The 111976-nt window shown below is 39.9% G+C and overlaps 2 protein-coding genes across 4 annotated transcripts in view; one reads left to right on the top strand and one right to left on the bottom strand.

Annotated features, from left to right (window-relative positions):
* coa3a (cytochrome C oxidase assembly factor 3a) overlaps positions 1–4165 on the top strand; it is a 4305-nt gene extending 140 nt beyond the window's left edge. Inside the window, exons 1-2 of the mRNA XM_072561533.1 lie at positions 1–88; positions 3672–4165. The exon at positions 1–88 is cut by the window's left edge and continues 140 nt beyond it. Coding sequence (XP_072417634.1) covers positions 1–88; positions 3672–3778 — 195 coding nt within the window. The 3' untranslated portion in view covers positions 3779–4165. The remainder of the gene's footprint in view (positions 89–3671) is intronic.
* An 8733-nt stretch (positions 4166–12898) lies between these two features.
* Positions 12899–88811, bottom strand: wnk4a (WNK lysine deficient protein kinase 4a). 3 transcript variants are annotated; one of them, XM_072561530.1, is made up of 19 exons: positions 87783–88810; positions 65137–65309; positions 64549–64769; positions 61094–61251; positions 53600–53688; positions 48632–48854; positions 45246–45597; positions 43894–44009; positions 41062–41132; positions 39723–39864; positions 37429–37545; positions 36006–36170; positions 35320–35377; positions 34752–34886; positions 28282–29318; positions 24315–24411; positions 18139–18646; positions 16816–17018; positions 12900–14867 (listed from the first exon to the last, which is right to left on the bottom strand). In XM_072561530.1, the coding sequence occupies exons 1-19, from the start codon at positions 88389–88391 to the stop codon at positions 14776–14778; spliced, it is 4566 nt and encodes a 1521-aa protein (XP_072417631.1). In that variant the 5' UTR covers positions 88392–88810; the 3' UTR covers positions 12900–14775. The 3 variants fall into 3 exon arrangements, with proteins under 3 accessions (XP_072417633.1, XP_072417631.1, XP_072417632.1); XM_072561531.1 differs by having other exon boundaries at positions 48632–48851; XM_072561532.1 differs by lacking the exon at positions 34752–34886 and having other exon boundaries at positions 12899–14867; positions 87783–88811.
* Positions 88812–111976: the final 23165 nt, after the last annotated feature.

Here is a 111976-nt window from a genome sequence, read left to right as displayed (position 1 = left end):
CTGGCTCAGTGGCATAAAAACATGCAGAAAAGGCGCGGAAGGAATGTGATCACGGGTTTAGCTATCGGCGCAATCGTGTTGGGCATTTGTATCCTTCTAATGTGTTTAATGGTTTGGAGACGCCGGTGTTGGGACTGCGGAGGACAAAGTTAAAAACACACACACACACCGCAGGTTTAATTAGAAGCACACTAGCTTTCCGCTGCTCCGACTATAACCTGGTGTTTGATTTTTAACAACGTATTTAATGGTTTGGTCTTGAGCTTGAGCATTGTGAGTTGTTTCGATTTTAACTAGCAGGCTGATTTGGGCGATTAAATCACATCAATTTTTTTTGGTGGCTCGTTTCTACCGCAATTTCGTGCCAACATACCTATTCACGCTGTAGCAGAATTTACATAACGTTTCATATTTAAATAAGAGACCGATTAGGCCATTCAGACCCTGGTGCCTGTACTGCCTTCGATGTGAATCGTGATTCATCTGTTTTCTAACTCGATCCACCCCATATTGCTTAATTCCCTAAACTAATAAACAGCAATCTCTGGATATCACTGTTTTAAACGTGTTCTTTTCAGCTAGCATTTGCCACTTCCTTGGGAAAGAGTTCCACACTTCTGGCACCCTTTGCGTGACAGACCATCCTAACTTCACTGAAATTCAGAATTTTCGCATTCTTCTGGTGCGACACAGGGAGTAATATGGAACTGATGGTTTAAGTAAGGATGTCAGTAAAATTGATAGCCACTGGGACAATAGGTGTGCTTAATGTGAACAGTACGTGATGGTGTGCTTAATGTGAACAGTACTGGAACTAACATCTTCGCGAGCAGAATAACGAATACTGTAAGAGGAATGTTTAAACTAACATGGCAGGGAGGAGGAAGAGAAAAACAAGTGGGAAGAAAAGAAAATATGTACTGGCAAAGGGGATGGAAAAGGGTGAGAGGGAGGAGGCATTACAAAGAACAAGATTGTTTAACCAACAACCTCAAAGAACAGCAGATGCTGGAAATCTGAAAAACAGATTTTGCTGAAGAAACTCAACAAGGTCTGGCTGCACCTATGGAGAGAAAAAAAAGAGTTAAAGTTTCAGGTCCAGTGACTCTTTACTGCCAAACTTGCTGAGTTTCTCCAGTAATTTCTAGGGTTGTTTGATAGATGGGAATTTGAATTCAACCACATCAATGCACAAAATAACAGGAATGGTAGTGTTCCTACAATGCAGCCAGACACTGCAGACTTTCTAGTTTAATCTGTTTTTAATATGTGGAAGGTGATTATGCAGGATCCTCCCCCAGAAAATGAGATGGGACAAGACAGTATTTGTGTAAGTGGACATTTAGGATATGTTCAAAAATTAAATCCAAGCTCAAGAACATACATGCATCCAAACTAATGAACTAGGAACAGAAGTAGACACACAAAGGGTGATGTGTATATGGAATGAGCTGCCAGAGGATGTGGTAGAAGCGAGTACAATTACAACATTTAAAAGACATTTGGCAGGTACATGGATAGGAACGGTGTAGATAGATATGGGCCAAAGTCATGAAAATGGTCTAGTTCAGTTTAGGAAACCTGGTTGGCATGGACTACTCTGGCCAAAGGGTCTGTTTCCGTGCTGTATGACTATGACTTGAGACCATTCAGTCCCATTGAGACTAAGATATAAGAGCAGAATTAGGCCATTTGACTTATCGTATCCACCATTCGATGATGGCTGACTTTTTTTTCAACCCCATTCTTCTGCCCATATCCCTTGATCCCCTTACTAATCAAGAATCTATCTCTCTCTCACTGTCTTAAATATGCTCAAATACTGGGCCTCCACAGACCTCTGTGGCAACAAGTTCTACAAATTAACCACCCTCTGGCTGCAGAAATTCTTCCATCTCAGTTCTAAATGGTCATCCCTTCACTATGAGACTGTGCCATTGGGTCCTTGTCTCTCCTACTAGTGGATACATAATTTTCACATCCAATCTATCCAAACCTCTCAATATACTGTACGTTTCAATTAGAGACCCCCCCCCCCCCCATCCTTCTAAACTTCATTGAGTAAAGACCCAGAGTCCTCAGTCATTCCTCAAATGCAAACCCTTCATCCTGGGGATCATTCTGATAAACCTCCTCTGGAACCCCTCCAAGGCCAGTAGATGCTTTGTTAGATACGGTCACCAAAACTGCTCACAGTATTCCAAATGTGGTCTGACCAGGGCCTTGTTCAGCCTCAGCAGTATATCTCTGCTGTTGTATACTAGCCCTCTTGAAATGAATGCTAATATTGCATTTGCCTTCCTAACTGCTAACTGAACCTGCATGTTAACCTTAAGAGAATCCTGAACTATTGCTCCTAAGTCCCTTCGTGCTTCAGATTTCTGAAACCTTTCACTATTTAGAAACTAGTCTATACCTCTATTCTTCCTACCAAAATATATAATCTCATGCTTTAACACATTGGATTCCGTTAGCCACTTCTTTGCCCACTTGCCGAGCATTTCAAGTTCTTCTGCAACATCCCTGCTTCCTTAGCACCACTTGTCCCTCGTTTCTGTGTGTCATCTACAAACTTAGTAACAATGTCCTCCATTCCTTTGTCCAGATTGTTAATGCACACTGTGAATAGCTGTGGTCCCAACACTGATCCCTACAGAACTCCACTAGTCACCATCTGCCATCTTGAAAAAGACCCCTTTTTACCTATTCTCTGTCTTCTGCCAGTCAGCCAATCCTCCATCCATGGCAGTACCTTGCCCCTAACACCATGGGCTTTTATTTCGCAGCCTCTTGTGCAATACCTTGTCAGAGGCCTCCTGGAAATTCAAATAGATCATGTTCACTGGCTGTCCTTTGTCTAATTTGCTTGTTACCTCTTCAAAGATTTGTCAAGCATGATATCTCCTTGACGAAGCTGTGCTGACTCTGCTTTATTTTACCATGCATTTCTTATTACTCAGCAGTGTCTTGTTTACTTATGGACTCTAAAATCCTACCAACGATCAAGGTCAAGTTAATCCACCTATAGGGTGTTACGTTAGCCATTTTCCAGTTCTTTAGGACTCTCCTTGACTCCAGTGATTCCTAAGAGATCACCACCAATGCCTCTACAATCTCCTCCGCAATCTCCTTCAGAACTATGAGATACCCCACCTGGTCCTGATTTGTTTTCCACCTTCGGACCTTTCAGCTTCCCCAGCAGCTTCTCCTTAGTGCTGGCTACTACTCTTACCTCTGCCCAACTTCTGGTATATTGCTGGTGTCATCACTGTGAAAACTGATGTAAAGTATCTATTCAGTTCCTCCGCCATTTCTTTTTTCCCTATTACTACTTCTCCAGTCTCATTTTCCAGCAGTCCAATGACCACATTTGACGCTCTCTTTTAGATATCTTTAAAAAAAACTCTTACAATCTTCTTTTATTTTATTAGCTAGCTTGCTCTTGCTTTTTTTTCTATGTCTTATCTTTCATTTGCTGCCAAATGGAACAGTAGTGCTTAAGGTTAATTATCAAATTATTTAATATGAGAATAACTTATATTCATTTGACTTCTGTTATGCTAATGGTAAGTTTTATTTTGTTATTTCAAAAACTGAATTACACCAACAAAGCTTTAGATTTTGAATAGATTCATGCAGATTTTTGCATATTTCCTTCATAATCTCCTTAGATGGATACACATTTTATTCAGTATCGCAAGAACGTTTTTTGGATGATTTGGAAGAAGAAGCAAAAGTTGTTCAAGCAAGAAGTAATTCTAAGACTTCAGTAAACTGAAATGCATAGTTTACATAATGTATTGCTGATTTATGACTGGTTAAATTGAACAATTATGCAACTATTATATATTAGCGGAAATTAAACACATTGGATCAAGATGTATGTTTTTCAGAGTTCATGGAGATTTTCATTTTCTGTCTCTGACTGCCTTTATCCAGAAGTGATCTTATGTCAGTCTAAGTGAGGATACAACTTATTAAATCCATGACTTTTGATACTTTGTATATGGCATAATTGAATGTATACTTTTGCTGCAGTAATAAACTTTGATTATAATTATCTTTCCCACCACATTAACAATTTGAAAAGAAATGTAAAATCATTGTGATTCAGTATGTAATGTCCTGTTAATTCCAATGAAATTAAAGTCCACACTGTATAAAAGCTTTTCATACAATTGAAAAATTTAACATGACTGAGGTGATGTTGAGCTCCTTGTGATTAAAATGTTGCTGACATTGTATAGGTGTTTAAATGGAAGAAGCAAAAAAATTGCTCATGTTACCAAAAGCTATGACTACAGGAACATTCTTTGCTTTGGTGACAGGATGCCAAAATCAAATTTTGTGATTCTATCTTTTGTATTCAGTGGTACAATTACTGTGTTAGCTACAGAAAGGCATACTGTATGGTAGTGTTCTCTTCAAGATTTTCTTGTTGCCACCAATCAGCTTTTTCCTGTCACTGTATAGCTCCTGTATTGTTTACAGAGCTGCTATATGTGCATAGTACTTAACATGGACCTGAACTTGTTAACCTTCCAGGCTATTACGCTTGACATGAATACTGTTCTAGAGTGCTTTTTCATTATCTTGTTTTTACAATTCCTACATGGCATGTGGGTATTGCTAGCAAGACCAACATTTTTTGCCCATCTTTAATTATTTTTATTGACTGATGGGATGTGAGTGTCATTGGCTGTGCCAGCAATCATTGTCCATTTCTAGTTTTCCTTGAGAAGATGATACTCAATCACTGCCATCTATTTGGTGTAGGTACACCCACAATGCCACTAGGCAGGGAATTCCAGGATTTTGAACCAGTAACACTGAATGGTGATATACCTACAAGTCTAGAATATGAATGGCTTGGAGTGCAACTTGAAGGTGGTGTTTCTCATGTATCTGCTGCCCTTATACTTACAGATAGTAATGTTCATGGGTTTGGAAGGTGCTATCTAAAAAGCATTGATGAATTGCTGCTGGAAATCTTGCAGAGGGAGTACACTGCTGCTGTGAAATGTCAGTGGTGGAGGGACAATGTTTGTGGATATGGTACCAATCAAGCAAGCTATTTTGGTCTGAATGATGTCAAGCTTCTTGAGTGCTGTTGGAGCACACATAGCTTGCGCCTTATAGATGGTGGACAGGCTTTGGTGAGTAAGGTGTTGAGTTGATTGCTGCATGATTCCTAGGCTCGTGAGCTCCTTTTGTAGCCACACTACTTAGCTGATTAGTCCAGTTCAGTTTCTGTTCAATAGCAAGCACCCAGGCTATTAATATTGGAGGAATTCAGCAATGTGATGCCATTAAATGTGAAGAGGTGATGATTAGTTTCTCTGTTGCATAGGGTTATTGCCTGACATTTGTGTGGTATACATTACTTACAACTAGTCAGTCCAAGTCTGGATATTGTCCAGATCTTGTTGCATTTGAACATGGTCTGCTTCAGTGTCTGAGGTGTTGTGAATGGTGCAGAACATTGTGCAGTCATCAGTCAACATCCCCACTTCTGATCCTATGATCCTATTGCTGAAGCAACTGAAGATAGTTGGACTGAGGACACTACCCAGAAGAACTCCTACAAATATGTCCTGGAGCTGAAATGACCAACCTCCAACCACTACAACCATCTTTCTTTGTGCCAAGTGTGACTCAGCCAATGGAGAAGTTTCCCACCCTGATTACTATTGTCTCCACTTTTGCTAGAGCTCCTTGATACCACACTCAGCCACATGTGTAACAAAAACACGTGTCATAGAGTCCTACAGCATGGAGACAGGCCCTTGGCTCAAACTGGTCCGCACCGACTAAAATGTCTGTCCATGTTAACCCCATTTCCCTGAATTTGGCCCATCCTTTCCTACAGATTTACTTGTCCAAAATGCCTTTGAAATATGTTAATGCACCCACCTCACATTCCTTTTGTGTACCTCCCTCTGGAGAAACTCAGCAGGTCTGGCAAAAGCTGTTGAGAGAAAGCAGAGTTAAGGGTGTATGGCTAGTGACTGTTCTTCAGAACTGATGGCAGCTAGGAAAAGGTGGCATCTATGCTGAAGATGGGGTGGAGAGGGGAAAATAATGAGAGGATAGGCAGACATGGAGTGCAGAGAGAGAGAGAACAACAGTTAGGAAGACAAAGGGATTGATAAAAGTATGCTGAGGAGAGAGAAAATCTGGTAATGGGATCATTAGTAGGTGACAATAGGTTGGCACTACATAAAGCAGCCCAAATCATGACTGCCTGAAATGTGGGGGTGGGTAAAGGGTATGGAAGGTGTCCTAAAGGCTGTAATGTTGCCAGATGGAAAATGAAATGCTGTTCTTCCAGCTTCCAGGTGAAATAACAGCAATAATTTACCAGTATTTCACTCAATCTAGTATAGTGTATTTGCTAGTCACAATGTGGTCTCCTCCACATTGAGGAGACGAAACACAGACTTTATGGAACATCTATGTTCTGTCTGCAAAAATGACACAGCTTCCAGATACCTGCCACTTTCCGCACCATGATCCCTGACCAATATTTGTGTCTTGGGCCTATTGCAGTGCACACCTTGATTATATAGAATGAGATCCTAGAGGGCTGTATAGCAATTGTAAAATTTGAGAATTGTTCATGTCCCAAAACTTTAACAAAGAATACAGAGGTAGGAAGATGTGAGATCATGGAATGATTTTAAATCAAGGTTGGGAACTGTGGTAACGAACAACAATACAACAGGAACAAGCTTTAAAAGAATTATCATGATCTTGCGTCAAATGGCCAATTTACGCCTCTCTTTCCTCTCCCTAACATGGGGAAAAAAAGCTACAGCCTAATTACTTGTCCACAGCCCATTTCGCCAAGACCATTGCTGAACTGATATTGAAATTGCGCAGTATTCTTTGTTAAAGTTCTGGGACACAACAAACAATTTTCAAATTTTACAATTGTAGAATAAACTTGAGAAATATTAACATTGCATTTTGATGCTGAACATGTCCTTTATTGGTTGTCATGGACAAGGGCAGACCACTCAAAACATTCTCAAGCAGCAGCCCAGACCATAACTTTGCTCTTTGTTTCGGTAAGTGTACAGTGAAAATTACCCAGATTAAGTTAGTGAGGTTGACTACCAGGTTTTAAAACAGACAGAAATTTATTCACAAAATTACAGAATGAAACACAAAGAACAGAACTCCGTGTATCCAAACTAGACTTTATTATGTTGTTCCAAAAATACACAATAGTCCCAATAAACAAACCTCCTTAAACATAGAGTAAAAATGAAACAAAAGCCGCACCAACGCCCACATCATTGGCATCAATAGCCATCTTGAAAGGCCTCATGTAATCAGTCATGGCTAATACTGGGGCAGTGGTGAACACAGTTTTTAGGCTGTCAAATGTCTTGACAGTCTGCTGTCCACTGAAACTTCTTGTCCTTTGTAACAATTCGGTGAGTGGAGCAACCACACTGCTAAAAATACAGCACAAACTTTCAGTAAAACTACTCAATCCCAGGAACCGTAGTACTGCTCTTTTCATCGACAGTGTGGGAAATTCCCCAATTACTTTCATTTTTGCATCTGGTGGGGCCATTGTCTGTGCCCAATAACATAGCCCAGGAACGTGACTTGGGGTTTGGCAAATTCACTTTTAGCTAGGTTTACCACCAAGCAAGCCTTCCAAAGTCGCTCAAACAAGTCTGATAAATGCTATAAATGTTCCTTCCATGTGTGACTAAAAATCACCAGGTCATCAATATACACCACACAGTTGGGTAATCCATCAACGTCCTTATTAGTTAGTCTCTGAAATGTGGCTGGAGTGTTTTTCATACCAAATGGCATTAGTTTGAACTGATACAGTCTATTTGGTACTACGAAAGCTGAAACAGCCGTTGCTCTTTCTGACAAAGGTACCTTGCCAGTAGTCCAATTTAGAAATGTTAGTTGCTTGTCCCACCTTTTCAACACAGTCCTTCAACTGCGAAATTGGATATGCATCAGTCTTTGTAACGGCATTGACTTTTCGATAGGACACACGTAACCGTTGGGTACCATTTGGCTTTGGCACCATGACTATGGGTGAGCTCCAGTCACTGTAACTTACTTCAATTATGCCATCTTGGAGAATGTATTCTATCTGCTTCTGAACCTGTACCAACTTTAGAGGATTTTGCCTATAAGTATGTTGCTTAATTGGAACAGCATTTCCTATATCTACACCATGAACAATTAGCTTAGTACTTCCCAGTTTATTTCTGCGTATCTCACCATGTGATAGTAATAACTTTCAGGTCATTTCAATTTTCTTGTAGAAGGTAACTCAATAATTTATCCCAGTTTCTGACAACATCCTCATTGTCCAATTTGATTTGAGGAATGTCCCATTCAAAAAGTACAAATGGAACTCCCTTATCCCAGTCATGTGGATAATCTTGATATAAGCCCTCAACATGGTCTTTAGTGTTTGATGCCACCTTTCCAGTGCTCCCTGCAATTCTGAATGGTATGCAGTAGATTCAAATTGCTCTATTCCCAAGCTATCCATAATCTCCATGACTAGTTTGGATGTGAAGTTTGATACTTGAGCTGACTGTATCTCTATTGTAGTCCATATCTAGTAAAATATTTGAGTAATTCTTCTACAACCCTTTTAGCTGTGATACTGCATAATGGGACTATCTCAGGAAATCTAGTCAATACATCCATTATTCTTAATAATTATTTATTCCCACTTTTTGTTTGAGGTAGGGGACCTACACAATCAATCAAGTCTCTCGTGAAAGGTTCTCAAATGCTGGTATAGGTATTAAAGGTGCAGCTTTTATTAATGCCTGTGTTTTTCAAATTAGCTGACATGTATGACACATCTGGTAAAATTCAACATCCTTGTGTAGTGCAGGCAAGTAAACATGTCTTTGTATTTTAGCCTGTTTTCCTTACTCCTAAATGGCCTCCAAGTGGTAGCTCATGCACCACTCACAGCACTTCCTTTCTGTACCCTATTGGCAAAACAATGTGATGAACCTCTGCCCATTTCTCATCTGCTTGAGTGTGTGATGGTCTCCATTTCCTCATTAAGACATAATTTTTCAGGTAATAACACATAGGGATGCATTCACTCTCCTTCCACGTATATGCCTTTTGATACGACTGCTTTAAAAGTTCTCATCTTTCTGCTGTAACTTAATAAGCTTAGCAGAGCTAAAGATACTTACATGTTTACCTATTTGATCCTGTTCTGTCCCACTTATCTGATAAAAAAAAGTCTCTGAGAAGACCACCTCAGCTTCCTTATCTGTGCTTTTTGATCCCTTCTACTCTAGCTTGTGACTCCATGATCTTGTTACTACACAATCAGGGAAGATTCCCAAATAAGACTCCTGCAGTGCTTCACTTGCCTGCATCTCCACTGGCTTTTCAGCTAGAGTAGGCAGCATGCCTACCAATGAATCGGCTATATCATTTGCGAGGTTAATTTGTATTCCTGGAGCTGAAGGTTTGTCCAGTACTCCTACCACAAATTCTTCACTCTTTTTGTGGACACTTTGGCCTCACTTTACATAATTGAGCGCTTTTTGTCTTACCATGAATTCCTGTTACCTTTTCTGGCAATAGTCTTTCAGGAATGCATATCTCCTCATCCTTCAGCATCACAGACTAAGAAGATTCTGTGTCCCTTGATATTGTAACCTCTTTACCTGGCCTATGTGAATAAACTTTACCCTTGCTTTTATAAGCAGATCTGGCACTTCCTCCTTAATCAACCTCTGATGCAGCTTTCTAGCTTCCACTGTGCTTTCTGATACCATGCCAACAAAACTCCCAGGCTTGTCCTGTTTTTGTACATCTGGCTTTGTCCTACCCCACCAAGACTGTGATTTCATGTGGCCCACTTTATTACAATGAAAACACCAGAACTTTTTACCTTCTTTGTCCGCTTCAAGGCTTTCCTTTTTACGCTGCAAGTTATCCCTAGGATCTTCACTGAGATCTCCCTTTCCCTTTCCACTTGAGGATTTCTCTTTGCCCCAATTTCTATCCCTCATGGACCGAAATTGATTCTGAATGCCAAACCATATTTTATGGACCAGCTCATAATCATCAGCCACTTCAGCTGCTAACCTTGCTGTTTTAACTCTCTGCTCTTCCACATAGGTTAGAACTGCTTCAGGCAGTGACTTTTTGAATTACCCCAAAATAATTACCTCTCTAAAAACATCGTAAATTTGCTCTATTTTTAAAGCTCTTAACCATCTATCAAAATTACTTTGTTTGATCCTTTCAAACTCAATATAGGTTTGACCAGGGTTCCTCCTTAGATTCCTGAAATGTTGTCTATAGGCTTCTGGTATAACCTCATATGCACTTAAGATGGCTTTTTTTCACCTCCTCATACTCCCCAGATATCTCCTTGATAGTGATGCGAAGACCTCACTAGCCCTACCTGCAAGTTTTATTTGAATCAACAAAACCCACATAGTCACTGGCCACCATTTGTTTAGCCACTTTTTCAAATGAGATTAAAAAGGCTTCCATGTCCTTCTCATCAAATTTAGGCAATGCTTGAACTTAACAGTTTCTCATCAGGCTTTCACCCACTGTGGGTCTGGTCATCCCCACTCTCTTCCTCACTAGACTTGCCTTTAGTCTTCATCTCCATCCTTCTAAGCTGACTTTCCTTTCGAAGTATAGTTTTTGAAGCTCAAACATTTTATTGTTCTTCTGCTAAAGTCCTTTGTTCTTTTTATTTCTCTTCCGCTTTTAACTGTAACTCAAATTGTTTCATTTTTGCTGCCCTTTCCTTCTCCCTACCTCTAACTCAAGCTGCTTCATTTGCAATTAAATTCTTGCCATCTCCCTAGATCCTGAATGCGTTTTCAGCAAATTTAAATACTGAGCTACTGCTGAAATTATTCCATTTTTCTTCACGTTAGGAGGTAGCTCCAACACCAGTTTGTCTACTAACTCCTGCAGCTTAGTCTTATTCACCTTCTGTAAAACTTCCAGTCATCTTGTCCACCTCCAGAAAACTCTTGATGACTGAAAGAGCCATTGTTATCCCAAGCTTTGTCTACCCAACCAAACCAACATCTGAAATAAAGTCACTAGTACCTACCACTCACTGTCTAAATCCTGCAAAGAGCCCCCAATCTGTTATGGACTAGGCTAGACCACTCAAAACATTCTTAAGTAGACAGCCCAGACCGTAACTTTGCTATTTTTAAGTAAGTGTACAGTGAAAATTATCTGGAGTAGGTTAGCTCAGTTGACTACCAGGTTTTAAAACAGACAAAAATTTATTCACAAAATTACAGAATGAAACACAAAGAACAGAAGATGGAATACACACAGAACTCAGTCTACCCAAACTAAACTTAATTATGCTTTTCCAAAAATACACAATAGTCCCAATAAACAAACCCCCTTAAACATAGAGTAAAACTGAAACAAAGGCTTACAGGTGGAAATTAGAAGGGCAGAAGGAGAGAGAGAGAGAGAGAGAGAGAGAGTCTAGCAGCCAGTCTCCACACAGCCCACTGCTGTACTGACTGAAACAAGACTTCAGCTTTCAGGACTGACCACTCTCCTTTCATTATACAGGTTACTTCTAAAACATGAAAGCTGTGGTCTAAAGACTCATCTGTTTATGTATAAACAAAAAGACTTCCCAATACCCTTTTCATCTCTGTACCAAACCAGTTGTTTTGGAGCCCAGACTGATTTATGACGCCTCTGAAAAACATCAAGGACACAGTATCCTGGAGAAAAGGAACAGCTTTCAGAAAAAGGGACCAGCTTTGTAACGTTGACAAACAAAGTTGTAGAGTATCTGGATTTCTTAACTTGTGAAATATTATAGCAAGTTAAAATTAAAATCCAATTTTTTAAAATAAAGTATTGTATTCAAAAAAATAATTACATTGTTTTTACACGAATAAATCAGGAATTGTATGGTGTAGCCTCCTGTAAGTAAGCAGATATTCAGATACATCACTCTTTGCTAGTGTTGGTGGACAAAAAAGATGGCATGTCACTACTGGAACATTTACAATATGTTGCCAGGACTAGAGGGCTTGACTTATAGGGAGAGGCTAAATAGGCTGGGGCTTTTTTCCCCTCAGAGCATTGGAGGCTGAGGGGTGACTTTATGAGGTTTATAAAATCATGAGGGCATGGATAGGGTGAATAGCCAAAGTCTTTTTTCTGAGGTGAGTGAGTCCAGAACTAGAGGGCATAGGTTTAAGGGGAGGGGAAAGATTTAGACAGGATTGGTGTGGTAACTTTTTAAATGCAGAGGGTGGTGCATGTATGAAATGACTTGCCAGATGATGTGATACAATATTTAAAAGGCATTGGGAAGGATATATGAATAGGAAGGGTTAGAGGGCAAATGCTGACAAATGGATCTAGGTCAGATTGGGAGGTCTGGTCAGTGCAGACAAGTTAGGCCAAAGTGTTGTTTTTGTGCTGTATGATCGATGATTTTTACAGATTTAATGCAATTTTATTTACATTTTAAGCCATCATAAAAACTGTATATTGGTTTTCATATAGTTTTAAAATAATATTTCTCAACTAATACATATTAATTTAGATAGGACTTTTTAAATCTCAAACTGAGATAGAGTCATAGAGACATACAGCAAGGAAACAGATCCTTTGCTAACTTGTCCACGCCGACTAGATGTCCTAAATTAATCTAGTCCCATTTGCCAGCACTTGGCCCATATCCCTCTAACCCCTTCCTATTCATATACTCATCCAGATACCTTTTAAATGTTGGAATTGTACTAGCCTCCGCCACTTTCTCTGGCAGCACATTCCACAGTTTTTAGTTTTGTTCAAGAAGCTTCTGCAAGCTTAAATTTAAATTGTGAGGGAAGATATTGAACAAAAAAAACCAGAAACATAACCATTTGATTCACTCATTTAATAATTATAACATACCTCCAATAGATTGTTTGAACATAATCATCTCAGAAATGGTAATGAAGAAATATCTTCCCATTAACAATACTATACAAAAATTTACAAAGAGTGCATTTATGATTTTGATACACCCTGTATTCCAACAAAATTTCCCCCTCTAAATGTTACTCATAAACAAGTACCTCCTCAAACACACAGGCTGTTCCATGACTCTTCTAATCAATATAATTTTATGTCCCAACCTTCCATTTTCAGAAATTGTGATAATTTGTGATAAAGTAGGTAGATAGTATCCGTTTTCTTTTATATCGCTATTACAAAGGAGAATTGAGGTGGTAAGGGCTGAAGGCAATTTTATTAAAATAGATTGTCATCTAAACTTGGAAATATTTTGTAGAAATCAACAAATTTAAATCTAAAGTAAGGAAAGGGACTTACTTTCACCAGCAACCTGCAGGGAGTCTGGTTTTTTTTTGGTGTCACTGTTACTTGCTAGACATCTTAATTGTCCTTTGACTTTAGGCCTACTATATGGGTTTGAAATCTCGTGTTAAGGTTTATGTTTATTTTAAGTGACTTTCCTACATTCATGATAATAAAACAAAGTTGAAACAAAATAAGCTTTCACTTAACTTTAAGGCCAAATGGCCAGTATTACAGGCTATTATCAAGTTTAATGTCTTGTAGGCTTAAAGTGGACACTACAATCCCCCAAAAACTGAGTAATTATATAAAATTTCATCTGTCGTAAGGTTTAAACATTCACAATCAATTAACTGAACCACAAAGATTTAGAAACTATCATTATTGTTGTAATTCTCTCAGATGTACATTGAATTCCAGAGCTTTGATAGAAGACACTATTAAATATTTTATAAAATATTTCAGATATAATTCTTTGGCATTTAATGAGCATGTAAGTGCGCAAGTAGAAGAAAATATTTAAGCTTTGAAGTCATTTACAATAGATTACACTAAACTTTCCAAATGAGAAAGTTGCTTTTCTAGTTTTAAATTTAGAAATCTCCTTGATGCGATAATTATACAGTTTGCTGATTCAACACCAGTTTTTACATATATACATACCATGAATAAAGTCAATTTTTACAATGTCACAGTGGAAGAGTATATTTTAATGTAAAAATACATAAATGATTTAGAATGGTTGCTTAGCACCTAGAATTCAACTTGAAGTTGCCTTACATTGTAGAATTAAACTTTAAAAAGACAACAATTCTTACCAATTCTCATTTTGCATTTAATTTTAAATCTGATTTAATCAGATTTGTTTAGAAATAATTTAATATGAATAGTATATCTTAATGGTCTATCATTAGAAAAAGAAAAATAGATTTTTTTTAAAGCAGAATGTGATTAAAACAGACCATATTTGATGCATTTCACGCCAGATAATATTATCTGCTTAAAACTGTGATGTACTTTCCTGTGTTCCCAGAAACCAGTATCTAGAATGAAAAGCAACTGCAGTGCATATCATCATGTGATGTGGTAGTATTAAAAGGGGTTTCATTCTGTGCCATAATACATTTGTGATAAGGGTCACCCAAAATATTTCTTAACATCCGGTTGAAGATCATAATTTTATACAAAGGAAAGACTTTTATATGAAAACAGACAATGGTGTGCATGGAGTTATATTCCAAGCGAAATATGAACTTCCACTAAAGTCCAATGATAGACGATATTTGTGGGTAGAATATTCAAAGCATAACAGTGACAAATCTTGATTGCAATTGGAGAAGGATGCATTTCTCTGTTCCTTTTCATATCGACCTATTTCGCAGAAGCTTAGTTTTTGATGATCAACAGTTCAGCCCAATTTCGATGCCATTAGGAAAAGTAACCTCCACTAACAGTGGATGGTGTTTGCCGTTGATCCTGTGAGCTGCAACTACCTGTTAAGGAATTTCTTCGGCTGAATCCTGCAAATATTGAACATAAACATTGCACGTTTATCATTAGAATGGTCTTTAAAATTTGTAGCAATGGCTCAATCTCAATATTTCTTTGCATGTGAAAAAGTAGTCATCTGATAAATTGATGGTATAGACATATGAAAGCTTCAACAGAATTATGCCAAAATTAAAAAGAAACTCCACTTAATTAGACAATAAATGAGAATGCATTGTCATTTTTCTTTTCAAAGCAAATGACTGAAAATTTTGTACTATACTGAGACTTAAAACATGACACTGGTATAATAGCCCATACATGGTTTCTTGCTGATTTTTTTAAAACAAAGTATTGATATCATTTATACTGAGGAATTCATAAGATTGCTGAACTCTTAAAATTAATAATGACATGTTCGCACTGTTTTTCATTTTGCTGTTATGTACACTACGTGTGTGTTTAACATATGGACAAAGGGCTGTTAATAGAATGTATCTGCATGGGCCATGCTTGATCACATCTTCCCATATATTGTAATTATTCATATATGTACATATCTCTGTCATGTGATTGAAGTATTTACCTCAAGGAAAGAAAATAGGCCATCTGGCATGTCAACTTAAACTGAGCCTCGTGTGGATTGGCTGTAGACCACACTAACTGTTATCTAAGACAACCAGAATGACAAAGGAGGATTTCTGAAATATGTTAATATTTACTTTATACTTGAAGATATTTAAATGATAGCAGGAACAGTATGGTAATTTGAATTCCCACAAATTTCCATGGTTGAGTTAAATACTGAATCTGTCTGATGATCTAGAACATTACATTGATGTCAAGAGGCTCTTCTTATAGTGATCATTACATGGTACTGGCTGCAGTAATAAAGGCAACATTTTAAAATCACTTAACAATTACTGTAGACATTGCAACAGAGCTGGGGGTTTAGGATCTTTAGGAGAGAGCTTAGATGAGGTGAATGTTTGAACTGCTATCCCATCCTTCACTTCAACCAAAACTCTGCTGTGAAACTGCATCGACTTCGATCCACCCATAATTCTGGAGTTTATATTGACTCCCAAACCTTAAACAGTTCAAACTTATAATTGTCATCCTCCTCTTTAAACTGCTATATGGCTCCTTAACTCGTTGCTTTAAATCCTGCAATTGCACCCCATCCACAAAGCCTGTTATTTTCTGTACCTCTAAATCTAGCCCATTGTAGTCCCCTTTGACCTCTTGTTTTACCACACCAATGACGACAGAGCATTCTACCACTTCGGTTTCGTTATATAGTATTCCCAATCTAACCACTCTCCCACTCCATCTTCTGTAAAATGCCCCAAAAATCCATCAGTTTGACCTATGCTTTCAGTCAACCTTCCTGATAGAAATATCAGTAAAAGTGGATGGTAAGCTATCAAACGTATTGAAACGTGGGTGACACAGTGGTTAGCACGGCTGCCCCACACCGCCAGAGACCCGGGTTCAATTCCTGCCTCAGGCGACTGACTGTGTGGAGTTTGCACGTTCTCCCCGTGTCTGCGGGTTTCATCCGGGTGCTCCGGTTTCCTCCCACAGTCCATAGATGTGCAGGTCAGGTGAATTGGCCATGCTAAATTGCCTTTCGCGTTAGGTAAGGGGTAAATGTAGGGGTATAGTGTGGGTTGCGCTTCGGCGGGGCGGTGTGGACTTGTTGGGCCGAAGGGCCTGTTTCCACACTACGTAATCTAATCTAAAGGTTTGAATTTAGGGTATTGTTAAATGCCTTTCCTAATCCATGTCTGTCATGTGATCTTATAAATGCACTTTATATCATCAATGAATGATAATTAAACATTTTCATTCTTTAAGCTTACTGAATAAAATTACCATGTAAACACAATTTCATGTGAAGTTTGAAAATATCAAAAAAAGGTAAATCTTCTGGTCCTAAAGTGCAGTCAGTCATTCATTTTAGACGATTATAGATACCTGCTTGCTGTAAACTCTCAAGTCGTTGCAAGCTGTTACGGCGGGATTGGTTAAAATTGCCTTTAGATAAACGCCTTTGCCGTCCAGTTAAGATTGCAGCAGGTGAAACTATTCCAGCAGGAGGGACTTTACCCATCTTTTCATACAGTTCCTCAATCTCCTTCTTTTGTATTGCCTGTAACCTTTGAACCTCTGCCATATGCCTGTTGGATTAACACAAAATATTTCAACCGCTTGAACAAAGGGAAATACTGTAAATAATGGAAGTCTAACATACAAACAGAAACATGCTTGAAATTTTCAGCAGGTCAGGCATCACCTGTGGAAAAGGAAACAGAGTTAACACTTTGAGCTGTTCACCTTCTGACCGTCTGAATTGTATCTTAACCTCCTGGAAATGTATTATTCCTCTCTGAATTCAGTGAGACCATGCATCCATCAGGAAAATTTGGATATTGCACCTGGACTGAAGTTCTTATGATAGGTCAATGACTTGAAATAGTAACTCTCTTTCCAGATGCTGCCTGAATTGGTATGATTTCTGGCATTTTCTGGTTTGACTTCAGCCTCCGTATTGTTTTGAGCAAAACGGATTGACAAGTTTATACTAGTACTTTAATTAGTCTGTTTACTTAGTGATATTGTGGAGCCAATTACTAGTTAGATTTACTGAAATATAAGGACGCTGTTTCCCTACAGAGCATTTATTGTGACAGCGGCATCACTTTTTCTGATTGAATTAATTAAATGATAAATAACCCCAACCTCTTGCACATCCTAGGACTGTGCCAAAAGAAATGGGCTTACACATCCTGTAGGAGAATTATGGTTTGCCACAGGTTACATCTAGATGTCGAGGTAAAATGTATGAAAAAAAAACAAAGCGGTCATCTGTTGCTTATTCTGTTTTGAACTAAGAACAGGGCATTTTTGAGCAGCTTCCAGGTTGGCCAATTTGGCCAAAACAGAACCCCACATTACAATTGGTATAACACCCTGCCATTAAAAGTATTGCTTAATTATGCAATGCATTGCGACTCTATAGGAAACTATTTAGTAGTTAGTGCTGAACTTAACTGAAGGTTAAAATAAATCTACATATTTGTTCAGTACTTAATAATACAGGTCTTGACCTTTAAAAAAAATTGATATATTAGTAACTAAAATAAATAAAACTTGCATTGCGTCAAATTAAAAACGTGAAATGTGTTGCAGACTTGCATTTAACTTTAGAAAACATATTCCGAAGGCTAAATTATGATTCAACAAAATTGGGTACAACACAATGAACAAACAGCTCACAGACTTAACTCAAGAACTTACTTTTCTCTTAAGTTTTGTAATTCTTCAAATATTTCATCGCCATCACTTTCAGTATCATCACTGCTTATATAGATAGTTGACCGTGAGTACTGAACCCATCCATGCACTGGGATTGAATCAGTGTGATCATCTGATAGTTTGGAATCGGTATTTTGCTTTTCATCTCCTGAACTGACCATTACTCTGTTACTGTCTAGAGAATGATTGTCAGCAGCAGCCTCAGAGATTCCCAATAAAGGCTGCAGAGCCTGGGTGGACGAGCATAGCTCTGAATTGCTATCTTGCTGACATCCCAGTGCAGTACTCAATCCGCTGTCCAACATTGGTTCCCCAAGAGTTGTAGCTGTTCTCAAAGCGGTGCAGTTGTCAGGAACTAAACAATCTGATTTACTGTCATCCTGATTTGTCAGGCGATCGCCCTCTTTGATTTGTTCTTGAGTTTTCAAAACTTCAAAGCGTCCGACTGTAACAGGTTGGGGTGAACCAGATTGCTGAAAATTCTTGAACTCTGCAAAACATTAAAAAAACAACAAGCTGTTAAAGCTACGTTTGTTTATTTTCAATATGCTAAGAATGTAATCACATTCAAAATATTTATTTTTAAACACTTAAATTGAATAATTATGCACTAAATTAATAAATGGAAACTGTTTTATAATATGTTCTTATAAATACATGGTCCCAAATCTGGCTATCCAAAGACCAGCAAAGTCTGAAAACCAGACAGCATTCTTTTAGGCTGTCTTGCATGAGTTTTATTTATTAGGGGAGTAAAATAACTTGCTGGGTTATTCACTACATGTTGCTTCATTTCATTGACTGATTATTGGTTTCATGCACCTGTTTTTCCAGTACCCAAAGTCGGCCGAATGGCCCTTGATCCAAACCTCCCTACCAAATAACTGGCAAGATCAAAAATCCAGCATGGACCCAGCCCCGAGGTTGCAATGTTGTGCTTGAATACCTATGCTTTTCCATAAAATGCATTCTCTTTAATCGCCAATTAAGAATGCAAGGACATCACCAGTTTTTGTAACATCAACTCTAAAGAAACACCTAGCTTTACTTTTATTTAGAAAAACTAAAACAACTTATTATCACGTTAATACATCTTCCCTCACCATTGTTCAAATTTTCCGGACTATATGGCTCAGGTAGTAAAGGCACTCGAGGCAACATTTCATCACTTGGGATAGTTTTTCACAGACAGAATTGACAGAACTCATTTCCCCAACTCCACTTAGGGAACTTGCAGCAACCAATATCAGTTGTGAAACTACTGAAAATACCCCGAAATGTGGCCTAAAAGACATGTTTCACCGTCTCCTTGACGTGAGTCATGAAATAACTGGTATGCTTCATCATTATTGTATTTACAAGTCAGCATGATGGCAGCTGTAGGGGTTACAGTCTATAGGCTATAAGAAGGTACCCTTTGCTTTGAGCTTTTTTGTAGTTAGGTGGTCTGGAGGAGAGTATCTGGAAGATACTGTAAAACTCTGCTTTGTTATACAGTATCTATCCACTATTGACATAACTAGTGCCCATCTGATGGGTGGAGCAATACCAGCAGGCATTTTCACTCTGTTAGGCTTTAAGAGGTCAGCAATAGCTCTGCAAAAAGTGCATTGGGAATGGAATTCAGTTTCTGGGAATGAGGGAGAATGTCCCCAGGCTAAGCAAGCCTATTCAGCTATTGAGTAACACAGCAGTTGACTTGCTAATCCTATTGGAGCATGGAGTTCACAACACAGTATTCCATTCCGTTTTGAGCTGGTCAGGATCCTCTCCATACCAGTACACACCTCCAATAACTTAAATCAAGCCAATATCTCATTTTGACGCTCTTCCAGGTCCAGAAGACACTACTCACAGCCCTGACTCTGAAGCATCATTACTCCAACCTCAGATCCCCATCCCCCTAGCCCCATCTCCATTCCTGAAGGTTTATACCAGAAATGTTGACTTCTCCACCTCCTGATGCTGCCTGGCTTGCTGTGTTCTTCCAGTCTCCTGCTGGTCTACTTTGGATTCCAGCATCTGCAGTTGATTTTGTGACTGTGAATGGATCCAGCTAATTCATGTGCCAAGTTCTTCACTCAATCCACTCGCAAAGACTGGAAAGCCTGTTGGCGGAAGCTGCAGAGTGCCTCCTGTTTCTCTGCTATAGACACTTCACCTCTATCATTTACAATGCCAATCCAGTATATCAAGTTGTTTTTGCACATCTAGATTAAAATAACATGCTCATTTTGCTACAAAATGTGTTATATATTTAATATAACAGCCTACATAAAATAGCACTAGTTCAAAATGTAAATTCAGTGTCACATCTGAGATACCCAGCTACATTATTTGGATTTTCAGTATTGCTAAGTTAGAGACTGATTGATCTTTATTAGCATTAAATTTTATATTACCATATTTGAATGGATGTTCTATGCGAAACAATGCAATCTTGTCAGCTGAACTAGTTTCAAGTGCTATTAAAGGTTAATTAATTTCTACTATTCTTCCCTGGACTAAATATTTTTGCTAACGCTACAACTAGCAAGATCAATAACTACTTAGCCAAATATAACAGCAAAACAGATTGAAGGGAGAAATTTATGATTTTATTTATGCATACCAAAGTAACACTGTAGCTTTCAAAATATACAGCCTGTGCGGATAATGTGGTTAAGAGAAAAGTTATCCACCTTTGCAGGAAAAGGTGATTGGCAGAAAATTATTTAAAGATGATAGTTTGGGAAATGTTGAAATACAAAGAGATCTGGGTATCTTGTCCACCAATCACAGAAAGAAAGCATGCAGGTGCAATAAGAATTTTGGAAGACAAATAGTATGGAGGTATTTCTTGCAAGTGGATTTGAGTACAGGTCAAGGATGTCTTATTGCAGCTTGACTGAGCACTGGTGAGACTACACCTGAGCTATTGTTTGCAGTTTTGGTTTCCTTGCCTAAGAAAGAATATACTACTTGTAGAGTGAGTACAGTAACAAATCACCAGGCTGACTCTTCATGCCATAAGGCAAAGTGTCCGTTTCTCTTGGTGAGTTGAGTTAGAGAATTTGTTTCACAGCATGATGGACAATAACCCTTCCTTTTCAGAACAGACATGATAAAAGAAGCAGGAGAAAGTGAGGACTGCAGATACTGGAGATCAGAGCTGAAAAATGTGTTGCTGGAAAAGCACAGCAGGTCAGGCAGCATCCAAGGAACAGGAGAATCAACGTTTTGGGCATAAGCCCTTCTTCAGGAATGAGGAAGGTGTGCCAAGCAGGCTAAGATAAAAGAGGGGGGACTTGGGGGAGGGGCGTTGGGAATGCGATAGGTGGAAGGGAGGTTAAGGTGAGGGTGATAGGCCAGAGACGGGGTGGGGGGGGGGGGGTGTGGGGGGAAAAGAGAGGTCGGGAAGAAGATTGCAGGTCAAGAAGGTGGTGCAGAGTCCCAGGGTTGGGACTGAGATAAGGTGGGAGGAGGGGAAAATGAGGAAGCTGGAGAAATCTGCATTCATCCCTTGTGGTTGGAGGGTTCCTAGGCGGAAGAGGAGGCGCTCTTCCACCAGGCGTCGTGTTGCCATGGTCTGGCGATGGAGGCGGCCAAGGACCTGCATGTCCTTGGCGGAGTGGGAGGGGGAGTTAAAATGTTCAGCCACGGGGTGGTTGGGTTGGTTGGTGCGGGTGTCCCAAAGGTGTTCTCTGAAACGTTCCGCAAGTAGGCGGCCTGTCTCCCCAATGTAGAGGAGGCCACATCGGGTGCAGCGGATACAGTACATTATGTGTGGAGGTGCAGGTGAATTTGTGATCTGCTTCCTCATTTCCCCTCCCCCCACCTTATGTCAGTCCCAACCCTCAACTCAGCACCACCTTCTTGACCTGCAAGCTTCTTCCCAACCTCTCCGCAAACTACCCCCCACCCCCCACCCCCTCCCCACACCGGCCTATCACCCTCACCTTAACCTCCTTCCACTTATCGCATTCCCAATGCCCAAGTCCCTCCTCCCTACCTTTTATCTTAGCCTGCTTGGCACACCTTCCTCATTCCTGAAGAAGGGCTTATGCCTGAAACGTCGATTCGCCTGCTCCTTGGATGCTGCCTGACCTGCTGTGCTTTTCCAGCAACACATTTTTCAGCTCTGATAAAAGCAACCAACCAGGACTGCAGTTACTATTTTCACTTTCACCTTATCTTATGGAGTCAGAGATGTACAGTATGGAAACAGACCCTTCGGTCCAACTTGTCCATGCCAACCAGATATCCCAACCCAATCTAGTCCCACCTGCCAGCATCCAGCCCATATCCCTCCAAATCCTTCCTATTCATATATCCATCCAGGTGCCTTTTAGATGTTGCAATTGTACCAGCCTCCACCACTTCCTCTGGTACCACCCTCTGTGTGAAAAAGTTGTCCCTTAGGTCTCTTTTATATCATTCCCCTCTCACCCTAAACCTATGCCCTCTAGTTCTAGACTCCCCCACCCCAGGGAAAAGACTTGTCTATTTATCCTATCCATACACTCATGATTTTATAAACCTCTATAAGATCACCCTACAACCTCCGACACTCCAGGGAAAACAGCCCTAGCCTACTCAACCTCTCCCTATAGCTCAAATCCTCCAACTCTGGCAACATCCTTGTACATCTTTTCTAAACCCTTTCAAGTTTCACAACATCTTTCCGATAGGAAGGAGACCAGAATTGCACACAATATTCCAACTGTGGCCTAACCAATGTCCTGTACAGCCACAACATGACCTCCCAACTCCTGTACGCAATACTCTGACCAATAAAGGAAAGCATACCAAACACCCTCTTCACTATCCTATCTACCTGTGACTCCACTTTCAAGGAGCTATGAACCTGCATGCCAAGGTCTCTTTGTTCAGCAACACTCCTTAGGACCTTACCATCAAGTGTATAAGTCCTGCTATGATTTGCTTTCCCAAAAATGCAGCACCTCACATTTATCTAAATTAATCTCCATCTGCCACTTCTCAGCCCATTGGCCCATCTGATGAAGATCCCATTGTAATCTGAGGTAACCTTCTTCGTTGTCCACTACACCTCCAATTTTGGAGTCATCTGCCAACTTACTAACTGTACCTCTTACGCTCACATCCAAATCATTCATATAAAATGATGAAAACTAGTGGATCCAGCACTGATCCTTGTGGCACTCCACTGGTCACAGGCCTCCAGTCTGAAAAACAACCCTCCACCACCACCCTCTGTTTTCTACCTTTGAGCCAGTTCTGTATCCAAATGGCTAGTTCTCCCTGTATTCCATGAGATCTAACCTTGCTAATCAGTGTCCCATGGGGAACCTTGTGGAATGTCTTACTGAAGTCCATATAGATCACACCTACTGCTCTGCCCTCATCTTTGTTACTCCTTCAAAAAAACGCAATCAAGTTTGTGAGACATGATTTCCTATGTACAAAGCCGTGGAAGCTGAAATTAACTTTGTGGGTCCACAACTATTTTAACAGGTTAATATTGCTAAGATAAGCAGAAATACATTACAGGTTTGATATAATAACAAACAACAGATACTGATACACTGATGTCACTGATTTTCTGTTTGCAAGAACGCTTGTATTAATCATTAAATTTGGTAACTGCTACTGAACAATATACATGTCAAGAACAATGGCTGTGTGGGAAAAAGATCGTAAACCTAATAATCTGATCAGAAATTCCACCATATTTTAAATATATTACACGCAAAGATTTGCAGACTCTAACTTCACCTGTGAGATAAATATAGTGCATTGAAAAATTCAAGTTGAAAAAAAACCCCTCAAAATCCAAAATAACTAACTTAAGTTGGTCCCTCTTTAATGAAGTATATAAAGAAATACTTTTGAAAAGTTAGTCTTGTACATGTGCTGTGCTTATGTAAATATTATTGGGAATTATATTGTTTTACTCAAAAACATTGCTAATAAAATGCACCACATTGTTTCTAAATATGAAAATACAATTAACTAACCAATCATTGCTGCAATTCTGTAACTTTATAGATTATCACAAGTTGCACATCAGAGCAATTGTGAATGAGAGAAAGAATGAAATTATAGGAACAGCTGATAGGAATGCTAAGTAACTAATTTATAAAAATACAAAGCAAAACAACTTGCCAAAACATATTGCAGATGTAATAGTTACTTACCCTCATTAATAGGTGGCAATGGTGATTTTCCTGATTGTGATGTTAGTGCTTCAGTAATAATCAATGATGGTATACTTTTCTTACTAATATCCAGCAACTGTTAAAAGAGGTTTACATAAATGAAAATCAAAATTGTGCAACAGGACCTTTTCTCATTTTTCCATTGCAATATACAAATCAATAGTGGGACCAGATAGAATGTTGAAAAGTTGCATTGTTGTAATCTCAATAACCATAATTTTTATTAAAAAAAACATTCATGGCGTGTAAGTGTTGTTTTAGCATCTGTCTGTAATTGTCCTTAATGTAGTGACTTATTAGGCAATTTCAGAGATCAGGAGAAAGCTCCAGGCCTGCCGTGTATGTACTGTTCCCCAGACCTTCCCCTCACTGAGGATGAATGCTTAGTCCTCAGCAAAGGCCTCACCTTCATCCCTCTACGCTCCTGGATTAATGAATTCGACATGTGTCATGACCTTGAATATTTCTTCCACCACCTCTGCCTCCAGGTCCATCTTTTCAATCAAGACTCCCGGCCACCCACCAAAGACCCCTTCTCTCACCTTCAACACAGCCCATCCACCTGGACACCCCATACTGGTCTTCATCCACCTTTGAACTCTTCATTTCTAAGTGTTGCTGTGACATGGACCGCCTCAACTTGTCCACCCCTCACCCACTTCAACCTCCTGCCCTCGCAATGCACAGCCCTCCACTCCCACCGCTCCAACGCCAACCTCACCATCAAACCTGCAGACGGGGCGAGGGTGGGGGGGGTAGAACGGTGTTAGTTTGGCGCACTGACCTCTACATCACTGAAGCAGACTCCTACTGCCCCCTCGACTACGACCTCACCTCCCATCACCAAACCATCATCTCCCAGACCATTCACAATCTCATCACCTCTGGGGATCTCCCATCCACAGCCCAATTCTACCTTCTATCAAAGATTCACAAACCTGGTCGACCCCATTGTCTCAGCCTACTCCTGTCCACTGAACTCATCCCTGCATACCTTGACACCGTTCTGTTCCCTCTTTGTCCAGGAACTCCCCACCTACGTTCAGGACACCACCCATGCCCTTCACCTCCTCCATGACTTTAATTTCCCTGGCCCCCAACATCTCCCTTTCATCATGGGCATCTAGTCCCTGTACACATCGATCCGAAACGTCAAAGGCCTCCAAGTCCTCCATTTTTTCCTCTCATGCTGTCCCAACCAGTACCTTTCCACCGACACCCTCATCTGCCTGGCTGAACTGGTCCTTGCCCTTAACAACTTCTCCTTCCAATTCTCCCACTTCCTCCAAACCAAAAGGATAGCCATGGGCACCCAGATGGGACCCAGCTACGCCTTCCGCAGCTACACCAGCGCCACACCCCACCTGTTACTCCTCTATATCGCTGACTGCATTGGCGCCACCTTGTGTTGCCGCAAGGAGGTTGAACAATTCATCAACTTCACTAACACCTTTCACCCCGACCTCAAATTCACCTGGACCATTTTGGTCTTCCCTCCCCTTCCTGGATCTCTCCATCTCCGGCGACTGACTAACCATAAACATCTACTACAAGCTCACCAATTCCCACAGTTACCTAGACTACACCTGCTCCCACCCTACCTCCTGTAAAAATGCTATTCCTTATTCCCAATTCTTCCACCCCCTCTGCATCTATCCCCAGAATGACCAATTTCACCTTAGAAAATCCTAGATGGCCTCTTTCTTCCAAGATCGCAATTTCCCTTCACCTCCAGTGCATCCTCTTACTGTACCTCTGCCCTTGAACCCACCCCTCCCAACATAAGATTAGAACCACCTCCCCCTCGCCAACCCCACTCCGGACCTCACCTTCTATCCCACCAACCTCCACATACATTGCAGCATCCTTCACCACTTCCGCCACCTACAAATGGACCTACCACCAGAGATATATTTCTCACCCCACCCCTATCAGCGTTCCAGAGAGATCATTCCCTCTGCGACCCCCTCATCAGATCACCCCACTCCCAGCACATTCCCCTGCCACTGCAGGAAGTGCAAAATCTGTGCCCACATTCCCCCCTTTACCTCCGCTCAAGGCCCCAAAGGATCCTTCTACATCTGACAGAAATTTACCTGTCCCTCCACTAATCTACTGGATCCGTTGCACCTGATGTGGTCTCCTCTACATCGGGGAGACAGGACTCCAACTTGTGGATCATTTCAGAGAACATCTCTGGGACACCCACACCAACCAATCTCACTGCCCTGTGGCTGAACACTTCAACTTCTCCTCCCACTCCGCCAAGGACATGCAGGACAGAGGATCTTTTCCATCGCCAAACCCTTACCACCCGATGCCTGGAGGAAGAATGCCTCATATTCCGCCTTGGCACCCTGCGACCACACGGGATAAATGTAGATTTCACCAGTTTCCACATTTCCACTCCTCCCACGTTATTCCAGTGCCAAGCCTCCAACTCGGCACCACCGTCTTGACCTGTCCATCACCTTTCCCATCTATCCGCTCCACCCTCCTCTCCGACCTATCACCTTTGGCCCCACTTTCATCTACCTCTTGCATTCTCTGCTACCTTCCCCTCAACCCCAGCCCCCTCCCATTTATCTTTCAGCTCCCTCACCCCAAGCCTCATTCCTGATTGAAGGGGTTATGCCTGAAACGTCGATTCTCCTGCTCCTCTGATGCTGCCTGACCTGTTGTGCTTTTCCAGCACCACACTCTCAACCCCAATTTCAGAGATCAGTTGTGGATCTGGAGTCACATTTAGGCCAAACCAGTTAAGACAGCAGATGGCTTTCCCTAATGAATATGACCGGGATCTTCTGATGTGGATCAGAATTCCGATTTCTGATCCAACCTACCGTTTTTGCCCATTCTTGGGTGACATATAGAAACAAAGGAGGAGTAGGCCATTTTGCCCTTCAAACCACCTCCAACATTCATTATGGTCATGGCTGATCATCCGAATCAATGGCCAGTTCCTGCTGTTCCCCTATAACATTTGGGCCTTAACCCATCTCAGCTGAAGTAATGTAAATGAGTCCAGGAATCAGTGAGGACAATATCGGAGAGGATCAATGTGGAAACCATATCCTCTCTTCAAGTAGTAAGTGCCATATTCTAGGATTTAAAGGTCTTGTAACCATTTTGACAGCTACTGAGAGAATGCAAGCGTGGGTGATAAGGGACAGGTGCATAAGGGGGTAGGGTAGGATATGGATAAGGAGGTCAGATACCAGGTAAGAGCAATGTGCTTAGGGCCGGTCGAGCGGTACAGTCAGTGAGGGCTATTGAGGTAGGTCCAGTCTAGGTGGGGGGCCGTCAGGTCAGATCAGGTCTGTTTGGGGATGAGTTTAGGGATCATAACACATAAGGGGATGGGTATTCGGGTGGGGTACCTAGGCGGGGATGGCGCAAAATCAGTTTAGTGGTTACCCAGAATCAAGAGAGGCTTTAATTCTCTGAACTCTTTCCAGTTAAGCATGAAGCTTGAAATAGCCTGAACCTCCAATGTCTCTGCCTGTAAACTCAGAATTGTGGACGTTTTGGATAGTTCCACGTGCCAATTAATTGCCTAGAACTTGCTGGGCAGTTCATAGTCAGTGGTGTTCGGACTTCTGCCTGATCTCATGCTAAGCTCCAGTCCACACTGCTGCAACAGTGTTGCTGCACTATCATTGATGAGCTTAATGGAATTTAACAAAAAATCTGCTAATTAATTACCATAAATGAAGCCAGCTTCCTAATTCCAGCTTCTCCTGTTGCTTTGGTGGATTTTGAACTCTGGATCATTATTCTCTGGATCATTGGATTACTGGTTCAGTTACAGTACCACTATGCTACCCTTCCCATCAGTTTTAAATCACTATGGAGAGTTATGATATTTTAATTACACATTTCAGAAATGACAGCAATTAATTTACAGAATTCTAAATCGATTGTACTTCCCAGAAATTTTACTTACCGAGACCTGTCTATTCTCTTGCTCTTTAGTGGAGGTGCTTATAAGATCCGAAACTGCAACTTGAGGTGTGGAAGTTGGAAGTGATGTAATGTCACAGATACCAGAGTGTATGGAGTTTCCTGGATTAATATTCTGATATGGTCGAACGGAACTGGCAAGATTTAATATCGGACTGGGATGTGAATAAAACGGAGTGTTTGTTGTTGATAGACTGCACATGTTTGTGGCTGCTGTTACTGTGGACATCGGTAAGAAAGGTTTTATGGGAGATGTTACATCCTCATATGGGTTACCTTGGAGATGTAAAGATACAGGGGTGAAGTCAGTTTCTTTACTTGATAATGTGGTTAGACCAAGTTCAGAATATGGTGTTCCTGGACTGACGTTTTGCAGCAGCTCAGGAGATCTGTTGCATTCATTAAAAATTGATTCAAGTTGTCCTTCTAGACCATTCACGCCACCATTCTCAACATTATGTAGTTGTTGTCCAATATTTACTTCTGGAGATGAAAGATGAAGCTGCCTGGGAATGTTGAATGGAGAAGTGACTGGAGAAGTAATGTCACTACAGGGGGACATCAGTGGCGACGGTGAAGAACTGTTTGGTAGCATTGTATGGGCCAATTGACTCATGCACATCAATGATAACATATCAGCCAGAAGAAACAGAGGCTGTGTTCTTGGAGGCCAGTTATTATTCTGTGGCTGTATAAACTGTGGCACATCTTTGCCAACATTCTCTGCTTCCTGTGTTGAAAATTCTTGTTGGGTACCATGCTGTGGACTCCTGTGCTGATTCAGTGCTACATTTACAGGACTGTTTGATTCGCACACAGTATTAGGCAGAGACGTTAGCACTGGCTTAAAATTCTGCGATGGTGTAGATATAGACAGATTATTTCCATGGTGGGCACTGGTAGAAGCTTGAATTGGGTCAAGATTGTTAAATGGCACATTACTAAATGCTTCGACTGATGTATTGGCTATAGAAGTTGATAGCAATGGTGCCCTTGGCTGGTAGAACACATTTGCCGAAGCTGGAGGAAAACAAAGTAATAATGGTTCAATCAGTTCACAAAGTCTTAGCGAAACTCATTCAAACATTCAAGTTAACTTTTTTTGCTGGCAATAGTACTAAAGAGTTGTTCTCATTCAGGTGTACCATCAGAAAAATAAACATTTTAATCACAGTTACTACATTAGGGATGCTTTTAAGTGATTCTGATAAAGGCAATTTGACAATATGTAACCAAGACAGAAAATGTCATTTTGGGACCAGATGTAGAAAGGGCCCAAACTGGAAATATTAACACCTGTTCTCTCTACAGATGCTGACTGAATGGGTACGACTTTTATCCAAAGTGAAGGGTGTTTTGGACCTAAGCTTGCGCTGGAAATGTCTCTCTACCTGCTGGCATGCCAATTCTTTGTCACCTCTGGGCCATTTTCAAGACCAGCAGTTTGAGGGAACATGCTTGCCAATGGCAGCTAAGCCAATTAAAATGTCAATTGAATTAAATTATAATGTCCCTCCACAATGTGGAGGTGGAATTATGATGGTATGGCAGCTGTAGCCTAGCGGAAATTATACAATAGACAAGTCTTCAAAGTGCCTTGATCTCCTCGCACCTCTATTTACTATAGCTGCAGCCATTTCATCTGTTGTGGCTCTGCCACCCAGAGCAATGGACACAGCCAGTAAGTCTCATGGCTGTGGAACCCTCCAGTTCTTCAATTGGATTGCAATCTTCCCAGAGACAGCATTGGAATTGGCCACCTCCTCAAGAATGTCCTCCAGGCTTCCTGACTTGGAATTCGGCTGAAGCTGGATTGGATCCCTAATACTAAAATTCATCCCAGTGACTCTGGCATTTTCTACTTTGGTTTCAGTTTGCACAGTGGTAGTGGTTACAGTTAAAAAACTAACAGGAGATGGGGTCTCCACAAGTATCCCCAGTCTCAGTAATGGAGGAGCCCCACATACAAGTGTAAAAGACAAGGGTGGTAAATTTACATCCATCTCCAGACTGAAGTGCCAAGTGGATGATCTACCTTGGTCTTTTCTGGAGGACACCAGTATGACAAATGTTTGTCTTCAACCAATTTGATTTATTTCATATGATATCAAGAAGTAGCTAAAGGGACTGGATACTGCAAACGTTATGAGGCCTGACAATGTTCCAGCAACAGTGCTGCAGACTGGTGTTCCAGAGTTGCCACACCTCTAGTCGAGCTGTTCCATGACAGTTACAAAGCTGGCATCTATCCAGCAACATGGAATGTTGACGAAGTATATCCTGTACACAAAAAGCTGAACAAATTAAACAGCAATGTAATGAAAGGGGTCATTGACAGTACTACCAAGTATCATGTTGCAAAGGAGTAATTACAAGATAACACATGGCTTAGAAAGGGTGGCGCTGGGAATCAGACAGGGATACTCTGACCCATGGACACAGCCTTAGAATTAGAGGGGGTTAATTTAAAACGGAAATGAGGAGACATTTCTTCAGCCAGGTGATGGGCCTGTGGAATTCATTGCCACCGAGCGCAGGGGAGGCCGGGACATTGAATGTCTTCAAGTCAGAGATTGATAATTCCTTGCGAGATTAAGAATTTAAGGGATATGGGGAGAGTGTGGGTAAGTGGCTTTGAAATGCCCATCAGCCATAATTAAATGGCGGAGTGGACTCGATGGGCCGAATGGCCTTACTTCCACTCCTATGTCTTAAGCTGCTCAGTTTGGGTTCTGCCAGGGCCATTCATGTCCTGACCTCTTTTCAGTCTTGGTTCAAACATGGAGAAAAGATCTGAATTGTCGAGGTGAAGTGAGAGCAACTACTTTTGCCATTTGATGAGAATGGCATCAGGGAGCTCTAGAATAAGTGTCACCATTAATCAGAAACTGAAGTGGACCAGCATGTCCCTGCTGTGGCAGCAAAAGCAGAACAGAGGCTATAAATTCTGTAGCATATAACACACCTCTTGTATCCTCAACATCTACAAGGGAGCCATCAGGACTGTAAGAATAGATGATAATAGAATCCCTACAGCGTAGAAACAGGCCATTTGGCTCAACAAGTCCACACCAACCCTCCAAAGAGTATCCCACCCAGACCAATTCCCCTACCCTACCCTAATACCCTAACCTACACATCCCAGGACACCATGGGCAATTTAGCATGGCCAATTCACCTAACCTACACATCTTTGGACTGTGCGAGGAAACCAGAGCACTCAGAGGAAACCCATGCAGACATGGGGAGAACACGCAAACTCCACACAGACAGTCGCCAGAGGGTGGAATCGATCCCAGGTCCCTAGCGCTGTGATGCTGAAGTGCTAACGACTGTGCCACCATGAAATGTAATACTTTCTAATTGCCGTGACGGGTGCAGCACCCACAATATTTAAGCAGTTAGACACCATCTTAGACAAAGCAGCTTCCTTGATTTGCAGCCCATATTGAACACAGATACACAGTGGCAGCAGTGAGTACCATCTACAAGCTCAACTGCAACAACTCACCTTGGCTCCTCCAACAACACCTTCCCAAACCCATGAAAACTACTAACTAGAAGGAGGACAGCAAGTGCAGGTGATTATCACCACCTGTATGTTCTCCTTCAAGTCACACACCATCTTCATTTGGAAGTGTAATCATCATTCCTTTGTTCTTATTGGGTCAAAATCCTGGAACTCCCTTCTGGACAGCACTGTGAATGTTCCTACGGCAAAAAGACTGTAGTAATTCAAGAAGGAAGCTCACCACTGTTCTCCCCAGGACAACTGGGGATGGGCAATAAATGCCCCTAACCAGTGACGCCCACGTTCCCTTGAGTGAATTTTTAACAAAAAGGAGACAGGATTGATCAGGCAATATGCATTTTACAGTCAGGAGCTCCAAGTTATGATGGTCAAGGCTTTCTTTCTATCACTGGGCTCGGAAACTCTCCAGTTGTTATCCCTCTTAATGATTCCCTCCTGCCATTGGGGTGAGAGTTGAAAGGAGTTCCAGGCTAATACTCAACCTGTTCGTCTGCATTCAGAATACACCTTCCTTGGCACTCAAATTCTGGATTGAGGCTAAAGCCCAGAACTCTGGCTAAAAGGCAATGTTGTGTATCCAGTGTCACAAAGCTGGTCCTTTTTTATAAAAGATGTTCCTTTTCTCAAGAATAGGGTGTCCTTGACTTTTTTCAGAGGGGTCATAAACAGCTTCCGGTTCTGATTAGATTGGTTTGGTACAGAGATTAAAGGATAGTGAGAGGCCTTTTGTTTATATGTGAACAGGTGAACCTTCAGGCCAAAGTGGTCATGTTTTAGAAGTGATCTGTATAATGAAAGGGGAGTGGTCAGCTCTCTAGCTGGGCAGTTCAGTCCTGAGCTAGTTAGGAGTTCAGCTGTGTAGAAACAGGCTGCGAAACTCTCTCTCTCTCTGTCCTTCTAACTTCAACCTGTAAGCATTTGTTCCATTTTTACTGCTTTTTTAAAAGGGGGGTTGCTTATTGAGACTGTTGTGTATATTTGGAACAGCATGATTAAGTCTAGTTTGGATAGATCGAGTTCTATAGGGGTTCTTTATTCCATTCTTTTTGTTCAATTGTGTAATTTTGTGAATAAATTTTTGTCTGATTTAAAACCTGGTAGTCAACCTAGCTAACTCATTCTGGGTAATTTTCACTGTAAACTTACTGAAACAAATTGCAAAGTTATGGTCTGGGCTGCCTGCTTAAGATTTTTTTTTGAGTGGTCTGGCCTAGTCCATAACACCACTGAGTAAAAGATCTCTTTTCCAGATTCAATAGCTTTAACCACTAACCACTACTTGTCAATTATTTGTTGTTTTTTCACCTTAGAGACCTGGAACGGAGTCCTACAAACCTGGGTACAGAAATCAGTTTCTGCTATCCCGCCAAAACAAATTAACTGCAGGGAAAGGTTCTGCAGGGACAGAATATTTGATGCTTGGGCTGGTTTCAATAAACCAGTTAACTGGATTTCTTCAATGCAAATCTAAGGCAGTTCATTGGAGGGACCAGGATGAATGGCAGGCTGCCGACAGAAGTCACACGAGTTGTGTCTGCTTCAATGGCTCTCGGGAGGACTCAAACTTTTTTTGGTTCTTTAAGGACTTTCAATTTAGCTGCATGTAAATTCAATTCGATTTGATTCAATTTTTAAGCATTTCTTCAAGGGGGCCTGATGGTGTGTTTTAAACTGATATCCAAGAAGACTCATGGTGACCTGACCAACATGATGAGTGATATTTTTGATGGCGTTCGAGTGCAGGAGATGGGATCCTTAAGCAGAGTTCTGTGGCCTCCACAACTTAATAGGCACAATATCCCATCCTTCACCTCCAAGTAGCTGCAAGGTTACAATTTCGAATGATTTTGGACAGCTTGCATTCAGTTCCCAAATTCGCACTAACTGCCCCATAATTTTAAATCTCACTCAGAGATGGCTGGATAGATGGTGCAGAAAATATTAACGTGTCAAACTGGAGAAACAGGAGGTCTTATTCAGCATTTGGAGTTGGGGAATAATGAGTGAACGTCTGGAGCTAAGATATCTAAGTGTAAATGATGCTGACACGGACTATCCAAAATGGAATGGAAAATTAGTCATTGCTTTTGCACTCATGACTATGTTATGAGGAACTGAATCCCAACTTAGGGTCTTTCAGTACAATATCCTTTAATTAAATTTAAGTAGCAAATAGAAGCTGGTTGGAGTAGCAGGGATACATCCCCAAAATGACCAAATTAAGTCCATATAATGCAGTCTGTTTCAGAATGAATCATTGATACAGCTTCAAATATTTTTGCCCTTTTGGACCCACAAATTCTCTCCAAACAGGTGTTTTTATTCATCCTAAGTGCTTGCAGTTCTGATGCACATTGGTCCAACATTTATAGGAATCTATGTAAGTCACCAATTTTTCTTTTGTTCTTGTATGTGATGTCGGAGTCACTCAAGACTAGAATTTGTTGCTCAGCTCTAATTCCCTTTGAACTGATTGGCTCTCCAAGCCATTTCACAGGGCCATTAAAAGTCAACCTCATTACTCTGGGTTCGGAGTCACATGTAGACCAGACCAGACCAGATAAGGATGATATATTTCCAACAGTTACAAGGTCGCCTTCAGACTAGCTTTTAATTCCAGACTAAGGGAATTCAAATTTCACTATCTGCCCAGGTGAGATTCAAACCCATCACCTCAGATCATTAGCCTGGGCTCTAGATTCCCAATGGAATTATGATAACCAATATCATCATTTGAAAACCTGCTTGCCATGAACCAAAAGCATATTAAGGTAGTTGCTCACGAAGCAAGGCACAACTATATTAATACAGAATCCTTTATGTAATTTTGAACTGATGTAACAACATTAAAAACTGGAACACATTCATCTTATTCTACTTCCTAGTAGTTTTTGATATTTTGTTTAGGAAGGCACTCATACCTGTAGATGTGGTAACAATACAGGTTTTTGTTGAGGAGTTAATTGTCAAAGGACTTGACAGCTTATTTTCAGGAACAGGACTAACCAGAAACTTCCTTGTTGCAGATTCTATGACATGAGGGGTATTCACTTCACCTAACACAGAATAAGGAGATCAAGTTATAACTGCAATTCAATACATATGTAAACAGCAACGAGTACTGGTAGGCAGAGTCATCAGATAATCCCTGTGTCTTTTCATTTGATATTGATGTTTTGCCAAAGAACTGTCACATTTATGCTCTGCATCTGTAGGCTGTTCTATGCAGTAGGCAATTTTTGGGGTAGGAGAACTGATTCAGGAGATCAGAGTTCACATCCAGCCTCAACTAAAAGAACAAAATCTCTCAGGTAGCTGACAAGGCCTATTGTGAATTGTGTTTGAATATTCAAACTAGTTCCTATTGGATACAAGTCCACAAACACAGAACTATCCATCATTCAGCACAAATGCCACTATTAAAGGTTTAATTGATGCAAAAGTCAATACCGTGATACAGAAACAAAAGGCATTAATTGTGTTACTTACCTGCTCCTGCTGAAGATAATAATGTGGGATGGGGTGGCTGGTTTAACCTTTCTTCACGCTGTGGAAAAAAAACTCATGATCACATGTCACCAGATTTATAAACAGGCAATTGTTCTTTTCTTACTTGGGTTACAAAAAGAAAGTACTTATGGAATTTAATATTATAAATGAAAGCACCCAGGCAGCATCACTTTAATATGATAATTACTTTTCAACTGCCTGGAACCACATTAGCATTATAGTGTTTACTGTTCAGTTTACAGATTACATGTACACACAAGTTTCCAGCCATACTATCAAATGTACTAAGCTATAAAGTACTCTTGCTAGTAATACTGGACTGACTGCATTCATATGGCATTCCTGTCTATTATTTTAATGCATATTTAATGTAACATATACTTCAAGCATTGATCCACCAGTATTGGCAATAGTAACTTTCAGCCTAATGATTTTATTACTAATAATATTTTGCAAAAAATAAGATTTGAAAGTTAACACAAAACCTTTCTGGTGATATAAAGTGGAGTGTTATATCTGTACTCTCTCTTACATCTGTTAATAAATGTACCACTAAGTTTGTTTACAAGGTATGATAACACTCAAATGGTAGAGAGATAAAGAGGATGGGCTACTACAATAGTTTCTTAGTTTGAGAAAAATATCATATTTACAGCATTTCTTACCTGAGACTCATGTGAACTGGGAGTATTTGACTGCTTACTAACTTTGTCAGTGCTAGGATCCCCTTGAATATCCTTCTTTAACACAGCTTCTGCTTTGTGTATGATTTCTTGCAGCTTGCTGACAAAACCATCCTGCTCTGACAGTAGAATGAACTCCCTATTGATCTGGAAATTCCATAGCATAATCAGTTCACAGTACTTCAGTGTGGATTAATCATTCATAACAAAGTTAAAGGAAGTATCACCATATTTTGGAGAGCCCTACAATTTCAGACTTATTACATGCTAAATATTCTATTTAACCAGTGTAACCTGACACCTTGATCATCTGATTAGCAGACATATTGGTTTGTTTGATAATCTCATGGAATTTGCTTCAGGAAATATAGCTTTCTCTTTACTTCATAAAAGAATGAGTCTCATTTTGCATCAAATTCAAACAATTGATTCAAAGTTTGGCATGTTATTTTCATTGTACAAAAGCTGATGCAATCATGCAAAAGAATGTGGGCATTACTGGCTAGACCAGCATTTGTTGTTCATCCCTAATTACTCTGAAGAAGATGGTGAATGTCTGCTGTTCTCAAGTGCAGGAACAATCAAAAAGTGCTGTTGGAAAGTGGGTCAGGGTATGTACCCAGTAACAGTGAAGGAATAGGGATATATTTCCAAATTAGGATAGCATGTGGCATGGATAGGAACTTGCAAATGATGATGTTCCCATGCATCTCCTATCCTTCCCCTTCTAGGGGGCAGAGGTTATGGGTTTGGAAGGTGCTGTTGAAGGAGTCTTTGTGAGATGCTGCAGTGCATCTTGCAGCTGGTACACACTACTGCCACTGTGTCAACGGTGGAGGTACTGAATGTTGAAGATGTTGGATAGGGTGTCAATCGAACAGACTGCTTAGACCTGGATGGTTTTGACCTTCTTGAATGTTGTTGGAGCTGCACCCATCCACGCAAGAGGAGAGTATTCCATTACCCTCCTGACTTGTGTTTTGTAAATGGTGGACAAGCACTGGGGACACAGAAGACGAGTTACTCGCTGCAGAGATGCATGCATCTGAGTTTGTTAATCACTGGTCCATTTCAATTCCTGTTCAATGGCAATCCCCAGGCTGTCCAAAGTGAGGAATATTGAACTAAATCAACAGTAACATAAATAGTGCTTCTATTGGAATATTATTGTTGTCTGTGTTGATGACAATTTGTGCCCTGCACACAGGAGCTGGTTTGGTTGTGAGATGGTTTATAGGTCTGGCCTATTTTCTTGGCCTTGGCCATTGTGTTGTATGTTATGGCATGCATTTTGGACCAGGCCTCAGCCCACACTTTTGGAACTGTTGCTCTTTTGCCATTTGCAAAAAGAGATTCCATGCCTAAAGTTTCCTGAGGAAGAGGATCTCTCTCATGTTTTACCTACCATAACTGCAGCAATATCTTCAGGGGAGTCTCCTTCCAAATCGAACTTGAACGTTACCATTTTGTTGTTGTGTGTCTGGAGTTGGCACTCTACAACCCGATCTCCTTTGTCTGAGATCTGCAGCAGGAAGGAAAACTGTTAACCAATAGTATGCAGTAGCTATGACAGCAAAAGCTAGCACGATCCACATTATCAGTAAAAATTGCAGGCATTCCCCTTGTGATCTACACTATTAAAAACTAAATATTAAACAAAACAAAAGCTAGAGCTAAAAGCAAGAGGTGGCCAATTTTAAGTTCAGTAATAACAAGGATAAAATCACAGAACTGTTGCAGCACAGAATGAGGCCATTTGACACTTATGCATCAGCTTTCAGAGTAAGAATCTCTTACTTAAGTGAGATGTCATTCTTCCTATAACTCTGCACATTATTCCATTTCAAATAATCATTCAAATCCCTTCTTAATGCTTTCACTTAACCGGCCTCAGGCAGTGCAGTCCAGACCCTAAAAAATTTGTTTTGTGAAAAAGACTTCTCCAATCACATTTCATTTACAATTACTTAAAATCTGTGCAATCTCATGCTTGAATCTTTTGCAAGTAGGAATGTTTTCTCCCTATTTGCTCTGTCCAGGTCACTCATGATTTTGAAAGGCAGAATCTACCTTTCACCAGTCACTGTGGCCGCTGTGAGGCCTGAGTTACTTTTGAGGTTTGGGCTCGACTTCTTTTGATCTGTCAACATGGACTAACCAAGTTGGTATTCCACTTTTGCTTTATGACTGGGAGGTTGTGATACTGGCCAGTTCCTATATGAATGCTGCCAACAGTCTGGCTCTAGATGGATGCAATCCCAATTGGGATGGTATTGTCAGCAGCACTTTGGCCTCTGAACACCAGCACCGATGGGAGGTGTGCGCATAGTGTACACTCAATGCATTTTTAACTTAGATGTGGAGGTGCCGGTGTTGGAATGGGGTGGGCAAAGTTAAAAATCATACAACAGGTTATAGTCCAACAGGTTTCTTTGGAAGTACTAGCTTTCAGAGTGCTGCTCCTTCATCAGGTAGCTGTGGAGCAGGATCATAAGACACAGAATTTATAGCTAAAGATCTCTACTTAATGAAAGAGCAGCACTCCAAAACTAGTAATTCCAAATAAACCCATTGGACTATAACCTGGTGTGAGATATTAAATTTTTAACTTGGAGATTGTTGTCAAGACTGCAGTGTAATTTTTCAGACCCTAATTTGCATATCACCAAAAGTTGGTCTACCCATCTAAAGACTTGTACTAAGCTGCATTGACTGGAGTACCACTGCAATAGGGGCAGTAAATGACCCAATGGCCTATTTTCACATTTCAAACATCAGGGGGTATGGACCATTCGAGGCTGGAAATACATGGAGGCCTGTTTCTGGAGACTATGATCAACATCACGGAGGCAAGTGCATACCCAAAACAACAGGCTCAAAGATCAATGCTGGATTGCTTTTTAGACTTCAACTGAATAATGTGGGTGGAGACCTGGCACTGGTTGCACCGCCCTGGGCAGCCCACTGCTCTGAGGGGAGGAAAATCCATCTCAATGATTCCAATACCTACTGATTTCTACTCCTACAACATTCATCAATTACATTCAATAGCACAATGCAGCAAGTCCACAAAGTGCAGTCACTGTGTGTAACGATACAGCCAGGCCAGTTACATGTTTGTTTTCTTTGCCCGTTCTGGAAGGTGGGCTTTAAGTCAAGGCCAGAATTTGTTGCCCATTTGGAATTACCCAGGGATGGAGTGGCTTGTTAGGCCATTTCAGAGACAATTAAGACTCAACCACCTCAATCACAAGAGTCACATGTAGGCCAGACCAGATAAGGATAACTGATTTCCTTCTAAAATATTTTTATGAACATTGTTGTCCCTACTTGGATTTAAATTCCACCAGCAACTGCAGTAGGGTTTGAATCCATGACTCCAAAGAACTAATGAGGATCACGGGAATATTAGTCCAGTGATATTACCAATAATCCACAATCTCCTCTAAATCTATTGTTGGTATTGTTCCATTGTAACATCCCTGAAAGTGTGTCTAGAGATTATATAATTCTAATTTACAGCCAAAGTTCTTTCTTTCAGTTTGAGTAAACAAACATTGTAGCACATTATGAAGGGAAGAACTTTGTGAGAATGTGCAGGAAAATAAAGATTGGAGAGAAATGGATCTTCACTTAGCAACTGTGATGCAATTTCTTGTACTGCGCAGTAACCAATGATCTGAATTAAGATATGCTTACATTAAGAATTCGTAGCCTGGATCGACCGCGCCTACGAATGAGTTTGCTCGAGATGCGCTTCACTGGCAGTTTTGTTGATCCTTCTCCTGCAGATAGACCTTCATATCCATCACTCATTCCAGAAGCAACATCTGAGGCATAGCTGCATAAAACCAACCAGAACAGAAAATAGAGCTAACATTATGAAATACATTGTTGGATTTCCATCAACTTGATCAACTTTTCAGTTATAATCTACTAGTGAGAAAAAATGCGTTGCATAGTGTAGTTTCTGAAACAGATGATAATGCATCATTTGTTTTACAAGTTAAGAAAATAATGGAGGGTTAGAGTTTAACGTTTTCACTATGAGAAAGTAGTAATTCCATTTTAAGAGAAGTATTGATCCATTTAATTTCTGTATGCATTACTGATCTGAGACAAAGTTTATAATTTTTTAAAGCAATTCCAAATCACTGGACTCTTGTTTAAAAAGGCGGTGGTTTAGCACAATGATTATGTACGTAGGTTCTCATCTCAAGGGCTTCTTTCTGGAATATAACTGCCAAAAATAACATAGCTCCACAAATGCTGGCAAGGTGCAATGAAACAAACTAGAGCCACAACTACAGACAAAGAGGGTAAGATAGCTGGTTAATACTGTATACGTCATATGATCAACTAAAAAAGATAAAGGAGCTATAAAATAATTTTTACAGCCAAATTGTAAAATCTGTACGGTTTTCGATGACTCATGAGACTGTTCAAATGTTATTGAAACCTAACAATCGATGTGACATTTCAAAGCGATTGTGGAACTTTAATTCTTTCTCGCAATCTAGTTATTTAATTCTTTACGGAGCATAAGACATCCCAAAAATTGGTCTCTTTTTCACTTTGTTACTTATTGACAAAGAATTTTTTAATGTAAACACTGCAAATACAAATTACTGCAGAACAGGTTGGTATTTAATGAAATATAATAAATTCTTTATGATCATACAAGAATTTTCTCGTGACTCCATAAACAAAAACACGATCATATCTTCTCCTCTTTTTGATAAGGATGTCTCTACCTCTTTGAAAGATTACATATTGTGGTCAAGATAAGAATTAGTGAAAGTTACACAGACTAATGATGGGCAAATTTAAATGCCAATGGAAGAATAAACACATCTTGGGGAAAAGAAAATCAAAACACATTCTATAATAATGTCCTACACTTTTTTAAAATTCTAATTGATAGTTATAACTGAGTTAATGATTCAGATGCATAAAACTTTCAAAACAGAGATACAATTGGATTAAAGGTTTGAATGAAAAATGGGATCATCAATTAATCATAGTCATTTTGATTTACCTGTCAACTGGTGAATTTAGCCCACTGTGAAGTGACAAATGATGCTTTGAGGGGATAGTCACAGCAATACTCTGCAATTGAAAGATGCAAAATGGAATAAATGTTATGCAACATAATAAACACTGACTAAAGATTGTTTCAGTGATCAGAAACTAAAGAACTAAACATTAATCTGGTGGAGGAGAAGGGATCACTCTTCTGTTATACACCTGGCTAAAGTTTCAGTCAATTGAATGAACTAAAAATCAGATAAATTTTACAGATCAGTTCTCTTGTCTCGAACAGTTTATTGCCCCCAGTGGGAAAGATGAACATTAAGCCCAAATACAATCCAGGCTGTTTCCAACATTTTTATCCTGTAATAGTTATCCTGTAAATTATTAAACCAAGGATTACGTTACTACAGAGTTCACCCTGTTAAATCAAAGTTTGCAAATTTATAGAACATGTTTTACTGTTTCATTTTCCATTAATCCAGAAGCTCTAGCCTAAACAATATTAGGCAACAATTTTTGGCATGGCTATTCAACCATTGATGTACGTCATGTACTTGAGAACGGCCCTTGAACAATCTAAATTATTGCCTTGAATATTTTCAAAGCTCTTGATGATCTGACACTATATGTCCTCCCACCAACATCATGAGTATGTCTCTTCCATTTTCTTCCAACTCTTTGTTTCATTAATGAATATTCCTTTTGATTCTGACCTCTTTCCCATCATGTTTCTTTTTTATATAACTGCCTCCTTAATCATGCAGCTCAAACCTGGTTTCATAAATTTCCTTCAAATCAACAGCTTGAGAGCTCAGAACTTTCAAAGTCTATTCTTTTCAAATATAGTTTTCATTTATTCTGCATTCTCATGTTTTGCAATCAAATGGTCTTGTTCTATAAAAAAAGTGTTCCTTTTTAAAAAGCAAATCATTCACTAGTTGTGGGCGTCACTGGCCAGGCCAGTATTTATTGCCCTTAGGGTAGTTGAGATTCAATCACATTGCTGTAGGTGGAGTCACATGTAGGTCAGACCAGGTAAGGACAGCAGTTTCCATCCCCAAAAGGATATTAGTGAACCAGATGGGTTTTTCTAACACTGGATTAGTGGTGCTGGAAGAGCACAGCAGTTCAGGCAGCATCCAACGAGCAGCAAAATCGACATTTCGGGCAAAAGCCCTTCATCAGGAATAAAGGCAGTGAGCCTGAAGCGTGGAGAGATAAGCTAGAGGAGGGTGGGGGTGGGGAGAGAGTAGCATAGAGTACAATGGGTGAGTGGGGGAGGAGATGAAGGTGATAGGTCAAAGAGGAGAGGGTGGAGTGGATAGGTGGAAAAGGAGATAGGCAGGTCAGACAAGTCAAGGAGACAGTGCTGAGCTGGAAGTTTGAAACTAGGATGAGGTGGGGGAAGGGGAAAATGAGGAAGCTGTTGAAGTCCACATTGATGCCCTGGGATTGAAGTATTCCGAGGCAGAAGATGAGGCGTTCTTCCTCCAGGCGTCTGGTGGTGAGGGAGCGGCGGTGAAGGAGGCCCAGGACCTCCATGCCCTCGGCAGAGTGGGAGAGGGAGTTGCAATGTTGGGCCATGGGGCGGTTTGGTTGATTGGTGCGGGTGTCTCGGAGATGTTCCCTAAAGCGCTCTGCTAGGAGGCGCCCAGTCTCCCCAATGTAGAGGAGACCACATCGGGTGCAATGGATACAATAAATGATATTAGTGGATGTGCAGGTAAAACTTTGATGGATGTGGAAGGCTCCTTTAGGGCCTTGGATAGAGGTGAGGGAAGTGGTGTGGGCACAGGTTTTACAGTTCCTGCGGTGACAGGGGAAAGTGCCAGAATGGGAGGGTGGGTCGTAGGGGGTGTGGACCTGACCAGGTAGTCGCGGAGGGAACGGTCTTTGCGAAAGGCGGAAAGGGGTGGGGAGGGAAATATATCCCTGGTGGTGGGGTCTTTTTGGAGGTGGCGGAAATGTCGGCGGATGATTTGGTTTATGCGAAGGTTTGTAGGGTGGAAGGTGAGCACCAGGGGGCGTTCTGTCCTTGTTACGGTTGGAGGGCTGGGGTTTGAGGGCAGAGGTTCAGGATGTGGACGAGATGCGGGATCTGGTTGTTCCAACAATCAATTCACAGTCATCAGTGGACTTTCTATTGAATTCAAATTCTGCCATGGTGGGATTGAAACCTAGAACATTACCTGGGTCTAGCGATAATACCATAAGGCCACCAGCTCCTGAGGACACTTGAAGTATAAAACTGCATAGCTATAATAGTATTTCCTTCTTTCTATGATATTTGAACTTCTGAAATCTTTGAAAACATGGTAAGATCTAATCACTACTTACTTCATCTCAGTTTTTAAAGAAATTGTTCATTGTAATTGTTCATTGTGAATATAATTAAGAAAGCGATCCCTTTTGAAATTGAAGTACATTACCCCATGAATGCAAACCAAATAGTAAATCGAACAATTTATTAACTTGCAATATGTGATCCTGTAATATTTATTTCATGAGTTCAAAATCAAATGACAAGAATATTTAATAGATACATCTACTCAATAGTCAAAATTGAGAAGGTGTGCAAACTGAAAGACAGATTTGTTGGAGAAACTAGTTTGGAAGTGACTCTCCAATATCCCATAAACACTATCCTACCACACTGCAACTTGAGAACAAGCTTCTCCATATTGCCAAAATTTGCCCAAACACAATGGCATAAATTGATAAAATGATATCACCATGTCCTTAAGTGCTAATCCCATAATTAGATCAGAGAACTATATTAATTTCATAAAATTTGATGCTGTCTGCAAAGCATCCACAAGCTTACGGCTATACTTACTGCTGGAAACTGGAGTCCAGTTCCAGATTTAGGAGTTAACTGGCCAGCCATTTGCAAATTATCATTCGAGTCCAAGAACCCAGAAGAACTTAGATAACCATCAGTCTCACAATCAGCTAAATCAGAAGTAGAGAAAAAAAGGGATATAATTGGTTTCATGTGACCTTAACAAAATCAATTTCATTCTTCCTGCACTACTTTGCAAACTGAGAATACAATAAAAATTCTGCTATTATCTAAATGAATTTCACTGGTACACCTATTAACATATTATTCAGCATTAAAATCAGTGGAAGTGAAAATGTTTTAAAACTATAATGATGCTATCATTTAGTGTATCAAAATGGTGAAAATCTATCAACATATACACAGTTGTTAATTCTTTAGAAAATGGGTTTGTAATCGACTGAAAATATTATGGAAAGGGAATGAGAGATATATCAAAGTATATGTCTTGCCAATGTCATCAAATTAGATAAACCAGAAATCAAACAATTTGAATCCTGTGAACTATTACTTAGATGGTTTGGCTAATATCAGGAATGCTCAAGCATGAAATTACAGAACTGTATGTATTTCTTACACAGTACATTAGAAAAGCAAGATTCTGCACTGATTTGGCTTTATGACAGTATACATGGAAACACATTTTCTTTTTAAAGATGTTTTCCTAGAACAGATAGGAAGAGAAAAGTATCCACAAACTTCTCTTTGATCTCTTTGTGCTACTTTAATCATAGCGTTGACATTTTCCTGGCAAATACATTTATGCAATTAATCAGCAAACTTATGTATACATATCTGTGGTTTAAAACCAGCTTTGGAAATTACTTCAAACTGCAAATAAACATCTTCTACACAGCTAGTTCCTGATCTCTTATTGATCCATGTGGGACTGGACAAGGATATTGAAAAAAAATAGCATGGAGCTACATTACTGATACTAGTCTAACAAAGCCTGGAAAATACTAAGAAATGAGGGCTAATAGTTCAGGAAAACACAATTCAGTTGGTGCTTATTAATTAACTCAGAATTAAGAGATGCTTAACCATCTACTTTTGGATGCTAAGCATTATTTAGAAATGAAATACCATTGGCATAGCATTATGTCTGAATTGAATATTAGGCAGACTGTACAATTGTCTGCACATTATACTACTTGTTTGACATCCCAGTCCAAGGTAAATTTCATCCTCCATATGTCTCAGATTGAATCCACATAGATTTGAATGAAGCCCATATAACTAGTCGAGAATTTAAGCACAAGGGGAGGCTATTCCAGTTGTCCTACTTAATTAGGAGCACAGAACCTGGCTTTGTAACTGATTTACTTATTTTAATTCAGTCTTACATGTAGCTGAAGAATAGTTGGTATTCCTATAACGAAATGTCTGATGTTGATCAGCCTCTGGTTCCTCAGGCTCAGGTAGAAATGAAGGATTCAGCAGGATCTCTGTGGGGCCTGTGGGCGCTGGAGACCGCGAGAGTGGAGTCGCTCCAGCTGCACTCTCTGTTGTGTCTTGAGGTACCTTTAGCTCTTCTAAGAGCTCATAAATTTTTTTCTTTTTCTCTTGCTCTTTCTTCTTCAGTTCCTCTTGCATGCGTTGGTTTCTTTCACGTTTTCTTTTTACCTCAGTCACACGATCTCTGATGGCCTTTGCAACTAATTTATAGTCAGCCTCACACACAAAACCCAATGTTACCTAAAAAAAAAGAGGTGCACCACACATTCAAAAGTGGCAGAAGAATATTCTATGGAAGAAAAATTAATTTCACAAGTGCATACCTTTGATCGTACAGCAACATACCACATCTCCTCTTGCATGTTGTTTCTAAAATGCATTCAACCGTGTGATCACACATCATATGTTCACTGTAACAACACTTCTCTGAATCTCTTTAATTGACTGTATCTGTTAATATTACTTGGATCCTTTTTTCAACAGCTGTAAATGGATAATCTAACTTGTCCTCTGTCTTCAGTAAATAGATAATATATGAATATTTGAAATAAATGGAGATCATCAACATTGTAATATTTGTCACAAGATTCAGAAGGTTTCTGCTCTCTAGGCTGGTACTCAATAAGGCAAGACTCCAAGATGAAAATGTACTGTTTTTCCACTTTGTAGCTATTCCAATGGTTTAGTGTGCAGCGTGACTACATGGTCGGAGTCATCCATGCCGACCAGGTTTCCAAATCTAAACTAGCCCCATCTACCTGCATTTGGCCCATATCCCTCTAAACCCTTCCTATCCCTGTACCTCAGTCCAAATGTCTTTCAAATATCAGAATTTTACCTGCAATTTCTGTTGAGTCAGTATATCTCATCTTAGAAATTACAGCAGGCTCCAGTACCCTTGGGTTAGGGAAGGGGCAAAAAAAAGTCCTACTTTCTGATGCTTGTATAAGTGCAGTTGGAAGGCATCTATGTTGATAATTATGTAAAGATCAAGCTGGGATCAGCTGAGATACATATATTGAACAGCCGGATTCAAATTTGATGGATAACCATCACAAGTGCCTAAACTCACAGAGACAGACCATTTGGGAAATTAGTGTGAGGACAGTCAGTGACTATAGAGCAATGCCATTGCAAATATTTGTGTCTTTATGACAGAAAATTGGCAAAAAACTGAATAAAAAGAGACATATCATTGGTATCAAACTGCTCAGACACAATGTCTGGTTTCAAGCTCAATTCTCAGTAATTGTTCAGTTAGCCAATTTGGACACGTAATACATTGTTTGAAGTCCCTGTATTGGCAAAATGGAGAATGACTAGGATTCTACATCTGCTGTATTCAGTGATAATGGTTCCCATGGATATGTAGGTATCACTCATCCTGTGGATTTTAAAGTAAACCTCAATATTTATTCATGATGATATTAATCATTTACAAATTCAGCCTTCAAAAATTATAAATGCACTTGGATTGTTAGCCCTGTCAACTGTGGTACCATCCTGTTAGAACACTTAATCTTCATGATTTGTTTACATATCCAAAACAGTATCCACATAATCCACTTGACAAATAAATTATACACAAATTGTAGATACCATCTGTCCAAATGCTACTTCTTTCTTTAGAATCAAATTAAATCTGTCCAAAGACCAGCATCGAGTATCTCCCATGAAGAGGCTGTCTTGAAAAAAAAGGGCAAATTCAATCCAGTCACAGAGCTTTAGTTAGGGCCCATTAGAAAATGTATAATAAAATTCAGTTTCCTCATGATCTTACTCTACCACTTTGAGCTTGAATTTATTGCTATAAAACATGAAATCCTATATCTGATTTCTGGACTAATGGCCTGAGAGTGGCTCTCTTTTATAGGGTCTTCATTCTGAGGCCTTTAAAATTTATTTCCAAGACTAGCTTGACACTGGCTCTGATTTTGTTCTGTTGAGAGAATTTTGATGTCCGGAACTAGTCATGCTTCACAAACTTCGTTTTGGGTGGCACCAACTGCAGAGATGGTTTGTAACTTTCTCAATTACATTTAGATCAGAATTATACCAAGATTTTAGCATTTTAATAAAATAGAGGCAAATATGTGTTGAAGAATACTAAAACTGAGAGTTGCTGATAGAATAATTATTATTCTAAAATGCTATCATCTAGGCATAAAAAAAAGTTGGAAAAGCTAGCTTTGGAATTCTTGTGGCACAGTGGCTAGTTGGTTGAGCTAGCTGGATACTACTAGACTCATAGAATCATAGTTATACAGCATGGTGACAGACCCTTTGCTCCAACTTGTCCATGTCAACCAGATATCCTCAACTGATCTCGTTGCATTTGCCAACATTTAGCTTTTATTCCTCAAAACCTTTCCTATTCACAGAGCCATCCAGTTGCCTTTTAAATGTTGTAATTTTATCCACCTCCACCATCTCCTCTGGCAGCTCGATCCAAATACAACCACCCTCTGCATGAACAAGCTGCCCCTCAGATTCCTTTTAAAATTTTCCCTTCTCACCTTAAACCTATGTCTTCTAGCTTTGGACTCTCCTCCCTGGCTATTCATCCTATCCATGCACCTCATGATTTTATAAACATCAAAAAGGTCAGTCCTTATGAAGCAGAATTGAGCCAACAGCACATGGTTCAATGTCTATTCCAGCTGGCGTGGATTCATAGCCTGTCTCTATGCTCTGTGGTGGTGAACATGGCACTATGGATCAGGCTTGCCTTTGGTCATAGAATTCAAGACGAACAACCATTTAGCTTTCCCATCTGCAGTCAGATGTCGATCCTGTTAGCTGAAGAAAGACTCAGACTAGTCACTGTCAGTAGTACTGGCACATGGAATAAGCGAATATGATCTTGCGCAAGTGACTTGCCAACTGAAGACCCAATTATTGGAAATTTCAATTTATAAATTGTGTCTGTCATAATTTTGCCAAAACCCAAATCCTTTTCCTTTTGAGGAAATTTTTTAAGTAAAGCTAAAAGACAGAATGAAGTAGGGAGGGGATCATTTGCTAATTATTTCAAGTCTTTTTTTTCAAGCAAGAGCAATTTCAAGAACACTGGCCCAAGATTCATGTTTAAATTCAACAATAAACTGGTTGTTAGGGTTATTTTCAATATTGCATTAAATGATAATATATCAAAGATAGGATCAAATGTAATCAAATACTTTGGTTGCATTATTGCAAAACTTACAAAGAAAACTTGTATTGCCTTCAGCAATACACATCAGCTATGCATGTATGTAAATAGTGGGAATTTTACCATTTCCTGTGCCACTTCTTCTGAAACATCCTTATACAATTCAAAAAGAAACTCTATGGCTTTGTTGTCTTTGTATTTGCCATGGAGTTTCTTTGAGTCATCCATGCGGAGCCAAAGTTTTAGGGCAGATTTTGCTCCATCATCTTCCTCTGCAAGCTCAACATGCACCCCAGTATCCTCTTTAAAGAATGAGTGGTCAAGAAGATCCTGAATGGTGTACCTGCTCAAAAAGAGAATAGGATGCTAGGATTAAGCTGGCTAACGGACCTGGAAATTAAAGACAGTGGTGTCTGATTATTATTTTGATATTGAGAAACATAGTACTTAGTGTTTACTGAAGGAGTGAAGTTGGGGTTGGGAAGCGGAGTTGGATATCATTCGCCAATTTAACACAAGTTCGCTGGCTATATTATGGGAAGGAAATAAACTAGGAGGAAGCGAGGACTGCAGATGCTGGAGATCTGAGTTGAGTGTGTGGTGCTGGAAAAGCACAGCAGGTCAGGCAGCACTTGAGGAACAGGAGAATCGATGTTTTGGGCAGAAGCCCTTCATCAAGATGAAGGGCTTATGCCTGAAACGTCGATTCTCCTACTCCTCAGATGCTGCCTGACCTGCTGTGCTTTTCCAGTACCACACAGTCGACTATATTATGGGAACCCAGCTTGGGAGTGGATGGAAAGGTTTTGGTTGAGCAACATGTCATGTTTGTGTAATTCCGGCTGCAAAAACACACTTGCTACTTAACAAATTAATAAAATCAAAGGATGTAAAGAAATTACATGTCATAATTCTGAAGTTGTACTGATACCAAGCATGTCTATGAAAGATGGGTTCAACACACTATGTATTCCTCGATACAATTTATCCAATTGGAATTGCAATTGCGAGTTTGCTGAGAAGACCCATAATGAATTCACTTTCTGGGCATATATTTACCATAGAAATATCAGGGAACATTTTAATTTATTTACAATGCCACCATATATAGAACATTACAGCACTTCGGCCCTCAATGTTGTGCCGACCTGTGAAACCAATCTGAAGTCTATCTAACCTACACTATTCCATTTTTATCCACATGTTTATCCAATGACTATTTAAATGCCTTTAAACTGGGCAAGACTACTGCTATTGCAGGCACTGTGTAACATGCCCCTACTACTCTGAGTAAAGAAACTACCTCTGACATCTGTCCTACATCTATCACCCCTCAATTTATAGCTATGTCACCTTGTGCTAGCTGTCACCATCCGAGGAAAAGGCTGTCACTGTCCACCCTATCTAACCCTCTGATTATCTGATATGTATCAATTAAATCTTCTTTCAACCTTCTTCTCTCGAATGAGAACAGCCTCAAGTCCCTCAACCTTTCCTGATAAGACCTTACCTCCATCCCAGGCAACACCCTAGTATATCTCCTCTGATCCCTTTCCAAAAGCTTCCACATCCTTCCTATAATGCAGTGACCAGAACTGTACACAATATTCCAAGTGCGGCCGCACCAAAGTTTTGTACAGCTGCTGCATGACCTCATGGCTCCAAAATTCAATCCCTTTACCAATAAAAGCTAACACACTGTATGCCTTCTTAACAACCTTATCAACTTTCAGGGTGGCAACTTTCAGGGAACTATGTACATGGACACAGATCTCTTGTTCTTCTACACTACAAAGAATCTTACCATTAACCCAGTACTCTTTATTCCTGTTACTCTTCCAAAGTGAATCAACTCACATTTTTGCCACATTAAACTCCATTTGCCATCTCTCAGCTCAGCTCTGCAGCTTATCTACATCCCTCTGTAACCTGCAACATCCTTCAGCACTATCTACAACTCCACCGACCTTAGTGTCATCCGTAAACTTACTAACCCATCCTTCTACACCCTCAGCTAGGTCATTTACAAAAATGACAAACAGCAGTGGCTCCAAAACAGATCCTTGCGGTACCCCACTAGTAACTGAACACCAGGATGAACATTTTCCATCAATCACTACCCGCTGTTTTTTTCAACTAGCCAATTTCTGATTCAAACTGCTAAATCACCCTTAATCCCATGCCTCCATATTTTGTGCAGTAGCCGATCGTGGGGAACCTTATCAAACGCCTTACTGAAATCCATATACACCACATCAACTGCTTTACCCTCATCATCTGTTTGGTCAACAGCTCAAAAGAACTCAATAACATTTGAGGCATAAACTACCCTTCACAAAACCATGCTGTCTATCCCAAATCAACCTATTCCTCTCTAGATGATTATAAATCCTATCTCTCATAACCTTTTCCAAAACTTTACCCACAACCGAAGTAAGGTGTACTGGTCTATAACCACCTGAAGAAGCAGCGCTCCGAAATCTAGTAGATTAGATTCCCTACAGTGTGGAAACAGGCCCTTTGGCCCAACCAGTCCACACCGACCCTCTGAAGAGTAGCTCACCCAGACCCAGACCCATTTCCCTCCGACTAATGCACCTAACACTATGGGCAAATTAGCATGGCCAATCACCTGACCTGCACATCTTTGGATTGTGGGATGAAGCACATTCACACAGACACGGGGTGAATGTGCAAACTCCACACAGTCAGTCACCCGAGGCTGGAATTGAACCTGGGACCCTGGTGCTATGAGGTAGCAGTGCTAACCACTGAGCCACCGTGCCACCCTTGCAAATAAACCAGTTGGACTATAACTTGGTGTTGTGTGATTTTTAACTTGGTCTGGAATTACCTGAGTTGTCTCTACATCCCTTCTTGAACAAGGGAACAATATTTGCTATCCTCCAGTCTTCTGGTACTATTCTTGTAGACAATGACAACATAAAGATCAATGCCAAAGACTCTGCAATCTCCTCCCTGGCTTCCCAGAGAATCCTAGGATAAATCGCATCTGGTCAGGGGACTTCTGTTTTCACACTCTCCAGAATTGCTAAGCTCCTCCTAGTGAACCTCAATCCTGTCTAGTCTAGTAAACTGGACTCCCATTCACATCCCTTCTCTGCATTCATGATTTGATAACATCCAAAGTTATGCTGTTTAAAAAAGGTCAAGAGCAGTAGATGAATGGGAACGTTGCTATCTGCAAGTTCCCCTCCAAGCCACACACCATCCTGACTTGAAACTATACACCTGATCTGTTGTTTGGTCAAAATCCAGGAACTCCTTCCTTAACAGTACTGCGAGTGTCCATACACCTCAAGGCCTGCAGTAATTGAAGAAGGCTATTATCTTCTCCAGGCTAACCTAGTCAGTAATGTACACATCCTACAACTAATTTAAAAATACTATGGCCATACAGCAAACAATATCTGTTGGGGAGAGGATAGCGCCATAGAATCACTACAGTCTGGAAACAGGCCATTTGGCCCAAGTCCAACTGTCCCTTAGAAGAAATATCTCACCCCAACCCATTTCCCTACCCTACTACTTTACATTTCCCCTGACGAATGCACCTAACCTATACATCCCAGAACACTATGGACAATTTAGCATGGCCAATAGTACCTAACTTGCACATCTTTGGACTGTGGGAGGAAACCGGAGCAACAGGAAAAAACCCACACAGACACGGGGAGAATATGCAAAATCCACACAGAAGTCTCCAGAGGCTGGAATTGAACCCAGGCAGCAGTGCTAACCACTGAGCCACCATGCCACACAAATGTGGTTGTTGTTTTCAGTGATGGCATGTGTTGCCAAGCTATTAAAGATTAGAAGTCTTTTATCAAGCAGTTATAATAGCAAAGTGCGGTTTTGGCATGGAAGACAGAAATGCTGCTTTTCATAGAACACCTGGTTTCTTAGAATTGCAGTCAGAATGAATTAGTACACAGTGCAGAGTTTAGCGTGTTCCAACTGCCTATATGTCAAGTGGGGTGGCAGGTGGGATTCAGGCACAATCATTTTAAAATGGTGGACATGTTCTCTTGCTGCAAGACATGGAAAAATACAACTGTGCAGTACACAACTTCTGGTGGTGAATGGCCACTCCATCTCTAATACTGCAGCAAGTGTAGAGGAATTAAGAGTCAGAAATGTACCACCTGCCAGAATAGTGTAAGTAAATAAACTGACATCCAGGACCCATGTCTGAAACAGTTGAAAATGGTACTTAATGGCTGCTTTAAGTCCTCTCTGCAAAACCTTTTTTGGTTTTGGAGTGAATACAGCTACAGTATAAAGGCCTTTGCCTATATCTAAACTACACAGATTGCTGCCAGGCTAGTATCCTTCCCAATCCCCAGTATATTCCAAACCTGTGACCCCTACTACCTAGAAGGTCAAAAGCAGCAGATATATGGTAACACTTGCAAATTCCTTTCCAAGCCACTCACCATCATGACTTGGAAGTTTGCAGTCATTCCTTCATTGTCACTGGATCATAATTCTGGAATTCCATTCCTAACAGTAACTGTGGGTGTTACTATATCACACAGTTTTCAATCTGCCTGCCCTACCTTTTCCAACAGTTCGATTACACTACCCTACTAGATCACCCTCCTGTCCTGATGCCATCTCAGCATCTGATCTTTATTTCCTTATAATGGGCAAGCAGACACCTGTTACGTTGTGTAGCTCAATCATTTTGTGGCCCAAAGTTCAATATCACATGCACCACGATACACTGTGGGTGTACCCAGTCAGTGGGGCGAATCTATTTACAAAACTATTGTGATAGTTAAAAGATTAATTTGTTTAAAAATCTTGCATAATAATCATGTAACAACTCATTGAGAAGTAATCAAATTAAATATTGACATTTAGAAGTATTAAGTACCAACCAGAAACAGCCTGAAGTATCTATATAAGTACCAATATAAAGTTGTTACACCTGACTTTCAGTGTCAAGCAATTAAAAAACTGTCCACATCCTAGCTGGTCATATGGGACTGATAGAGTTCATCGATGATCCATATCTAACTGTATGGTCAATCTATGTCACTACACAAACAACGATCAGATTCTTACCTCTCATCTTTATTTTGGCGTATACATCCTTCAATAATCTCTTTCAGCTCTGGGACTTTTACTTTGTTAAAGCTGGCTGGCTTAACACCCTACAGGGGAAAAAAAAAGAATACCATGCAGTAGCCTTTAGTCTAATGCAAAGTGCAATCAAGTGTGTAAAATGTTATGTGTAGTAATGATTAACTGGCTAACTTTTTTTATGGTATGCATTGAATTACATCTCAGAGGAAAAAAAAGTAAACAAGTTTAATAACTTTACAATTAAAGTCATAATCTATTCTCACAACTTTATTTGTGTTTACAATACCTCATTATCAGAGGTAAGAACATTTAAATTATTTCCCTGCACTTCTTATAAACTACATGGTGAAAGTGAGCAATTTACTGTTGTGTCCAGACACCACGTACTGATTAACTGAAATAAAATTCCAAAATGGACAAAAGTTTGGTTTGAATGGAAAATTACGTACTTACTTGCAGATTTGTCTTTTTATGTGGTTACATATAATTTAGCAGGTTATTGCTTAAAAAGGCACAAACCTGATGAAGCTGCCAGGCAAGAAACTTAAAACAGGAGCTGCCTACTACCAAGTGTTACTGCCACACTATCTAAAAATGCTGAAACAAGTGTCACCCTCAGTGTAAACCAGCATAATTCTGCAAATCATCAGGTGTAAAACCAGGACTAAACTCTTTACGCAGTCTCAGTTTCACCAGTCAGTCAAATGGAAATGAGCAATTATGTAACCTCCAAAATTTTCCTACAGACTAATCTAATCAAAAAGGATCATGGAAATGGGCTACAGTTACACTGTTTATTGCATATCAATGTTCATTTATTCCAGTCTGAGCCAGTGCTGGTGGCTTTTAAGAAAATTAAATTGGTCCTAACTGCCTTTGCTTCTCAATAACTCAGACCATATAACACAAGTACAAATCTTGAAGGTCAAAGATGTATAATCAGATTAGCATTGAAACAGTTCAGCATCATTAACTAGCGGTACTTTGACTTTGGCCATATACCAGAATCTTGAAACATCTTTGTACAAATACACAGAACAACACCACAAAAAATATTGGACCAAAACATCACTATGTTGCTGAATTAATTGATCCAGAAAACACACTCAGATTCACATGACCCCCTTCCCTCAAAGTGCATATTGTATAGTCAGAAAAAAGATCATAGGCAGACTTCAAAAAGTGTTCCTTTTATTCTCAAATGAACAACAGATGTTATCAGCAAAGCTGTGCTTCCCAGATGTGTCCATACCAATCCTAACTATTGAACTGATAGTTTTTGAAGACTTTCAAAAGACATTTTTTGCAGGGATCAAAAACAGTTAACAATATTTAACCAGATAGATCTTTCTCAGTTGTCCTAGTGTGCTATTCTGAAGTCATTATCCATATCTCAACGGTCCAGTTAACCAAAACTGATCATTGCAGTGGAAATCCTTTCAACAGGAAGTACAAAAATATAAAGCTGGTATCTCCACAGACCAAGAAATTGAGTATCAATTTTTGGCTCATTAATTAATTTCTTTAATCACAGTATTATTGTCTCTCAGAGATTATGGTACATTGCCATAAAGAGGAATGACATAGGATTGAGAGATAATTAGCCTACATTTGAATAATAGCATGACGTATAATTAGCACCTTCAATAATGTTTAGTGTAACTTTCTAAGTGTCTCAGTTTAAGGATCCAATGAGGCCCCAATTTAAGGATACGAGGTAGGTCATTTTGGACTGAGATGAGGAGAAATTTCTTCACCCAAAAAGAGTGGTGAACCTGTGGTTGCTCTGCCAGAGTAAGGGGTGGAGGCCAAAACATTGAATTTCAAGAAGGAGTTTGATATAGTTCTTAAAGCTAAAGGGTTCAAAGGGAGAGGACAGAAAGTGCAAACATTGTGCTAAATTGGATGATCACCTGCGATCACACTGTATGGTGGAGCAGACTCAAAGGGCATAATGGCCTACTCCTATTTTCTATGTTTCTTTTTAAATTTTATAAAGCAGCACTTCATGAAGATTGCTGTGAATAAATTCCAAAAATTAACACCATGCTGCACATCATAACACTCATCAGAATTGCCTTTAATAATATCAAGGGTTCAATTGTTACTCAGACTTCGTATAAAAGCTGGAAAGGTATCGATTGAATTCTACTTGTCACCTGGATGAAATAACTGAGCCCTCATGTCTGGCCTAAAAATCATCAAGGCTGGAGTATAGGGAAAATAAAGTAACAAAGCTTGAATCAGAAAAATGAGGAAATGTCGATTTTCTTTTTTTTTGTTCTCGGTTCATTTTGTGACTCTTAAGCAGCCCTGGCACAATTTGATAATAATTGTTATAGATAATCTGCAGCAGCCACACTTTTGTGAACATTTAGAGCATTTGAGAGATCGATCTTAGGAGCAGACCAGCAACTTACTCCTTGACCCACCCAACCAAGAGGTTACATTGTCTGTTTTCCCTTTTCTAATAAGACCAACTTTAACTTTGGGCAGAAGTTTAACTGTCTACATCCTCTTCAATGCCTTTTCCCTGCACCATCATCCTAAAACATGAGAGGTAACTGGTGACAGGGGCGAGTATGGTATGTGGTAGGTTCTTTTCCTGAAGGGCATTATGTATATTCAACATACACAGCCCATATGCACAACACTGCAATTTTCTAAATTCAACACTATGTGCCAGTTGCACGTCAAATCCCTGATGCATTAAATGGATTGGGAATAATTGAGCATCATCTGCGGTCCTGAAGTAAGTTATCATTGGCAAATTTGCAGACCATTCCCTAACATATACTTAGATCATCAATAAAACTGGTAAAAAGCAATGGTCTCAATAATAATTCCCGTAGGGTCGAGATTAGAGTGGTGCTGGAAAAGCACAGCAGGTCAGGCAGCATCTGAGGAGCAGGGGAAAAAAAAACATAAATCGACGTTTCGGTTAAAAGCCCTTCATCAGGAATAATAATTCCTGTAGGACACCTTTGGTAACTGGTTGCTCTTCTATCTAAACCTACCCATGACCATTTTATGTTTACAGTGTTTTATTCCATTCTCAATCTAGCACAGTACATTGCCAGCAATAACGGAGCTTCCAGACTTGCTGAAAAGTCTCTTATGCTGTACTTTATAAAAGCTTTTAGATAAACAATGACATCCTGTCATAATTCACTATTTTGGTGCCCTCTTCAACAACACACCAAAATTAGTCAGACAACATTCCCTTTCACTGAAGCCACACTAACTGTTCTTGTTCTGACCTTCTCAGCAATCACATAATGCATTAAATAATTAGCCCCTCAGGCGTCCTCTCATTGCTAATATCAAGCGAATGGTTATACAGATCCATCTAACTTAATATTTTTTAAAGATGAGAACTACATTAGTCTCTTTCCAGTTTGAAACAACAGTCACTGGCTCTTATGAACTATTAAAAACATGAGCAAGAAGCTTGTATGGCCCAAATCTCATCTCATTTCCCCAAGAACCTTAGGATTTATATAGTCTGGGGACCAACTGCCCCATTTATACGGAGATCTTTCTAAAAAGTACCATCTTGATTTTGCTCAATTTAATTCAATTGCTTACAAATGTGACCTGAATGGGAATGCCATCTTTGTTTAATAAACGCCTTTCCTTTTCCTGTACACTTCAAAGCTCGCAATTTTCTTTGGTTTATGGAATGTCTGAATGGTCAACTAACAAGAGAATGCTTGGCTTGAAATCATTAATAATGTAGCATGGATATCTTTCCATTCTGTTACAGAAAGCATGTGTTAACATTTACCTGTTATTGTTAACAATACAGCTAAACTTGCTGAAAGTGAATTCATTTTCAGCCAGAGTGAAATAACCGACTTGTTTAGTGTTACTTACTCAAAAGGTTCATAATTGAATAAGTAATTAAACTAGTTGTTAGAATATAGTCTCTCACTCCAAATATTTAATGGAGGCCAAACCTTCAGTGAAGTAGTAAAAGAGTGCCTCTTATTTACAGGTAATTATTTTGAATGAGACAGGATAGAACCAGGATAACTAAATAACAATTCTAGCTTTTTCTAAGATGTCCACATACCTCCTGAAATCTTAGCATGTCTTAATAATGCATTTCTCATCTACTTGGGATTATCACTGCATTGATCACAGGGACCCAGTACTTAGTTTCTGCTGATGAGTGACAATAAGTGTTTGGAGGTCAGGAATAAATTCCCACGGACAACTCCTAAAGTTCACTTAAGATGGTTTTTGGGACTTAACTACATAACAGACACAAAAAGTTGACTGCTTGGTTAGGAGCTGTTCAAAATGGAATGGCTTGAGCACTAAAATGGTCTGGAGATAGATGCAGAGATGTGTACGGGAGGGGAGTAGGATGATCTGCTCAGTGCATGTTCTTTCAAAATAAGAATGGAGTCTGCCTATAGGACTAACAATGCCAACCCTTCATTTCAGCCTGCTCCTGCCTCAGAACTGATTTTTCCCTAATTTGATTCTGGTTTCTTTCTCTCTATGTCCAGTCGCTTCACACTTCCATCTGTAAATCTTCCAACTGCACTGGCGCCATTTCTAGTTCTTATCTGAACTGGAAATTTTAAAAATGAACTTTGCTTCTGATTTCCACCCTCTTGTGTTCACAAGATCCATCTCAGAATATTCCTTTCTCTTTGTTTCCACTTCTGAGGGTGGGTTGTCTCCTGAACAATTCCTTCAAGGCCTTAATTCAATTATACCAAATTCTCTCTCTCCATCACATCTGTTCTGATAATACTACCTTCCATATAAGTGTTCCTGATTCAACGAGCGTTCTCATTCCCAAGGATTCTCCTTCAATGTGACTGACAGGGATCTCTGATCGTGTCCATTCCAGCACTCTCCCTTATGCTTTTACCCGTTCCCCTTCTCATAAACCTTTCCTGAGTGTTCCCTGTTTTCAATGCCCACCCACCATCAGCTCCTACATTCAATGGGACTGCTGCCATTTCCACTTCCTCCAGCTTGATGCCACTCCCAAACACATGGTCACCTCCCCTGATTCAGCATTCTGGAAGGTCCATTTCCACTGCAACATTCTGGTCCAAGAAATCCACTATTTCCAACTGCACCATCCATACACAGAAGTGGAGGTGCAAAACCTACCATTGTTCCTCCTCCCTTTTCCATTATCCAGACCCCAAACCCTCCTCCTAGATAATATAGGAATGTACTTGTATTTCTTTCAATTTATATGCTGTGATAAGTGTTCATTGCCTCTTGTATTTGGGGAGGCCAAACACAGATTGACTGGACTTTGTAGCACATTTCTGGTCAAAACAACACATCTCTGGGCACGTGTCATCTGCAAAATTAATAATTTACCCGACTCCAACTTTTCTATCCATGACCCTCCCGACTATTCCTCAAGTTTACTTGAGCTTTATGGAACACCATCTCCTCTTTTGAGTAAGTATTTTATGGCCTTCTGAACTCAGCATTAAATTCAACAACTTCTGATCATAATGTCACTAATGTTTCAACAACTGACAGTGTCAATTCTTCTATACACATTCACACCTCCTCTAAAGCATTTGTGTCCATACTTCTCACATTACCACTGCCTTTTTCTTTGAGCCTTGGTTATTGAATCTCTACTGCTTCCCACCTTTTGTAACCGTCACTCTACCTCTCCCATTTCCCTGTCACTGAATTTGCTCAAAATTTCATCACATCTTTACCTTGTTCCAGTTCTAATGAAATTCAACTAAAACATTTACTCTGATTATCTCTACATAAGTGCTGCTTGACATGCTCTATACTAGCAGCATTCTGTTTCTATTTTACTTTACTCTTAAGAACATAGGAGCCAGAAGTAGGCCATTCAGCCCTTCAAGCCTGCAACGGCATTCAATGAGACCTTATCTGATCTGTCTCAGACCTCAATTCTCCTTCATTCATTATCTCAGAGCAAAGCAATTCCTTCACATCCCAATGATCTGATGTGCTTTCATGTTTTTTTAAAATCACTTTTGGATCTTGGGTGTTGCTGGCTGGGCCAGCATGTACTATCCATCCCTTGTTGCCTTTGAGAAGGTGGTAGTGAGCAGTCTTCTTGAACTGCTACAGGTTGACCCACAATGCTGTTGGGAGGGAAATCCAGGATTTTGACCAAGCAACAGTGAGGGAATGTGATGCATTTCCCAGTCAGGATGTTGAGTGGCTTGGAGAGGAACTTGCAGTGGTGGTGTTCCCAAGTATTTGCTGCCTTTCTCCATCCACGTGGAAGTGGTCTTGGGTTTGGAAGCTGCTGTCTTAGGAGTCTTGATGGCTTTCTGCAGTGCATCTTGTAGGTAGTACACACTACTGCTACTGGAGTGTTGATGGTGGAGAGAGTGGATGCTTGTGGATGTGGTGCCAATCAAGTGGGCTGCATTGTCCTGGATGATGTCAAGTTTCTTGAGTGTTGTTGGAGCTGCACCCATCCAGCTAATTGGAGGCTATTCCATTAAACTCCTGACTACTGCCTTGTAGACAGTGGACAAGCTTTCAGGAATCAGGTGGTGAGTTACTCGCCGCATTATTCCTAGCTTCTGACCTGCTCTTGTAGCCACAGTATTCATATGGCGAGTCCAGTGAGTTTCTGGCCAATGGTAACCTCAAGAACGTTGATAGAGGAGGAATTTAGTGATGGTAACACTACGGAATGTCAAGGTTAGATTGTTGCTTTTGGAGGTGGTCATTGCCTGACATTTGTGTGGCACGAATGTTACTTGCCACTGATCAGCCCAAGCCTGGATATTGTTCAGATCTTGTAATATTTGAATATGGACTGCTGCTCACAAACAGTACTGAACATTATGCAATCATTGGCAAACATTCCTGCTTCTGACCTGATGATGGAAGGCAGGCCATTAATGAAGCAGCTGAAAATGACTGAGCTTAGAACACTACCTTGAGGAACTCCTGCAGAGATGTCCTGGAGCTGAGTTGACTGACTTCCAACAACGACAAAATCTTCATATGTGCCAGATATGACTCAAACCAGTGGAGGGTTTATCTATTGATTCCAGTTTTGCTAGGATTCCTTGAAGCTGCACTTTGTCGAATGCAAGGGCTGTTATTCTCACCTCACCTCTGGAGTTCAGATCTTCTGACTATGTCTGAATCAGAGCTGTAATGAGCTCAGGAGTTGAATGGCCTTGGTGGAACCCAAACTGGTCATCACTGAGCAGCTTATTGCTGAGCACCTGCCATCACTGATGATTGAGTATACTGTGGGGGGGCTGATATTCTGAAATGATTAGCCTGGCTTGGATTTGTCATGGTTTTTATGTACAGGTGTACTACTATTGCAAAGGCTTTTTCCTAATTTTGTGGAGGATAGGATTATATGTTTTGAAATATCATTAAATATCATAGTTTTATATTGTAATATGGTTTCCTTTCGGGAATGTTATTCTTAATTTCATGAAACTGAAAACCAAATACATTTCAACTTACACTTGTCACTTTGCGATATATCTGGGCTGCATTATGGCACTCTGAATATGGATATTCTGAGGTGGCCATTTCCAACAAACACATGCCAAAGGCATAAACATCAACAGATTCATCATACTTTTCTTCATACATCTCAGGAGCCATAAATTCTGGAGTACCTAAAACAAAGAAAGATCGGGTTTGTGTTATAATGCAAACTTGTGGTTTAATACTTTTATGTTTTCTTTTAAATATCTAAATTAACACAAATTACCAAATCTCTAGGTTAATATCAGTATCTATGGTCTTCCTAAGAGCTCCACAACTTAAGGTTTAATTTCACCAGGGAGGTACCCAACTGAGTAGCTGAAACTTCCAAAAATGTAAGCATTGAATTAATTTTTTTTTTAAAACAAGTTTTTTTGTCGCTAGCTTATCTTTTAGTGCTAATTATCTTTTTCCTCTCACCTTCTGACTGTTCTGCTAACTTATGCTTTCTTTCTCGGAAGACAAATGGCTATTCTGATTATTTCAATTTTCTCTTTTTCCTTTTTCCTGGCTATCGCTCTCCATTTCCAACATTCACTGCTACTTGGTGACCTTTCAAATCTATTGTTTCTCTTTGATTTTCCAGCCATTCAAGGAAGGAAAAAAACACTTGCATTATATAGTACCTTTCAAGACCACCAGACATCTTAAAGCAATAACTTTTGAGGTATAGACACTGTTGGAATTATGGAAAACTGCAACTAATCCTATGCATACCAACCTCTCACATACAGGAACAATAATGATCAGATAGTCTATTTTTGCGATGTTGACTGGGAGATAAATATTATTCAGGGCACCATAAATTACTCCAATGCTCTTTTTCAAAACACACATGGGATCTTTTGCATCCACTTGTGATAATACTACAGCTTTAAGAGGTGTATGTTGCCCTCGTTTCTTTTATGACGAAAGTTGACACAGAGGTGGTGAGTGGTATGCTCAAAGCCAATAACCTCAACAGCTTGAGGGGTCTTGGGGATTTTTTTTAAAAAAAGGGTTGAAACAATAGAACAGCGTGAACGGGTGGGGTCAAGCTCCCACAGAATGTGGGTCTTTAGATGTAGCTTTCTGCAGTTGCAGGGGTCTTGACGCTAGATGTGGAAGCTTTTATTCTTTTCTTTCTTAAAGCTAAAAAGCTGTGTATCTCTTCCTTCTGCTAGAATTGCATGTGAGACAACCTATTTTACGGAATTTGCCTTTGCCAAGTGTATGTTACTATGCTGGAACAGTTAATTCGCAGTTTATATATAAATTTCAATAGAGTTATAGTTATAATTATTTTCTTTTTATTTTATCTGTGTTTAACTGCGGTGTAAAAATAAAATGCGTTTTGCTTAGAGTCAAACAGTTTGATTAATCAAATTACATCTGGAATGCAACACTTTATACTTACATTTAAAATAAGAAAAAGTTAGGGTCTGGGCTAGCTTATTATTATATTTTGAAGGGGTTACATGTGGTCCATAAGACATGAGCTGGATTTGGCTCAGCTTAACAGCTCATGCAAGAGCCAGTACCTCTGACACTGCAGCAGTCTCCCACTGCTACAGTGGAGTGGCCTGCTTGGAAGAAGTCACAACCTTCTGATTCAGACACAAGAGCACTATCTCCTGAGCTACAGTTGGTCACTATGGAATATGTCCCTCTGTCTTGGTTCGTGATGTTTCTACATTGTTCTTAGTAAAAGTGACAGGAGTTGTTATGCACATTCCTTAGCAGTAGATTAAACATTTATGGAACCATATGCACGTGTTGACCTTTACTGAGGAGCATGTGCAATAATTTAACACATTTGGCTCGAGTACAGCCTACTTGCATCTGAATGTTTCTTTGTTTCCACACCAAATCCTGCCTCATGCAGGATTATGTATTAATTCCAAGAAACTTAATACTCTTCTAGATTCTGTAGAGCAAACACCAAATACTAAGTGCTCCAAATTGGAGTTTTAATTCCAGCCTAATTAAGCATTTTCTACTGCACGAGAGTGATGTTAGTGCTTTGCAACATGTTTTCCAATCAGTAACGCATTTTTTAGACTCATTTAAAAATAGAGTCTATGACATTGGATTTCTGATGATGTTGTGCATTGTAGATATTTCCCAGTACAATATTATAGTAGTTGAAAGAAAGCACACGCAATTTTTAATGGTGAAGTCAGTTCCTATGATCCTATGCCCATTAATCCAAATGCTTGCACATTAAAAGTAATCATTCAACGTCACTAAGCGCTGAATTATGAGGAACTCGACTAAAAGGATTATGTCCAATCATTTTTTTAGTATTTTCTTTTCAGTTTACCTTGCTTTCTTGAGGTTTTTTTTACTTCCTATTGTTCTGATTGAGACGGTCAGATAACACTTTGGGGATTCTCCAGGAAGCGACTTTTTTTTGCCACTAGTAAGAATATTGCAATGTGCTTCTTCTTCGGAATCTCAAATCCTTGTGATTTTTAGAAAACAACAATGAGAGGCACCAATCAAGCTGCACCAACAGTATCCTGTGCCCACCTGTTAGTAGTTTTTTAAAATCTGGATCTGGAGACAGCCAGGTGCAGATAATTAGTGAAGGCTCCAGTTCCAAACAAATTGTAAACTGAATGGCACAGGTACTCTGTCACCTTCATTGTGTGACTGAATGAATCTGCAAATGTATTCAACCATTCCAGTGATCTCTAGCCAAGAGAAAGCAGCATCAGAAGCTTCAGGTTAACCCATGGCCAGGTACAAATTGGTTTGATGTGCGGGAAAGTTACCTGCAGGTGATGTACACCACTGGGCTGGTACAGGGAACTAAAACTACAACCTCAGGTTTATTTCCACACTCCCTTTCAGGGCCGTCATCTTCCCAATTATCTCATGCAACACTGGAACCACATCTTCAAATCTCAAAAGGAGGGCAAGGCCCCAAAAATACACATCACTTGCTCTTACACTATTTAGTATGGGTTTCCTTCATTTTTGGCTGTCACTTCTTTCCTGTCATCCACTTCAGAGGAGGCAAGGGCTGCTGAACCTTGAAATATTCCTTGAGGTAGAGTAAGTAATTTTTATTGTGTAAGGAGAAACCTGAAAGTTCCAATCTGATTTTTCGATGTTGCTTGGGAGGATGCCATGTATTTACCCTCCATTGACAGCATTCAGAATTTCTTTCTCAGTTGTGTCCTGGCTTAGATGAAATGCTAACAATGTATTCTGACCCCAAACTTAAATAGGGTTCTTTTACTTTCTAACTAATATTTTCATATCACATTTCTCAGTGTTACTGTTCTTTGATACAAATTACCAAATCTGAGCCAATTAATTGTTGGAGGGAGATTTAGTACTTTGGGCCACATTGAACAAGTGGGATTTACTGAAACTAATTTCTACTACGATACATGTTCATATGATTAATAAAGGCATACAAGATCTTAAATTGTGTTTACCTATTACACTTTTTGCAAATGATGCACTTTTTAGTGTTGCAAGACCAAGGTCACCGATCTTTACAGAGCCAGTTGGTCCTGTAATGAAGATATTATCGCATTTCAGGTCACGGTGGATGATAGGAGGGGACCGTGTATGAAGGAACTGTAGGCCCTTCAGAATCTGTCTGCTCCATCTCTGCAGAACCTTATTCTTCATTGCTTTAAACCGCTTTAGGTACCTAAAGATAAAAGCAGTTGAATAACACAGCAGCCTCAGTAGCAAACCTTGCATTTCTAATTGCTATGGTTGTTACACAGTGCCAGCTTGCTGTTGCATTGTGTTAAACACTGCAAATCCACTAAATATCACTTTACATCACATCAAACGGTCACAAGGGATTAAAGGGAGATGTGAATGGCTGGATATGGGGCTAGGGTCTCAGCTTTGGAATTTTTTCAAGCATGGATCCATCACTCCTACATAACTGTCAGCTCTCATGCATCTTTTCTCCAGGGCACATTCCATTTTGATCATCATTCCATTCACTGCACTTTGTCTAAGAAGTAAATCAGCTGGATCGAAAATGCTGTTACCTCGTTACTTACGTTTTGAGTGTCCCTGATGTCATCAGTTCAGTCACCAGCACAATACATTTGTGACCTTTCACTGAACATTTAAAGGAATCATAGAAACGCACTATGTTGGGGTGTTGTAATCCTTTCAGCATCTCCACCTCTTCACTGAACCTCTGCCTCTCTGCCTTTGATAATTTGCGAGTCTGTGAGAAGACAAAGGCGGATGTAAAATGCAAACATCCACATTCAGCAAAAATCTAGGACAGAAACAACTATCAACATTTTTGCATGGCATGTCACAGTGATAATAAATCCCAGCACCACAAGGGAGTAAATGCCTTCAGTAAAATATTTGGAACTTGATAGAAACATATTTCCGGTCCATGTGTACTGTATTTTCTTGAATGCAAGCAGCCAGCAATATATCTCAAAACTGTAAAACTACTTGCCAAGTCCCCAAATAGAGCACGACTAATTCATTCAGACCTTGTTTGGAGTTTTCTATTAAGGACAAGGTTTCCCATTTGAAAATATTTTACTTCACATCTCCTTTCATTGGGATTGCAGTACAATGACCATTACTTAGACTTCTGTCACTGCTGCTGTGAAATCTGCTGCTAAAATATACAAAACCATCACCCAGGGACACTTTCCCTCATAGTATTACTTGCCTGTGGGCAGATACTTTGATTATAATCTGCAACTCGCACAATTCACGTGACTAAGGTTGAACGAACAAATAGAAATTACAGTTGAACTTTCAAGCTGGTCACACAGCATAATGGATAATAATCCCTTGCTAAACAATTCCTCCCACAAACAATATGTAGGACACTACATAGATCTTAAATTTGAATGTAATTAAACAACGTTTGGTCTGGTCCTTTAGCACATTCTCATTTTTGTTTTGAATTTGATTACATTCCTCTGTCAATTTGGTGTCATCTGCAAACTTACAAATTATCCTCCCAGTAACACTGTCCAGGCCATTAAAAAGACCTTGAACACTTGGGTGGTACCACTTTTGGAAAGTCTCCAAATTGAACACTGTGCCATCCACAATGATGGGCTATGGTACTGGATCCAATTCCTGATGCAGCATTTCAAATTTCCATTGATACCAGAATGTCCCTACTTGTGAAGTAACCAAGTATGAGAAGCTTATCAAACTTCTTCCGTAACTTCAGGTAGACAATGGCCACTGGATTTCCTTCATCCACAATCCTAGTCATTTCCACAATGAAATCAATCATATTGTTAAGCCTGACCATTTTCTTGGAAGCCACTCATGAATTTCTAATGCACCTCTCCCGTCTCCCACTGATTGTAAAGGCAGCTCTTATAATGTCCCTTATAATGTTTTCTAGACAATGGCCGGCAAGCAGAGAATTCTTTGAGTCTGATTTACCTTCTTTATTTTTGAAAATATATGAGTGACACAAACTAGCTTCTTGCATACAGGAAACTTGGTTACAAACTATAGGCGTGGACTCACAGAGCACTTGTCCCATGTCTGTATGGATACTGTTCAGAATTAGATAATAGATATTCCTCAACTGAATCCTCTACAGATTAATGCAAAAAGACATTTAGAAGCTCTGCTGTAAACTGAATCTGTTCTCTCCATGTACGGAATGCACTGCTAGAAGTCTGGTGAAGGCAGATTCGATTTGGATAGAAATAATGTCCAAAAGGGGTGGTGGAGAGAGCAGGAGATGGGCACTAGGAATGATGCTATTTGAAGAGCCTGTGCAGGCACTTTGGATCAAAGGATTTCTTCCTGCACTATATCACTTCTATGCTTCTGTCATTGATTCATTCTATGGGATCTTTCTGCACCCCTATATTAATGAACTTCTGACTGAGCTGAAAACGACTGCTGAAACCACCACAATTACACACCTCTTGTGTTTTCCACACATCTTTTGGCTAATCCTTTTACTGTTTTTATCTCCATTCATTGCAAATGATATCATTCCACTGGTCTCCTGAATGTTAAATGCCATAGGTTGGTAGGATGCGCCCTGCTTCAATCAAATTTGTCAGTAAATAAACATATGGAATATCAAGTGTACCTTCCCCAGCCAGCCATTCTGTGGTACACCACAGTTGTCACATCAGTCATCATAAATGTTATTTAGAAAACAATGTTCAAGTGGAGATGTTATTAAAAAATCTAGCTGGTTTGACTTGATAGCTTTTCCTGGCACAGATACCAAATATACAGAGAACTCTACTTTTTTGGAATGTTTTCACATTTTTGGCTTTTGCAAATATTCCTGTGAAGCCAACTACGCATATGGAAATGGCATTTACTATTCCCCAGTAGTAAGGGGCAAGCTGATTTATGCTGGAATGACAAGGCAAGGCAATTGTTTTCTTGACTCCTTCTGAATGGAGACACACTTTGCCAAAACAAAAAATTGTTGACATTCTGTCTATATCAACTTTTTCACTTGCGGGATTAAAGCTATGTATAGGGCTGGTGCTAAGGGTTTACAGATCCTGGAAAAGGCTTTTTTTTTTAGGGGCCCTTACCATGTATATAACAGAAAACAAATCAGCTTCACAAATCTGTTGCAGACACAATGAAGCAATACAATAGCATTGTAATGTGACTCTTCATGTCCCCATGCCATCCAGGTCAAAAAAATACAGAAAACAAACCAGTCCAGCTTTAAGTCTTTCCTGACCCTAACCAAACACTGGCAAGGAGTTGAGATACAGACTGCTATTCACTAGGTCCTTGGTACTCGCACTCACTCAAACCAGTCTATTCAAACCCACACTGGTTTGTCAGCACAAAACATAAAATGGGTAACTTTCACTACAGTCTGGTAAACACTGCAGAGAGTCCTTGAACTGGTAGCTATAAACACACCAGCTGGACCCTACATCTTTTTTATGATCTGTTTTTGAAAAGTGGAAATTTCTTAAGCAGTTCAGGTTTCTCATTTCAGGTATGCCAATAGCCACTTTCAGGACCACCTATATTTTTCAGATCTGGGTATTCCTGCCATTGAATAAGGCAATGGTTCTGAAAGAGTTAATGTTAAAGTTGCATTAATTTTATGTGGTCACACAGTTTTTGTGTGGAGAATCAAGCGTTCTTATGAATGGTCTCAATGGAGACAGATACGTCATCTTGGCTCTTGATGGTTGTAATTACACCTGACCAGTAATGGCTTTTTTTTAAAAACCAATTTCTATCATGCAATAAATTGTACCCTGTTATGCAAAAGTAAAAGTTCCTCTTCTTGTTATAACTTGTGGTGGTTCATCCTCTATCACTGACAATTCAACTCAGGGTAGGCAGGAAAACTGTACTGCTCTTTTCACAAAGTGGTATTGTCTCTATTTCTGAGCCAGGAGTCCAGGTTCAAGTCTCACCTGCTCCAGAAGTGTGCAATAACATCTCTAATCAGGTTGATTAGAAAATATCTACCAGTGCACCCAGTCAATAAGATCATGGCTGAGGAACTTGCAAGTTTCCCCTTTGTTATGCAAGTTTCCACTGGTCATCGATTTGCATTTTTGTTACAATGGCTCATCCAGGGCTGTTTAAACAAATTCTGTTGGCTTGAAAGAGTAGAAAGGAAAATTATAGTGCAATTTTCACACAATGTTAGTTTGCCTATCTCTGGGCCAAAAAGCTGTAGATTGTTGTCCCATCTGCTCTAGCGGTGTGTCACAAGGCGATTAAAAAAAAGTATCTAGAAAAATAAATTGGGGGCAATGAAGCACCCCAACTACAAGCTGCCCGAGGTTGATACCCAGCACAACACTCAGCTCTGTCACTTTCCAAGCCACTCTCCTTCAAAACGGTTGGATCTGCAAAACAGATTTGTTATTTTGTGACTGCCAAAATGTTTTTTTTAAGTAGTCTGTGCAACACAACAATCTGCTTCCTATCATTTTCAGTCACGTCATCTTTGGAAGATGTTGATGTTCTTATCAAAGTGATTGTCTGTACAGAAATAATGGGTATTCAAAACTACATGTATTTAGCACATCAATATGTTTGCCTAACATATTATGTTTCAGGTGTAATCAGACACTATTTAAATGATTAACAATGTGTACAATAGTTCTTATCAAAGAAATTATTTGAATGAGGTAAATCTACGTTGGCTCTGGTTTTATAGGCGATAGTTTGAAGGACAATGTAAGAGCAGTCGAGAATGCACTGCAGAATTTAAAACTTATTAATGAAATCAAAATCTAAACACTCAGCCCGATACTGTGCCCTTTAATGTTTAAAAAGGGAGCGAAATTTTGATGTAAATGTGACACCAGTTGCCATGTTTGACAAGACAACAATGATTTTACACGATGTAAGGTTGTGGAAAAATGGCTCCTTTAAATGAGCTACTTCACTGTAAAATGCATCCCTTCTTCCGATAAGAGAAACAAAAGTGATCATTTTTATCACGTATATGAATTAAAAGAAAGATAGCCAGGATGACAATAACTAGAAAAGTTCACCAAAGCACCAAAATGCTATAAATGTCCAAAACATAAAAGTGCGTGCAAAACGCACTAAATGATATCAACAAATTGAATTTTTGTAGCTCTTTTGATGTGTTGCAAAAGCCAAGGTGCATGACAACATTTGACACGGAGTCACACACAAAGGAAAATTAGGCAACTTCAATGTGGTAGATTACAAGGGCAAAATGAGGTAGATTAAAGAAGCAAAATGAGGTAGAGAGGATTAGTGAGAAAATTCCAGATTGCAGACCTTGATATCAGAAGGCATGGCCAATGGAAAAATGGTTAAAATTGGGTATTTTTAAAAAAATTCATTTGTGGGATGTGGGCATCGCTGAACGGGCCAGTCCTGATTGTCCAGCTGCAACTACAGAGAGTTCCCGTTAAGAGTTAACCACACTGCTGTGAGTCTGGAATTACATGTAGGCCAGACCAGGAAAGGATGGCAGATTTTATTCTCTAAAAGGGCATGAGAGAATCAACTAATTATAAAATGATAATCAAAAATGATTGCAATTAGGGTCGCTTTATTAGTTCTGGATTTTACGGAATACAAATTTCAAGGTTGGATTTGAACTAACTCCCCCAAAGCATTAGATAGGGATTCTTGATTATTAACCCAATAGACATTACCAGGTCACGATGTCCCCCCATGACCTCCCCAAGAGCAGAATTAGAGGACAACAGGCATTGCATGGGCTGTGTATCTGAAAGTGATTACAGAGTCAAGGAATCCCAAGGCCATGGAGGGATTTGAAAACAAGGGTGAGAATTTTAAAATCATAGTCTAAGTAGTGCCTCACATCCTGTTGTCCAAAAACCAGAATTGTTTGAAAATTGGACTCTTGTAAAAGGCTCCATTGGCATATTGTGGCTCCTGATACATAATCAGCCAGTGCATATTGACCCATCCAACCAGACTTGGCCCAGACTGACCCAAACAGCTGTCCTGAAATCTGACAGTGCTTTGGTTCAGAGGTGCTCTATCTTGAGTATACATGGCACTTTTGCATACAATCTAATGAGAGCATTCAAATGTGCAAGGACAGTTTTAATTGCATGTCACACATTTTAACACCCTACGTGCAATTTTCCAATGATTTTCAAACCTAGCTCTGACTCAATAACCTGGCTCTCAACCAAACAGCCTTTTGGATATAATTCTTCAATCCCAAAACCACCTCCCCCACCCCAAACATTTTTTATCCACAGATAAAGGTAGCCAACAGTTGCAGCTCCCCTGATCTGTTATAGAATATTTAATGATTTCTGTGAATGTAATACTTTTTTAAATTGATAAGTTTAAAATTTATGGTACTGTGAGTTACATGTGTGATAAGAGACATTACAGAGGTGTAAAGTCACAACAGTATTAAATGGAGTAGATAGGAAAGGTTTCTGGTGACTGAAACCTCAATAACCAGGGGCTATGTTATACCGAAGAGTATGAGAAGACCATGAAGGTTAGACTGGTAGCACAGCAATTATTTAGCTGAAGCGGTGCCCTTTTATAGGCTTACACATGGTTGTGTATGTGACCACTTCCTCAAATAGTGACTCAACTGCCTGCTGACCTTGACGACTTTGATCAGTTTCATCTCTGTTCTTTCAGGCATTAATCAGTAGGCCTTGTTTGTGGAAAAAATGTGCAGGATACAGCAAGCCAACAAGCACGAGGACTAATCTCGTGAACTGTACGGAAACATTCCATAGATTTATGAAGGCATCTGAAGCATGTCTTCAGAATTCCAATGGTCTGTTCTATGGAAATATTGGCAGCACCATGGACCTTACTGTATCCATGCTCCATACAGGTTTGCTGCAGGTTAACTAAGTATTGCAAAAATAACTCATCCATTATATTTCATCTAAAAGTACAATGCACAGGGAAGAGAGACTGGCTGAAGAGATAAAAGGTCTGAAATTTTCTGTGATAAGGAATTATGCAAACATTGTACTGCCAAATAGCAAAGTCACAGCAGCAGCAAAGGTCAGAAAATTATAGCACTTTTTATGACGTGTGGTGACATGCAAATACTTCCAGGTGACTACAAATGGGCAGAATTGTGAAAGTACCGTGAGATGAATATAGTTAGGCTCATTTTTTTTAAACTCTTAAATCAACAGCCATATGACACAATCAGGATGCTGACTTTCTAGTTACCTTTTTGTAGAGAAACAGGAAATAAACTTTACTGAATTATTGCTGATAGCATGAAGTGTGAGGGTTAGTGGGTGGGAAGGTAGAAATCAAGAAAAAGCGAGAGAGACAGACAGACCATGTGTGGTTTGAGGCATGCAGGGGGAAGGAGGCTGATGTGGCTAGAAATTGCATGTGATTGTGTGTGCGTTGGTTGTGGGGAGGGAAATAAAAGAGCATAGTGAAGGGGAGAATGAGAGCACCGTCATTGTGAGGGGGGTGTGGAAGAAGACAGAATGTGACAAGCGGGATGGGAATGACAGCAGAGGTGGAAAGGGAGAGGGAAAGGGAGACAAACAGAGAGGGACAGACTTCTCCTCATTCTCAACAGCTGACAAACTGATAAAGTAATAATCCCTGGAGGATATCCAGTTCAGTCAGACTTATCATCCTGAATGGAGAATGAACTGTTTGCTTTCCACTGCCTTTGTCCCCCAACATTATGCTCGAAACCTAGTTTTTAAGACAGTATTTGTTGGTTCTTCTTTCTCTCCCTTGTATATTATGATAAAGTTGCTGCTTATTTTCCAGCTCTCCTTCCTATAGGTTTGCTGTCCAAGTTGCTCCAGCTCCTTCTGTCACATGATCCCTCTCTCTCTCAGCCTTGGACTTCCTCTCCAATCACAAATGAGTTCTGAACGTAGGTCACTGGACCCAAAACGTTAACTCTGCTTTCTCTCCACTGATGCTGCCTGACCTGCTGAGTTTCCCCAGAGACATCTATTTTTGTTTCGGATATCCAGCACCTGCAGTTCTTTGTTTTTTTTTGACAAATGTTTCCCTGTTTGGGAGAACGGGATGAGAGGATGATTGGACGATTGGATCTCTTTCCTGCGTTGACTGCTCCTTCAATCAGAATTCTATGATTAGATCTCACTCTCAGCAATTACAGAGCTACGATTTCTTTAAACCCCAGTTGAAAGGTCAGAACAAATATTTAAAATGGTGGATTTCTGAAATGGGAAAGTCGAAAATCCGTCTAATGATGGAAATTTCTCATTTCATAATTAGACTAAGGCTTTCTTTATTCATTTAATTTTCACTGTCCATCTCCAATTTCCCTTAGAAGATGGCTTTGTGATTTGCTGAGCTATTTCACATGGTCACCAGTCAGACCCACTGATGTGCATCTGGAGTCATATCCAGGTCAGACCATAAAAGCACTGCAGACTTCCTTTCCTCAAAGACATTAGGGAACCAGTTGGATTTTTACAACAATCTAATAATTGCATGAACACTATTGGCAATATTAGGTCTGGATGCATGAAATCGGTGGCTCCAAAAACCTTTATGGAGATAGGACCTAGAGTTTGATATCTGGTTGTTTTTCTTTGGCTTTCTTTCACTTCTGCTGCTTTTTTTTTTGAGATTCTGGTTTTGTAACCAAGATGGTGCCAGACAATGGCAACTTTGTACACTTTTCATTGTACTGATGTATTCCTATACTTAAGTAAATGTGGCAATAAAATCTAATTTTAAGTTTTGCATGCTTGAAATTTCATGAACGGCCACTTTGTTAATTGAAAAAAAAACTATTAAGCCAGATTTCAGTCTGAGATCTTACCTGCCTAGTAATAATCTCAGCTAGGATCACAATAGCTCCTAGAAATGAACCTGCTCATGGTCGTGTAGATATTGCTGAGAATCCAAGCTACAGGCTAATTGAGCCACAGAGCAGTAAAGTGGGTGAGGGATATGTCTGGTTTACTGCTATGTGCCAATAGGAGGAAAATACACAACTGTGCAATCACCACAAGCAATCACTGATAAACAACCAACAAAAAAGAGTTAACCTATGTAGGTATTAAGTGGGATTTTGAACACAAGTTTAATCATGATGCTCCATTAATACTGTCAACTTTTCAAAAAGAATGAGATAAGTCAGTTTGATTTATTTAAGTAAGCCTATAAGTACTTTTTCACTTTAAATAAGCCTTCAGTTCCATCAATAAATCTGTGGATAATCAGATTGACATAAAATGTGTATAAGAATTTGAACACGATTGCAATTTTATTAAGGAATAAAAGGAATTAAGTTAAGAGATCACAGGATGCTTTTAATATTTATTAATTTCTTGTAATCAATATGTGATAACTTTTACTAAGATGTCAGACATGTAAAATCTTCTCATTCTTTTGTTGTCTGTAATCCTGCAATAGATCCCTACCACATAGGAAGCAGCAATTTGGACAATTCTCTTTGTTTTGGCATCAGTTTCTGGTGTTTCCCTTCAGGTCATGATTTGGAGATGCCAGTATTGAACTGGGATGGACAAAGTTAAAAAAAAATCACAACACCCAGGTTATAATCCAACAGGTTTATTTGGAGGCACTAGCCTTCGTAACGCCGCTGACAACCACCTGATGAAGGAGCAGCATTCCAAAAGCTAGTGCCTCCAAATAAACCTGTTGGACTATAACTTGGTGTTGTGTGATTTTTACCCTGGAGGTCTGTATCTTTGTCAGTTTCACATTCTGATTTACCCTTCTCCTAGAAGATACAATGTTCTGTGCCTCAGCTGTTCCTAGTATAAAGCTCAAACAGCTCTCAAAACTTTTCACCTTCTCTTCCCCATTGAGAATTCTGAATTGGGCACTCTCTTGCCCTTCAACTCTTCAACCAGAGGAAAAAGCCGGTCTACAAAAACCTCTAACAAATTGCTGTTTAGTCTTCCAAATTCTTTATCTCAGTAGTTCCTTATTTCACACACCTGTTCCCAAACTTTGTGGAGGAATGTGAAAGAGGTACAATTTTTCTGATTTATCAATGGTTCCTTGGTAAACTTGGCTTATTAATCTTCACACGACACTGCAGCTAATCTCAGGAGCTCACTGTTGCAAAGTGTGTTGCTGGCATAAATTCACCAAATGCAACACCAACAACTTACTGATGTTACACATATAAAGGACCAGATTTTATTTTGAGAGATAAACCCGGAAGCAGGGCAACGCCAAGCTCAGAACAACAAAATCATCAGAAATAATCATGGGCAAAGTTCCTTATCAATATCCAGGGGAGTTATTAATTACTTGGTCTAATTACGATTATTTTATTGATCATTTGGTCTGGAAATGATTATGTTAATCAAATGATCATTTCATCCAGTTAATGATCCCCAGTTATGTTTTCTGCATTAGAACACACAGCGAGGGACATTAGGAAGAAAGACAGACTTGCATGTATACAGCACATTTCATGGCCTCAAAATACTTGTAAATTGAATTTGAGAATATGTGACATACATTATAAGAAACTTAGAAGCCAATTTGTACATAGAATGCTCCTAGAAACTGCAAGGAGGTAATGGACAAATAAACTTATTCAGTGATATGAAGAGTCAAAATATTGGCCAGGACTCTGAGGGTAACTGCTCTCTTCTGCTGTTCACAATATTGCTATATGGTCTTTTACATCCACTAGAGCAGGTCAGGCAGAGGCCTCGGTTTAATGTCTAATTTGATAGATAAAATCTTCAACAGTGCAAAGCTCCATATTTACTGCACTGCAGCCTAGATTTTTGAATGCAAACACCAGAGTACAATCTAACTCACAAACATTTGATTCAGAGGCAAGGGTCCTACCAACTGAGCTGCAGCTGAAACTTGAAAACTTCAAACGGATATTTTCTATTATTATAATAGAAATGGAATGCTCATTTGAACTACAATAATTGCAGACAGATAATGACTACGCACAGTATTTTTATGTGAAACAGAGTTTGCATTGTTCCAGATGATTTTTGCTGGTGTTTTAAAATTCCAATAACAGGTTAAAGTTAGATATAATGAAGAGGGTCTGGGGTGAGAATAGTTAGGATTCAGTCTTAGTAACCATACTTTTCCCTAACTTGTTGCACAGTAAATTTTAACTGCTCTATTATTTGTGAATAAATCATACAAACACACAAAATTGTCATTAACAGCTAATAGGATTATTTCCCCCAATTCACTTTGTTATCTGCCTGTCCACTCTAATATAGACTCACTTAGCCATAAAGATTTAATCCTGCCAATTGGACAAAAATGTTAATATATCATCCGTTATGTAATTTCTGCAGGAAAAAAAATGGCGACATTTCCAAAGTACTTCACTGGCTGGGAGATGCCTCAAGATGTCCCGAATTTGTTAGACTTGTTTTATATATCATTACTATCTTTTTTTCATTAACTGTTAATATTTCCGGGGCTGAGAAAAGTAAAAAATGAATCATACCTTCTGTCACTGAATAAACTGAATAAACTAAACAGATGCAAGATTTATTTAAAAAGATGTACCCTGCATGAGGGATATCTGCAGACTCCTTCACAGTATGAAGCTCATAAATAACTATCAGGTATCCAACACAGCACTGTGGAGTCAGTAAAACTCAATAGGGGACAACTGTTCTAAGAGAAATGACGAAGGCTTGGCATGAACTAAGTGTGGATTGAATAGAAGTTTTGCTTGGATCTGTTTATGGTTGTGTTGGATCTGCTCCAGGCTGAGATGTGTTCCACTGCTGCAAAACTGTACTTTAGGGCAAAGAAGAGACTCCAGGGTAGCCAATTAATCATTCAAGAACCAAAAGGTTATTGAAGAAGTATCTAATGAACATTTACAGATCTGGCATTTGTAAAGCTTAATGATTTCCTGTCTACAAGGACAGTCTAATGTGCATGGACCAGCAGCTCGAACACAAATCCTCTCATGAAAATAATCTTTTGTTATAAACAGCCTTGGAAATCACCATGGCAAAATCTGTTTTTTTGTAATATCTGAATGCAATTTCAGTGATTAATTAAAATGACAGAATGTAATAAGAGACTCCTGTTTCTTTGTTTAGTTACATTAACATTCACGATGGGACTTAGTTGTTATTTCGAGGTCTGTCCCTCAACAACAATGTCACAATTAACAACTGGTGAAGTCTAATTCAAGAATCCTTTTTAATCTTGGAATAAAATACATTGTTAAGAGATTTTCCATAGCATTTAATAGCAAGTCTGAATCAAGTATTTATTGTTCTTCAAAAATGTTCTTAATTTTCTTATCTGCTAGATTACTCAACTCCCCCAAAGTATACCTTGTATCTAGCCAGGATAATGAAAATAAAGAATCATAGAATCCCTAAGAGTATGGAAGTAGGCCAATCAGCACTCAATCCTCCAATGAGTATCCCACCCAGATCCACCCCCCCCCCCCCCCCCGATCCACCCCCCCCCCCCCCCCCCCCCGATCCACCCCCCCCCCCCCCCCCCCCCCGATCCACCCCCCCCCCCCCCCCCCCCGATCCACCCCCCCCCCCCCCCCCCCCCCGATCCACCCCCCCCCCCCCCCCCGATCCACCCCCCCCCCCCCCCCCCCCCGATCCACCACTCCACCCCCCCCCCCCCCCCCCCCCCCCGATCATGGCCAATCCACCTACTTACACAACTGTGGACTTGGAAGGAAACCGGAGCACCCACAGGAAACCCACACAGAACATGGGGAGAATGTGCAAACTCCACACAGACAGTCACTCAAGGCTGGAAGTGAACCTGGGTTCCTGGTGCTATGAGGCAGCAGTGTTAACCACAGAACCATCGTGCCATCTCCTCAAACTTGTGCAAAAGTTGATCTTTAACCAGTTACCAACAGGCCAAAATTGTTTTTCACCATCATAATGAGCTCCGAACTAATGCATTTCTTAGCAACCTATCTTAGAATACCAATTTGCCTTCAGGGCACAAAATGCCTTTCAATGACTCCCTACTGTTGTCTATCCAGATGCACAATGCACTATTCCATCTGATCTGCATTTTGTAACTTCAAACATTTATTTAAAATGTACACCAGGGCAAATCATGGAATGTTTTGGAGCACAATTCCTCTATGTCTGGAAGTTGTCTGTGAACCTAAACAAATGGTATGGTCGCCACTTCTTTACTATTTGTAGCAAATCTTCACTTTGTTAAAAATTTAACAATAAAAGAACAAACACATACAACTAGATATTAGCAAAATGAAAGATGTTCCTTGGGGTTAGGGCGCATTTTTGGGTCAGAATTCCATAGCAATATCCCAAATCTAATCTGCAGAATACTTAAGTGTTTTTGGCACTGGTATGCGCTGCACAAGGGATTCAGAAAAAAAAACTTACCAGAATGGAAATCCCTCAACTCTAACAAAAGAGAAAAAAAAACACAATGGAGTTATTGTTTAGCCTCAACTCTACCTTTACTTTTCATTTCTATGAATGTCTTACATGGTATTATTTAAAGTATGAATTCTTTACAATATAAACAATTCAAAAATAGCAAACATCAATCAAGAAAAATATCAAATTTTCTAACAGGCAAATGCTAAATTCATAATAGAAATGTCTTTATCTTACTATTAGTATCTTTCCTATGCAGACAGATTTTATAAGTGGTTATAAACATTGTTGTTCTTAGTTAATAACTCAGCAGTCTGACTACTGAGAGGTAGTTGGCCCAGTTTGTGGGATAAACATAAATTTAGTTTAATGTCATTTTGATGGTTTTTTGTTCAACTTAAAATTGCTGGAGATACTCCAAAATGTTACTACATCCAGGAAAGTTACAGAAAAGGAATTGAGAGATGAATTAACTGCTCCTTATGTCCTCACAAGGACCTCAATATACAAAATAAGGATTATGTTGACGGCAAGCTGGATTGTCATCAGGTGTCATTACGGATAGTAAAATCTTTGTTTTAGACTCTCAGAGGATAATCTTAAAGATAACTAACCAGACAGAACCCATGAGATTATGTGAAACATGGGTTTCACTGGAAGCTAAGATCATACAAGGTGCGAAAGGAGCGTTGGAGCTAATTATGTTGAATTTCTGCTTAATTGTTTAATGTTAGAATGACCCCAATGCAATTCATTTCACAGTTTCAATTTTTGATTATCAACTTTACCAGCACTTTCTTATGATTGGAGATGCCAAGTCTGGGAATGAAATTCTTTTCTACCCATGTTTCCATCAAATCCTTGGTTACACACAGCACAATTAGATACAGAGTACTCATGCTGCTCCAGATTGACATTTGATTTCATATGCAAGACATCCTTTTGATATCAAAAATGGAAGTTGCTGGAAAAGCTCAGCAGCACCTGTGAAGAGAAATCAAAGTTAATGTTAAGGGTCCAGTGACCCTTTCTCAGAACCCTTTGGCTCACTGGAGCCAAAACATTAACTTGGATTTCTCCTCACAGATGCTGCCAGACCTGCTGAGCTTTTCCAGCAACTTCTATTTTTGTTCCTGATTTACAGCATCTGCAGTTCTTTCGGTTTTTATCCTTTTGATATTTGCTTTGTAAGGACGCTGCAGCACCCTTGCAATGATGTCATGGAGTTTCTTTCTGCTGAGCATTAATACTACACAGTGTAAATGGAGTTAAGAGAGAAAGAAACAAAGGCGTCGAGAGCTAGCAAGAAGCTGGAGGTCCAGCCAGGCACACATTAGAAACACATGCTGAGAAGCTTGTGGAGTCAAGCAATCATCATCGGGCAGCAGAGTTCACCTATTAGACTTTCAATAATGTAACAGAAAGACTAGAGCCTGGTTGGTCTCTGAATACTGTGCATTGTGCATTTATATATGAAGACAAAATGCCAATGTCATAAAGAAGCCCAAGCCTAAAGATAGTTCTTGACATTGATTGAGCAGAAAGCAGTCTGTTTTGAACCCAATCCCCTGGATTCGTAAAACTGCAGAACAAAAGAATTCGGTTGCAGATTAGTGCCATTAATGACCACTTTCATGTTATGTAATGCCCAGGAGGAGCTGACATTTAATTATAATTGTACAACTGGCAGAGCAAGAAAATTTTTGCCATGCAACCATGGATTATATTCAAAGAGTAGATACACCAATGCAAAGATATTTCACTACTCCATACCAGTTCCATTTCACTGCTGTTTGCATTTATAGAGTCATAGAGATATACAGCATGGAAACAAACCCTTCGGTCCAACCATCCATGCCAACCAGATATCCCAACACAATCTAGTCCCACCTGCCAGCACCCGGCCTATATCACTCCAATTCATATATCCATCCAAAAACCTCTTATGTGTTGCAATTGTACCAGCCTCCACCACATCCTCTGGCAGCTCACTCTGTATACATACCACCCTCTGCGTGAAAAAGTTGCCCCATAGGTCTCTTTTATATCTTTCCCCTCTCACCCTAAACCTATGCCCTCTAGTTCTGGACTCCCTGACCTCAGGGAAAAGACTTTGTCTATTTATCCTATCCATGCCCCTCAATTTTGTAAACCTCTAAGGTCACCCCTCAGCCTCCGACGCTCCAAGGAAAGCAGCCCCAGCCTGTTCAGCCTCTCCATATAGCTCAAATCCTCCAACCCTAGCAACATCCTTGTAAATCTTTTCTGAACCCTTTCAAGTTTCACAATATCTTACTGATAGGAAGGAGACCAGAATTGCACGCAATATTCCAACAGTGGCCTAACCAATGTCCTGTACAGCTGCAACATGACATCCCAACTCCTGTACTCAATACTCTGACCAAAGGAAAGAATACCAAATGCCTTCTTCACTATCCTATCTACCTGCGACTCCACTTTCAAGGATCTATGAACCTGCACTCCAAGGTCTCTTTGTTCAGCAACACTCCCTAGGACCTTACCATTAAGTGTATAAGTCCTGCTCAGATTTGCTTTCCCAAAATACAGCACTTCACATTTATCTGAATTAAACTCCATCTGCCACTTCTCTGCCCATTGGCCCATCTGGTCCAGATCCTGTTGTAATCTGAGATAACCCTCTTCGCTGTCCACTACACCTCCAATTTTGGTGTCATCTGCAAACTTACTAACTGTACCTCTTACATAAATAATTTGGATGCGAGCATAAATGACAAAAAGTAGAGGGCCCAGCACTGATCACAGGCCTCCAGTCTGAAAAACAACCCTCCATCACCACCACTTCTACCTTTGAGCCAGTTCTATATCCAAATGGCTAGTTCTCCCTGTATTCTATGAGATCTAACCTTGCTAATCAGTCTCCCATGGGGGACCTTGTTGAATGCCTTACTGAAGTCCATATAGATCACATCTACTGCTCTGCCCTCATCAATCTACTTTGTTACTTCAATAGCCAATTACCATTTTCATGTAAATCGTGAAATACAGAAGTGATCCTGCATGTATGTAGCACTAAAGTACTTGGTGCTTGCAAAACATGAGAAAGCAGATGTTTCTTCTGGTCAAATTGTGGACATTCAATCCATTTGACCCAGTACTGTGCCTCGTAACCTCTTAAATCACAGCCATTGGAAACATGAACAAATTACTGAGCCATTGTGGAGATCTTTCACAGAAGCAAAAACAAAAAGGAAAATATTGCATTCCGCATCATGTTCTAGAATGAGGCATAGATAGTTTGATCAACATTCCAGAGGATGCACTAGCTTATTGAAATGCTACTGGGAGAATGTCACATACTAATCTTCCTGCATGCCAAGATACGAGAGTGTGAAGACAGATGAAAGGGTACTGATTGAAGAGAGACTGCACTGGGTCTGTTGATAGCTCAGCTAATGTACGTACAATGTCAGAAAGATTCTGGGTTTGAGCTCGCAAATCTTTGTTGAATTACTTGCAGTAAATGTATCTTTACAATTAGGATTCATAGGCATATGTTAAAAAAATCTCTGCTGTTGAATGATACACAAGCAAACCTGCGTAAATGAGCATATGAGAACATCAAGGGAGGATAGTAGTGAGTTTGCTTATGGCGCCCTCAACAAAAATAAAGTGCTGAAAGTCACTGTTGTGGTTATAAATGAACAATGGCTACTTTAGCTTGCTAGTGTAGAGCACTTGGCAATTGTGGAACCATATCCCAGCAAAAGCAACAGTTTTCAGGAGTGGATTCAAGAGACAGATTGATTAGGATTATCTTTAAATAAAGTACAATGCTCCATCTCATAAATGTTCTTTACCTTCTGAAAACAGCCAGTTACCTTTTAACTCTTTGAAATGGTTTCCCTCTTCATTGAGTTGCCACTTTTATTTATCTCTATTGTATTTAGATCTCATAAAACAACTTCAACGCTTCTTTAACCAGCCAGTCCATATGCAAAATGCTTCCCGTTGTTTCTATAACACATGTAAATACTGTCTCCATGCATTATTGAGCAGTGCAGACATGAATGGTTTTCCAATTTTCTGTACCCTGTACTCTCTCAAAACTCCAATATTACTTAAAGTGAGGCATTGTCAAAACTTTATTTTAGCACAGAATGGTGAAGTCAAGGTTAAACACAAATCAACATTGGCTGTGGAGGCTAGATTCTAAAGCCAGTCTTGACTTATGCTCGCACCCAATATCATATCAGCAATGAATCGATCACATCATCCGACAAGACATGGGAAATTAACCAGGGAGAAGAGTTCTTATGTTGTTTTAGCATCCCTCTTGGCAGAGCAAAGAGATATTCATAGGCTCATGTTTCCCACTATCCAACAAAGCAAGTACAAGATTCAAAAAAGGCACTAACTTTCTTTTCTGCTGAATTAAACAAAAACATGGGGAATAAGTGTCAATCTCAACAGCAAGGTCTCAATCAGAATGACCTGCCAAACAAACAAACAAATAAACAATCAGCAGCCTATTTCTGATGCAGTATATGTTGTTATTCTCTTTTAAATTTGCCATTCTTGAGTCCATTCTGATAAGCACATGAAGAAAAGCTTCAACAACGTCTCTTTCCTAAAGAAAAAAAAAGTCTCAAATTTCAATAAGTGATGATTTGGCTACTGTAAAAATATCACCTCCTCATACTTCCATTCTTCAAGTAAAAATTATATTTCAACTCTGGCACTGATATGAAGTGGAACAAACTGATCCTATTCTTGGCAGTATAATAAGGGTACCAAGTCCCAACCTAACACACTACAAATTAAAACCAAGAAATAGTGAACCTCCACCTTCCCACCCTGCTGCAAGGATATCTTCTGACTTTTTTTTTAGTTCATACTAGGAGCAATATAACTCATTCCAGAACAAGACTGTGCCCAGTTGAGATTTCTTACAAGTCTTGAAACTTTGAATAAAATATTAAACATTTGGTGTTAGAAAGAAGTGAGCTCTGCTAATCCATAGAATCTTAAATGCATTGGAGTCAGTTATTACTGGTCAGACTCAGGTAATTGTGTATTTTAGTAAAGGGCTACAAATGGAGGTGGAAAGTACTAGTCTCAGTCTAACACTATTGCAGCCTTAAATTGTTCTTATTTTTCCATCTTTAGTTCTGATCTTAGCATTTATTCACTTGCCAATGTTCATGGAAAATTAAAACTTTGTAGTTAACGTGATTGATATAAATTTGGGCAAGAATCTAAACATTTGGAATTCACTGCAAAAACACAGTTGATGATAGATTATTGTTCAGAAATGAAACCTGAATTTTTCAATTAAGTTACAATACAAGGTCAAAGTTTAAATCACATTTCCATTTAAAACAGTGAATCCTGCGACATCTGCTAGGCATTATATTGGCAGAGTTGTTACACCTTATCAACTGTAGCTTTCAGGGCAGGAGGAGTAAGGAGAGAAGTTGGAGGGAGATGCAAATAATTAAAACTAAAGCAGTAATTTTACTGTTTCCCTGAAATATTTATAATTATTCTCTGCTTTATTGTATACATAGGGTAAGAACACTACTTTTATTGTCTGCATTTTGATCCTTCCCTGTACTTAACAACCTTCACATCATCCATTGCTTTGGATTTTACATCAGCCACTTGTTTCATAGATTTAATAATTATTTATGGGGTGCCAGCATTTACTTTATGTGCATTAGCAAAATGGATACAGAGGTAACACAAGGGTGTTGCAGAATATTGGAGTTGGTACCAAAAGAAAGTCAGGATTCAAGAATAATGGAAAGATGCAATCTCTCTGATTGAGTGCTTGGAAAAGGGCAGGAGAACGTGAACAGATTTTGGGAAAGAATGAGAGCATAGGCAGTGGTGCTGGTTCACACATTTCCCCCATACCACAGCTGTAGATAGGTAAATGCTCCAAAATTGTACTTTCCAAACTTTAGAATGCTTGACTGTGTAGTAACTTTGCACAGAAGGCACTTTTGTAGGTCAGATATACTAAGTGAATTATTTACATGTGATTTCACAACCTAATTAGCTACCACGGTGATTAAGGTTTTACAAGGAGACCTTAGTACTCATGTAGAAATGTACTAAACTCCTTAGAGCTTTGAACCCTGGATTGAAACTTTGTAACATTAAGGTATTTGTTCAGTTTACCTCAATCTGGCAAGAAACCAACACGTTTCAATAGCCAATGGCTTGCTAAATTACATAGATGGAAAAGCATGCGTGAGAGAACAGGAAACATGATGCAGGCTTTGCAAAACAAATCGGGGATATAATCACATCTAAATAATTGATTGTATTACTCCTTCAAATGAGAAATTGCACGACGTTAGGCAAGGACAGTACAAAACAAAACAAAGTTGCATACTTTGTCAATCAGCTGACAAGCTACTTGACTCACAACTTCAGTAACATTAACACTATCATTTGGCCAGTAATGAAAAGGACCACTATTTAATTCAGGCTGATTAGCATATTTAAGGTATAAAATTTAACTTATCTCTTGCAGAAAATAAATAAAAAGATGAACTAACTGAAATGATTTTAGTTAAATAACAGTTGCTTTCAGAAATATAACTCAAATGGTTGAACCTGACTAGCCAACAAAACTTCAACAGTTTTCCAGATATGAGATTCTCTATTCATAGAATATACTGAATGAATGCCTACATTGTATATTATTTTTTATTTCCAAAGTGAGGTTGTTGACATAACAGTGAGTTACGTGCAATGTTTTCACAGGGGAAATAACCCATACAAGATCGCCCAACCAGTAACTTAAAACACGAGATATATGTTTTGCCTTTCAAATAAATGTTTTAATTCACATTGCAAAGCTGTAGTGAACTATCAAGCAGCATTACGTTCTGCTGTATTGAAGTATATAAATATATATTTCCAATTTTACCATGATTAAGACCTGATCAGAGATTTAAAGTGAAATGCCGTTGAACAGTTACATTTTATTGCATTAAGTACAAATCAAGCAAACAAAAAGCCTTTACTTTAGGTCAAATTATTTCTTCAGTGCAGTGAGAAAGAATCTGAACTAATCAGAGGGCATCATGATGGCTTAATGGTTAGCACTGCTGCCTCACAGTGCCAGGGACCTGGGTTCAAATCCACCCTCAGGCAACTGTCTGTGTGGAATTTGTGTATTCTACCCCATGTCTACTTGGGTTTCCTCTGGGTACTCTGGTTTCTTTCCACAGTCCAATGATTTGCAGGTTAGGTGGACTAGCCATTGGAAATGCAGGGTTAGGAGTCTGGAATGGATGCCCTTCAGAGAGTCAGAATGGCTTGCTTCCACAGCATGGAGATTCTATCATCCGAAGATTAAACCTGCTTCACTATTTTCCCAGCCATGGCAGCTCTATCTTTTCAATCTCAATTCCTTGTATGTTTAGGTTCACCATTTAAGTTGAACGAGTGTGCAGAAAACCATATAATTTAACTGAAATCAGCTAAGTTAACTTTGCTTTTTGTCTCTTTTTCAAAATGGAAAGGGACCAGTATCATTTCATTTGGAATAATTTTAAAAATAACCCCAAGACTCTTATTTCCAGAGTTGAATAGCTGTCTTCTTTTTGAACACTTTGACTTTATATTGAAGGTCATTTAGGACAGTGTACTCTACATTCTTGTAACCTTTTGAACTAGCGTGAAAAAAAATAGTGAGCTTGGCTTAACAAATGCATGCAATAAATTGAATATTGCAATGGTTTCTTAGTTTACATGTGGCGTTTTCCACATGTATTAAATGATCTGTTAAAAATAAAACAATAATTAGTTTCATTTGTCTTAATTTAGTATTAATTATGTTTGACCTTGGTTAACAAATTAATTTTCACCTTCAGCCAAACAAAATACACTCCCTAGGAATGAATTTGGTATTAAAATCATTTTACTAACCAATCAAGTTAATTGAAAAACAACATATTGCAAATGTTGGATGTCTGGAGTAAAAACAAAATGCAGGAAATATTCAGCAGGTAGATAATACCTGCAAAGAGAGAAACAAAGTTAATACATGACCCAAAAACTATTACACATTTCTAATTTTTCCAAGTTCAGGAGCAAGGTCAATGACCTGAAACACTATTTCTCTTCGTGTTAATATTGTCTGACTTGTTCAACATATTATAGCTTTTAAGTAGCAAGTGACAAGTCTGAGATAACATAGTTACTTGGCTGTTCTTCTGTGTCTGTGTGAGCTGTTAAATGTGAAGAGTGGAAAACAGCCCTGGAAGAATAATTGAACAGAAGAGGACAGATACAAGCATATCACAAGCAGATCCACACACCACAAGACTAAAAGCTTAGCCCAATAGTGGGATTTTGGCAAGACAGATTTTTCTCCTGTTCACTCTTTCTTAACCAGCAAACCTATGATAACTAACAACTGTATACCCTGATCATCAAGTGTGTAATATTCCAGAATACACAGATATGCTAGCAGACTCACTGTACAATATATATCCCTCCAAATGACAAATAAGTTTAATTTATAATAATTGCAACATGTAAGCCAGTGTAAACCTCAGACTAAGACAATCTTGACTTTACACTCACTGATTCACTCTAAAAGTTACATTTATCATGCATTTTTAGAGATACTGTACAAATTCCCTCGGTTTTACAGGATCGAACTTCAGTGATATAGCAATGTAAGTTTAGAAATGCTGGTGAGAGATGGGGAGGAGATCCCTTGAAAGTCCAAGCACCTTTAAATCCCTTCAGCAGCTAACTTTAGTGTGTTGCATGTGTGAAAATGACTGATGTCTCTAAATAGTGGCAAGTTAAATGCTGAGGAAAGAGCAACATTACAGCAACTAACATCACAGTGTTTTTGACAGAAATTCACCCAGTAATAACTGCATTCCTGATTTCATGTATACTTTTAAAAACTGCTCTAGGAGCAAGACTGCCCTTGGCTGAGATGCCAGAGCAGAACATAAAAATAAACTGCTCCAACCATTCTCAGAGAAAATTAACATTGAGCATCCTCCTGCAAGACAGTTGTTCATGAGGTATTGGCTCTGGATCAGTTGTAGAACATTTCCTTGGAATCAGGTTTGTGGGTTCAAGTCTAATATAATGGGAATTTAGCACAAACTGATTGATGCTCCAGTACAATAAGGAAGGTGTAACATTGAGGGTACAAAAGCAGAAACTGCTGGAAAAGCTCAGCACATCTGGCAGCATCTTTGGAGAGTTAACATTTTAGGTCCAGCGACACTTCTGCAGAACTCCAAGGAAGGGCACTGGACTCAGAATGTTAACTCCGATTTCTCTGCACAGATGCAGCCAGACCTGCTGAGACTTTCCAACAGTTCCAGTTTTGTTTCTGATTTACAGCATCTGCAATTATTTCTGTTTTTAATTCAATACGGAGGGCACTCTGACTGAATGAGGCTAACATTTTGAGTCAGACTCGTTTACTTCAAAACATGGAGCTCCAAGAAAAGTAATGTTGGACTGGAAATGTTAACTCCATTTCTCTCTCCACAGACACCGCCTGCTGAGTCTCTCCAGCACTTTGCTTTTATTTCAGATCTTTTTATCTTTGAATGAGACTCGAAATCTCTCCAGTGAGTAGAAAGATCCCATGAAAACCTGGCCAATATTTATCCTTCAAATCAAATTGATCAAAAGAAAACAATCATTGCTGATCTGGGAGCTTGCTCTGAGCAAATTGGCTGTAGCTTCCTTACATTGTCATGGTGACTATGCTTTTTAAAAGCACTTTAGAAGTTGTGGAAGTTTCTTGAAGCTTTCCTGAGTGACACAGTGTCCCTGGGCATGTGGAGTTAATAGCAGGGGATGGGGATGTGACAGGCCCTGCCTCTTTTTACCTGTAGCTCACACCAGGCGACCTCCACCGTGGTCTCGGTATCCAACCCCTTGTAGACTGTCTTGAAGGAGCCTCTTCCCAACTCGATGTTGAACTTGAGGAACCTGCCGTCGGGAGAGGTGTCCACCGCTTTCATCTCCACCTCGTTCTCCTCCGGTTCCATCTTACTCTCCTCGGGCAGCTCGGAAACCGAGTCCTTGTTGGGAAAGCGAGGGCTGCCATCCTCGGTGTCCGAGCTGTTCGCTGCCGCCGCCTGGGCAGGCGAGGGAGCCCGGCGGGCAGGCGGCGCGCCGGCAGCGGGTCCGCCCGCCGTCAGCGGCCCGTTGTCCGCGGACGGCGGAGTCTCGCTGTCCGGGGCTGGCGCCGGGGCTCGGGGAGGGCGGCGGACCAGGAGACCGTCAGCTCCCAGCTCGATGTCGATGGAGCTTTTCCTCTGGTACCGGCTCGGGAGCCTCCTGCCGTCTCGGGCGGCGACTCTCCGCCGCCGGCTCTGCGCCTTTCCGAGGAGGGAGGAACGGTCCAAATCCAGATCCAGGTCCAAATCCAGAGCCGAGCTGATGAGCCCGAATCCAGCTAGGTCCACCTCCGCCTGAGACATTGTCCTGGACATGGAGCCTTGCTTGAGTCACCTCCAACAAACTTCAGCAACTTGGCCCCAACAGCGAGGGAAAGACTGGTCAACACGCTCCCCAGAAAAATCACAACATTCAACCAGATACATCATTGTGCTGCATATTGTTCCTCAGAAAACAAACTCTCTCCTCACAGGTTCTTATCTTCTTTTCTCTGGCAGTCGCTGACTGACAGCAGAAAATAAACTGGACAGGGAATAACAAGGGCTTTGGGTTGAAAAAAGGCTGCAGTGAAGGTGCTAGAGTCCGCAATAACTCCAGTTGCGCTAACGCCTGATATTGCTCCGTGCGCTAATAACGCCTCCCCTACACCGCCCATTGGCTCAGGGGAGACAGTCCCTGTCGGTAATTTTGGATGGGGGCGTGTTGATACCGGGGGATGGGGTGGAATTATTTGTTTACTTAGTTCCCACATCTCGCGGGGGCCAATGCAAGGTAATTTTTACTTTCTGTCTTTAATCAGCCTTTTAAATTCCTGCTGTTTTTTTTTACACACGTGCTGAAAGATCAGCACACCCCAGTGCTGAGGAAGCGAAAAGCGTCCTTCACCGCTGGGCGTTCTCGGGGAAACATTTTAAAAAAATACAGAAGGAGGCACTCGGCCAAAAAAGAAGCACTATCTGAACAGAGCAGGATGTGAGTGGACGAAGTTCTCCCTTATCGGGCACAACACTCACTCGGCTCCTGTCACGTCCTGCAGCCGGCCATCCCCTCCGTACCTTGAGACGCGGAGCTGCTATCGAGTAGAAGCACACGTCCCCAGAGAGGGAGGGCCGGTCATCTCTCCGTACTCTTTCCCCTCCAAGGGGCGTGTGTGGTTACTGAAGTAAGACCACGGCTGATTATCACTGATACATCCCATGACCGAAATCGTCTTGAGGTCAGCTCCATTGAGTAGCCTTTGATATTTCAATCAAGCTGTCACGACACACCCTCTGGTGCAGTTGGGAACTCGAACCTGTGGCCCCTGACTCAGATACACAGACACCCACCACTGGTGACATTAACTGAATGTGGTAGTGGATCTCAACAAACACTCCTTTCCAGTCTTAGTAGGAATATTTATAGCAGAGCATATTTTCTGATGAACCTGCTCAGTGATGTTATTGTAGGCCAAATCTACATCCTTTAGCCCAGAGGTAAGGACACTATCAATGCACCACAAGAGCCCCTTGTTAATGTCAAAAGGTGTTTACCATCTAATAGATTTTCGAGGGCTGGCGGGGGGAGGGAGCTGTGATCTGATGCATGTACTCCTATTACCCAATTGTTGAGGCTGATGGTACCTACATCTATTGGATATAACAGGTAACAGTCACTGAAGAATGAAGGATTTGTGCAAAAAGTTTTAAAATGGGAGAATGTACTTGTTCTTTCACTTCATATTGTCTATAATTTGTGGCAATAGTACTGGACACCATTTGTTTTCTGAATGCATGGAAAAAAAAGGATAAAATTGGGAAGGACAATGTACAAAACAATGAAAATTAAAACGACACTCAAACTAAACTTCTGACTTATTCAAACACTGTAACCTGGTCATCCTGATTTCAATTTTATACGATTGTAGCTTATGAATTATCAAGCTTTAAGACAAAAGATTCATGCATAAATATACCTCAACAAATTATCAGGATTTATGAAAAAGCTCTAAAACCAATGGATTATCTTTGAATCACTATTTTTACTGTCAGGCATTTATAACAAATTTCAGGAGGTAAGTGGCATCTTTAATCTGGTTTTGGTGGTGGCATTTTGAAAGAAGAATATTGTTCAAGACAGCAGCAAATCTGCTTCACTTCAAGCAAACTCGACAATAGCATAGCAATCAACATTAAAAAAATCCAAAAATCTCCTGGCATATAAATGAATAGTAAGAAATGATAAAATGCAGAGGTCTCCTCTACCTTGGGGAAACAAAGCATAGCCTGGGCAGCTGCTTCACAAAACACCTATGTACTGTCTGCAACATATCACCTTGTTTCCTGGCCAACATCTCTATCTCAGGTTTGCTGCAGTGAACCAGTGAAGCTCAGCACAAGCTGGAAGAACAGCCCCTCACTTTCCACTTGGAAACTCTACAGCCTTCTGGACTCAGCATTGAGTTTAACAATTTTAGGGCCTGAGGCACCTTCTCCCACGTCCCTACCCCAACCCCCACAAACCAGGCCTTGTTATCACATGGTCTACAATAGCACACAGCCCATTGTTAGCCACTAATTATTCCCATTAGTAGCTATTCGTTCTCCTAGAATGATCGTTATCCACTCCTTTCTCTGTCCAACTGTTCTCCCTTCTCTTTGGGCTCTTTCTCCACCATCATTAAAAAAAAGAGGAGGGGTCACTGGACCTGAAACGCTAACTTCTGAGCACAGATGCTGCCAGAACTGCTGAGCTTTTCCAGCAATTTCTGTTTTTGAGTAAGAAATGATGTTGGTCTGTTGGGACAAAGATTGTAAAATATGTTCAGAGCAGCAGGGAAAGTTTAGGAGACTTGATGAATATTTGTATTGGTATTTACAAAGGACTTTTAAAGAATATCAATAGAAGTGAAGATGGTAGAGGTAATAGATGGGATGAAAACAAATGGCCAGGATGTACTGGATAGACTGGCTATGTTTGTAGAAAAATATGTTACCCAGCTTGCATCCTAGATTGCTAAAGAAAGTGAGAGTGGTGTTAGTGGACAGGCTTGTCATAATTTTCTAAACTTGCCTGTTGGGAAGGTGCTGGAAGATTGGAGTGACAAATGTGATAGCCTTATTCAAGAACGTGTGGAAGAACATTCCCAGCGACAACAGGCCAGTCAGTTCAAATCAGTGTTGGGTATGATTTTAGAAACAATAATCAAGGAAAATTTAATATCACTTGGAGAAGTTTAAAATAACTAAAGAGAGTCAGCACTGATTTATAAAAGGCATATTGAACTTGACTAATCTATTTGATTTTTTTGATGAAGTAAAGAAGAGTTTCACAGTGAGATTGTGTAAATGTTATAGAGTCATAGGGATGGACAGCACAGAAACAGTCCAAACTGTCCATGCTGACCAGATATCCTAAATTAATCTAGTCCCTTTGCCAGCATTTGATTGACATCCCTCTAAATCCTTCCTATTCATATGCCCAACAGATGCCGTTTAAATAGTGTAATTGCACCAGCCTCCACCACTTCCTCTGGCAGCTCATTTCATACACACACTACCTTCTGCATGAAAAAGTTGCCCCTAAGGCCCCTTTTGAATCTTTCCCCTCCATCTGAAACTGATGTCCTCTAATTTTGTACTCCCCTGCCCCAGGGAAAAGATAGGCTGTTCATCCTATCCATGCCCCTCTTGATTTTCTAAACTTCTATAAAGTCACTCCTCAGCCTCCTCTCCAATGTGCCAGGGAAAATAGACCCAGCCTGTTCAGCCTCCTCCTCTAGCTCAAACCCTCCAATCCTTGCAACATGCTTGTAAATCTTTTCTGAACCTTTTCAATTTTCACAATGATAAAAATCACACAGCACAAGATTATAGTCCAATAGATTTATTTGGAAGCATTAGCTTTCAGAGCACCACTCCTTCATCAACCATTCTGAAAGCTAGTACTTTCAAATAAATCTTTTGGACCATAACCTGGTGTTGTGTGAGTTTTAATTTTGTCCAACCCAGTCCAACACCAGCATCTCTAAGTCAATTTTCACAATATCTTTCCTATAGCTGGGAGACCAAAATTGCACATAGTATTCCAAGAATGTTGTCCAAATGGATTTTTAGAAAGCATTTTACAAAGTACCATATAAAACCTAGGTTGACAAAACTAAGTCTTATTAATTAGAAGAACCAGTGTCAGTGTGGTTAACAACTTGGCTTAAGGATAGAAATAAATAAGCCTTGGTAAATTGATGTTTATTGTTCTGGAGGACGGTAGATAATAGCGTTTTTCAATGGTCAGTGTTAGAACCATTACATTTTTGAAATATAAAATTGCTATAATCCCAGCAGACCATTCCCTCATTACAGAGAAGTGAGACCTGACTGATGGTGGTTTAATCTAGGAATAACCATGCCTCAGGTAAGGGGAGAGATTGAGAATGTAGGACTTGCATGGTGACCTCAGTACAGGATATGAACCCATGGTGTTGGCGTCTCTGTATACAAACCAGCTATCTAGCCAACTTAGCTAACTGATGCTCTTTTTGACTTGGATATTAAAGTACAAAAAAAATTTCAAAAATTTGTTAACTGTACTAAACTTGGAGAAATGGAAAAGTGAAGATCACACCATATGACTGTAACAAGAGCATAAGATTTAGGAGCAGGAATAAGCTGATTGGCCATTCAAACATTCTCCACTGTAAAATAAGATCAAGTCTATTTGGTTTGTGGTTTCAGCTCCATTGCTTTGTCTGTCCCATCCAATAACACTTGACTCATTATCTTCAAAAGTCTATCCAATGCAACCGTGAATATATTGAAAAGACTGAAATTCCACTACCTCCCAGTGAAAAGAATTCCATGCTCTAACAACCCATTGACAGAAAAATCTCCTCCTCTTTGTCTTAAATGGGAAATCTGTTATTCTTAAATCTTGTCCCATAGTTTTAATATTATGTGCAAAAGGTAAAATCTTCCCAGTATGTACTTTATCATATACCCTTAACATCTCCCTGAGGTAACAGTGGCTGAAGGACCTGAACTTAAGGGAATTTCTATTTGCCAGGATTTGGTGTTGGAGAGACTGTTAGGTCTGAAGGTTGATAAGTCTCCGGGACCTGATGGCCTGCATCCCAGGGTACTGAAGGAGGTGGCTCGGGAAATCGTGGATGCGCTGGTGATTATTTTCCAGAGTTCAATAGAATCGGGGTCGGTTCCTGAGGATTGGAGGGCGGCTAATGTTGTGCCACTTTTTAAGAAGGGTGGGCGGGAGAAAGCAGGAAATTATAGACCAGTTAGTCTGACCTCAGTGGTGGGAAAGATGCTGGAGTCTATTATAAAGGATGAAATTACGGCACATCTGGATAATAGTAACAGGATAGGACAGAGTCAGCATGGATTTATGAAGGGGAAATCATGCTTGACTAATCTTCTTGAATTTTTTGAGGATGTAACTCGGAAGATGGACGAGGGAGATCCAGTGGATGTAGTGTACCTGGACTTTCAGAAAGCTTTTGATAAAGTCCCACACAAGAGGTTAGTGAGTAAAATTAGGGCGCACGGGATTGGGGGCAAAGTACTAGATTGGATAGAGAATTGGTTGGCTAATAGGAAACAAAGGGTAGTGATTAACGGCTCCATTTCGGAATGGCAGGCAGTGACCAGTGGGGTACCGCAGGGATCCGTGCTTGGACCGCAGCTTTTTACAATATATGTAAATGATATAGAAGATGGTATCAGCAATAACATTAGCAAATTTGCTGATGACACAAAGCTAGGTGGTAGGGTGAAATGTGATGAGGATGTTAGGGGATTACAGGGTGACCTGGACAAGTTAGGTGAGTGGGCAGATGCATGGCAGATGCAGTTTAATGTGGATAAATGTCTGGTTATCCACTTTGGTGGCAAGAACAGGAAGGCAGATTACTACCTCAATGGTATCAAATTAGGTAAAGGGGCTGTTCAGAGAGATCTGGGTGTTCTTGTGCACCAGTCAATGAAGGCAAGCATGCAGGTACAGCAGGTCGTGAAGAAGGCTAATAGCATGCTGGCCTTCATAACAAGAGGGATTGAGTATAGAAACAAAGAGGTTCTTCTGCAGCTGTTCAGGGCCCTGGTGAGACCACACCTGGAGTACTGTGTACAGTTCTGGTCTCCAAATTTGAGGAAAGACATTCTGGCTATTGAGGGAGTGCAGCGTAGGTTCACGAGGTCAATTCCTGGAATGGCAGGATTGCCTTACACGGAAAGACTGAAGCGACTGGGCTTGTATACCCTTGAGTTTAGAAGACTGAGAGGGGATCTGATTGAAACGTATAGGATTATGAAAGGACTGGACACTCTGGCAGGGGGGAACATATTTCCGTTGATGGGGGAATGCCGAACCAGAGGACACAACTTAAAAATACGGGGTAGACCATTTAGGACAGAGATGAGGAGAAACTACTTCACCCAGAGAGTGGTGGCTGTGTGGAATGCTCTGCCCCAGAGGGCAGTGGAGGCCCAGTCTCTGGATTCATTTAAGAAAGAATTGGATAGAGCTCTTAAAGATAGTGGAGTCAAGGGGTATGGAGATAAGGCTGGAACAGGATACTGATTAGGAATGATCAGCCATGATCATATTGAATGGCGGTGCAGGCTCGAAGGGCAGAATGGCCTACTCCTGCATCTATTGTCTATTGTCTATTGATCTCATCTACTTCAGTAAGATCACCTCTCATTCTTCTGAATTCAATTAGGCATAGGCCCAATCTGCTCAACCTTTCTTCATGAGTTAAGCCTTTCAGTCCAGGAATGAGTTGAGTTGACAATCTGTTAACTGCTTCAAAAGCAATTATGTCTTCTTTAACAAAGGATATAGGTAGACCATACAGGCAGACAAGTGGCAGATCAAATTTAATACAGAGAAGCATGAGGTGATGCCTTTTGACTGGAGGAATAGACAATAGAAATATAAATTTAATGGCACAGTTCAAAAAAATGCACAGGGTCAAAGGGACCAATATGAGGATCGTTGAAGGTCCCGGTCCATAGTGAATGAACATTTGTAAAGTGTACAGGACCTTGCCTTTAATTAGCAAAGGTATTGAGTGCAAAAGCAAGATATTTATGCTGACCCTTTCCAAATGCAACTGTGACCACAACTGGATTATTGCATTCATTTCTGCTCACTTAGGAAGGATATTAATGTCTTGAGAACATGTAAAGGAGATTTTCAAGAATGGTTCCAGGGATGAGGGACTTTAATTAGAAAATCTAGCTTTGTTTCCCATGCAAAGGAGGGGATTCAGGGAAGGTTTGATGGAGGTGTTTAGGATTATAGTAAATCTAGACAAGGTTAGCAAAGAAATGCTGTTCCCTTTAGCACAAGGGGGACACAACTTTAAAATTATTTACAAAAGATGCAGGAAGGATATGAGGAAGAACCTTTGTTTAGCAACAACACATAATAAACTGGAGCCCATTATCTGCAAATATGGTGGAAGCAGAGATAATCAAAGATTTCAAAAGAGAATTGGATGGTCACTTGAAGACCATAAACTTGCAGGACCAAGAGGTTGAGTGGGGAAATGGTACTGACTCTATAGGGAGTCAATATAAGCTTGATTAGGCCAAATGGCCTCTTTCTGTACCATAATGATTTTATGATCTCATCCAAAAGAACAGCACCTCAATTCTGTCCCAATATTGCTATGTAGTGTCTGCCTAGATTATATCCTTACTTGGGTTTGAACCTACAATTTTCTGACTCAGAAGCAGGAGTGCTGCCAACTAAACCAAGCTGCTGAAAAAAAAACAATCGTTGTGGTATATTAAAGAAAAGAAATACCCCACTGAATGGGCCAAAATCCAAAGCTGTCTTTCTATAAATGAGAGCTTTTTAAATCTTTTAAACAGAAATAATTTGGATGGCAACATCCTAAAACATCAGCTGAACATTTACAGAAAAGGCAAACACAACAGATGCTGGAAGTGGAAACTGGAAGTGCTGGAAATACTCAGTCAATCTGGCAGCATCTTAGGGTGAGAAAAGTGTAATGTTTCAGGTTATTGACCATTTATGATAATGGAAAACGGATTGGTGATGTTGCAAGATTTGAGGCAGGGAAGAGGTGGAGGAGAGGAAAGTTAAAAAGGTTAGTTTAGTTAAGGTGGACTAAATAAGCAAAAGGATGAAGGTTCAAAGGATGAGGGGTCAATGCAGAAGCAGCTGGTACTTCGACAAGTAAAGAAACAAAAGACATATCTATAAGAAGTGGCACAACAGAATAATTCCTGCCAATCATTGTAGGAATAAATGGGACAGATGTTATGATGTGAAACTGTTGAATTCACATCAGGAGATAGGCTGTTATTCCAATTGGTTTGGAAGAACTGAAAGCAATGACAGTGATTGGTAAAAATGTTCTGTACCATCTAAAAAGATCTGCTCAGGTTTGGGAGGCCAAAATAATCCATCTCCAGCAAACTCCATTAAATCAGCAGCGACAAACATAGCAGCCTCCTCGACCTGTCTGACCCATGTTTCCAACCTAATGTTCTAAAGACAGTGCCATTCTAAAACTGCCAGATGTTTTTATAATTTGACCATGGCTGTTTTGTTTTCTGAAAAGTTTGTCCTCTCAGGTAGAAGAGATTCAGGTCATTCTGATCTGATCAATGGGGATTTTCAAAGGAGTCAACACTAAGGTTTGAAACTTCCTCCATATTTCAACTGCCCTCTTCTCTTTTTCCCAGCCTTGAGAAATTTGATGTGCTCACTAAAGGGGAGGCTGTGGCACTGTGGTAATGCCACTGCTCCAGCAATCCAGAGCTCCTGGCTAATGGTTTGTGTACATATGTTTGAATCCTTCCATGGCAGATGGTGAAATTTGAATGTTTTTTTAGAACTGACTTTAAAAAAAAATTGAAATTAAAATGCTGGTCTAAATGGTGATCACATAACCATTATTGATTATCACAAAAACTCATCTGGTTCACTTACATCATTTAAGGAGGGAAATCTACAGTCCTTAACTGGTCTAGCCTATGCACGACTCCAAATGCACAGCAATATGGTCAACTCCCTAACTGTCATAGAGGCTTAGAGATGTACAGCTTGGAAACAGACCCTTCGGTCCAACCCATCCATGCCGACCAGATATCCCAACCCAATCTAGTCCCACCTGCCAGCACCATACCCCTCCAAACCCTTCCTATTCATATACCCATCCAAATGCCTCTTACATGTTGCAATTGTACCAGCCTCCACCACTTCCTCTGGCAGCTCATTCCATATACGTACCACCCTCTGTGTGAAAAAGTTGCCCCTTAGTTCTCTTTTATATCTTTCCCCTAAACCTATGCCCTTTAGTTCTGGACTCCCTGACCTCAGGGAAAAGACTTTGCCTACATACCCTATCCATGCCCATCATAATTTTGTAAACCTCTATAAAGTCACCCCTCAGCCTCCGACGCTCCAGGGAAAACAGCCCCAGCCTGTTCAGCCTCTCCCGATAGCTCAAATCCTCCAACCCTGGCAACATCCTTGGAAATCTTTTCTGAACATTTCAAGATTCTCAACATCTTTCTGACAGGAAGGAGACCAGAATTGCATGCAATATTCTAACAGTGGCCTCACCAATGTCCTGTACAGCGCACCGATCTTTGTGGCATTCCACTGATCACAGGCCTCCAGTCTGAAAAACAACCTTCCACCACCACCCTCTGTCTTCTACTTTTGAACCAGTTCTGTATCCAAATGGCTAGTTCTCCCTGTATTCCATGAGATCTAACCTTGCTAACCAGTCTCCCATGGGGAACCTTGTCGAATGCCTTACTGAAGTCCATATAGATCACATCTACCATTCTGCCCTCATCAATCCTCCTAAATAGCCTTTATAGTCAATCAGTTCAAGGGCAGCCAGGAGTAGGCAATAAACATTGGCCTTGCAAGTGACACCCTCATCAAAATTTTGCTTTCAAAAGAATAAACAAATCCTATGGGTTGCTTTGTCCTGGATGATATTGAACTTCTTGAGTGTTGGAACTGGACTCACCCAGGCAGGTGGAGAAAATTCCATCACACCCCAGGCTTGTGCCTTGTAGACAGTGGTCTGACTTTGAACAGTTACGAGGTGAGTTAGTCACCACTGAAGTCTTACCTTCAACTTGTTCTTGTAGCTACAATATCTATATGGTCGTTCCAGTTAAATTCTAATTTATGGTAACTCCTGGGTTTTGATAGTGGTCTATTCAGCAATGGTAAGACCATTGAATGTCAAAAATATTATTCCAAATAATGTTCCCAAAGGCTACTTTCTGTAAAAAGTAAGCCTAGTTCAATGCTTTCTTATACACCCAAAGTCCAATTTATCTGTAATATATACCTTATCAGAGCTGCCATTTGTTATTTATTTTTGTACAGTAGTGAAATACAGGATGTTCAATTCTCTTATTCCAGACAGGCCTGCTAATACTATATGATGATAGTGCTGTCATTGTTAGCCCTTCTGCTAGATCATTAATTTTCTTTTATGCAATTTAAAGGGCTTCTTCACATGAACAGCTCTAAAACGGATGCAGTGTAAGTGCAACCCTCACATTAAACACTGGGGTAAAAACGTGCCTCACTATAATTAAAGGCTTTAGCTGTAGCATCATCATTCTATAATAGCACCTCATTCAATAATAATAGCATAACTGCCTATTTGGGTTAAGAAGCACTGAATAAACAAAAAAACATATTTTCAATGTTTTGAGTTCTAAACTTTTAAAACTTTTTCCCCTTAACTATGGCAACCTATTAACATCTGCTTTCAGAAGGTTGGCAATTTGCTTTCCCAAAAAGTTTGTATCTAAGCAGGAATAAATTGTTGTTTTCATTTAAACAAAATGTTGCTGTCAACCTTGGCTTGTAAATAGCAACCTCCAGAAGTAGTTCTGTTATATGGCCTGGTGAGGGGAACTTAAAATTTCATACATTGATTTATCATGGCAAAAAAAGGATGGTTGTTGGTAGGATGAGATGAAATAAGGTGGGAAGGGAAATTGTGTACTTTATAAATACTGACATAGACCTGTTGGGCTGAATGCTTGGCCTGAATTTATTGTTCATCTGCAGTTGACATGGAAAAGGTGACAGTTCTCCTGATGTAGGGACACCCATGGTGCTTTTGAGGAAGCCTTCCAGGATTTTGGCACAACAACAATGAAGGAAAGGAGATCCAAATGCAAGTCAAGATGATTTGGCTTGGAGGGGAAATTGCAGTCCATGTCTTTCTTTGCCATAGAGATCATGGGTTGAGAAGGTGTTGTCAAAGACGTTTTGGTGAGGTACTGCAAGAGTTAGGATGCATAAAATGGGGAAGGAAATTATAGGGGATGGAAACAATTGAACTGTGAAGCTTAATTCAAGGACCAGCTACTGCGGGCCCTTGATGAGTATGTACTGGTCAGGCAGAGAGGAGGTTGTTGAGCACGGGAGCTATGGTTTACTAAGGAAGTTGAATCTCTTGTCAAGAGGAAGAAGAGGGCTTGTGTTAGGATGAGATGTCATGACTCAGTTAGGGTACTTGAGAATTACAAGCTAGCCTGGAGAGACCTAAAGAGAGAGCTATGAAGAGCCAGGAGGGGACATGAGAAGTCATTGGCGGATAGGATCAAGGAAAACCCTAAGGCTTTCTATAGCTATATCAGGAATAAAAGAATGACTAGAATAAGATTAGGGCCAATCAAGCATAGCAGTGGGAAGTTGTGTGTGGAGTTAGAGGAGATAGGGGAAGCGCTAAATGAACACTTTTCATCAATATTCACACTAGAAAAAGACAATGTGGTTGAGGAGAATACTGATATTCATATACTAGACTAGATGGGATTGAGGTTCACAAGGAGGTGGTGTTAGCAATTCTGGAAAGTATAAAAATACGTAAGTCTCCTGGGCCAGATGGGATTTATCCTAGGATTCTCTGGGAAGCCAGGGAGGAGATTGCTGAGCTGTTGGCTTTGATCTTTGTATCATTGTATACAGGAATAGTGCCAGAAGACTAGAGGATAGCAAATGTTATTCCCCTGTTCAAGAAGGGGATTAAAGACAACCCTGGAATTTATAGACCTGTGAGCCTTACTTTGGTTGTGGGTAAAGTGTTGGAAAAGGTTATAAGAGATTGGATTTATAATCATCCAGAGAGGAATAAGTTGATTAGGGATAGTCAACACCATCGTGCCTCACAAACCTTAGTGAGTTCTTTGAGAAGGTGACCAAACAAGTGGATGAGGGTAAAGTGGTTGATGTGGAGTATATGGATTTCAGTAAGGCATTTGATAAGGTTCCCCACGGTAGGCTATTGTACAAATATGGATGCATGGGATTGAGGGTGATATAGTGGTTTGGATCAGAATTTGCTAGCTGAAAGAAGCAGAAAGTAGTGGTTGATGGGAAATATTCATCCTGGAGTTCAGTTACTAGAGGGGTAACACAAGGATCTGTTTTGGGTCCACTGTTGTTTGTCATTTTTATAAATGATCTGGATGAGGGCATAGAAGGATGAGTTAGTACATTTGTGGATGCCACTAAGGTCAGTAGTTTTACATTACATTACATTACATTACAGTGTGGAAACAGGCCCTTCGGCCCAACAAGTCCACACCGACCCGCCGAAGCGCAACCCACCCATACCCCTACATTTACCCCTTACCTAGCACTACGGGCAATTTAGCATGGTCAATTCACCTGACCTGCACATCTTTGGACTGTGGGAGGAAACCGGAGCACCCGGAGGAAACCCACGCAGACACGGGGAGAATGTGCAAACTCCACACAGTCAGTTGCCTGAGGCGGGAATTGAACCCAGGTCTCTGGCGCTGTGAGGCAGCAGTGCTAACCACTGTGCCACCGTGTGAATAGTAATAGAAAAGGATGTTGTAGGCTACAGAGAGACATAGATTAGCTGCAGAGCTGGGCTGAGAGGTGGCAAATGGAGTTTAATGTGGAAAAGTGTGAGATGATTCACCTTGGAAGAGTAACAGGAATGCAGAGTACTGGGCTAACGGTGAGATTCTTGGTAATGTAGATGAGCAGAGAGATCTCAGTGTCTAGATACATAGATCCTTGAAAGTTAACACCCAGGTTGATAGGGTTGTTAAGAAGGCATACGGTGTGTTAGCTTTTATTGGTGAAGTGATTGAGTTTTGGAATCATGAGATCATACTGCAGCTGTACAAAACTCTGGTGCTACCGCATTTGGAGTATTGTGTACAGTTCTGGTCACTGCATTATAGGAAGGATGTGGAAGCTTTGGAAAGGGTCAGAGGAGATTTACTAGGACTCTTAATTCCGGATTTTTATTGAATTCAAATTCCACCATCTGCGTTGGTGGGATTTGAACTCAGGTCCCCAGAACATTATCTGGGTCTCTTGGTTACCAGTCCAGCAATAATACCAACAATAATACCAATATCGCCTATTGGATGGTATTGAGCTTTTTTAGCTGTACCCATCCAGGCAATTGTAGAGCATTCCGTTACACTCCTGTCTCATACAGTAAATGGAAAAGTCCTGGGGAAAATTGATGTACAGAGAGATATGGGTGTTCAGGTCCATTGCCTGGTGTGGAGGGAAGATCTTATGAGGAAAGGCTGAGGGACTTGAGGCTGTTTTCATTAGAGAGAAGGTTGAGAGGTGACTTAATTGACACCGATAAGATAATCAGAGGGTTAGATTGAGTGGACAGTGAGAGCCTTTTTCCTTTGATGGTGATGGCTAGCATGAGGGGACATAGATTTAAATTGAGGGATGATAGACATAGGACAGATGTCAGATGCAGTTACTTTACTCAGAGAGTAGTAGGGGCATGGAACGTGCTGCCTGCAACAGTAGTAAACTTGCCGACTTTGAGGGCATTTGAATGGTCATTGGATAGGCAAATGGATGAGAATGGAATAGTGTAGGCTAGATGGGCTTCAGATTGGTTTCACAGGTCGGCGCAACATCGAGGGCCAAAGGGCCTGTATGGCGCTGTAATGTTCTCTGTTTGATGCTTTTTCTTGGTGGTACACCAAGCTGCCACAGTGTCAATGTTTAATAGTTTGAATATTTAAAGTAATGGATGGAATGCCAATCAAGTGGACTCCTCTGACTTTTAAAAAAATTCATTCATGGGATGAGGGCATCACTGGCCAGTCAGCATTTATTGCCCATCCCTAAAATGCCCAGATGGCAGTTAAGAGTCAACTACATTGCTGTAGGTCTGGAGTCACATGGAGACCAGACTGGGTAAGAACAGCAGCTCCCTTCTTAAACGTCATTAATTGACTGGATGGGTTTTTCCAACAATCGATTTTCCAACAATCAACAATAGATTCTTGGTCATCATTTGACTCTTAATTCCGGATTTTTATTGAATTCAAATTCCACCATCTGCGTTGGTGGGATTTTAACTCAGGTCCCCAGAACATTATCTGGTCTCTTGGTTACCAGTCCAGCAATAATACCAACAATAATACCAATATCGCCTCTTAGATGGTATTGAGCTTCTTTAGCTGTACCCATCCAAGCAATCATAGAGCATTCCGTTACACTCCTGTCTCATACAGTAAATGGAAAAGTCCTGGGGAAAATTGATGTACAGAGAGGATATGGGTGTTCAGGTCCATTGTACCCTGGAGGTAGCAACACAGGTCAGTAAAGTGGTCAAGAGGGCATATGGCATATGGCATCAGATGGGGTATTGAGTACAATAGTTGGTAGGTCATGTAACACATATATAAGACTTTGGTTCGGCCACATTTGGAATACTGCATACAGTTCTAGTCGCCACATTAGCAAAAGGATGTGGATGCTTTGGAGAGGGTGTAGAGGAGGTTCACGAGGATGTTGCCTAGGTAAGAGGGTATTAGCTATGAGGAAAGGTTGAGTAGATTAGGATTATTTTCACTGGAAAGAAAGTGGTTGAGGGGGTCCTGATTGAGGCCTACAAAATCATGAGAGGTGTAGATAGGGGGGATAGCAAGAAACCTTTTCCCAGAGTAGAGCATTCAATTACTATGGGTCATGAATTCAAAGTGAGAGGGGAAAAGTTTAGGGGAGATATACGGGAAAAAATCTTCATGCAGAGGGTTGTGGGTGCCTGGCATGGGTTGCCAGCGGAGGTAGTAGGGGCAGGAACGATAGTGCTATTTAAGATGTATTTAGGCAGAAACATGAATGGGCAAAGGGATACAGAACCTTAGAAAATCGGCTGCAGGTTTAGATAGAGGATCTGGATTGGCACAGACTCGGAAGGCCGAAGGGCCTGTTCCTATGCTGTAAGGTTCTTTGTTCTTTGTTTGTTCTTGTGCCTTGTAGATAGGAACTGGGGAGTCAGGAGGTGAAGTACATAGTGCAAAATTCCCAGCCTCTGACCTTCTTTTGTCACCATATTACTTCAGTTTCTGTGCTGTAAAACTGTGTGCAAATTTTCTGAAGTACCAACCATGTCAGATAACCATTATATAGTAAAAGTAAAATTATAACTGGCAATAAATTATATAGTTTTATGTGAAAGTTCTAAAAATTTAGTTTATTATATGAAATTCTCTGAATTGTGTCAGCCCATTGATAATGTTTGGATGGCATGATTGCAAAGCAATAGGGAATACTGGATGGCTGGGCATGACTCCTGGAAAATAGCCTCATTGATAAAGTTTAAATAATATTTTAACGTCACATGGGAGAGTGCTTCCAGTCAAATCATTTCTGCCTTCTGTTCTTAAATTTGGATGGGGTTACTTATGCTAGTTGAATGATCTGCAGCTTATTAGGACGGTATGTTACACCATGTAAGACATTTTGTGTTGTTCTGTGTTGTATGCTTTTATGGCCACAAAATGAAACTTTTGTTAAGAAACAAAGTCTCATATTATTTAGTTTGGTGTAAGAAACAAGAAATTTGTAATGTGCCTTTTAGTTTCAAACCAAATTCACTTGCATACATCATTTAAAAATTATTCAAACAATTTGGCACATACAGCATAGTAAGTGTATATTCTGTTTTTGTACCTTTTAAAATAAATTGATAGTGAACTTCCAGTGATATTATTCACAGCAAGGGAGAGCATGCAGTATTTTATATGTACCTTGCCTTACAAAATGTACAGTTCAGTACTGAGGGAGTGCTGCATTGTTGGAGGTGTCATTCTCCTGTGAAACAAACAAAAGTGCTATGTTTCTCTGAATGGAAGTATAAATCCCATACTTTTAGATCTGACAAGATCATGGTCAGATTTCCTTGGTATCCTCTTCAATAATCTTCCTTGATATGTTTGCAACATATACTGACAGTCACATTTGCATGAGTTGACCCTATGTTGCTCTGTGTTTGCATTGTGCAAATTAGGTATTGCATATCCTACATAATAACACTTCAAGCTACTTTATTGGTTATGAGGTATTAGTGAAATCCTAAAAGATTTTTAAAATACACAATTATAAATATATCTTCCTTTCCAGATTTGTTTTCCATTAAAGCCAAAAGTCCATTTACTGTGCGTTCAGGTTTCACAGGACCAGGGGTCAGAAGCAATTACATGGATAACAAAGAATTACATAGATCTTTGCCACTGAAACAAGGCATTCACCCCAAATAATCCCTGGTGTTCATGTGCCACTCAATTCTCCTCCCACTTTTCTTCAACTAAATCAGTCATTATAATCCTGTGTATCCTTTCTCTATCTTCTGCCTGTCTAGCTTCCCTTTAAATTATTGGGAAGAATGATCCAATTAAGGTGTGGTAGAATAAAATTACTTGGTAACTTTTAAAAGAGTAAATGTAATAAGTGTGATTCAGAAATCATACAGGAAGTATCCATAACCACAATTATATAAACAAATTAATGAAAATTAAATTGCACGGCTCTTATAGTGACACTTTTAAATGGGTAAATGTAGTCTAAATTTAATTGATTGATTTGGGAGACTTACTGAAGATAAAAGTTTTATTGCAGCAGTTGTAATGTTAAGTATCTCCAGTGAAGATAAATTTGTAAACATAGGTGACCTTTCAAACAAGTTTTGCCCTTCAACTCATGCAAATGTGACTGTCAGTATATATTGCAAACAGCTGTTCAATTTTTTAATAGACTCAACTTGATTGTTAATGAGTCTTGATTTTGACAATGGGTGCCGGATTGTTTGACTCATTACTGGATGACTCTAGTTTTATACATTCCCATCTATGATTGTTTATTTGTTTGTGCAAAGCCCTGTTGAGGCACTGGGAATAGGAAGGCATGAACTTGCATTTGAAAACTGTTTGCTAATTACATTGTTTTTTGTATTTAGGTATCAGGACCACAGGTCAGAAGCTTTAAGCACTGAGGACAATTTTAACTTGTAATTCCAAAACGTGATTTTAAAAAGAGGTGTTGTGCCAAAAATGGCTGCAAATATAAGAGACTGTCAGAAGAGAGAAGGACAGCTCTTGGTTTCTTCATTGTGCACTGTACTCCAAAACATGAAACTTTATATAGAATCCAATGTTCATCCATCCTGTAACTGGATGCTTGACAAATGAGCCAAAAACTAAGAGCTGCCCTGCTTTCCTTTGTTCTGACACACTGCAGCTCTACTCAATTCTCTAGTAGTTATATAATAGGCAACCATAACTATTAAGACAGTATTATAGTTATGAGTTTTTTTAAAAAAATGGAGTAAGATACTGTAGGAAGTGCTATTCCCGAGTATAAAGAACATTGCTTTTCTTGATCTCTATCAACGTTTTAGTTGTGGGTGTGAAGGGGCACAGTTTCAAAGTTTGCAGATGACACTGAGCTTGGATGTATGGTAAACTTTAAAGAGGATAGTGATAGACTTCGAGATGGAACAGACAAGCTTGTGAAATGGGTCAATAGATGAAACTTAATACAGTGAAATATGAAGTTTTACATTCTGGTAGGAAGAAACAAGAGAGGCAACGTAATATAAAGAATTATCAAGGAGAACAGGAGTGAAGGAACATAAAGCAGTAAGTGTAGAAATAGTTGAAGGTGGTATGGCAGGTTGAGAAGGTGATTGATAAGGCATAAGGGAGCTTTATAAATAGGAGCATTATGTACAAAAGCAAGGAAGTTAGAGTATGAGTTCAGCCTCAACTGAAGCAGTGTGTGAACTACATTTTAAAAAGGATTTGAAGGCTTTAGAGAGGATACTGAAACATTTATAAGGATAGATCCAGGGATGAGGAACTTTTTAGTTATGTGAATGGATTGGGCAAGCTACATTTGTTTTCATTACAGAAGATTTGATAATATTGCCCAAAGAAATGAAGGGTTTGGAAGTAGTTAGAGAGAAACTATTGCCAGAAAGGTTGATGCTCTGAGTTAGGGTGAATAGCAAAAGAACTCAAGGTGACCCAAGGAAAAAGGTTTTCATACAAGTGGTTAACAACCAAAACTGGAATGCACTACCTGAGAGTGTGATGGAGACAGATTCTTATGTGGCTTTCAAAAGGGAATTGGATACTTACTCAAAGGGAAACATATTTCAGGAAAAATGGTGAGGGAGTGGAAATAGTTTAAATGACATTACACAGAGCAGCTATGGGCAAAGTTATAGCTGGCACACAGGAAGATGGTTGTGATTGTTGGAGTCAGTCATCTCTGCAGGGGTTCATTAGGGTAGTGTCCTAGGCCCAACCATCTTCAGCTGCTTCATCAATGACCTTATCTCCATCATAAGGTCAGAACTGGGGATGTTTGCTGATGATTGCACAATATTCAGCCCCATTCACGACTCCTCAGATACTGAAGCAGTCCATTTTCAAATGCAACAAGATCTGGACAATATCCAGGCTTGGGATGACAAGTGGCAAATAACATTTGCATCACATAAATGCCAGGCAATGACTATCTCTGAATCACCCACTGTTAACATCCTGGGGTTTACCATTGACTAAAAACTCACCCGGACTTGCCACATAAACACAGTGGCTACAAGAGCAGGTCAGAAGCAAGGAACACTGCGGTGAGTGACTCACCTCCTGACTCCCCAAACCCTATCTTCATCTACAGGGCACAAGTCAGAGGTGTGATGGAACACTTGGCTGGATTGATGCAGCTCCAACAATACTCAAGAAGCTTGACACAGTTCAGAACAAAGCTACCCACTTGATTGGAACCACATTCACAAACATCCACTCCTTCCATCACTGACGCTCAGTAGCAACAAGGTGCGGTGTCTACAAGATGCACTGCAGAAATTCATGAAAGATCCTTAGACTGCACTTTCCAAACCCATGATCACTTTCATTTAGAAGATTAATGGCAGCAGATAGATGGGAACACCACCACCTACAAGTTCCCCTCCAAGCAACTCATCACCCTGCCTTGGAAATGTATTGCCATTTGTTCCCTGTCACTGGGTAAAAATCCTGGAATTCGCTCGCTAAGAGCATTGTGGGTCAAACCAATGCATGTAGTCTGCAGTAATTCAAGAAAGCAGTTCATCATCACCTTCAAGGGTAACTAGGAATGGGCATAAATATTGACCAGCCAGTGACACCAACATCCCATGAATGAATTTAAAAAAACCCAAATAGTCTTGTCTGTTCTGTAATTGTTCTATGATTATATTTTTCATTTAAAATTATAATTTTATGCAATTAAAGGCAATCCTAAATTAGATTTGATTGGAGATGCCATGGACATAATCAACATTACTTAAATCTCTGTTGCAAAATGCTATGTACATATTTTAGAACAGTATTTTTGTTCAAATTCTTCGTAAATGATCAATTAACATAGGAACTAATTGAAAATAATATTGTGCTTTGGGGCTCCTGGTTAAAAAAGTCCAACTTTGTGATTTCTTAGCCACTCACAACTCAATTCAAGAAGAGGTATACACTCTTACTGCATACACTTTTCTATAGCCATTACTTCCTTGCTGCTTTTTCTGAGTACCTAATCATGGGATTTTCACTTTCCTTACTTTAAAATAGCATTATTATGCAAAGTAGGTGCTCTGCAAACAAAATATTGATTAATTTATTTCACTAATGTCAAAATGAGTTCTTCACAGGAATATGAACGGAGCTAAAATATGTGCAACACAGCCTCACATAAAGGCTCTTCAAAGATTAGCACAAACTGTCTCATTGTTTTATATCAAGTCACGATATATATCAGTGTGCAATCCCAAGGCAAAGTGGAAAAAGGTCATTGTATCTAATAAAGTTATTTTTGCAAATATATTTTCACCTGCCCAGAAATTTGTCTTCATATTGTAAACTATATTCTCTTGGCTCTGGAGTGCTTTTAGTGCTAGCTCCCCATGTGGGAAAAAATCATCCAACCCAAAGCCAAAAGGAAGGTTTAAATATGTAGTTGAGAGAGCAATTAGGTTACCTCGCTTCTAACTGTGATTAAAATATGCTATAAGCAGAAAACCATCGTGTATCTGGTCAGATGAGGATTGGGATTGAAAAGGCCCTGAATGTTGTTTACTCCTATTCTTTGTGTGATCAGAACTCACATGGGGACTCACAAGAAAGGCTTATTAATCCACTTTCCTGGATTATCAAGTCTGTTCCCTCCAACTCCAATTTTCCCCACACCTACATATGATGATGAGCAAGCGTGGGTTTCTCAAACTGTAAAGATGAAAAATCCGCTGCTTGCACATTAATGAAACCCAGGAGTTTACCAACTCAGTCCTGATCTCTGTATCTGCATGTAAGTTTATATTCATATTTTCAGTGCTGATTGCAAAATTAAAACCAATTTATAATAGGCCAAGTGCACTTGAGAAATCAAAATTGCAAACTTTTGAAGCAATGTTAATGTTGTTGTGATAAAGTAGGGAATCTATGTTTTCATTTCGGTTTCAAATAACTGATGAAGGCTGTTCTCCGATTTAGATACAAAACAGAAGGCCAATGGAAGGCTACAAGAAACAGTGCAGAGGACATTTGTTCAGAAACCAGTAAAGACAATGATGGCTTGATGGCCTCTGCTTTGGAATTTAAAAAACACTTGTGTGCAGCTTGACAGATCTCCAATTATAAAGTTGCAGACAGATTAGACTTTTTTGAATGACTGCACAGGTCTTCATATTTCAACTAATTTTTACAATTAATTTCAGTTCTTATCTATCTTTACTCTGCTTATCCTAGTTTAAAATAAAATTAATCCACTTCAGATTGATGTTATTCAGTACAGTAGGCTTGACAGCTGGTTTGTGATGTAGTGATGCCAATAGCATAGGTTCAATTCTTGTACCAACTGAGATTACCATGAAGTTTCCATCCTCTCAACTTTGCCCCTTGTGTGAGGCATTGTTAAACCATCACCAGTTGTCTCTCTAATGAGAGTGGGATTATGGCAACTTTGTCTTTTTAAAAAAATTATATTAATGTACCAATGAAATAGCAAACTCAGCAGATTAGTTCAAAAGGACCTACATCCCATGAGATTGGAAGCAAAGAGCTTTCTAAAAAATGTGTTAATCCTTTGATTTAAAGCATTTTCTCAAAATGGGTAATTAAGATATGGAACTCTTTCCTTGCTATGTTGTTAGTGCTAAGTCAAAATGCAGAAAGTTATAGATTTTGTGACACAAGTTTATCAAGGCTTATAGAGTAAGGGCAGAAAAATTGAGTTGCAGGTTCATCTAACTGGATGGTGAAACAGGTTTGAGGAGCTTAACTGCCTATGCCTCTTTCTAGAGTCTGGTGGCACTTCACTCATATACTTTCGAAATGCTAGCTATTTCCGTCCTTTTACTTTTATTCAATAATCCTTGACAGACATTTTATAAACAAATACCATGTCTAAAGTGCCCTGTTGAGATATAATTTACTATGGGAGCTGATAGGAAACAGAGTATGATTAAAAAAAAAGTTGTGGAATCCACAAATCTCTGTCTCATCCAATTCTGGCCACTTAAACATTTCCAATTTCAATCCTCCACCGTAATCTTCCTATCTTAATCAATGGAATTACCTCCTTAAATATCTTCTTCTTTCTTTCCTCCTTTAAGATGATTTCAAAACCTACCAGAGTCATAGAGATGTACAGCACAGAAACAGACCCTTTGGTCCAACCCGTCTATGCTGACCAGATATCCCAACCCAATCTAGTCCCACCTGCCAGCACCTGGCCCATATCCCTCCAAACCCTTCCTATTCATATACCCATCCAAATGCCTCTTAAATGTTGCAATTGTACCAGCGTCCACCACTTCCTCTGGCAGCTCATTCCATACATATACCACCCTCTGCGTGAAAAAGTTGCCCCTTAGGTCTCTTTTATATCTTTCCCCTCTCACCCTAAACCTATGCCCTCTAGTTCTGGACTCTCTGACCCCAACACTTTGATCAAGTTTTTGATCATCCATCCTAATGTCTTCTCATGAGTTTGGTGTTATTTTTTGTTTGAAAATGTTGTAGAGGAATTAGGATTTTGAGATTAGTATTGGTGAGAACTTGATAAAAAACATTGTTTGGCTGAACTGAAGAATGAAGTCCATCTCTAGGTATCCCATTATTAGAAGGATTGATTCAATATCCCTTGACAGGTTTACCTAACATGAACCTATCAATCTCAGGTTGTGAAAATTCCAACTGCATGAGCATTTGGGAAAACATTGGTGATGGTGGTATACGGGGGCTGATAGAGAAAATGTTGGCCCCTTGTTCTGGACTCTGATACCAGAGTAATGTTTCTGTCACTGAGCTACTGAACGTATACATGGTGGATTAGATGTGTCTGTATTATTGCTGATATTTGGCATAGTCTCCTTTACAGGTTGTATCAGCTGGTGAAATTTTGGTCACTTGATACTTGTAGTCAGTCCCTGAAACTGAGAAGACAAGTAGTTAATTTGTAACTTTTTCATGGTGGACATGAGGGGCAGATTATTCTTGAATTCAGTTTTTTTCTGTTTTAATTTTTCATATATGGCCCATGGGACACCAAGTATGCAAACAAATATTGATGATGAAAAAGTCAGATGTCCTTTCAGTTGGAGATAATCAAGTTCTCACCCATGCTAATCTCAATCTGAATATTTTGAATTAATAAAAAGGCAATACACACTTTGAGAAAGCTTTTTCTCAAAAAAAAAATCCTCAGAACTGACTTTTAATAAGAAGCTTGAAGTATATCTGTTTAAAAAGTTATGGAAGCCATGAAACTTCACAAATCAGCTACCATTTTATGCAATCATTTATAAAATTTCTTAACCTACTTAAAGATTTTGTTTGAACAATTACATGTCATCAATCAGCAATTTGAATTGTAAAGCACCTCAACAAAAAAAAAGGAGAAACAATTACACGGACTAACTTGCACAGATATCAATAAAAGGATAATCTCTGCCACTTGACAGAGGAGCAAAGCTCTGAAAGCTTGTGGTTTCAAATAAACCTGGTCTCATGTGATTTTTGACTTTGTCCACCCTAGTCCAATATTGGCACCTCCACATCATGTCTCCAGATTAGAGTTGTTCCCTTGCATTAAGACTTATTACCATGTGTTCACCCTTTAATAGCAGAAAAAAAGACATTAATTATTTAGTACCTTTCATAACTTCTGAACCTCCCAATGAAATAACAGTGACTGTAGGAATGGAAAAAAGGGACAGCCAATTTGTGCAGAACAAGTTCCCACAGCAGTAAAAAGATAAATGATCCAGATTTTTTTTTTAATGACTTAAGTCTTAGCATAAACATTAGTCAGGACTAATAAGTATGAGAATGACGGTGTTCTTCTTGGCATAGGTCTGTGGAATCTGATACATTCACCTGAGATAGTAGATTGGACCTCAGTATCCACATGGAAGCAGCCTCTATAATGCCCTACAATCTCTCTCTATACTTCAATGAAACTTCAGCACAGATGATAGGTTCAGTTTCTGGAGAGGACAGGAATTCACAGCATAAAATTCCACTACTGTAAACTCTTTTCAATA

The sequence above is a fragment of the Chiloscyllium punctatum genome, chromosome 42, assembly GCF_047496795.1.
Source record: "Chiloscyllium punctatum isolate Juve2018m chromosome 42, sChiPun1.3, whole genome shotgun sequence".
Classification (NCBI taxonomy): domain Eukaryota; kingdom Metazoa; phylum Chordata; class Chondrichthyes; order Orectolobiformes; family Hemiscylliidae; genus Chiloscyllium; species Chiloscyllium punctatum.
Note: the sequence above shows the minus strand (reverse complement) of the source record. Positions and strands in the feature narration are given on the sequence as shown.

Bases quoted from the DNA above. Each gene is read 5' to 3' on its own strand.
- wnk4a (XM_072561530.1), bottom strand. From the start codon at position 88,391: ATGTCCAGGACAATGTCTCAGGCGGAGGTGGACCTAGCTGGATTCGGG. The intron at 37,546-39,722 runs GTAAGCATATCT...TTCCTGCTGCAG, and splicing joins CCAGGCTACGAATTCTTAAT to ATCTCAGACAAAGGAGATCG. The intron at 35,378-36,005 runs GTAAGAAATGCT...TTTTTTCCACAG, and splicing joins CCAGTTCACATGAGTCTCAG to CGTGAAGAAAGGTTAAACCA.